Genomic DNA, 144,179 nt, shown 5'->3' on the forward strand with positions numbered 1-144,179 from the left:
AGTAGTAATTTAGCCACAGGTGCAGAGCTTCTCTTTTATTGTGCTACCTTGGCATTTATTTCATAGTGTGTTCTCTTTGTATATTGCTACGTATATGCGATATGCGAACTGTAATCCTAGGTAGGCCAGTTGCTGCAACTCTTGCTGTGCGTGTACACACAACTGCTTTTTTTTCTTTCTTCGGGAGTACAGACATCTGCTTTTTAATTATAATTTGACCCATCATTTGTAACCACCGATTACAATTGTAGCAGACATTGGACTAGATAAATGCGCAATGTTTAATTTAACCATTGCATTTGTTTTTGGTGCAGTTTCAGTGTCTCATGCTGTTGAACTTATTAGTATTGGCAGCTTACATGACTTTAAAATGGGGGCGGAGACATTCTCAAGGGTGCAAAGGCTGCAATGTATGCGGGCCCTGAAGAAAGGGTGCGTGCCGTGGGATACACAAAGCTGTCATTTTAATTTTTTTCTTCTTCTTTTTTGTGTTAAGTGAAGGTTGTAAATGAAATGTCTGAGTTACGTCAATAGTACCCTGAAGGCAAATTGTAAGTCATGCTAAATTGACAGAACATATCCCTGAAAATATCTCTGCCTTTGTTCTGCACTAGGAGATGACTTTGCTCATTGAGAAAATTGGGATTGAGGACCTATCTCTTTGAGAAAGCAGATTACCTGAGAAAATAACTCAAAACACCTAATTCACTTGTTGGGGATCTTACTAAGTGACACTGACTAACACCTGTGTTGAGTTTGAAGGCAAAACAAAAACGGTGTCACACATTACCAATAGCACAGACCGTGCAATATGAAGAGCTGGGTTCTTGTCTCGGGTCGCTCAACTGGACTTTCAGTTTAAGTTTAAATGTGAGTTAGGTGTCTCCTTCTTTTATTGTTATCTCTGGTTGAATGCCATTTAGAAGTTGCCATAAACAGGACAAAAAGCATCATGGAGAGCTAATTCTGCATTTCAGATGGTATTACCAATCTGGCCTGGCATTCTTGTCTTAAGAAGCCCTGTTTTTAGTCCAGTTGGCACTCTGACCATCCTGGTGTATTAATCACTTTAGCATGAGTTACCATTTGCCTCTTGAGTCCTATTTAAGGTCATGCAGTCAATGCCGCAGTTGTGGCCACTTCTACTTGCATACTGTCAAGAACTCTATGATTCACATTGAGCATCTGGCATTTGGAAGAAGGAAAAGAACAAAAGAAAACTTGGTCATAAAATATACTTTCTGTGCTTGGGAGCTTCATAGCAAGCTTTGTAACTGGCAGAAATATTATTATCGTTCCTTCAGCGCACAAAGGAGAAAAGCCTAAATTTTGATGTCAGTACTCCCCCCACCCCCTTTTTGTTTTACAAAATATAGAATAGGAAACTTGTTGCTCAAGCTCTAGTGCATAGTAGTCTAAATCTCTATAAGTAGTGTTTTTTAGGGCATACTTCATCCTTGTGTGCAGTCTTGCGTCTATATAGCGTTGCTGAAGCTACATCAGCCTCGTTGATGTTCCATGCGACTTGCCCTGTCATGGATTTCAAGTCTTTTGCTCATTTCCTGTTTGTTGCCTGGAACATAGCTTCTTGAAAACAAATTTCGCTGCAGTCACATTAGTTTTAGGAACAGTGGGCGGGCAGATGGGCCTAGTGTGCTCGAGGAATCTTGTCACCATTACTACACATGTGGTGAACCTGAACTCTGCTCGATTCCTTTGTTGTTTTTTTAATGCAGGATCAGTGATCTAGAGCAAGTTTGGGTACGCTGTTTCTGAAGCTACCTATCGAAGCCTATGAAAACTCCACAACTTGCCCATCTCCTTATCATCAGTGGTTGAGAGTGTTACAGCTGCTCTCGGCATATTGTGAAGCATGCATAGCCTATGACTATAAGTGCTGTCTCTGAAAATTTTCCCTAGCTGCTAACAGTATGCAGAGAAATCGCAGCATAATCAGTGTGCTACTTTCTCACAGTGCCTTTTCTTTTTTTCCTGTGGCAGATGTTGAGAAAAAGTAAAGAGTGTTAAAAATACGTGCTTATATTACGATTCTCTCACTGGTCGTAAGTTTTCAATTTATGTAGAATCGCACCCCTTCCCAAGTAGACTTGTCGCAATTGGTCGAGAGCATGCTTTACTCAAGAATCTCTAGGGGAAACTTTTTCATTTTCTTGTGTCTGTTTCGTGTTTTCAATCAAGGAAGACTGAAAATATTTCTCTACTGTTTATCCTTTACATATTTCCTGAATTGTTTTCTTTGAAGGTGATCTACTACAGAGCTTTTGTTGAAACTTTCTTTCCTTCTCTATCACGGTAATTTAAGAAAATTCATTTCTACCAGAACAGACATGCATATCTCAGTATGATTGCATTGTTCGTGTAAACTGCCAATTTCGATGCACTTGTGCTTGTGATTGCAGTGTTACTCGTTTGAGTGTGGCCTGTAAAGTACCTTTGTTAACGTTCTGGTACTTACGTCCATTTTATCGCATTATTTCAAGGCAAAATACTTAGTTTCAAGAAAGAAAAAAGCATCATATTCAAGAGTGATTGCATCCTGGTTGCTTATGCATGGAATATCTTTTTTGGTGGCCGTCTAAGGCATCGTAACATATCCATAAAACTAGAGCTACTCATAAGATGGCCAGGGAATGTAACTGTGTTATCCAAGACTGAAGGAACACTTGCTTGTATTTTCTTTTTCCTGCATGTATGTTATGCTTGAGTGGCTGTTGTTCACATCCAAAACATCTTATCACTTGTGTCATGCAGGATTTATCATTGCTGAGTATCACCTCACAGAAATCATTTCATGTATTGCTCTATTGCTTCATGATGAATGAGTGGCTCCTAGATACAGTTGTGAACACTGGTGGCTTATTCTTTATGTTTAAGTGAATTCAATAACTTCTCAGTCATAAGCTTAAAGTTTTTCTTCCAAGCATTCCCGCCCTTGTTTTACTTAACTCAGACTGTGTTTAAACTGACTTTGAGGGATTAGCACACACCGGATATGCGGTCATTCTTCCGCGAGAAAAGGAAACAAAGCGAAATGAAGTGGAACGACCATACCCATCTCAGAAGGAAGGAAAATCTACACAGGAAGCAAAAGACACGTTGTTGCCAAATTTCTGTGGCAGCAACGAGATGCAGGCTTACCCTGCTCCTGTTGAACCTGGCTGACCCCACATTGGCTTAATGGATGCCTGTGCTACTCGGGAATGCACACTTATGGACAGACTTGAGAAATGGAAGCATCAACGAAATATCTAGAAAGCAGGAACATGGAGCCCTGCATTCATGAGTTTGACACGTTTCTGCATGTCGGAGCGATCTGCCTTGCCACTCATTAAGCAACAAGGCATCTAGATCGATGACCGTTCATTTTAGCATCACTTTTAGCGCCCATATCCAGGCAGGTTTGCAGCACAAGTCCAGTCCTGCAAAGACGCATTTCTAAGAAACTCTACTGCTTTCACTTCAGCGCCTTTCTTTTCTTTGCTCTGTGCCCAGATGTACTACGCTATTTGAGATTTCGTAAGTAGATAAGGCTAGTGATACTGCATAGGCCCAGTACAAAGCATACGAGTATACGAGCAGTGCTCCAACCTATGCATGCCTGTAAGATTAGTCACATCGGTGATGGAGCTCGTGCGATTTTCTAGTTTTGGAGCGATGACCATATCATGTAGGAGACGATGAGAGCACAGTCCTGTCTATTGCTCAGTAGAATTTACAAGAGTTGCCTCCTTGGACAAGTCAGAAGGTGGACTGCTCTCCATGTCTACTATAGCGCAGTGTCTGTACAACACTAGCCCTAGCTGCAATTGGAGCCTTACTGATAGTCTTAAACCATTAGAAAAAGTAAAGAAAGGCCGTGCCTACATATTTTTACAACACGGCAGCAGCATTAGGCTGAGAAGAAGAGCCCCCGGGAAGCTCCTGCACATATCTCTCTACTTAGCTTTCGTGTGCAGGCAGGCATGCCAAGGCACCAGTACAAGGTGTGCCATGCAACTAAATAGTCCTTCATAGCTTACTAGCCGTAATGTGTGCATTGCACTTTCATGCAGTTTTTCACAGCATGCCGCCTTGGGGTACTTGCGCGTGGCAGTGTAATCCTGGAGCATTGCTAGTGTAGCACTCCTGCAGGAGTGTATATCATCTTGTGGGTCATGCTTTGTTTTTTTTCTTCTTTCTGGCACACTGTACTTACAACTCAGTCCATAGATGGTCAGTGTTTAAGCAAGGACACATACTATGTTCATCGTACCACATATGCAGTGTTCATTCCATGCATGTCAGTAGGTTGAGATCAGCGTGTTCAGCGTACCTCCTCTGTGCACTTGCGGAAAACAGTTGGCAAGGGTTTGTTTCTTTCTGGAATGTGTGTATGACCAGGTTTTCTGTGTGTTTGCGTTGTCACTTTTGTGTGATAGATGCTGCCTGTATTATAATCTGTACTGCAGCGTGTTTCTGTTTGTAAAGTGTGTCATCTTCTCTAAAATGAAAGATGGGAAAGTGAGGTTGGTGTGTCACTGACCATTTGGTGATCTTTGTGGAAGCGATTCAAGAAATGGAAGCTGAAACATAGATGAAGAGAAACTTGTTTTTTGATTGATACATGTCGATTCCACCATGGCTTCTAATATGTTTAAATATTTGTAATGGCCCCGCCTCTGCCAGACCTGTGGAGCTCTGGAAGCCTTCATTGTCAGCTCGAAATCTTGTCCTACTAAAAGCAGGCAGGTTTTGTAATTTAGGAGTAAGTTTTGTGTTACCAGATCATTGTTCCAATTCTTTATGCATGATGATGATGATAGTATAAATGTCGGCCATAGCATTCAGTTAGTATTCTTTTTTCAGTAATGGTTAGCCAAATTTGTCATTCTTGCAGTTGAAAAATTACTTCAACCTGTTTTATCTTTGGCAGGTCACAGTGAAGTACCAGAAGTTTCTTTTTGTAAACACTGGGACAAGCGTTGTGAGAAAACATTGCTGACCAGTGTCGTGTCTTATTGTGTGTGAAGAAGCTCGATATATTTCATTTGTTGCGCCAACGCTATGCCCATTGTCTGCAATGTGAAGTGCAAATCCTGCAAATGATTGATTGCACTTTGAGAAGTAGTCTTCTGCTTAAGTTGGGTTTTTAGATCTTTTCCAATTTTGATTCCAGCTATTGCACTAACAATGTTTCTCTTACCCGAGTTGTCCAGGTCACACATTTCAGCTTGAAAAGATTAGCATTGTTCATACGGCAGCAGTTTTTCTTTGTGAACTAACATACTTTAATGGTCAGGTTACATTTGGATTGATTGAAAATAAGACACCATTAGCAATGACTTCGTGTTGCTTTTTGTTCATTTGTCTACATACATAAAAATTTTGTTTCAGGCCTAGCTCTATGCCACTCTTGCAACTGACCTGCATCCCATGTTGCGGTGAAGCTTTTGAGCACTTGAAAGTGTTTTGTCATGGGAATGTGTACAGTAGCTTACTTGAGTGACGTGTGATATACAATAGTGATCAGTCACTTTTGCGATGCCCCACTTGTACTTTGCCTATTAGAGATATGCCAGTGGCCCACCCCCACCACTTCCCTCCCGTTTTGTGGGATCTCAGGTTGTCCTCCTTGTGTGTTTGTGTCAGACTATTTTTGTCACACACCGTCTGATGGGCACTTATTTAACGAATAAACCTTGAATTACACTCTGGTGTCTGACTCTCTTTAATAGCTCGCTTGTACAACAGACTGGCAATAATTCTGGAACCATCAAACGAATTGAGGGACATTCATGCCAGATCTAGTGACTGGGATTAGAGCAATCGTGACAAACTTTAGTGACTTGACCTTTCACAGCAAACGAGAACAGCACTGATGGATAAGTTTTAAGTGCAACTCGTAGGCGGCAATCCCTGCGGTGAGCGCCGGCGTAACTGAGGGATCGAACATGGGGAAGGATGAAAGATGCAAGGGGGAAAGCTGAGGAGGAGGATGCAGCAGAACCATGAGGTGGAAAGCCAAGGAGCAGGGTATGGCGAAAGCATGAGAAAAGTGTAGTGTGACGACGATCGCTATGAGGTGGCACCAGAATAGTGCGCATAATTTGGGAGGTCTGTCTGCGGTGTCTGCTGTGAACCGTGCTCACGCATCACCTATGTGCTGCCTCTCGCGATCTCCAGGGGTGCGATCAGAGATCGTTGTTTGAAACATGCATTCACTTTTGCCTCCTGCGATTGGCCACGCTGAATCGTCAGCCACCGGGCGTGGCTGACGTTCCGTTTGCACTCCTTTGGCTGGCGCTTCGTCTGCAACATTCCACAGGAGACATATTGTCCACGCTAGCCAATATATCGCAAAACATATAGATCTGTGCTCAACTTTCGCATTAGGGAGTATCATAATCGCCGGTGAATCTTTTTGTGAGATTGTTTTTGAAGATAAACGTTGTTGTGCATTCGTATGCTTTTGAATAGAAGCTTGAAACTACATTCTAACCCCTTGAATGGTAATAAATTCAGGAAAAGATATTTAGAAGTGCAGAATTTTTTCTAGACCTGCATATTTTGTGCTATTTTTATTCAAAAAGTTTTTGCAAATCTTTCGGCAATTTATTGCACAAGTTGCCAAAAATTCACAACCAATTAACTCGTCATTATGACCAGAGGATTCTCATTGTGATGCTCATCTCATCATCGGCAATTAAGGAGTTAAAGGGACCCGAAACACTTTTTCAATGTGGCAAGAAAATGTTGCCAAGCTGTTAAAGAGGCGCCTGCGAACATTTGTGCTAAATAATATTGTACTGCATGCTGCTAGGAATTTACAATCTCATGTTAAAAGCATTGAAAAATCTCTTGATCTCGCTTCCACAATGTGGTCATGCAGAGTCATTGCAAGCAGCTGGGCCCACAACAGCTAATGGCCGACTTTTAATACAATCATTGTTCATTTGAGTTAAATAAATGAACAATATATATTTGCGATCTGAAAGCAACGGAAAAAGTTCACCGACAATGCCCTAATGCGAAATTTGAGTGTAGCTCTATAGCGTTTCATTTCGCGATATATTGAGGCGCAGCACCAATCACCACACCGAATGCAGAGCCACGATGTGCGGCACTGTATATTGACTGGCCACAGAGTTGCTGTTTCCTGGCAACTGCAGCCTGTTCAACTGTAATCTTTACTGGGAAGCGCTTGCAGCAATCGCTGTGCCTGAAGGCGAGCTTTCTGGTTCTTCTTCTTTGCCCTGGACAGCTGATGCTGCGAATGCGCAGACATGAAAGTCATCTGGTGGTGCTTCAAGGTGGCTTCCTCTACTTTCCTCCTCGCACTCTATTTGCTATCGCAGTCTTCTGCTTTTCTCCTTACCCTTTTCCCGTACAGTCCTCCTTCGCTTTCTGCCACAGGCTTTCACTGTAGCCTCCTCCTCCTCTGCTTTCCTCCTTACTATTTCCTTCTTTCATTCCCCGCTGTGCTCCGCGTTCACTCGGTTACACCGACAAGGCTCGCCGATGGTCAACGCAGGAGCGGCCACCTAAAAGCTGCACTATAAAACCATTTCATCTTTGCGCTACATACGACAGTTGTGCATTCTTGCTTCTGCTGCGTTTGGCCTCGGAGATAAAACAAATATCGTAGATACCTTTGGGTGAGGCAAGTGGGACATTCATCTTTTGTGCCCTCTTGCTGTCTCCCCTGTGTGGCTTCCAGCGCATTAGTGGAAATGAAAGAAGACTTCCCTTATTGGTCTTATAATTACATCTAACTTCAGTTGTACTTTAATGGAGAAAATGTTTGTGGCAGAAGAATTGTAGGCGAAGCAATTTAATAGTGATGTCATTGTATGATGAATTAAAAGATAGTTTCACAACCCCTTTAAATGATAAATGACCAGGATAACAGATGTGATTTAGCCATGCACTTAAAAGAGACAAGTGCACCGTGCGTGCATGGATTTAATGCAAGGACAAATTTTCATGACTCAAAAAATACAAGAATCGTATGATTTTAACGTGAACTTACGATGCAAAATGCAGTGATAGCCAAGAGCTGAACATACATTTACGCACAGCATAATGTGTGAGCCACTGTAGATGTGTTCCTGTGCAGAACAACCTGCATGGGCACACAATACGGTAGTGGATTGGGCCTTTGCAGCACTTCGAACTGGCAACCCTTTATCTTTCCTTTAGACCAGACCTTCCCACGTGTGCACCTTTGCAAGATACAATCGTTGCTAGGCGATGCAACGCATCCACCAAGTGTCTCAAGGCATTGTTATGCACGAGAAAAGCAGTGGCAAGGTTTCTATTCTCTTGTGCTGTGGCCTAATGTGCGGAGCATACAGCTGCTGCACTGAGGATTGGTTCCACTTTGGGCATGCATTTTTTTTTTTTATGCGAAGCATATTACGAGAGCTCAACCCAGCTCCTCAGGCGCGGCGGTGTCGCCTTCAATACCACGTGACACCGTGACGTCACGACAGAGGAGAAACGGGGCCCCAACTCGCGCCGTCGCGGCGGTATATAAGCAGCTGCGCTTGCCTCTGCTAGACACTCACGAGGTGAGATGCCTCCTGGAGACAGAGCTGCTCGTTGGAATGAGAAGCGAAGGTTGCGGCGTGCTACAGAGGCTGATTTTCTAGGTGGCTTTGGCTCAACTCTTGCAAGATGGGCTGGGTGGGAATTGAACCAGGGTCTCCGGAGTGCGAGACGGAGACGCTACCACTGAGCCACGAGTACGACGCTTCAAAGCGGTACAAAAGCGCCTCTAGTGAATGCGGTGTTGGTTGCCTTAGAAAAAAGCTGTTTCTAAGGCTCAGGCGTGCGTCGCTTGCTCAGGCGCACATTTCGTTGCCGCACCGAACGCTGCGTTGCTCGACGCTCACCGCGTCCAATGCGGGGCGCGTAGTCGCTGCGCAGTAGGCCATTGTCTTACACCCCTTGGCGGGTCGACGGGAACGCTGTCGCGTTCCACTCTTGAAGGCGAAGCAGAGTAACGCATGAGTTGTTTCTTCGTCTAGCCGAACCAAATATAGCCAAGCAACAGCAGTTCACCAGGCTAAACAGTGGTTCAACAACTAAAATAAAGGCTAGTATGCTTCGCATCCTGGGCTTACCCTTAGCTAAGCCACAGCCATTTTTTTTATTGAGCGACAGTACGTTTTAAAGCCCTCACTGAACCTATCTGCTGAGGCACCCAGTGAGCCAACCACACCAAACTCCAGTGAGGTTGGCAAGAAAAAGCTGCTCAAGTTACTTCCACCAAGAGAAAAAAATTTTGTCTCAAGATGGAATATACAGAATAGGCAACCAGCATTTTATTGCGTAAGAGCACAATTCACTGATAGTGGAATGTGGTGTAAATGAAAAGCATCTGCATGACTCGCACCTTTGCTGTATTGAATGGACAGTACATAAACATCGTACTTAAACAGTTTTTCATGCAGCAAAGAGGTGCTCGTTGTATGTCCTGTAAGCAAAACATGTATGGGTGTGTGCTTATAACCTACATATATAAAACCACATCACATATTTCTTGCAGTAATTTCTGAAGAACAAGCTTCCTAAATATATTAAACGAACAAATCACTGAAGACAGAAAGCTCAGACCACAGTTCCAAATTCAAATGTGATGAACAGCTACACAGTGGACTGTACAAAGTATGGGTGTCATTCCTATAACACCGATTTATTGAGACTGCAAATTTTGCAGTACTGCAAACGGGGATACAAAGCCTTTTTATGTGCATGCATAAACCAGACCAACTATGGTCATATCCAAGCGTACAGAGCCCTGATAAGACACTCCACCATCAGAAATAACAGAAAGCATTGTCTATTACAGACACTACTTCTAATAATATCACTCAGATTGACAAATACCATCCGTGGCAGACTGCCTCATGCTTGAAACACATGGAAACATTGAAGATGGGCTTTCTTGCTTACAGATTGTTTTGCTATGTAATAATTGCCAACAACTTACAAGCAACCTCTGTTCTTCGCTGGCCTCTGATTTGTCTCCTTTGTCTCAATAAGGTATTTACCATCCTGACCTTTTTTTTTTCTTCCTTCTACGCCATTGTACAGAAGACACCGTCAAAGACACTTGACGATTATGGCTCCAGAAACTTCCAAAGAAAGAAATGTTCAAGCCTGTGTACAAAGCGAAGTGCTTGATGTTCGTATGAACTGCACTAATAAATTCCAGCTTGGCTGCCATTGCCTCTCTGACTAGACAGTTGTGTTCTCTTTGTAAGAGCACAACCAAATATCACCACAACAACAAGATTTTATTAGTAATTTATCTCAGCTGGTGCCACTAAGAGTACCAAGAAATCAAGGATTGCCGCCACCAACAGTAGAGTCCAAACATATGGCAAATGCTAGTACACCAAGTAGCTCCCTATGCAGCAGAGACCCCATCCTAAAACAAAGTTTCCTAGTGCTCTTAGAACCAGTAATTGGTCTAGTTAAATAATGTCATCTAAGATAATGCTGACTTCAATTATGTTATCACATTCTCTAAATGCTAACAAGAGAATAACGCTAACCAATAGTTACTTTAAAATAATTTCATATTCAACAACAAAATGTTACACCTTTTTAACACTGATTGTAGCATTTAGATGACACGAAATAATGCAAATGCTAACACTTCTGGCTTGCACTGAGACATTCTTAAAATTTTGCATACTTCAGCCAATGCAGCCTTGACCACTTGGAGACAAACATCTATTGCAATATTTACAGTGTTGCAGTATTGTTTGACTGTGAACTGTTTTAATTCAAGTCCTGTGTTTCGCAGCAAAGTGGCGATTAAATACAAAATTCTGGAACAACTGAACGTAGTTTCCTAGAGTATTCACTTCTAAGCTCCACAAACTCCATCGGTGCAACACAATCTTGTGACGTTTCTTCCACACTGTTCTTGTAAGCCTTTCACACCGGTTTGTCAACCTTGTCACGGACAGACTTGGCTATTGTTTGCTGTGGTGGCGCCGTTCACTTCTTGAGGATTCGCCTGATCTGACTGTTCTGGTGCACAACGGTTCCTTCGGCCAGATCCGTCTTCTCGGTCAGGTTATCAAGCAGCTCGTTCTGGTCATCAAGCTCCTTGCCAAGGCCTTGCGCCAGAAACTTCAGTCTTCCCAAACCGCTGCCCAGTTCCTCTGAAAACAAGGGCACACACTTTTACCAGCTACTTCATGGTCCTGAAGACATAACTGCTCTTTTTGCTACCCTTCTTTAACTTTTTGAGTGCATACGAGCAAAACAAGCATAGTTTTCTGAGCAAAACACCAGAACTGGCATTTCTGTAAGGCTGCGATAGAGTTCAATCTGTGTGTTCCCTTGTGTACAATATCCAGGCTCCATTGTCCTCGGAAATGCATGGGCAGGGGGTTTTCAATTTGCAACAAATGTCCCAGACTGGTGGGCATTGCTGGTGATCGCTTGAACTGGAGGGCTTTTCGCAGTCATGTATCGTAAACTGCTAGCAATCTATTAGTGTGCACCGATATCGCAGCCTTCAGTAATAAGCCATAATATGAAAAAAATAGTAAATCTCAAATGACAACATTATGATTTGTGTTCTGGAGAATATGTTGTTAACTTCAGCAAATTACATTGGTTGTAAGGGCACTCTGGTGCAATACTGAGCTGAAATAGTCCACATAATGTGTAGTGCTGCTAAGAATGTACAGAACTTCATGCAGAACTCATCTGAAAAATGCAATTTCACCTGCAGATGAAAAAATTTAGGCACCTGCTCAGAGCTTGCTATAGATATTTCACATGTGAAGAACAGCTAGAAACAGATGCCAGACTTAATATGCATGTTGTTCTTGATGCAAAGTATGGAGCATGAAGCAAGGGAGCAGTAAAAAGAACAGAGAGAAACACCAACATGCCCAAGAAGAAGTTCTTTTGGAAGATGCTAGACCTCCTTCTTGATACTGGCACAGCGTGCATCCTGAAAGGTGTGCTCATCTAAAATTACCATGTACTATGTAGGATAAGCAGCAATTGAACAAGGAATGTCACTTCAAGCCAATGTTTCCACAATGGGACTAATCTTCTTCAGGGCAAGAGCTACTTTCCTTAGCAGCGTATTTATGTACGCATAAATCCTCGTCCCCCACCATCATAGGGGGAAAAGAATAATTCGGAACGGTGTGGCGATCTTAAAAATTAAAAATCATAAAAGAAGGGGGAGGGGCAAAGGGACATTTGATGTATGAGAGAAACTTTCTATCATAACTGCAAACTTCTTTTTGTCCCTCCCCGTGTCATTTCCGATCTGTCTTATTACTGCCTTGTTTTTTTTGCCTTCTTTCTTTCTTTTAAATGTTAGCTATGGCAACACCGCACTCCTTCCTATTCACATCCTCCTCCACTATGAGGGTGGGGTAGAGTGAGTTAAGTGTACATAAAAATGCTGCTAAGGAAAGCAGTTGTTGCTCAGACGAAAGACAACAACTATAATCAAACGCTGGCTTGAAGCGACATACCTTGTTCAACTACTACTGATGATTTTGTTTCGATCTTCCTTAAAACGTCTGTCTAGTTTGGATGTACTATACTAGGTAATTTGATTATGATAACAGATATACAGTCGACTCTCGTAACGATGGACCTTGATAATCCGACAAAAAACGTCCGTTTTATCTGAAGTCCGTAATATCAGAAAGGCCTCACTTCCGAAACTTGAAACTTTCATTGCGATGCCTAACAACTTTATTACAAAGAGTGAGTGACGAATGTCCAGAGTAAAAAAAAAAAAGTCACAGTTTAGCCTGAAAGATGAAGCATTGATTGCGATAGCAAATTCACGCAAGCGGGGCAGCAGCAGTGAGCGAATGGACCTTTATGCTCTCTCTCACTTCAACTAAACGTCAAAAGCACAGCACATAGGAAGCTGTCGGCAATGGGCGCATTTTGTTCCCATCACAGATCGCCTTCAATATGTGGCGCCCACATGGGGGTGCATCTTGTCCACATTGCAGAACGCTTTCAAAATACGGTGCCTGCACGGCTGCACTGTTAACAACAGTCACCGGAGTAGAACACCCCCTCCTTCCTTCGCCTACCCCCATGCCTCACACGCGAAAGATGACGCACTTTCGCCCAGCTTTCCTCCCTCCCTCGCGTGCAAGATGTTGAGCCGCAATCGACGGCTGACCCTCGCTAGTCAGTTGCCAGCCCGTGTCAACATGGCAAAAGTCCACTTTATTCGCCCGATTCTGACAAAAATTGCCGCTAATTTTGTTCGCTGTAGCCGATAGTCCGTTGTGGAGCGGTCCGTTAAATGTGAACTTCGTTGCATTAATAAAATAGGTAGGACAAACTAAGGCTGAAATATGGTCTATTATATCCAAAAGACTGTTGTATGCGGGTCCGTTGTAACGAGCGTAGACTGTATTAAGAAAGGGCATAGGGCTTAAGTGTTATAAGGATTTCGTTCTTTACTATTTGTACCTTCAGCTCAGCAAACATTAGACTCGGGAGACATTTTAACACTGGTTAAAGGGGCCACAAAACTACATTTTCGAACTTGAACTATGCTTGGCAAAAGAAAAAAGCGCTGGCAAAGACAAGGATGAAGAAATCAAGGTATGTTCACACATGAGTGCTGACTCTTAATACAAGTTTATTTGTGGGAATACAAGTATAGGAACACTGACCATCTTGACAGTGTGCGGAGCCCCGGACCAGTACGAATTTTTCTTCAACTGCGAGGCTTTCCTTTCGAGGAACCCGTATAGGTTTCCTTTGTAGCAACTGCTACAAATGGGTGGATGTCCGATTTTCCCTTTATTAAAATGAAAATAATGTCAAGATGTCCAGTGTTTATATGTTTTTTCACGAATAAACTTCTAGTAGAGAGACAGCGCTTGTCGTGAACCTAATGTGATTACTTCATCCTCGTCTCTATTAGTGCTGTCCTTTATGACAAATATGAACATAAATCAACTTCCCAAATATGCCTGCTCTTGAATTTTGCATTGCATGTGAAAGTGTGCACATCCCACAGCAAATTTGCAAAATTTGAGTGCATTCGGTGAGGTAGAAATTTTTTTATACATCGTAGTTTAACCCTATACCAGACTGGCAACACTAAAAATGAAACAGCACTTCCAGCAACGGTTCCCTCAGAATAACGAAGGCCAATCTCAAAGACCGCGCTTTTGTGTACTGCGAGTGCCAAAAGTGATATCACAAGCCAGAATTACATCACAGTCGCCATGCGTCAGTGATAGCCTGAGATAGTAGCTTGTGCAGGCATTCTCAAGTATGTGCTGCTTTCATTGAGCATGTGAAAGAATTAAGGGCAGAAATCAAATGCGACCCCTTTGCTGCACTGGTGGGTGCCAAAGTGTACGGAGCAGGATGCCCAATGCAGCTTCGAACTGTTTCAGAGCAGATGACACAGCGGTGGCCTCAAACTTTGAGACATCACACAATGCATGCAAAAGTAGCAGTCACTGTTGATGAGAGGGGCTAGGACGCAAAAATTTTCAAATTGAGATTGAGTTAATACATGCGCCAGGAGCCCAGTTCTTTCATGTGTAGAATCATATTGGCCCCTCTACTCTTGGCTACAATGATAAATTGAGAATAGTTGGAGGACCGTGTCATAACTCCTTTAATTAAAATAAGCTTAGTGCTTATTAAATAAAATTGATGAATTACCCTTTTATTGCTGGTCTAAAGGCCCTTATTACCTTGGAGGGGTCGTCATAGGACATCTGTTATTGAGATACAGTCAAACCCACTTATAGCAATATTCAAATGCCACAAAAATTCCATTGTTCTAACCGAGAATTATTAAAACCAGGTTTCATGAAAAAATCAAAAGCGGGATGGTAGAGCTGTTCTCTGCAAACCATAATGGCGGGGGGGGGGGGGGGGGGGTCTAGTGCCCCTTCCCACAGCTTCCTCCATTCAGCTGCTGATTGTGCTCACTCATTTAACTGCTTCCTGGGTGCTCTGATCACGTGTAACAAGCTGCGGCTGTCGGCGTTAAATGGAACTGCTATAACTGCAAAGAGGGGTTACGGTTGACAAGCGATATGCGAGCACCACCGAGGCAGCGCTTTGCTGGGTCCAAAAGGGGCCCTTTAATATATGCGAGGAAGTTGTTGCGGCAGCCTGTCAGCTTGAGAAATCCAGAAGAAACACTGAGGCAAGATCGCCACAAGCGTCTCGCCACGTGCGTCGCACTGCATTGCACGAGCAAACCCTATGTCCGTTAGCCTTGCCGACATCCTTCTCCAAGGTACTCCCTGTGCAAGTGCAAGGTATCCAGGTGCATTTCGCTACCTTTTGGCTCGGAGACCACGCAGCCAGACTTCATCGTTATAACCAATAATGCGGCATCGGGGCATTGTAGTAAGCGGGTTATTTCACCATGCAAAACATACAAAAGTTGATGGTGCAGCAGCTTCTCATTGTTATAATAGATATATCGAAGGAACTGCGAATGCATTTTGTAAACATGTGATCAGTGATTGTTTATCGTTCTTTCAGAGGCAACTGTACGCGTTACTGATATTGTAACCCATACACATGTAATTCTATCTTCTGGTGTATCGAATGGGTGTTTCTTTTTCTTTTTAGTCTGTACTATCTACTCTCTATAACAGAGCGACTTGTATTAGTCTTATTATTAACCCTTACACACATACTTCCATTTTTTCTGATGTATCAATTATGTATTAATTATGTTTTTTTTCTCTTAGTCTTTATATTATTTTCGGTCTTGCTATTGTGCATTTATGTAATTTATTTATTCTGAGTGTCTAACAATGTTACAATTTTGATGCAACCACCATGTATGCCTTGTAATGGACCATCGGCCTAGTCAAGCTGTTTTCCAACAGCTTTTAGCCTATGGTATCCACCAGAACACTTTGTATTTCTGGAAATAAAAATTGAATTGAATATTGTTAAAACCAGTAACGTTATAAGTGGGCTTGACTGTATATGTAGTCAATCTTTCCCTTCTCTCGGCTCTGATCCTGAACCAGGGCTGACAATTAATGCCATAAGTACTGCCCATGTGATGCATCACACCTCATTTGATTTTTTTTTTTTTTTTCACTATTCACTACTGTGCATCACATCTTATCTCACCAAGTGCATCTCCTGGTATCGTGGCATCAGACTGACATTTTCGGAATGAAAGTACAAAAACAGATAGGACACCAAAGCGCTGCAGGCCATTGCAGTGAGCTGCTTTGCGTCATGACGGCATCTTTGGCTATCACATACCCTCCTCTCGCCTACCTAATTTTACTACCCCTGTTCTTGGGGCAAGAGAATAAACTAGCAATAGCTCGCTTTGCACATGCGCAACAACATAGAAAATTTTGCTTCATACCGAGGTTCGAGTCCAGCTTCTGCTCAACTTCAGCTGTGCGACTCTTGTAAGGTGCCTGCTGGGGTCGTGCAGCGAAGTCCCCCTTTTCATCCTCAAAGCCAGCCCCGAATCCAGAGGTGTCCAGGCCTCGAACCCGGAAAGCTGGATGCGTGGACGGCCTCGATGTGCTGCTGTCCTGTTTCACCTTGTTCAACGTCTTCTCGAGCTCGGTTGCAGGGCGCTCTTCTTCTTCATCGACTCCAAATCCAGCAGTTGCACCCACATTTCTGGAGGCATCAGCGCTGCTGCCACCACGAAAGTAGCTCTTGATGCTTCCAAAAATGCTCTGCACGTGACACGAAGATAAGACGGTGAGAATAATGCCACCCTTGTATCCTGGAGAAAAATACTTATACTGACACACAAGCTTTTGTGGCAGGCTGATTATTACACCGAGTATTATGCTTGGAAGTCATCATTACAAAGTTACTCACACAGTGAGACATATTGTGTAGACTTGTGTAACGGCTGCACTTTTTTCTTTTGAAAATGTCACAAGACCAGGTGTGGCTTATAAAGAAATAGAAATAAAAATTTTTTTGGTGGTAGGTTCCTTTATTAAGTGATGTTTGTCTTCACAGACCTAACTCCACTGTATAGGCTGAGGTGGAATGCACCAGGATAAAAAAACTAGGTTTCAATATAAGACACGAAGTTGGGCCAGTTCGTTAGGTTTCATTGTAAGGTTCGTAACAGCGCAACACAAGACACGGCCAAAAGGAAGGTAAAAATGACAACACAGTGCTGTGCCGTAGCATGCTATCGCAACACCGTGTCGAGTTACCGTGGTCATAATGCGCTCATCATACCAAAGGCCTCCGTTAAACCTGCTATACTGACACAGCAGGATTTTCTTTTCAGCACTATAACAGAAGAGAAACTTTCTCATCAGTCAGTGCACAGTTGCATGCAGAGCCTGCTACTACACATAAAATTGCCGCTGCAAAAAAAATTTTTTTGTCGTTTTGCAGCTTAAACATGCAGTTTGATATGACGTGATACAACACAACACACGTGTGCATGTACAAACAATGTAGTAAACGTCCCGATTGCATGACGCACGGCCGTGCAAGAAAACTTCCTTTCGCTGATACCGCCTTCAAACATCACATGCACATTATCAACCTCCTGTATCCCCACAATGTTTTCATGGGATAAAACCACAGAAACAGCACATATTTGTCTTAACAAGGCTTACTTCACGGGGCCGTTGAATACGCGATATTAGGTTACGAGTGACAAGTTCTGCTTACCTTCATGGAATTCAGATGCTTCTGGCTGACTTTGAGGTTCGTGTTGATGGTGTCCAGTTTACGGTCGACATTTCTAAGCTGTTCACCTTGGTGCGCCAATTCCTGTCAAAGGGTGAATAAGACAGAAATGGAAAAGCGACAAAGCCGTTAGAGGTGACACATCGCACCCGTGTGCGCGACAGGGCGTTGCGACACAAGCCGTGTTACATGACACCCGTACTGAAGGGCGTTCGTATCCCGCTGTGCGCTAAGAGGCGTAGTTTGGGTAACTGGCTTTCTTAGAAGAGGAATTATAAGTGAAGCTCAGACGTTTCACTGAAAGACTATGCGAATGCGCCAACATGAGCTAGATTTGGGATTTAGTGAGTGACAGCGCGGTCGTTCCCGTTGGAAGAAATGACGGTGTCACAGCACTTCTACCAAGCTTTCGAGGATTCTCATATTCTCTTCTCATATTCTCTTCTTCTGCGTATTTCCGGGAGCCAATTTGCATTGCAGACCATCGAAAGATTTAAAAACGCGAATACTTATTTAACGCTCGCGCGTGATGTTCGCATCACGCACAAGCGTATCTGCGTTTGGGAAGTATGAAAACTGCAGTGCACGGAAATCAGAAAGCATGAAACGTCTGTAAATTAGCTATTTCGTTAGTGTGCATTTATAACGTGGTGTACTTCGCATCGGACAAATAAACTGGCAGCAAGGGTGGATGAAGAAGCAATGTTTACACATGCAGGAACGAAACAGCTGACTACTCATACAACAAAATGCAACGGCACACGCAGCAACCGTTTTACGGGCATACAGAACGGGTGGTAAGGGAGACAGGAGGCTCACCTCGGCAGTGGCTATGCCAACTTGTTCCGTGTCGTACAGCACGCGCACGGCCGAATTAGAGCTTTGCAGGATACTGTTCTCCAGTTGCTGACGTTCGAGCAGTAGCTGTTCGCGCTGCTGCTCCCACTGCTGATTGCGGAGATTTTGTTCATTGCCAAGTGAGTACGGCGAACTGCTCTTGCGGGCGCTGTTGAGGAAAGTGAAGTCGTCCACATCTTCAATTTCGTCATCTAAAAACGGATTCGCAGCTGTCTTTCCTCGTCCAGCGCTCGCCATCTTTTAATTTTGACTAGCACGTGACCTTTCCCAGTGTGGCCAGTGCACATTGAGCCTCATCGATGTTTCTGACTCGCTCGCTTGCAAAGTCCTTTAGACCATACAGTTTAATATAACCAACTTTTAGACGCTCAGCGCAGTAGCAGCTATGGCAGTAGGTTGGTTTGCGAAACCAGCGTAAACTATTGACGGACCCTGGTAATGTTCAGCACGGCTGAACTTTGCAGCACAATATCGTAGACTGCACACGATAGTGGCTTGTCTTTCTTTTTTTTTTTCAACGTTCGATAGAAACCCAACCCTTTTAACCAGTCCGCTTCCCCTTATAAGAATAATAATATGAACGTCAAGGCTTCCTTAACAATTTACACAAGTCAATTTCTACGAATCAGTTTCGGTTTCGCTGCCCAGGAAATTGAAGTGTCATAGCTCGTTACATGGAGGGCTCCTTATATCCATTCTGGCGATCGCTGCAGTTTACACAACGGCCTACTGAACTCCAGAACTGAATTAAAGGAAGGAAAACTGCAATCAAAATTTATTTCAACACCACGACGTTTCGGAGCCCGAATGGCTCCTCCTTCAACGGTGACATAGAATGCGTAGCTAAATTATATGCGTTTCTGGCGCTTGAACAGGCGCTTTGACAGCAGCACAAACACTTTTCGTGAACTTTAAGCTTAAACGGCGGGAAATGTTTCTGACAAACGATTGATGTTTCCGGGCGTCTTCTGTATGTGCCTGTTGTCTTACAACTCATTCAGTTCACTTCAAGAGTAGACCACGCAAAGTTAAAGGGACACTAAAGGCAAATATTAAGTCAAGCTAAGTTGATAGATTAGTGCTCCAAAATCGCTAAGGCATCAATAGTACCGCGAACAGAGCCTTAATGATCGAGAAATTTAGGTAAATGCAGGACATGATTAGTGACTCTCGCGGGACATTCAAGTAGTTGTCTGATGACGAAAGCACTCCTCAGTTAAATTTTGTCGCTAGTACTCAACTACTTGTTGCAAAAAACATGCTTGTATTGCAATATAAGACGAAAAAAAAACGCTGCTTGTCCAGTTCTATTTCATTTTTAGAAAAAAAAAAGAACTCATTGACATTATCCTTGACAACGACGCGGGCGGTCTAAGGTTTCGTTTTCGCTCGACTCTGCGCCGCCCACGCTTTCGCGTTTCAGTAGTTTCGTTATCGCGTAGGGCCGCACTGCAGCAGAGAATTCAACTTCCAAGTGATGCCGCGGGATGCGCGAACGGTCGACGCCACTTGACCAAAAAGCAGCTGCAGCGGTAAATCCACTGATCTGTCTGGGCTCGATACGGCCGTCTGTCGGGCGCCGTTTTACTCACCGACAGTAGCAAAGGGCGGCGATGGCGTATCCCACGAAACACGCAAGCAGCTATTTGATGTCTAAAAGATGTCTTCAACGGCTAATTCAAAAGCCTAGTAGCTGTCTTGATCAAGACATTTTGTAGCCATGGACGTCTAGAAGTACTTCAGTTAGCCCTGCTAACGTTACGCTAAAAGTTGGCTAATAGACAGCTTGACAAGAACAACTGAAGACTTTTATTAGACATTCCCTTAAATTTTTGCGGCAGCTCTTACAGTAACACGACGTTTGCCCACAGTTACAATTTATTTTAAACGAGGCATGGACATCAGAAAAAAAAAGTTTATATTGTCAGATAGAGTGATGCAGAGGTAGTTTTTCCAGATGTGAACCATGGGAATACTGTAGTACAGCCTCATTGGTCAATTTCTGCTTTTTAATTAGATTAATCAATCGAATGCCACCTGTCAGAATTATTTTGCAAATCAAACAAGATCTGTATTGTAAGCTGATATAATTCCAATGTTCACTCATTGACCTAAACAAGAACATCTTTGCGTGAAACACGTCATTATTGACAAAACTTCGCCCTGCTGGGTCTCCACCAAATTGAAATAGTTTCTAGCAAAGAAAAATTTTGTCAGTGATGCTGCAGTTCAGGCAAAAATTACATCCTGGTTTCAGCTACAGGGGGCACAATAGCCTTACACCAGTATACGAAACAGAACACTGTGCTGCAATGAGTTAAGAAATAAAGGATAGTACACATCTGGAAAAACACTCTGCGAACCACTCTAACTAACAATATAAATATATTTTTTCTGATGTACATGCTTCATTTAAAAGTAAATTGTAACTTACTTCCTGGGTGCCTCTTGTAAGGTAACGCCACATGCTTGCACAGCATCACGCAGAAATAATGGCCAGTTCTTCGGCATACCATCCATTAGTGAATTCCTTGTACGTTGCATGTTACAAGAACTGAAAGATAAATCATAATATGCTGTTATTTTTTTTCATAAATTGTATGATGAGCTTTTCATGCATAAAAGGTGATTGCAAGCGAAAATGCAGCAAGGCATCAACTTCACACCATGTCACATACTCATACTTTATTACCTAATAGATTAGAAAAGATGCAGAAAGTGTAATTAAGAAGAGTGACAAATAGCAGCAAAGGTGATCATCGATAAATCTTGAAGATGATTGCCGCCGCTGCCAGAGTAGGCCAGCCTTCGTAGGAGAGCACTGGCTGCCCACAAAAGCTTGCTGTCACAGGCCACGCGTGACGGTTCTTGTAGACATAGGAAAGCAATACCTGCATAGAACAGGAAAAAAAACGCAAGGGAGGAAATGGGAATGTTGAAATTCGAACTTCAATTAGCAATATGTGCTAAGTAAGAAGTTTGGCTCACATTAAAAATAAATTTAAGCACTCCTTTCTCTTAAATTACGGGTACCTTAATGTATGTATGCGATGATGTTTAAAATGACTAGTATATTTCCTATCATAAGAAGCCAACAAACACTGACACCAAGGACAAATTACTTGTGCTTAATAAATTAAATAAAAAAGGATAAATTAATACAAATTAAAGTGGATGAAAAAACACCTTGCCGCAGGTGGGAACTGAACCCACAACCTTCGCATTTCGCGTGCTATGCTCTACCAATTGAGCTACAGCGGCGTAGTTTTCCCATCCACTTTCTTGGGTATTTATGTGTCCTAGTAGAATGCTGGGAGTGTTAGCCAGCGCCCCAACTCAGAGACCTTGTTCCTGGCATATGGTCATTAAGTTGCATAGCAGAGTCGAAGTCAGCCTTTAAATTATTGTATGGTGTTTTGTGGCTAAAAAGTCACTTATCAACCTGTCAAACAAGTCTGATAAGCTTCCTGCAAAGTATAATCAGTTTAAAACAGTAATTCACTCTGCAAGTAAATGATGTACTAACTTAATTAAAAAGTTAAATAGGGTCTTATATTGAACTAAAAGCAAGTTTGGCATTTTGCGCTGCCTAGCTGTTGCCTTTCTTTCAAACTTGAACATGACACAGTACAGAGTAAGCAGGTAGCATGCAAAGGAGGACTGGTGATAAAGTAGTGTTCCAAAGCAACACTCCTAGCTGGATCAATCACTTTTGTTGATATATCTTCAAGTGACCCTAATTGGCTTCGGGCAATACCTCACAGAAATGACGCAACACCTTGGATGATGCGTCATACAGAGTTGAAAGTATCTTGGAAGTGTTAACATGCTGTTTGCATGAGAAAGTGCAAAGTGATTCGTATAGGTGGCAAATTATCAGTGTATCTATAGCCTCAGGTAATTCTGAGCATCTATGCTGACTTGCAACTGAGAAGCCACTGCACACAAAAAGGTGTATTCAAGTAATGGTCCATGCAGAATAATTGCCCACCTAGTGAAAAGGCAAATGTGGCAGGCTAATGGGCCAGGGCAAATAGATTGATAAATTCTGATAACACCTCCAATGATATTATTGAAATAGGTGATAAAAAACAGCACAGGTAAAATTGCAGTCATGACAAAATTTTAAAAGCACCTCTGCAAACTGCTGGAACCCTCAGCATCATGCCTGTTCTACACGCACATATGTTGCAGCGCAATCTATGTCTCAGACGCAGGCGCCTCCACAGATCACTTTGTGATCTCCTCACAATAAGGTTAAAAAACAGTCTGGCACAAGCTACTTGATGCGATTCATTTTGCAAGCGCCAACCAAGTGCTGATGGTGGTAGAGCAAAATTGAAATTTGTCCTTGTATGGAAGCCTTGGCCCATGTTTTATCAATTCTAGCGGCAAAGCACACCTTTTACAGCACACATAAATATTAAATTAGACTGCTTGCTGATGCTGTAGAATAAGTTCCTGTAAAGAAACTAAATCACACAGAAAACATTTAGAATACCAAACTAATCAAATACTGGCTTGAATACATTTGTGCATTAGGGAAGCAAGGTGTAATGTACACTGTTGTAGAAAATTTTTACTCATGTATGGAATACTTCTATGACACAGCAGAGTTAATTTGTGAGTTCTTACATAGCAATGACTACCTACAGGTAAATTTTGTAAGGCTTAGGGAAACTAATTATTAGTAGAACTGTGTATGTACACTGGCACTGAGAAATTCGTTATAGTAGTGGCAGCTTATAATGGACCAGTGCAAAAAAATGGCCGTTGGTGAGACACCAACTAGCTGTTTTACCACGAAGCGCTCCCTGGCCTTAACCCACATAAAAAGCACTGGGAGGACCAGAGAGGGTACAGTACATTGGCTTACACTGATCATGAGGTCCCGTCATCCAGCTAGCGCCAAGGTACAAGAAGGATGTCCGGCCGTCTATAAAGTGAAAGGGACAAAATAAGATAGCATGAAGTCAGTTGAAAGGCAGATTTGCAATTACGAATAAGGTGACCCAGTCACAGTCATTCATAAATAAATGCCAAGCTGTCATGATTTCACTCCCAGATGAAGCACCTACTAGGTTAAAGGTTTTGCTGCTTACTTAGAACAAAACAAGTGAAATTTGTACATCGGCAGACGATTTAATTTGGAATTGTATAGATGAAGTAAACATTGCAGTTATATTTTTTGTTTTGCTATAAAGTGGTATAGCTACAAACTGCATAGTCACCGACACACGCGCGCACACGTAAGTACAAAAGGACACAAAATAAGGCGAGTTCAGTCTGGTTCAGCATTACAGCCAGCGCGTCGTCTTCGAATGCACTCCTTTCGTTTGGCTCGTGCTACGTTAACCACAGGCTAACAAGCAGGGCAAAGTTCTTACTGTTGTTGCGGAAGTCGTGGAGCGCGGTAGTGCTGAACGGCTGAACAAGCAGAACCCTCGTATAAAAGTAATGACAAAAACTCGCAGGGCAGAAGAGCCCATATATCAAGCATTGCCGCGGGTAACACCTAAATATATTCACATTGTTGACGAAAAACGAAGCGCAATGTATTTCACTTACCGGAAAAAGTGTTATCCGAACGTGCGACGTACAAAGGCGCACCGAGACACGAAGGCGGCGAACGCAGATCCCCCCATTGTGGTAGAAGCCGTCGGCGAAAACACGCAATACAGCCGATGTCACGAAGCACTGATGCAAAACACACGGCACACAGCATCAGCACAGCTAAATGACTCCAGGTAATATCCAGTATAAATGCATTACAGAACGGCTTAGAATGACGCACAACTGGATAACGAACCCACGACCGAGAAATAGCGGGCGGCAGTGGCCGTTTTTTCAAACTTCCTGCCTCCTAGTGTTTCCAGCACAGAATGAGATTTCCGGCAAATTTGGATTACGCCGCCGAAGTGGTCGCAGCGCGGTGGCTCTGTGACACCGCTGTGCAACACCGGCGTTTCGCTGCTGCTGCTGTAAATACCTGCTGCGCGAGCATAGAATGGTTTCCAGGCGTCGTGTGCGCGTCCCGTATGGAAAACAATAACACGCCCTTGACTGTTGAAGTTCTGGTGTGAAATTATTTAATATTAAAGCCAATTAACTTATGTTGCTTCGAACGAGTTCGATTTGTCTGAGGCGTCTTTTATTCGCTAACGCCGACGGCCGACGGTAACCGCACATTTAACACGTCGTTTGGCATTTTATGCACCTTTAGACAAAAAGATCTAGAAAAGTTCTTGAGTTAGACATTCTGAATGCGTTTACCAAAACAGACTCTAGTGACACCCGTAGTGGGTTTTGCCGCAAATAGAATATATACTAGCATATTCCAAGTGCTGAGGTTATGTTTAGAAGAAATTCTATTTTCAGTCTTATCATAGACCAAGACGTCTATAGCCGTTTGTAGCCGTTTCAAGAAGTTTTTAAGAGGTTCTGTGTTTCGTGGGATGTAACGTCACCACTCCCACCTCCACCCCCGGTAGGGTGGCGAGAGATTTGAATTACGAAAGAGGTATTCCGAGCCTTCAGACGCAATTTTCTCGTAAACTAAGTCTTTTCTTGGCAAGAAGCAAGCGTTGCAAAGTTTAGTATTTGCCTTTAGTGTGCCTTTAAGGCTCCCGAAGAGCAGCGTGAGTACGACGTGCGTCGAATAGTGCAAAATTGTAATGCTCAACAGCGGTGTCGGGCTGAGACTAAGAAGAACAATAAAACATTTGATATCCCCATCGACGGCATTTGAGAGGTTTTCTAACAGCTTCACTGGTCATCCACTTTCGCGGGGTCGGGATGGCCAGTCAATTTTTATACAGGGTGTTTCGGCTAACTTTAGCCAGAGTTTAAAGATATGCCGATGCCTTCTAAGACGACGCGACAAAATGCATGTTGTTCACTTATGTATGTAGTGTGCCACGCTATCTTTTGTATTTTGCTTAATTAGATAATTAGCCAAGATTAATTAACCAACGTCTGAAGCAATGAAGCTAGGAAAAAAATTCAATTCGAAAGTTGCAGAGCGGTTTGCAAAACGTCCGAATAGCCATTTTCTGTCTTTCTATGTATTAGTGTTTTTCAGCTTACTGCGGATGCCCGCGAAATACAAAAAAGAAAAGAGAGAGAGAAACACCACGTCACATGCCCGCTTGGCGTCGCGATTACACTCCTCCCACGCGTTCCGCACATGCAAACGAACATAGCATTGTGCTGCCGCTGCGTCTGCTTATCGCTATCATGAATCACCTCGAGCGAAGCACATCGCTGGCATAAATCGCACAGCCAACGCCTTCGTCACTGCCCTCTCGCCTTATAAGCGGCAGCGCGCCCTGGTAGATGCTATGTTCGTTTGTACGCGGACAGTTTGGGAGCGCTGCAATCACGGCGCGCAAGCGAGTATGTCACGTGGTATGTTATTGTGTTTCGCGGGCAACCACTGTAAGCTGAAAAACGCTATTACTTAATAGATAAAAGGTTAGAAACTCTCTACTCAGACGTTTTGCAAAGCGCTGTACGACTTTCTAATTGGAATTTTTTGCCTAACTTCGTTGCTTCAGAAGCAGGTCAATTAAACTTGACTAATTATCTAATTAAGCAGAATACAAAAATAGCGCGACACGCTGCGTACAAAATTGAGCAACATGCATTTGGTCGCGTCGTCTTGGAGTGCATCGACATATTTTTATGCGTTGCATATTGCAATCACTCAGTTCAGCCCTTCGGCGTGGCAGGGCAGCCACCATTGAGGGTATGAGCCATTGTTCATTGCTGCGCGTCTCATATGTGGGTCTATTCTCTTTTAAGTTTGCTATGTTTGTTATTAAGTTGCTTCTATTTTTATGCGTTGCATATTGCAATCACTCAGTTCAGCCCTTGGGCGCGGCCGGGCAGCCACCATTGACCTTTAGCGCAACCACGTGACGTGACGTCACGACAGCCGGAGGAAAAGCTGGGCCCCAACTCGTGCAATATGCAACGCATTCTTGGCTTAACCAAGCTAAGCCTGGCCATTTTTTAAACTCTGGCTGAAGTTAGCCGAAACCCCCTGTGTATTTTATGTCACATATCTCCTCAACTGACCTTTCGTCAGGAAAATATTTCTTCAATATATACTCCCGTATTAAACCTTTCACAACGAGTTACATGACTTTTCTTATTGATGTGCATTTGGGCGACTTAATACGCACAAAACACATATGTCTCTCTAACGTGTTAACTGAATCCGCTTGTCACATGACTCTTCCGAGAGACGCCAGTCTCTTGGTGGTGCGAGGGGACTCAGTCTGTGAAATGGAACTGTCTCCTACTATGAGGTCTTGTAAATAACGTAACCACATCGACGATGACGGCGGCATGATAATAGGATGACGATGCTAAAATTATTATAGTGGTAGCGGATACGAATTGTGCGCCTTTTCGTTAGCCTCCAGGTCTCTGCCCTGTAGGCGACTACTGGTAACAGCTGTGTCTTACCAGTAGTCACCTACGGGACAGAAACCTGGAGGCTTACGAAAAGGGTTCTACTTAAACTGAGGGCGACGCAATGAGCTATGGAAAGAAGAATGATAGGTGTGACGTTAAGGGATAAGAAAAGAGCAGATTGGGTGAGGGAACAAACGCGAGTTAACGACATCTTACAGTTGAAATCAAGAAAAAGAAATGGGCATGTAATGAGGAGGGAAGATAACCGATGGTGATTAAGGGTTACGGAGTGGATTCCAAAAGAAGGGAAGCGTAGCAGGGGGCGGCAGTAAGTTAGTTGGGCGGATGAAATTAAGAAGTTTGCAGGAACAACACGGCCACAATTAGCACATGACCGGGGTAGTTGGAGAAGTATGGGAGATGCCTTTGCCCTGCAGTGGGCGAGCCAGGCTGATGATGATGATGATGATGATGATGATGATGATGATGATACGAAGCTATGACGACAAAGGTATGACGATGCTGGTATGACAGCTCTATGACGACGACTACGTGTCGACTACAGCATCATGGCAATGGGATGACGAAGGTGGAATGGCGACGATTCAAGAAATTTTTACTCAGCTGGACTAACTCGAACTCAGACTCAGCAGAATTTTGCTCATCTGGCGTCACACATCGGTATGGGTTTGAGTGAGTACCACTCTTCCACTGTTCCTGTACCACTCTTCGTCGACCTATGCTTTTCCCCCTTTAAGGAGTTCAGCCGCGCACGACCTTTGGAAACGTTTGGAACCATCACCGTTATCGGCATCAGTGTCTCATTTTAGAGCGCAGCGCTTTCGTTCCTGGGTGGAGCGGCCGCATAAACATGGGCGTAACCACGCGAACATGCGCGTGCCATTGCTTGCGCGTTCATCGTCGTCTTCTACCACAACTGGCTCGTCGGTGCACTCGTGCCAGTGCTCGTGCCACTGACACGCGCTCGTGCCAGTGCTCACGCGTTCGTCGTCGTCTTCCTCCACAGCTGGCTGCGATGCCGCTCATCATGCCAGCGTTCCCATACTTCCCCTCCCTCTGCGAAGGCGCTGACGACACTGACCCATCGCCAGTCGCAGCGGCGGTTCCGCTCTAAAATTCTTTGCCTCAATATATCGCGAAATCAAAACACGTCAAAAGCTGCGCTCAAATTCCGCATTAGGGAGCATTGTAATCGTCGGACATTTTTTCACTCCTAGACAAAACGCTTGGTTGTGTTGCTGCTACAAGGAAGCAGAGGAGGAAGAAGAAGGACTGCGTGCGGGTGATCACGGACTGAGCATTAAGCATTTTAAGCATTAGCGAGCCGTTTTACCAGTAGCCATACTCGCAATGGAGCGACCACCTCAAGGTCAATCGATCAACGTTCCGGACCGCTCTGTTAGGGTGCCTAGAATGACTAAGGGGAACTCAGAGTACGGGGCAACCCAGCCGACGACCAATACCATGTCAGGCCTTGTGAACGCCGAAGCTGAGAACGACCAGATTGAGCAGGGTGCGACTACGTACGGCCACGGCAATTTCCAGCGGCGCATCTTCTGCTACAACATCTTGGCCCTGGTGGTGCTGCAATGTCACAACCAGGTCTTCGCATTCATCTCCCCGTCGGTGGGTCACTGGTGCAAACCGTCCAGGCGCTTCGCCAACTTGTCGACGGCGCTCTGGAAGAACGCCGCCATTCCTGTCGACGGTGAAGGCCATTACAGCGAGTGCTTAGTCTACGTGAACCCGGGCCACGTCAACGACACTACGGTCAAGCGCTGCGACTCGTGGGAGTACGCAGCGGGGGAAACAGAGCTGTCCGTGCTCTCCTTCTGGAACATCGTGTGCCACAGGACCTGGCTGTCGAGCTTGGCAGAAGTGGTGTACAGGAGCGGCGCGCTCTTCATACCCGTGGCCGGCTATGTCGCCGACATGTCGGGTCGTCAGCCTGTCATCATTACAGCTGCGCTGTCACTTGTTTTGAGCACCATCGCAGGCTGCTTCACGGAGTCGTTCACGATCTACTTGGCAACCAGGTTCATTAACTCGGCGTGCGCCAGCACGGTCCAGATGTTGACACTCATCGTGCTGTTTGAGGTCATACCACTCGAGTTCCGCACCTACTACATCGGCTTCGCCTGTTCACTCGGTGTCCTTGTGGCCGAACTCTTCTTCCTGCTTCTGAAGTCGTTTTACCACAACATCGGTTGGTTCTTCGCGCAGATCATTGCATTGACACCAACGGTTCTCCTGCTGTCAGCGCCTTTAGTCATCTGCGAGTCGCCGATATGGCTGATGTCCATGGGTCACATGAAGAAGGCCGAGGCCGTTATACTCAAGGCAGCCAGAATCAACGGCGTGGAGCGAGAGAACGCTGAAAACGCACTGAAAGCCATCAAGAACGATATGAGCAGAAGCGACGCCAGCCTGTCTCCGGGTGTAACTCCTTGGGCCATCTTCACGCCCGGCGTGATCCGCGTGAGGGCGATCAGCGTTTTCTTCTCGAACTTCACCATCATGTTCGCCTTTTTCATCATAACGAGGAGCACCCGCCTGCACGGGGACACGAATGCCACTCACATAGCGTCCGTCTTGCTCTTGGCTCCTAGCTTCCTGGCAATGTACTGCGCCTTGAATTCGTGTGGCAGGCTGAAGCTATTGACGGTGTTGCTGGCTCTCCTCGGCGGATTGTCTACCACCTGCGGCATCGCCATCTACGCCCGTCCTGTGGAGGTGTCCTACGTGCTAGTAATCGTCGCCAGGGCCTCGGTCAGCGTCTTGATACCGACCAACTACCTATACATAATAGAGCTCTTCCCCACGGCCCTTCGTAGCGCCGTCCTGTGCGGCGCTTACAGCTGTGGCCGAGTGGGAGCGGTTCTAGCAGCCAGTCTGATGCCCATAAAGTACGCCGGCAGAGAGGATGTGTGCTTCGCTTTGGCGGCCGTGGCGGCTTTCGCAAGCCTGGTGGTTGTGATTCAGCTGCCAGAGACCAGCGTCGGCATCAAGGCGACCGAAGAAGTGAAGAAGCACAAGGACCTTTTGGAGGTCATGCAGCGGAGCCTGTCGCCGCTGCGGCCGAAACGTCGTCGAATGCGTGGCAAAATACCAGGCTCGAGCAGTAACGAACCGTAGCCGGCGCCCCGCGATCGCGCTCACGGCATTGGTTGCAGTGCACTGGACGGCGTGAACTAAGGGATTTACTGGGACATTTATTTGCTCGCGAAACCTTGCTTTAACCCAGAATATTATAGTAACTATGTGTCGTAATTAACTTGTCATGTGTGTGCGTAAACTTTTCAACTGTCAGAATGTTCTCCGTTCTTGGTATACTGTACTCCACATCTGGAACATTGAATAGTACGTCGAATTTATTCTCGTACTGCGATTGGGTGTCACATGGCACCCCGTTATGCCCGGATGTCTGTTCTCTGCTCATTTCCTTCATAGTGACTGTCGTATCATGCAGACATGTTAGAGAGCTCTGGATTTTCCCGCTGAACTTAGTGCCGTGGCGCTCCTGTTAAACACATGGGTGCCTAATGCGCGCAGGACATTTCCGGAACAGTGCTCTGGGCATATTTCTAGCAGTACCAACACCAAATGCATGATTGTGCTCGTAGAGCGGCGTGTTCTTGACGTCCGCGCCGAATAGGGTATGCACGCAGTTGGCTCATTAGGCTATAATTAAGCGAGTGCTCGTTCGGAACACGAGCTTAGTTTATGTGGCGCCGAACCCTTTCGAATCCGGACACACGTCGTTGGCTCCGTGTTTCTGCGCAGTCGTCACCACTCTGCCGGTGCGGTCCGCGCTTGAAGCGCTTATGGGGCACGTCAGCCAATAAAGTGCGCAGTTTTTAAAAGCGTCATTAAGTGTTGAAATTGATGTCCACCTGAATATGCATGAGCGTGCCATATAGTAGACTTCAGCATGCACGCGCAAGTAATTGCTGTTCACCGCACCAGTCCCGCTAAGCGCTTGCAACCAGTGTAGTACTTCAGCAGAGCGTCCTCCATCAACGGTCGAATTGCAGTGACACGGCCAAGTCTTAACTCTATGGCGTCATCAAGTAGACAAAAACCCTTTCGCAGAAGCGATGGCGTCTTCCAATAGGCATAGCGGCGTCGAAAGCGGTGACGGAATACTTGTTCTGACTGACCTCACTTTAAGCACAAAGAATTGGCGATAAAGATCCATTTTGCACCAGTTCTGTGCAATCGTTACAAGAACGGGTGGTGAGGACTGATCTGGTTCGGAGTCGGCACTCAGTGTGCCATAGGCACTCAAACCAAGCAGAGCCAGCAATGATAAAGGAAAAAAATAGTGCGTATACGCAACCCGCAGAGTTTTTCATTGTGTTCTGCGCATGAGCACACATCATCCGCATATGTGATGGCGTACGGAACTGTCTTGCGCATGCTCTACTGAAGTCCTCTAGTAGTGCGAAACCAGTTGCGTATCAGGCTCCTTCGTTTGTTTGTTTTCGGCAAGCTTGTTCACGTCTTGGTAGTATTAGCAAAAAGGAAATGTATTGACATTGCCATGGTAATCGCCCAAACGTCGTCGTCGTCACCATAACATGTTCAAATTTTATCACATTTGACGAATAATGTGCCGGCACAAAAACACAATTTATTCTGCGCTATATGCATGAATTACATTGCTTTCGTTGAACCATACTGTATAGAGTGTATATACGAGAGCCAAAAATTTGTTTTATTCGTAAACGCATTGACACTATACATAAGACCTACGGTGGCCGACTCGCAGAAGGCGCCGTTCGGACCTGGGCAGGCGTCGCTTGAACCTGGGCAGGCGTCGCTTGAACCTGGGCAGGCGCCATTTGGCCCTGGGTAGGCGCCATTGGGACCTGGGCAGGCGCCATTTCGACCTGGGCAGGCGCCGCCGGGATCCCGTTAACAGCCACCGCTGGATACTTTGCAAACGGGTTCAACACGAAGATAACTCCCTGCGTCGGCGGGTTGGTCTTGCAGTCCTCGTAGAATATGTATATCTGATACAAGATGACTCCCTGGAAGAAAAAAAAAAAACAACGTCGAGTTTTGCCAGAAGTTCCAAGCAATGAGAGCGACCGCGAACACAATCTCATCTGCAGTTGACTCGCTGTTTCGCACACACTCGTTGTGATACTCACTCGAGTTGACTCGCATTCACGAAATAATTGACTCACTCATGATGATGACGATAATGGTGGCAATGATTTCTTGGCATCCCCTTTGAAACGGGGCGGTAACAAATGGTCACCTAGCCTACTTGAGCATACTCGCGGGATCACGGAATCGCGGGCTTTACCAACACCACCTGTAATATAGGTTAGTTTATCAAGGTTGGGTTGGCACACGTTTTGTGTACGATACGCACTCTTGAGTACATGCGGGCTTCGGCTTGCACGAAAAACCTGGCGTTCTCAAATACATTTGGCATGACTTGTCATTCACACTTGCATGAACTGATGCCCAGAAGCAACAAACGGAGTGGCCAGTACTTTGCCCGTCACTATATAGAGGCGGCTTTTCACCGGCGATGGACAAAGGCCTCGCCGACGACTGCGACGAAAACCACACAGACAATTTTATTGGAATGCGACTATATTCACCCAGCAAGGCCCGTAGTAAACGTCCACATTAAACAAGCGCCGAGATTCAAAGCTGATGGAACCGTTAACTGCGTGGTCAGGTGTCGAGATAAGCAAGGAACATTTGGAGTATTGGTGTAAATGCAATAAAGAGAAAGAATAATACAGGTAGAAAATAGAGCCGGGGTCGTTAGTTTCGTAACAGACATGAATAAATGTGCAATATAAAAATTATAATGTATATATATATATATATATATATATATACAGAGAGAGAGAGAGAGAGAGAGAAGGGGAGGTTTTGGTGCAGAGAGATAATATAAAATATAAATGGACAAAATGATAGGCAGGAATAGATATAGTAAAACCTGATTAGCTCAAGCAGGCTAGGTGACTACTTGTCGCCGCCCCGTTTCGAAGGGGATACCAATATAAATCATCATCATCATCATCATCATCATCATAGTTATATGGCTACGAAGGCGACCAATGTTCAGACCGTTGCGCGCGACCTGCCCTTCGCCAAACCGATATGGCTCGCGATCGCTGAGGCTTCGACAAGTACAACGATTCCTCCGCGACTCGCGGCTGCGGCGGAATGCTACGACTACGAAAGCCAAACCTGGGCCGTCCAGCAGGTCTCGGCGGCTCTCGAAAGACAAAGGCCGAGCGAAACCGACGGAACGTTGCCCCTCAGGGCGACCGACCGCGGGAGTAACACGCGCTGGAGTTGAGTAGAGACCAACCGCTGAGAAGACGTCAGGGCCCGCGTCACGGTGCCATTTAGTCATGGTGTCGTTTTGCAGGCGACTACATGAAGTTGTCTCTCCTCTCCTCTCCTCGCGATCGGTGCCGTTCACGTTTGCCCGCACCGCCATCACCACGTAAAATAATTGCCAGCGCATTCGGACGTCCTTCTTCGGCGACTTTGATTGGTTTAGCAGCTTCGCGAAACCAGTCGTGGAGTGGAAGAAGCGGTCAGTGAGAGGGTCCGCGAAACTGGTCGATCTTTGACCAGAGTCACCATTTGCGACCTTTGCTTTGGGACCGTGCGAAATTCTCGCGCGACCTCTGCGACTCGCCTGCGTGAATGCCGCTTCAGAGTGTGCGAGAAGGGTGAGACAGGCTCGATGGCTTCTTTGCTCATGACCATATGAAGTAACAGACAATGAAGCCAGAGAAAGCAAAGGTAATTGTTATGCTGCAATTCAAACGGAGAAAGAGCAAATTAGGGTGGAAATGAAAGTGGACTTGCCGCAGTTGGGGACCGAGCATAACACTTGCGAGAGCGTCGTCTGTATTCGCAACTCCAGCAATTCATGCGACACCTAGCGGCAGTAGGGAGAAACGAAATACAGAGGTCCAGTCGCCGTGTGTGCCGTGGAGGCTGCTGTCGCGGACGGAAGAATGAAGCTGCTAGCAAAAAAAAAGCGAACGGCCAAGCAGTTCTGCTGTGTTCCTCGGTGCTTGCCAGCGAGATGGAAGGACCGCGATATTTCCGTTCACGCACTTCCCTCCGAGTGGAAAGGCTGAAGCCGCAGAACCAGGTGGATCGCTAACCTCCGCATCGGCAAGGCTGTGACGCTTACAGTGACTGTTTGCTCACGGCATTTTGCACGGGATAATTTCTCCTTACCAGGTGAGACACTATTGTGAACTTGTGAACTCGACCCTAATGCATGACCATTGTGCGTGGCCATTATACATGTCACTGTGTCACCTTATGTAAACACGTTTCGGATTGCGGGCACTGGCGATTGGGATATGCATTATTTGCTGCATATGTTAGCCGCAACGCGAAATTCGAGCACAGGTTCGAGACCTGTCACAGCGGTTTCTCCGAGGAACGTCTCTTCTGCACTCGTTAACCACATTGGCTGTAATTAGAGCTCATGTTCGACGCTTCACAGCGGTTTCTGCGAGCAACGTCACCTCTGCGCTCGTTGGCTACACCCGGCTGTAACTTGGGAGGCTTTTGATGCCCAGCACGTCTCGCGCAACTTATACGGGCGTCGGAGATTCAAATGTTTACGAATGATGTACTAGCAAGTTCGGGAAGTGTTGAGTGTAAACGTGCCACGTATGTGGCATGCTAAAGCCGAATAAATATCATGCGTGGTGCGGATGAACTTGCAGCACAGGCGCACTGCACGCGGGCACTTCCCAGCGCGACTGATTACGAATTTGCCACTTGCACTTGAGAATCTCCGACGTGCTCAAGAGTGGCCATATGACACTGGTATTTCGCACCGACGGCGAGCCTATCGCGTTCATTGCAGAAGTTTGCCACTTACGCGACAGCCACATGTCAATTTTACACGCGTTTGCTAGTTTCGAAGAAAATTTACGGCGTCCGCCGTCTACTGACGTCTCGCATATGTATGTGCAGTATTAGTACCTAAGCTAGCTTTATCTGTGGTATTAAATCATCCCCAACTCAGTGGCATAACTACTCCGGTCATGTGGTGGTGTTTGCACTTGTGTACTTTGTGTTATGAGCAGCTTTCAACTACGTTTTGCAGATGCTACATTCGGTGTACATCGTTGAATAGCCTTCCACACTCAAACCGTGCTTCATTTCCGTGCAAATGCTTTTTTATAAATATTGTGGCTTTGTTTCTGAGGTAAAAAGAAAAAAAATTCTGGGTGCAGCCCATATTGAGGCACAACAAAGCATAAACAATTCATTTATTTTTTCAGATGTAGCATGTCAAAGACAGCGGCTGAAAAAAATGCAATACCAACTGAAAACCTGCCAAGGACGTCATGTTATGATGAGAACAAGGATGCTCATATGAAAGAGCTTTCACTGGCAAGACTTCGCTGACGTGTGTATCGGTCAGCCAGAGTAAGTTAATTTGACTACATGGTGCAGCACTTATATGCTTATGGTACATACACCATGTCTACAAGCATGCAATAGATGTCAACACCTTTTAATGCATTACAGAATGAATCAAGCAAAGAAACTGTTGCCTCCCCATTAGAAGCAAAGGTGTTGCCCCATGCACCTGTCAGCACGACCACCATGGTAAATTGGCTGCCTGCAACTTGTGCACACATTGCTTCACCACTAATTCCTTGGGATTAAACTCTGACATTGCAGGACGATCTCCCATCCCCTGACCGCAACAGCATGGACCAAATAAGTGACAAAGGAAATATCGTAATTTCTTTTTGTATATGTATGTGTTGTGGTAGCTGTCTTTACCTAGACGGTGGCATGCTTTCTGGATTTACATCGTAAAAGCATTGTAGCACGTGGTGTGTGATGGGTGCACATTAATTGCAACTTGTGCACACATTGCTTAACCACTGGTTTCTTGAACTGAACTCTATCTGACATTGTAGGACGATTTCCCATCCCCTAACAGCATTGACCAAAGCCTTGCAAACACCATAAGGGACAAGGACATAGCAAACATGGCAATTTATTTTTTCTATATATTTCTGATGTGGTAGCTGTCTTTACCTAGCCGGCAGCATGTTTTCTGGATTAATTCGTGAAAGGATTGTGGTGTGTGATGGGTGCAAATTAACTGATGCAAAAAGCTTGGCTTTCCTACTTCCAACATTGAATTTATTACACTGACGTGCATTATTGGAATGACAAAAAGAAGCTGCATTTCGCGTCAGATATGTCAGACATTACAACTCTTGCTTTTGTTTTGTGACAGGAATGTGCTTGCCAACCTGGCCTCCAGACATTAATGGCAGAGTACTCAAGAGAAGAAAAAGACGTGGCAAATTTCCTACTAGAAATGGCTTCACGGACAAGGCTTACAGAAAGCAAGGCTGCCCAAGTGACATCGAATACTTTTCCACAGAAGTTTGTGAACACGATAAATAGTAGCGACGTAAATACATTCACAGGCCTGCCATCATTCGATGTTCTGAATGCTCGTGTGACGTGCTACACAAAAATTCATCCACTTTCAGGACGGCACCAGTTATGTGTAAAAACAATTGCATTGACATTCGTGAAATTGAAGCATATTTCCACTGCATTCTTGAGTCACCTTTTTAACTGTTCTCTAACTACATGTAGCAACATAATTGCAGAGACTGCTCAGTTGATGTGTGAAATTTTAAAAGTAACTGTGGCTGTGCCACCAAAAGATGAATTCCAGTGGCGCGTTTGCATATTCGGCATTAGATGATTCACCTGAAGTCGTGCCATGGCTGGCGATATTGCAAGTAGCCTGTATTGCATAGAGGCATTTGTGCGTGTGACCTTGGCTCCATCAAAGCGTGGCGGCCTTGAGAGTAAGTGCAGTCTTCTGTTTGGAAATCCAGCATTTTTTATGCCACTCAGCCACTTCATACTTTTCAGACACGGTCGTTGCCATGTGATCTACATACTGCACTTGTTTGCATTGGCCAAACCTGCAGACTTCAACTTCAACACACTTTTTGTAAATTAGCAATGCACATTCTTTTGCAACTTGTATTCTTCATTGAAGTGCTGATTTACACTACGCATTCTGATGCAAGTTTTCATCTTATGGTATTCCGAGATATTTGCAGTTCACTTATGATCTGTGTGCATAGAGTTGTGGTTATTCTTCAATGGCGGTTTGTTGTCCCTTTCCTTACTTGTATTTTTTCACAAAATAAACCACATGCACTCAATATTTTGTTCACTGTACTTGCCTCATACGTTTTACTCAAGCCCATTTTTGTTGCACTTTTTAGCATATGAGGGTATATCTGGCCAAACAGAACATGAGAAGTAACATGGAACAGTGTCAAACCTGCATACGATGAGTATTTAAAAAGTTTGGCCACCAGAGTTGAGTACTCTGAAAGAATGGTTTGATTCAAATGACCCCAGCTGGTATATGTACCATAATTTATGCTTCTTCCCAGTTTGTTGAATACAGTGCAAATGGCTGTCCTGGGAAGCATAACTAAACCACTGGTAATACAACATGGGGAGACACTTGTGCAGACTTAACATCAGTGAATGATAATTATTGACCTCCAGAGAGCATATAGAGCTGTCCTTACTATCAACATATCAATAAATGGAAAGTAAGTGACATAAAAGTTTAACATGCACTTAAAGCACTTAACAAACACTTAAAGGGGCACTGAAACACTTCCGACTGATCATAGTTACCTCACTACAAAAGGACACCACCTGCTGCAAAAATTTTTCGAATCATTGAACTGTAAGCGGAATTAGTAGTTATTGCACTGATGCATTGCTTTCTCCTTTCGCCTCAGCTAGTGTGCTGGAAGCTACACGGTGCATGGCAAGGTAGCAAGGTCCTGGTGAAGGTTTTTTTTTTACACATTGCTACTTGTGGTTCAGGCATGTGTGGCACTCTCTATACGCGAGATGGACGCCTGGAGCTACATCACTTACAGAGACCAATAAATACACACGGCTGTCTGATCATCCTGCGAACAGAGCTTGTGGTGGTCGTGGTATCTATATCATGCGGCATGCCAGTTTCAGGGCCCCTTTAAGAAGGGCACTAACAAAGACAACAAAAGTTGGTTTCATGAGTTCTGCCTGAGTCGCCACTGATATCACGCAGTTGCTCGAGCACAAATTGTGAAACAATAGCGTATGAGCCATAGGAAACGAACAGTCATGTCGGCAAAAAAAAAAGAAAAAAAGCAGGATATGTATTGTTATAGGTAACCCCAAGCGCCACAGCACAAGGTGAAGCTAAGTTGCAGTTCGGCACATAATAGGATCTCTTCTGCTTACAACGGTGCACGCACATGAACATTCCACTTTACTACGATCTTTGCACTATGAACAGCATTGAAACGCAATGTAGAGACGAAACGTTAAAGGGACTGACAACTACACCAAATGTTCCAGGATAAGGTGCCAGGAGAAACAGCCGAGATGTGCTTGCACTTTTGCGACAATCCAGCAGTGCACGAACACTTTGCCTCCACGATCGATGGGTCCCGGAATGCGTCGGCGATTCTCACCACAATCTCGTGCGGGTCCGCTGTCAGGCCGGAGGTCTGCACACACGCGCGACCACTTCTACTTAATTACTCTTTGTACCACTGGTGCCGACTAAAATGAGGTGCTCGACGTCCACTACCCGTTCTCCCCCCACAAAACAGCGCGAATTAACATCGCAGTGCAACAAACTTAATGTTTTCACCAAGGAAAGCGTACGCGGGGACCTCCGTAAAGCCGCCATACTGCACAGTGTAGCCAGACCGGGTCAGGCTCCGCAGCGCCCCCTAATGTTGATTTGAGTTGCCAATAGAGTCACTCATAACCAAGGCAGTGGGTGCGTAGCATTTAACATCGGGGCAACGTGTAGCAGGTTAGGCGTAGCTGTCCAATAAACACTCATATCTAACCTCGTGGCATCAATACTGGCGAATTCGAGACCCTCGCTATGCATGCAGTGAGTGCGGATAATAAGGGGATCCGAGGGGCTAAATTTTTTACAGTGAAGCTGTTACGAGCTACTTCACCCAGTACGTCCGCGTATTAACACAAAGCTATCATCATCAGGACTGGCTCCAGCGTCGTCGTATTCTTCCACAGCTGGCTCATTGGTGACCCTCGGCGCTACCGCGCTCGTCGTCATTAATTAATCAATTAAGAAACACAGACATAACCAATTTTACAGCGAATTACAGCGTAGCTGTTTAGGGCTAGTTTACCCAGAACCGTGTCCGTGTGTATAGGCACAGAACTCCTCATACGTGGTGTTATGCTTGTGCCTTGGGATTTGCCTGACGGGAGGCCAGTGCTGTGGTGTGTCGACCGTGGAGGCATCATTCATCCCCACGTGGTGCCCGCTTCGGGCACATGACAACTAAGTGCACGGCTTGGGTGTCCTCGCGGCTGCATGGCGTCAACGACGGAAGCGGCCACCGGCTCACCGACTGCTATTCGGCCCCTCCTCGTGCGGACAGCAATGCACCCCACCCCCTCCTTTGTGCGGCGGCGCCCAGGGGCAACCCTTTTACCGACCACCCAAGGACTATGTTTCGACACCTTGCCTTGCAGATCGTTCGTTCCCTTTGTCGTATGCCGGGCCATTGAACTTGCCCGGCGCACCATACCGACCGACCGCCAGATTGGCCTGACGGCGCAGCGCGGTGCCCGGAGGCGCCGGCCACTGAAAGCGGCGTTGGGACCACGGAGGCTGCCCGGACCCTCTCTCTCTCGAAATTGTTCGTCCTTAGGGACTGTCTGGGGAATCTGGGGACGGGGAAGTGTTATTTAAGCAGCTTGAAGCTGCTCGGTTGGTCTCTCTCCTGATAACCACGCCAACTTGTACATACTGTATAAAGAATTCTTCGCCGAGAAAGCTCTCCTCGTCTCTGACTCTGCGTGAAGTGGGGTCAAGACCTCCTGCCGGCCACGCATACCTCGGCACGCGCAACAGTGGGCCGATCCCGATCCCAACGCCGGGCCGACCCACGGCGGAGGTAATTAAATTAATTTAATGATAGGGTTTTACGTGCCAAAACCACTTTCTGATTATGAGGCACGCCGTAGTGGAGGACTCCGGAAATTTCGACCACCTGAGGTTCTTTAACGGGCACCTAAATCTAAGTACACGGGTGTTTTCGCATTTCGCCCCCATCGAAATGAGGCCGCCGTGGCCGGGATTCGATCCCGCGACCTCGTGCTCATGCAGCCCAACACCATAGCCACTGAGCAACCACGGCGGGTTACGGCAAAGGTGACGCAGGCGTTAAGCACTCCCCATACGTGGGCCGATACCGAAGATAGTGCAATGCCGGGCGACCCGTGGCGGAGGTGCAGTTCGCCATTACGGGGCCCACATGCGCAGCTTCGCTGCTCATCCTTCTTCACAGAGTGGAAGGGCACGGAGTTTTCTTTTCGTTAGTCTTCGTATGCCTCATGTGACTTGTGCCCGCTACGGTGAAATTCGTAGAGCCTAGGATGTCGTTAGTGAGTAGCGAGAACTGTGACATCACACGCACATTTACTGCGAGATCGAGCTGTTATGGGCTCACTCTCGTGGTCGTTTTGATGTCCACCTGAGTTATCGCTGGAATCCAAAATCCTTCGTGAGAGAATTAGAAGGAAAGCAAAGTTATCATGGAGCCGCGCGGATTCGAACTAACAACCATCCGATTGGCAGTACAGGATTGTACCCTTCTGCCGCTCTACCGACGCTACATAAATAGAGAATACTAATCCTGGGAAGTGCGACGGCGCCACCGGACCACCGTGATTGGCTAACGCCCACTCAACATCTGTGTACTGGATGGAGCTGGCATTCGCGCCTTCTTCGTGCTCTAGCACGTCGACTTCCCATTCGAGAACGCGGGCCTCAGTTTAAGTTTTCTCTTTCTAGCTGTGATCCCAATGATCGAGCTCTTCTGCTTTGTCTACATTTGTCTTCTATTTCATTGGGCGCGCTCGACTTCTCAAGTTTACTGGATTGCGCTGACGTCTGGTTTTCTTCGAAGATAGCGTCAGGCATATTATTGGGGTACCCCATACATTAATCTGAGGAAAGCTGAATTATTCGAGCAGCAAAATGAATCTAAAAGGTTCTTTTAATAGAGACTAGCGCCTAAGTACGGATAGGTAAGAGGAAGAAGAAAAGCCGAGTCGTCCCACTTCACCACCTATACAGCTGCAACTTCCACAAACGACTCATAGCCACACGTATACCCTTGAGACGACTCACACATTTATTTCTGAAAAAGGAGATTGCTCGCTCGCGCCTGCGAATGTTCAGCCCAACAAATACCGCACGATACAGTCTAAATATATTTCTTTGGCTATTGCGTCACTACTTTGCGTTATGGATAAAACTATTTTTAAAAATTTAATTTGTTGATAAACTTGTAAGGCCCACCTTCACTATAGCCAGGGCTATGTAGCAGATGGCGCGCTGCAGGAATGATCGATTCTGTGGATGCAAACATAAAAAAAAGAAGACAGCACAAGTACACACACGGCATTATGCGCCGACTTGCAATATAAGCAAAAGTGGCTATTGAACGACACTGTAGGAACATTTAGTGACTGAGTTATGAAAACGGCAATTTTCGAACGTCTTCACGGTCGTTTTGAGTCGCTAAGCTTGATGGCACAAATAAAAGTATTTAATTGACAGGGTAGACTTTTCGCAAATCGTTTATCAGAACGTTTTTACTTTCCTTATTTTTGCATAAGAATGCCTTCTAATGTGGTCGATGAGCAAAACGACAACAAGGTAAAAGCGGGATCCAAGGTTTCGACAAGTGGACTTGTCTTTTTAAAGCCGACTTATGGTTTCTTCGGCACAGTGTATATAGGTAGGGTTGCTCCAAAGGGAGAGGGGGTAAGTAGGGTGGGCGAGGCTATCGAGGCAACGACCGAGGGTGTAATATTGAGAGGAAAGGTGTGCTATTCAACGTCGGTGGAGGAATGTGAAGAGCGCCGTGTGTCAGCATGTTTACGTATTTATGTTAAGGTTCCCGTTTTCATGGAAGGGGCCTGGACAACGGTGGGAGGAGGAGGGGGATCATCTGCTCCACTGGAGGTCGGTGAACTCTCGTCTCTCTGCAAGAGAGAATAAATAAAGCCGTGGGAAATGTCGCTCGAGGAAAAATAAATAAATAAAATGGAATTGATGTAAAAATAAAAGAAAAAAAGAAAGGGAGGAAAGAAAAGAAAGACAAAACACTAAGCAACCCAATGAAAAATAACTAAGTGCTGTTGCCTATAGCTTGAAAGTTAGCAAAGCTAATATATTCTAAAGCTCCCTTTCAAACGTTTATGCCTATTGATTGCAATGAGGTATAGTTTCCTGTATTTTATGTCTCACACAGAATTGAAATTTGACTTTAGGATGTAGAGTTCATCAACGTTATGACCTGGTGGGTTGAAATACTCGGGGATGCCATTGCGAAACTATATATATATATATATATATATATATATATATATATATTCCATTTTTTTTACGAGCACCCTTTCCTGCAACTTCTTTTATTCCTTCGTGCAGAGAGACGACAGTTCATTGACTTCCCAGCGGAGCAGATAATACCCCCCCCCCCCCCTCTCATCCAATCCCCTTCCAGGAAAAAAAGGAACCTACAGTGACACGTCAACCGGCTGACACACGGCGCTACCTCGCACTCCTCCTCCGAGGCTTAATAGCACGCCTTTCTTTTCAAATCTACACCCTCACCACTAACACGCCCTCCGATCGTTGTCTCGCCCACCCACTCACCCCCTCTTCCCTTTAGAAGAACCCTACCGAGGAAAGGACATGTCGCCTTGAAAAAGCAAGTCCACTTGTCGAAACGTTGGCTCACGCTTTTGCTTTGCTCTCGTTTTGCTCATCGTCTTGAATTTCCATCACCCGCCTTCGCCGTGTTTTCCGTGGATTGCTAATGTGGTCGATTTTTTGATGAATTTTATTTTATGAACCGCACACACAATTGGTTAACATGTTTTCGACCGCAAAATACAATACCGGTCTTGCGCCACGTGCCCCTGTGCAAGTACTGAAATGTAATTAGTTTGAATATTTCCGGTTTATTATTTGTTAATGCATTTAGTTATTCGCGAAAAAAAATATTACGCTCCCCATAGAAGTAACACTCGTTGGCGGCTCGCAAGCGCTAAGGGCACTGCGGTTGTTCACGATATCTGGACTGCCTAGGTTTGTCAGGCAAGATGAGCTGCGGTCTGTCAAAAGCGAAGGTACGTTAGACGCCGGGCATAGAGCGAAACAGGCGCGCTATTCATCTCTTCTACACTGGCGCCTGTTAGAGCCGAGCTTTCTTGCCGGGTTGCAGGCAGCTTTTCGTACGTATGGCGACATCTACGAATGGCACGGCGAAGAAGTAGTTTACAAGTTTAACGTTTTAAGCACATACACTTTGACATATTATTGCTAGAGGGAACTGCGGCGCTAGTGTCTATGAGAGCTGCAAGCAGGGTGATTTTTTTTAATGCGTAGGTATTTTAATGCCTACCCAACGGGGAAGAACGTCCGTCAGTCCGGCTTTCAGCCCATCCTTCACGTAAGACGATCGCTTTCAAGATAGGGCCCGAAGCATCGAACGAATTGAATTTCGTGCCGCCTCTCGCTTCAACGCGAACTTAGCGGCGAGAACACAGCGCACACGAAGCTATCAGCACTCGCCGGGCTGTCCCCATCTCAGCTCGCTTTCCAGATTGGGGCCCGCGTGGGCGCGCCATATACGCAGCCGCCGCCGCGGTACTTTTGGTCACGGTTGATAATCGTTCGACGCGGATGGATAAGGTGCTAAAGAGCGATAGCGGCTTATAATGATTAGAACTCCGTCAGCATACCTGGCGCCACCACTTGCCAGGGGGGGGGGGGAGGGTTATGGGCCTTCATCCTCCCCCGAAATTTTTAGTGCTGTGATGCACCGCCGACCAAACAACCCCCGGCACCGGAGATCATTCTGGATTCTGGATCATTCTGGATTCGCTGCCCTGTCGCCTTTTAAGCGGCAGCGCGCCTATGGCTGTCTGTGCGCGAAGCGTTGGGGAGCAGTGCAATCACGACGCGCAAGCGGGCATGTAACTTGGTGCTTTGTATTTCGCAGGCATCATCAGTAACCGGAAATACACTAATACTTAATAGATATATAGAAAGACAGACACAATTTATTCGCACGTTTTGCAAACCGCTCTGCTATTTTCTAATTAGAATTTTGTTCCTAGCTTCGTCACTTCAGAAGTTGGTTTATTAGTCTTGACTAAAAATCTAATTAAGCAAAATACAAAAGATAGCGTGACATACTTCATACAAACGTGAGCAACATGCATTTGGTCGCGTCGTCTTAGAGTGCATCGGCATATTTTTTAACTCTGGCTAAAGTTAGCTGAAACACCCCGTATACAGTGGCTTTTGCTTAGATACGTAGATTTACTGGATACTTATTCGTGTATTTAAATATCTTGTTGCGAAGTGTTCCGGATACTTTCATTGAACTTTGTCCCCAGACACGTTTTTGCTTTTTATCAAGCTTTATCTTCGCATTTGTTTACTACATTGTACTTCGCATTTCTAATGTATATTTCGCAGAATTGCTGTTTTTTATATGTGATCTCTGTTGCGACTACGATTTTGGTGCAATTACTATACACGACCAGTGACAGCTGCTCCTGCGCAGTACATTGGAACGAAGGACAGCGTCACTGACATTTTTTACTGGCCGTTGCACATGTACAAAAGTGTAAAGAAGGTTCTTGAATGACAAAGTTTCATTAAAATATTTGTCCTCAACTTGTTCGTTTCACGGCCTATACATTTATCATATCAGCGGTATGCACTGCTTTGCTGGTTTCGCACTGATGTAGTTTTAACGTTCGTGTGATATTTTCTTTCTTATTAAACAGACAAAAAAACGTGGACGAATTGATATCCGTTATTTCCGGCACAATTTTTGGGACATAAGAATATATCCTTTTATGAAAAAATACATATTTTACGTGTCTTGACAGTGCGTAGCGTCCAAGAATTCGTTTGCTGCATCTTTGGCAATGACAATGTACTTATTATTCACGCATTTGATCCCTCAGCAAATTCTTCGAGGAGGCCGAGCTCCAACGTGAGCGTCCCCTCCTCCCCCTCCCCCCCGAACAAAATTTCTGGCTACACCACCGCCACCTGCGGTAGTTTGCTTGCCTCATCAATTTACCTTGCGCCGCCGTCCGCTACAGTTCGCGTCGCCGCAGCGCTGTCGTTTATACTGGTCGGACCAGGTTTCATAACATTGGTAATGACCCCGGGCTGCGTTGAGCTGAGCAAGTGGCACAATTCTTACGCGTACTTAGACCACTACCAGTGGAGTTTCTGCGTGAATTCTTATTGCGACAGCTATTCCATGGACCCTACAGGCACATTTCTGCTGTCGGCGGCGCCGCGAAGTCAAAGGGCGATAAAATCGTCTCCACGCGCCGTGTGCTGTATGTGCGATTGAAAGCGTGTGAGGATGAGCCGGCGATCGCGGTTCAATCTCGTGCACGCAAAGAAGGAAAGCGGGGAGGAAGCGCGCCGTCTTGCGCCGCGCCCAAGGCTCCGGGAGTGCGTTCTTCTCCGGGGTCCGTGGCGGCTGTGCGCGCCCGGGCCGCTGTACCTTGAAAACCATTTGCGACGGGGACAGAGTCCGCTGCATTGTGCGCTGTGCTTTCGCGGCTTAGTTCGCGTTAATCAGAGGCGCAGCACGAAGGTCAATTCGCTCGCTCCTGCTGCCGCGCTTATTCACTCCAGTGTTTCGACAGCGAGTTTCCGCGGTCATCGAGTGAGATGTGTTCATGTTTGCTAGTGCGCGCCTGACACCACGCTTGTTAATTTAGTTAGTGCGCCTATGTTTACAAGTTTCTACGGCCGATAAAGATATCCACGCTACATATAGCTGTCCACCAATATTCTATCGCAATCGATGATTCGCCTTTCGGTCGAAACTGTGACTTCTTATTTTTTATGACAAAGGCGAAGGCGGCTGTCGTCGGTGAATTTGAGCAGAACATTGGAATATTCGCAGACGTCTGCTCGAAAACGGCTCACGTTGAGCTCCACGGTTAGAACTTACGCGCTTGGACGATTCCTCGTCGGCGTTTCGAACTCCCACCACGGGAACCTGCAGTGAAATCACGCCGCCATGACAAAATCGAAAGGTCCAGCAATTCTAAATGAATCGCCCGGCGGAACTATAAACATAGAGATTTAAGAGGCATCGCGTTCTTCCACACACAGAGCATCCGACATGTATTTTTTAAAATATTCATTGGCAGATCGTAAAAACGTTTACAATTTTTTTTTTGTAAAAGTTAGATTTCCCATAAGCCCCGGTGTGCTTACGGTATAACATTTCTTGTTCAATAATGTTCATAATAGGCTGCCAACATATGTCTCTTTCAGACGCCTATGGACTGCAATAGAATAGAAATCTACATGTTTTCACGGCATTGCCGACACAAATTATGCGTACTTAATGTGGCCAGAAGGAAAAGTCTGTAAGGAGGCAAAGCGGACTACAAAGAGGCGGTTTAAAGATATATTTTGATAAGGACTGCGTGGCTTTAACTGACGTCCTCACGTACGCCGGAACACGGTTTCCTGAACGAAAGGACTTGTTCACGGTGGGAATGAGAGGTTTAAGGTACTCACAGAGTCACAGAATACGATAGAAAACTTCATCACGAGGCATCACAAGCCTAGTTCGGGGCATTGTGGGAAACTTACGGGCGTCAAGTGTTACATCATGCGCGAGGCTTTGAAATGCCTTTCCGTTTACCGTGCATTAAACAATGCTTTCATGCCATGATACTCGGGTCATTCTGAGTTTACCTAAAAAGACATATACGAGGTCACTTTTCTGAAAATTTAATATTACGGAGCAATTCCTTTAAACATCGTAATATTCTTTTTTAAAATCTTTTTTGCATCGTATACTGCACTTGCCCCGACACGACGAGAATAACAGCGATAGACGAAGCGGCGGGGTGATTTCGGCTTGTCTATATATATGATCCATCCCGTTGGCATATATTGTATATCTGGCTAGCGTCGCCGAAACTGTATATAGAGATAGGTGGATGTGCAGACGCTGGTACGCGAAGTACGTGGCTATTTCCTCTAGTGAAGCCTATCCCGAGTAGAGATGTAAACTTTCATGAAAGTTTGAGGGGCGTGAGAAAAACTGGCTACTCGCACGCTTTTTGCAGATAAATACCAAAAACTAAAAAAAAAAGATTATTGCGCTCGCCACAGAGCTATGAAAACCTCGACAGAATTATTTCTCTAACACTGAAAATAATGTAATTATTTCATTATTACATTATTCTGTGCACTCGAACATTTTTTCCCCGAAATTGTCAATGTCTTTTTCAGCCACTTGCATCTCAAATCCTGAGTTACAGCTCATCGTAGGAGACAGAGTATTGTTTCTGCAAGCCAAGAAGGGACACCAGAACATAAGACTATAGTTCATCCTCCGTGCGCGTTCCTCCACGCCGGTGCTCGTCGCATAGTTTAGAAATTACGACTCGCAGTGGAGGCGCCACATAGGTGTCCGAATGGTTCGAATCATGCACCAAGAGACCGTATACTGACAGGACGGAGTTTCGAATGAAGTTTTTGATAAGCGCGCTATTGCGGCAACTTTCTTGTTCTCGCGCTCTTTCTGTGACGCCTTACAAATGTGAGTGTGGCGTGCGTACGCTGCCCTGCGAAATTGAAATGAAGCGCGGTTGCACCGAATGTCGACGTGCGGTCAACGCAAACACGACGGTCTCGCACTCACATTGCGGGATAGAAAGTGGCCGCCCGCCACATGGCCAACGCAGCAGACGACAATGGTCCCGGCGTTCAGCATCAGGAACTTGCGCAGAGTGTCCACCACTTGCGCCTGCAGCGGTGTATATTACGACACACCGCGACAGTATTGATAACCATTGCATTAAGTATAACCACGAAAATATGCATAACGCGGTGGGCAGGCCCATGGCGAAGAAATCTCGTTCGAGAGCTGTGAAGCACTAAAGCATAGTTCCAACTGAAGCGTGTTCCTCACAGATAAATCGCTAAAATTAATGGATATAAATCGTGTCCCTCTCCTTCATAACTAGAGAGCCACTGCAATAAGCTTCTTTAGACAGGGAGATTAATCTGTAGAAAATTTTATTAATTCGGCTTGGGCAAGTTACGACTTACCGAAGGAACTGATATTACGGAACAGTGCCCTATATACGGCAGTCCAAATTTTGCTGAAGATTTCGCGTTGGGCTGTCTCACTATCATAACTAATAGGTACTTCGCATATTTCCATTTTCTTTACATAGCCCTCACTTTACGCTTTTACATTTGCTTAGACTCCTCGTACTTTACAGTGGGGGGGGGGGGGGGGGGCTACACGCGAGCCCACTGTAACGGGGAACTTTACTCTGACCCTTGTCACAACGTTGGCTCCAGGCTGAGGCTTCCTCTATTCGCTTACTGTTGATCAGTGTATTTCTCCTGACACGTCGGAATGAGCGAAGACTACCGTTCACTCGGAATGTATACAACGACAACAAATGAGACATCCATGCGGTCATAATATGCCTCGCACATAAAGTATCAGCTTTGCTAATCACTCCGCATCTCCTTACGCAATCCACACGGGCCGTATAGTTCTCTTTTCAATACATAACAGCCAGGGGCCGCATTTCCTTCTATCACAGATCGGGTATGTCGTTCTCAGCACGCACTGATTGGCTGAGCCCGCGGACGTAAATGTGTAGAAAAGAACATACTTCCTGTTAACTTTTATTTTTCGCGCTGCATTGTTCTCAAATTACTCGACAGACTGCGTACCCGTCAGTCCTGCTTGTCTGCGTGTTTGGAAGTTATATCGTGCGAAATTAAAGTGTCCAGGAAAGGGATCGATCAGAATATGGCCCCAGAGCAAATAAGTTATGAACCTGATCTTCCCACGGATCGTGGTTGGTTGACTCAGGCAAATTCAAATAACATAAATTTTGTGCCTTAGCACTGCGTCATTGCTCCTGCATGCAGCGGAGTGCTTATCCGCTATAGTAAAATTTAACCGAAAGCCCTATATAAACCTGACACGGTTGAAGCAAACGTAATAAAAACGGGCACGTATACATGCAGGTATCGGCAGGTTTCAACGAGGGCTCCTCTTTGCCATGCGAAGTTTAAGTGTAATACTCGGCGCAATATTTCTGTTGCGGATACAAGACGTATTACAGTGAACGGTTACTATAAAAGGCAGAAATGTAAGTTTTGATTTCGCACTTACAGGAGTCGGACCCGAAAGTGCCGGATTGGCCTGTAAAGAAAACAAAAGAAGGAACATTGGAACTTAAAACACCAATGAGGCTACTCAAGGAAACCACAAACGGCGCTGGACAAACGTGCAACGGAACGGCTTTTTACTAACGCATGCAACAGCACTTGACGTTCGGCTTGTTAATGTCGCGTCACTTCAGAAGTGCGGCAGCTCACCAAGAAGAATACAGATTCGAAAAAACATACCACGAGCGTTGAGGTGTCCTTATCTCTATCTGTATTTGTCTTGTGGGCTGTCGTACTTCTGAAGCTGAGCGCACGCGACACAGGAGAAAGGAAGGCTTGTAGAACGGCAACGGATTACTCAAATGATGTTCCCACAAAACATGTACGGCGTCTGCAACAGTCAACAGTCCATGTGCAATACGCGACATGCAAGAATTGGTCATTCGTATTAAAAATTTAATCTGGGGTTTTACTTGCCAAAACCACGATGTGATTATGCGAAGCTCCTTATAGGGGGAGGGGAGGGGGGGAACTCCGTATTAATTTTGACCACCCGAGCTTCTTTAATGCGCAAACGATGCACGGCTCACGGAAGTTTTTGCATTTCGCCGCCATCTAAATGCAGCCGTCGCGGCTCTGCCCACCTTTGAGCGCGCGAATGGATGGGCGCGCGGGACGCCGCCGAAAGCGACGTATAGTTTCGCCTCATGCGCACTCCCCGTCGTACAGCCTGAGACCCCTGTCAACCTCCGGGGTGCTGTTTATGCTGCACAGCAGCACAGGCGTCGCGTGCTTGCTATCGCTTCACCCTTCTAGCGGAACTAATTAAGGGGGCCTTGAAACGATTTTGACGATTTTCACAAACCTGCTGAGTCGTTATAGGTATAGGTCGCCTGGTGGCACGGGGCACAACCGAACACAGAGCTAATACAGCAGTAACAAAGTCTATTCTGCTTTGCTAGTTGGCGTAAATAATCGGCAGGAGCGTAATCGCGAACACGTCGTCTTTTTTAAATGTCTAAAATGTTTTACGCACGGTTACAGCAATGTTAGCTCCGTCTTCGGCCAACCCTCGGAGGGCGAGTGCTAGTTTCGGTTTCAAGGAACATGCGCGCTCCGACCGGTTGCCGGACATCCTAAATATTCTTTTAATCATCTCTTTGTGAATTTTAAATCGGGCGAAGAGCGGGAAGTGGTTGTCTTCGTGCATCCGTCGAGCATATACCTCCGTTCACCCTTGCCACTCGCTCAGCGATATCAAAAGCTGCATCGCGCTTGGTCATCTGCTTCGGTTGTCGTCCCAAGCATGAAGATGGGAAAGATAAGGCAGAGAAGCTTGATCAGGCGTGCAACGAACGGAAGATGCAGGAAACCAGGTCGACCGAGTATTAGACGAAGATGGCTAAATCAAGGCATCACATGTGTTGCGCGGTTCTGTGGTGTTCTATCATGGGGAATTCCAGTTCTGCAAAGTATTCAAGGTTCGCTAATGACAGCAGGTAAGGACAAGTATTTCACTTCATTTTCTGAGCAGCTATTCATTTTGCATGAGTAAACAAGTTCTGTGCAAGCCTGAGTGAACTGACATAGGAGCAGTGTCGTTCGATCCATTCGTCATGACGGCAGCCCATCTGCTGTCGGTGAAATACTTGTACTGCAGGGCTTGAGTGCGTGTTTGTCGCGGCATACATTTTGTGCGCTCTTTGTCGAGAAATATAGCCAAGGTTAAAGTAAAGAAAAAGAAGACACAGCCGTGATGTTTTATCAAATTTCAAGAGCAATGACGGCAAAAGGATGCACGCTGTTAAGAATGGCCACCTGCAGTGCCGGATTGCCGCCCGCTTACGACTATGAGGGCAAGATACCGGGAGCTTCGCCGCCAACTTCTAGCCACAGCGTGACTAAATCGACTTTGTGACGGAATGAGTTCGGCGGGCCAACTATTGTTCCCAAACTCACCAACGCGCTACCCAGAACGGCACCGAGTGCTACGGGACCCCTCTGACGTCGGCTCCGGGCATTGGAATGTGTGTGCCTTTGTGTGCGTAGGCCGTCCTGCGGGAGGCGGCTAGTTTTGCGAACGAACATTCGCCGCCTTGTATCGCCGGAGGAACGAGTGTTTAAGAACTGCTGTTGTGCGGGTGCTCGACTCACTTCTCTCTTGAGCAGTCATGTTGGACTGACACTCTCTCTGAAGCAGTCATGTTAGACTGATGTGCTTTCTCAAACAGTCATGTTAGACTGATATAAATATTGTAAATAAACCCATATTCCTCGTTCTCGATGAGAAGCAGTCCTTCCCTTCATCAACGTCCTCAGCGTGGATAAGTTGGACGACGGCATGGGCCAACTACCTTCGAATTCATGCCGGACTCCAATCTTGACAACGGATCCCGAGCGACGGGATTGAGCCCCCAATCCTGACAACGCACGTAATTTCTTGTTGCGTTTTGACGAACCATTGCTAAAATATCTTACTGAAAAAGGTTGAAGCTCTCTATTTTATCTGACTTTTGGAGCGCAGACGGCCCCATACGCACAGTTACCTTGATTTAGGCTCAGCGTTGGTGTGTGAAAGTTTATGGGCACTTGTATAAGAGACGAAGCGCAGTGTTATTTCTTTTGCCGATAAAATGTATTTAATAATACCTGTAATACAAGTATAGAGTACTTAATACTAAATAATTATTAAAGGGAAAATACGAAATAAGCACGAACTAGTAATCCCCTTGCGATGAATAGTGGCATTAAGTTTTTTCTTTTTTTTATGAATGGTTGGTTCCTTGCGTTGCTGTTGTATCAAAATAGTGTCCGAATACTCGCCGTGCTTTTCTGTACATATGAATATGACGCAAAGTATGACGACAGGCAGATTATACATGCTTGTAAGTGCTATAGAAATATGCTTCCTCATTTGGCATATAGCTCAAATAATGAGATCAGTTATAGGCTGCTTCCTGTTCATGCAGATGCCTGTAGCCAGTTTAAAATTCTGTGGGTCCTCACATATCATGCTGTCAATGAAGTACATGTATTGTATTCTACCTTCTTTCTGTAAGCCACAAAATGTGTCGCCGTCATAATATACGTGATAGTCAAGTTCCACGTGACCAGCCCGTGATGGTTAATTTCGCATTGCTTTGGATCTTCTGGAATCTATGTTCGCTCATTATGACAAATTTCAGTTGTGAATGAAAATTCCTTCTGCACATTGTCACTTTATCACTTTGTAGAGGTCCTTCTTTTTTCCAGTACGGAATGTGTGAATAAAATAAAAAACTTCCAGCTTTTGTGTTGGGTTTTGGCTGACCGAGAAATCGGCCAGCTTAAGCAGATCGACTTTAGGACACACGAACAAAATTAAGTATTCATAGTGCCAGGAAGCTTTCTTTATACTACCGCCCCCCCCCCCCCCCCCCCTTTATCGGTGGACTAGTTGAACTGTAGCCCTAAATTGAACCGCAAGTTAGGAATTTCAAAGCGACTATTTTCACGACATGACAAAATGTAATATATTGCCTGCGAATATTTGTATTTAATGACGGTGTGCTATATAAATATTTTTCATTATAATTTCTGACCACTTGCGCGTACGATTGCTGTACCAGTGCTTTAAAAAAAATGAATAGAAGCAAGGTAAACACGGAAGAAAAAAAAACGCTTCCTAAACACAGCACCCTTGGTTCTGCTCCACCATTTTACAAATGTCGCCGCGCGGCCAGCGGACCTGCAAGACAGTGCGAACACAGCTAGCTTGCATGCCAAGTGGGAAAGGAGGGCTTTGCGGGAAGCCTTCTCCTCCCCGCGGCGCGCCCTCTACCTTCTGACTTCATCAGTGACGCCATGAATGCATTGTTCTGTTTGTCGTAATGGGACCGAGTGTCCCAACGGAGGAGGAGGAGGAGGAGGAGCAACATTTATTAAAAAGAAAGGACAAGCAGGTGTTTTTCTGCTTGTGCGGGAGGCGCCCTTAGTCCAGGGCTCCTGCGGCTCTTGCTGTCTCCCGGGCCCGCCGCACCAGTTGCTGCTGGTTACGAGGGTCCGAACTAGTCAGCACGGCCTCCCACTGCTCGGGTGTGGGGTTGGGTATTTGCGGGGCCGCCTTCACGTTGGGGCACGCCCATGTGGTGTGATATAGGGAGGCGTATTCATTACAAAGGGGACATTTGTATGAATATAGTGTAGGGTGTATTGCGTGTAGTCTGCTTAAATGGGGGTATGTGTTGGTTTGTAGTTGTCGCCATGTTACGGCATCTTCACGTGAGAGGGTCTTGTGTGGAGGCGGGTATTGTCGTCTGTTCAATCTGTGGTGTTGTAGTATGGCGTTGTATTGTAAAGGTACGGGCTCCATGGATGCGGCCGTATCCCTCTCTTGTGGCGCCCGGGAGGCATGAGCTCGGGCTACAGCGTGCGCACGCTGATTTCCACGGAGGGACTCGTGTCCTGGAGTCCACACTATTTCAACTTCCGGGAATTGGGAGGCTTGTTTGAGGAGTCGGTGGGCGATTGAAGATATTCTGCCTCTCGCGTAGCTACGGCAAGCTGCCTGGGAGTCAGTGATAATTGTGACGTACTCGTTGGTTGGACTAGAGGTGATGGCCAAGGCGATGGCTGTCTCCTCCGCTACGAGGGCGCTGGCAGTGCGGACCGTCATCGAGACCACCTCTTGTAGGTTATAGTCGACAACGGTGGCCGTCATGGCTGCTTTTTGGGGGTACTGCGCGGCATCTGTGTACAGTGTGGTGGGGAGACTGCCATATTTTGTCTGTAGAGTTTTTGCGCGAGCTTGGCGACGACCGGCATGATGTTCCGGGTGCATGCTTCTGGGGATAGGGGCTACCTTGATGTGTTCCCGGAAGTTGGGGGCCAGATGAATTGCTTGTTCGTGGCCTTTGCCGTGTGTGGGGTACCCTAGGCGCGCTAGGACTGTTCTTCCTGTTGGTGTAAGGGCTAGTCGTTCTCGTTGGCTTGTGAGGTGGGCGTCTATAATTTCTCTTATATTATTATGGACTCCTAGGGCTTCAAGCTTGAGTGTCGCTGTTCCCGGTGGTAGGCCGAGCGCTTGCTTGTAGGCTTTCCGAAGAAGTACGTCTAATTGATCTAGTTCCTTGGGAGTGAGGGGCAAGTACGGGGCAGAGTAGGCAATGCGGCTGATTATCAAGGCCTGGACGAGCTGTATAATGTCGTCTTCTTTCAGTCCGTATTGTTTGGTTGTGATACGGCTGACCATCCGCATGATTTGGAAGGTGGTCTGCTTGAGACGTTGGATGGTGTATGCGCCTCCGCCGTCCTGTTGTATGTGGAGTCCGAGAATGCGGACGCGGTTTACTGTGGGTATTTCTTTGTCGTCGAGGGTGAGTGTGATGTGGGGTAGTTCACTGAGTTTTCTTCGTGATTTCTGTCGAACGACTAACAGTTCTGACTTCTCGGGGGAGCACCGGAGACCACATGTTTTTGCATATTGCTGTACGACGTCGGTCGCTTGTTGAAGGGCGTCTTGTTTCTCTCCTTCGGAACCAGTGGTGGTCCAGATAGTAATGTCATCGGCGTATATTGCATGCCTAATTCCTGGTATTGCATTGAGTTTGTCAGGTAATTTCATCATAGCAATATTGAAAAGGGTGGGCGATAGAACAGCACCTTGTGGGGTTCCTTTGTTGCGAGTAGGTAACGTCGGGGTTCTGAGTGAGCCAATGCCTATTGTGGCCGTGCGGTTGCTTAAAAAGGCGCGTATATAATTGTAAGTATTGCGACCACAGTTCGTCAGGCTTAGGTTTGTAAGGATGGTATGATGAGCCACATTGTCGAAAGCGCCCTTGAGATCGAGTGCTAAAATCGCTCCGGTGTTGTGCGGTGAGATGTGTTCAAGGACTTGTTCCTTCAGCTGAAGAAGGATGTCGTGGGTAGAAAGGTGGGGCCGGAATCCGAACATTGTTTCGGGAAAGAGGTCGCTGGATTCTAGGTAAGGTTGAAGCCGGTTCAAAATGACATGTTCCAGAAGCTTGCCTAGGCATGAAGTCAGCGAGATCGGTCTCATATTGTCTAAGCTGGAGAGTTTGCCTGGCTTCGGAATGAGTATGATGTCCGCGTGCTTCCAGTCTGCTGGTAGCGTACCCGCTTCCCAGTGATGATTAAAGAGGTCAGTAAGAGATTGAATGGTGCCATCATCCAGATTGCGCAGGAGCTTGTTATTTATTTTGTCCTTGCCTGGGGTGGTGTTTCGTGTGAGTGCATGGAGTGCTTGTTGCACCTCAGTGATAGTGATCGGCTTGTCGAGGTCGTAATTGTCGCTCCCGCTGTAGGTTGGAGGTTGTCCTTGTGGGGGTTCGAAATCGCCTATGTACCGCGCCCGCAACTCTTCCAGGATTTCGTCATCAGAACCCGGATGGTTGTGGAGGATACGTTGAATTGTTTGCCGGCTAATTGCCTTGCTTTGTGTGGGGTCAAGAAGATGGCGTAGCAGCGACCATGTTTTGGCCGTGCTAACATTACCCTGCAACTTGTTGCATAGTTGTCGCCAGTTGTGACGGGTGAGCTCCCCAGCATAACATTCCGCGGTTGCCGTGAGTTTCGCTATACGTAGTTTCAATTTACGATTATGTTTTTGGCGCTTCCATCTCCTAACAAGGCCTCGACGTGCTTCCCAGAGATGAAGAAGGTGCGGGTCTACGGCCGGTATGTCTGTGGTGAGTGTGATCTGTTTTGAATGTCTGGCTACGTCTTGTTGGAGCTCTCGTACCCACTGCTCGAGATCCGTAATACCGGTTGAGGAGTCATCCGCTCGCTCTTTGCGAAAAGCTGTCCAATCTGTAAGCGTTGTCTTTTTTATCGGGTGGCGTGCATGCGTAACGTTCAATGTGGTGGCAAGTATGCAGTGGTCACTGCCCAGAGTTTCCTCCGTGTTGTGCCAGGCAGCTTGCTGTATCCCTTTAGTGAGGGTGAGGTCAGGGCATGTATCTCGGAAGACGCTGTTTCCTAGACGTGTGGGGTATGCGGGATCTGTGAGGATAGTGAGACGGTGCTGCTGTATGGTGTACTGGAGTGCAGTGCCTTTTGATGTGGCTGTCGTGTAGCCCCATGCCTGGTGAGCCGCGTTGAAGTCGCCTACAATCAGCAGACTATTATTTTTGGCTATGCCAATCGCTTTAGTCATCAAGTAGTCGAACTTGGCCTGCTTCTGCTTGGGTGGGCTGTATATATTCAATATGAAAAGGCTCTTTCGGCCTCGTTGGAGCGGCAGGATCTCAATTAGGTTATGATCGACATCACTGCCGTCTACTGTATGTTGTGTGGTTGTGAGCGTTTTAGCTGTAAGTGTGGCCACGCGGCTTTCAGGCGTGGTGGTATGTGTGTTGTAGCCAGATTGAGTTGGGTGTGTGCCTGTTTCCTGTAGTGCGATTACGCTTGGTGTCGTTTTGGCGTTACAGATGTACTGTCTTAGTGACCCTTGCTTGCGTTTGTAGCTGCGACAATTCCATTGCCAGATTATGAGTGGATTTTCGTTCCTGTGGTTGGTTTTGCTATTCGTCCTGGCTGACGGGTGGATCGGCAGGGTGTCCCTGCTCTACTTCCTGTTGTACTAGTGTTCTAACTTTCTTGCGTCGCTGATCTTTTGCGAGCCGTGTTTCTTCAATAACACTTGCCAGTTGCTGGATGCTTTGCTGCATTGCTAGGAGCTGCCGTTGCAGTACATCAACTTTCTCCTCGACTTGTGCGATTTCTGTCGGTTTTGCTGATTCCGCGAGAATCATCGGTTCAGAACGTTCGGAAGATGATGGCATTGAGGGTGCGGTTATTGGTATGGAATGCTGAGTGGCAGTACGAGTGGCGTATAGTTCTGCAATTTGCGTGCGAAGTTTGTTGTTTTCTTCATGAAGGCGTTTGTTTTCTTCTCTGATGGCCTTTAGCTCAGCTAGAATTTGCAGTTGAACATCAGTATTGTTTATGGGTGAAGAATTGTGTGGGGTGGGTGCTGTGTGTGGACGCGATGACAGGGTGTTGTCTTGGTGGGCTGTGTGAGAGGGGAAAAGCCGTGCTGACCAGCTCACCGCTTGCGATCCCGGTACAGCAGGTCCGCTGAGGTTCCGGGTCCCTCCTTGTTGGTTCCACGAGAAGGAGCAAGACCTGGAGCGGGAACGCCTCCGTTGCTGGTCTGTACGTGACCGAGACCTCGACCGTGAGTAGTCCCGGCGGCTGGTCCTTTGGGGTGCTGAAGTTGCCTTCTTCAGTCGATCAGGGCACTCCTTGGAAGCCGTAGGATGAGGCCCCTGGCATAAGGCGCACCGGGGGTGACAGGGGTGGTCCTGAGTGGGGTTCCGTGTACCACACTGGGGGCATACGATTGCTTCTGGAGTTGGGCATACATCGGTCCGGTGGCCGACTTGGTGGCAGATGCGGCAGAAATGCGTGGTTGGTCGGTATGGTTTGCATCGCACTTCACCGCTGTAGTATCGCACGTAGAAGGGTACAGCCTTGCCAGTGAATGTGATCACTGCCGCAGCAGTATGTCCGAGCATACGGGCATGTAAGATTTCTCGGCCAGGTGCATAGAGTCCGTTAAGGAGGACTTCTGTGGGAGTTCCTGCGGGAATGCCGTGAATGACCCCTTTGACGGAGCTGTCGGGTGCCGCCACGTATGCCGTGACTGCAAATTCTCGACCGCCCAGGTGAATTGTAGAGATGCGACGGATGCTCATAGCTAGCTCTTCGTTTGGTGTGCTAGCAATAGCGATGTTTTGTACTGCGTCAATTCTTACAGTAAGGGTCCGTACGTGCTCAGTAGTGGGGTGCTGACATGCCAGCTTGATGCCTTCAGCAACCTGTGGCGTGGTCCAGGTGGCAAGGTTGAGTCCTTCTCGGGGGCGGATGATTACCTTGAGGTCATTTCGGGGTAGCGGTGGGAGTCGGGCTTGTCGGGGAACCAATGGGTGTCGGGGTTGGAGGGGTGGATTGGTGGAAGTCGATGTTTTCTTCCGACCGTACTTAACAGTGAGCCAGTCTCCGCCAGCAGGTTCATCAGGAAGTGGTATTTGTGCGTGCTCGAGATTCATCTCGGTGCCATCATTGGTGGCCATTGGTGCGCCGAAGTGGGCCAAGGTCTTCGGCTAGACCGTACCCGTCGTTAGGCTTAGCTGGGCGGGCGCTTCTTGCGAAGTTCAGAGTCCGGTAATTCGTGAAGCAAGCGACTCACAGTATTGCTTTGGGTGTCCACGTGTTCCGCTCGACGTAAGGAGTCGAGTGAGGCTGGTTGTGGCGGCGCTAACGTCAATTATCCAGGGTTTAGCGATGTAAAGGCGGAACCCATGTGCGGTGCAACCGTGCGCAGCCTCTTCTTCTCCCAACGGAGGTATAGGGAGTTTTTCCACCCTGGTTTGGTTGGTTAAGCTGGATTCAATGAAGAAGAAGGGTACTTTATTACATTACACACTTCAAGGTGAATTAGAAGAGGCTAAATGGTGCAGTAGAGTCAGCCGTTGACGGGGCTTGAGCAAGAGCATGACTACCGCGGAAGATGCTCGGCCAGGCAGCTGTCAACGTTAGTACGTGTGCATGCCGTTTCTCTTCGTACTGCGTGTCTAAAGCCCTGCCGCTTCAGAGGTCGAAGCGGCGACATTCGTGCCCACACCTCCCCTCCACCTCGCATCTTCTAAAAGAACTTGCAACAAGAAAGCTGTAGAGCATTTTGGGAAACTTCCAGTTCAGCAGCTTCAAATTTAATACTTGTTTAATAATGTTTTCCTACGTCTAAAGAAAACTCGCGCAATACGAAAAAAAAAAAAGCACGTGACATGTCCGCTTGCGTGCCGAAATTGTAGTGCTCTCAAACGGTCCGCGTGTGAACGAACAACGCATTAAAGTCTGGTTTGCTGCTCCTTAAAAAGTGACTGGGCTTGTTTGAAGATGTTGGCTGCACGATTTACGCCAGCGAAGTGCTTCTGTTGCGGCGGCACATGATAGCGATAAGCGCTCCAACCAGCACACCAGGCCAAATGCCTCATGTGATTATTGGAGAGCACTCAAATAGCAACGCGCAAACGGGCATGTCGCACACTTCTTTTTTCATAGTTCGCGGGCTTTCTTTTGGACGCAGAAATAATGATTGCATACGTAGAAATAAGGATGTTGCCAAATTAGGGGTGCGGTCTTGTACGCGTTCCAAAATCGAACGGAGGCGGTCCGTTCTTTACGTCACGAAATAGGCGGTCCGTTCCGTTGCGTTCGTCCGATAGCAGACGACACGGAATGATTGACAGCAGATATCACGTCACAGTTGACGTCATGGCGTTCGTCACGGTTCAAATTGGCCAATCGTGTGCGGCTCGGTGGAACGGACCGCCTCCGTTCTATTTCGGAACGCGTACAAGATCGCACCCTAGATGTTTTCTAGAACGCTCAACAATTTTCTGAATGGGAAATAAGTCGTAGAGCTAATACATGCGAAGTTGGTAAACTATTCTTGACTAATTACCCAATTAAGCACAAAAGTATAATAGTGATGCTTGCTCCACACTATTCCAATAACATGCATTTTGGAGGGTCCTGCTAGAGGGTTTTGGCTGGTTGTTAAACCTCGGGAAAAATTAGTTGAGGCACTCTGTATACAATGCGGTGAAGTTTAATGCTCATGCAACGTACCGGCACTTGGAGTACACTGAAGAGCATATAATCAGATGCCATGTTCACGCCTGACTCAGCACCAAGAATGATGTCGTAGAAGATCCCCGAGCCTGCGTATATTAGTTAGCGAAAGATATGCAAAAATTAAAAAAGCGATGACAATACCAATATCGAAAGCGCAGACTTTGTGAGCGAAACTGCTAGCTTTAAATTTTCGCAACGCAGCCGGGGCCGTACAGGCTGATCCAAATGAAGACCCGATGCCGTATACAGACAGACAGACAGAAAAACTTTATTCATAGCATGTGAGTTTGGACTCTTCGGGTCCCTGGACCACCGCACGGTCCCGCACTACGTCGAAACGTTCATGCTCCTTTTGCTCATGACGTCGGCAGCCCGAGCCACCGCAGTAACCTGCGATGTCGGGTCCGTAGACGAGAGCAGGACCTCCCAGTCCTCCCAGCTTGAGATGGCTGGCTGTCCCTGCGGGGGAGGATCGGCAGGGCAGCCAAAAAGGATGTGGGAGAGTGTGGCGTGAGGGTCTCCGCATAGGGAGCATGTACGGGAGGTGCCACAGTAGTGGGATAGCAGCTGAGGGGATGGGAGAGAGCGGGTCTGGAGGCGTCTCCAGAGGATCTGTTGGGAGTGCGTCAGGGAGGAGTGGGGAGGAGGGTAAGACCGACGGTCCAAACGGGGTATTTGCGTGAGCTCCGCAAAGCTGTGTACCCGCTCCCTCGAGAAACCCGGATCGAGGCTGTCCTGAGCCCGGCAAATTAAACCTCGGGCCAATTTATCGGCAGCCTCGTTTCCGGGGTTCCCAGAGTGAGCCGGCACCCACAGAAGCTCAACCCTACGTGGTAAATTCTGGGTGGGGATGTTCAACAAGTTCCAGGCGGGGTTGTGAATTCTGCCTCTGGCAAAGTTGGACAAAGCAGTCTTTGAATCGCTAAAGATGTATTCAGCATCCGAAAGGGCAAGGGCTAAGGCGATGGCGGTCTCCTCTGCTTCCTCAGGTGTAGAGCCCGAGGGAAGATGGTGAGTTAGGGGTCGGGGTAAGGTTGGGTTGTAAGCAACTGCTACAGCTTCATGCGTTGTACATGCGGCGTCCACCCAGATGGCTTTCTCGACCTGTCCGTAATACTTGTGGAGGGCATTTGCGCGAGCTACGCGGCGAGAGATGTGATATTGGGGATGGACGTATCGAGGAAGGGGTTTCACTACAAGGGGTGTATGAATGTGTCGAGGTATGGCCATAAGGGTTGACTGATTAGCGGGTATGTTGATGCGAAGGGAGGAGAGGATATGGCGGCCAGTGGCGCTCGCGGCAAGTCTTAAATACTGCGTCTGAAGGTGTGCCTCAACTAGTTCAGGAAGCGTGTTATGCATGCCTAGTGCAAGGAGTTTGGCTGTGCTAGTACTGCGAGGCAGGTTGAGGGCTGCCTTAGTTGCAAGGCGGATCATGGCATTCACGCGCTCGGTTTCCGTGCAGTTCAGCTTGAGATATGGAGTGGCGTACAGAATGCGGCTAAGCGTAAAAGCATGTACAACTTTCATGTTGTCTGCTTCGTCTAAACCCTTGTGCAGGGAAGATACGCGGCGTAGAAGCTGCAACACTGATTGCGTGGAGGCCTTGAGTGTTTTAAGGGTATGGTCATTGCGTCCGGAATCCTGCAGGTAGAGGCCAAGGATGCGCAGGGTGGGAGTGATGGGGATAGGGGATCCTTGTAAAGTGATTTGGATGGGTGAGTTGGCGGCAGATTTTGGTCTAATTAGGAGGAGCGCGGACTTAGAGGGGGAACATTCGAGTCCGATAGATGATACGTGAGCGGAGATCGTGTCGACTGCTAATTGTAGAGTTTCCTCAATTTCCCAGTCTGAGCCATGAGTGGTCCATGCGGTAATATCATCAGCGTACAGAGTATGTTTTAGGTGTGGGATGAGATTGAGCTTCTGGGCTAAGGGGATGAGAGCAATGTTAAATAAAAGGGGGGAGAGGACCGCGCCTTGCGGGGTTCCAAATTCACAGAGCGTATAAGAGGGTGTGCTGAGCTGATCAATGTGCAAGGAGGCAGTGCGGCCAGAGAGGAAGGCGCGAACGTAGTTGTAGGTCTTAGGGCCTACCTGTAGTTCCTGCAGTTCCCGTAAGATGGCAGCGTGTCGAATTCTGTCAAATGCCTTAATAAGGTCAACCGCCAGGATGGCTTTAGTAAGATGGGGGATGGTATCATCAAGCACATCGTGCGTAATTTGAAGTAGGGCATCCTGCGCAGATAGACGCGCACGAAAGCCGACCATATTGTGGGGGAAAAGGTGATTATCTTCCATGTACGTTGTCAGTCGGGCGAGGATTATGTGCTCAAAGGTCTTGCCTAGACAAGATGTAAGAGAAATGGGGCGGATGTTCTCGAGGGTGATGGGCTTGTGGGGTTTTGGGATAAATATAATTTTTCCATGCTTCCAGGAGGCAGGGAGAGTACCTGCCTCCCAGCACTCGTTAAAGTAGGTAACGAGGTGAGATATGGAGGCATCATCAAGATTTCGGATGGCAGCATTCGTAATTTGATCTTCCCCGGGTGTGGTATTGCGCAATTTCAATAGGGCTGCACGAAATTCAGATTCTGTAATAGGAGCGTCAAGTTGTGGTTGGGGTGAGCCCGTGTACTCGGGATGTTTGCAAGGAGGACCTGGGGTGGTATAGGTGCGTTTCACCTGCGCGAGGAAGGCGTCGGTGTCCTGCCGATGATTATGAGTGAGGCGGCGAATGCTAAGACGCGTCTGAGTTTTAGATTGCGTGGGATCGAGCATATGGCGTAACAGGTGCCAAGCGCGGGTGGTGGAGAGATTGCCTCGGAGGCCGTCACAAACCTGAGCCCAGTTAGCTTTGCAAAGAGTGGCACTGTGGTGTTCAATTTGGGACTGAAGCTGGGTGAGTTTTAGTTTTAGTTTCCTGTTGTGCTTTTGAGTTCTCCACCTTCGCGTTATGTTCTCTTGAGCTTCAAGAAGGTGGGCGAGCTTACTGTCGATAACGGGGGTGTCTGGGGTAGTATCGAGCGTTTGGGTATATTGGCGAATGTCTTTCTGTAACTGAGTAGTCCAGGTGTCTAGGTCGAAGGGGCCCTGCGCTGGCTGCGCTTGCCTAAATTTACGGAGCTGATCCCAATTAGTGTGCCTAGCGGTAAATTTGCGCTGAGGTCGGCGATAGTTCACCGCTATGCGAATCAGGTGGTGGTCGCTGCCTAGTGTGGCTTGCGTTCTTTCCCACTGTAGGTGAGCCAAGTTTCTACCAAGCGTGAGGTCTGGGCTAGTATCGGCAGTAACACTGTTACCAACCCGCGTAGGTAGGCTAAAATCATTAAAGATGCTCAGGTGAAGTAATAGCGTATTATTGTATAAAACTGTGCCTCTGTGGTTGGTGCGTCGATAGCCCCAGTCCACGTGAGCGCAGTTAAAGTCACCGGCAATCAGTAGGGGGTTTGATCCGGCCATTTGAGTTACGGATTTGAGGAGTGGAACAAGTAGGTGAATCGGCTGTCGTGGGAGAAGATAGCAGTTAAGCATGAACAGGGGAGATTGTGCAGGGGTGGGGGGTAAAATTTCGATGAAGGTGTGAGCAATAGGGGAGGTAACGTCGTGCTCCGCGTAATGCAAGGTGTTACGGACGTATGTAACCACCCGAGGAAGATTAGTGGAGTCAGAAGGGATAACAGCGTATCCTGGCAGTTGCCTGCAAACATTGGCATCCTGGATAGCGATAATGTCTGGTGGGGACGAAGAGTTGGCGATAATCTGCTGCAGAGGGTCGCGCTTTCGCCGAAAGCCCCTGCAATTCCATTGAATAATTTGTAAGGAATTATGGTGCCTCGGCGGAGCCATGTTGAAGGGTGGCGGGGCGAAGGAGGAGTGCAGAAGGTGGGACTGCGGGAGGAGAGGCCGCTGAGAGTCCAGATATAAGGTTAGCTAAACGCTCCTCAACCTTGGCCATGATGCTAGATATGACCCTATCTATTATACCGGTAATGGTAGCTTCAATCATAGTCTGGCACTGTGCAGTGACCTGCGCAGTAATGCGCTCTGTGAACTTGGATTCTAGGTTTTGGGCGAGGTCCTGAAATTTGGCTTCCAGGTCTATAGGTTGGACTGGGCTCTCATCAGGCCTCCTCTTTTTCTGAGGAGGTTGGTCGGACGGGTTGGATGAGGAAGATGGGGATGGTGGAGTGGGGGTTAGAGCAGGGGCGGAGGTAGAGAGGGCTGCCTTGAGCTGCCTTACCTCATCCCGCAGAGCCTTCACGTCCGAGTCCTGGGAGGTCATGATATTCGTCTTGGCAACCTTGGAAGCCCATGTAGAGGTAGACGGGAGGGTCGTGTTAAGCGGGGGAAAGTCCTTCTTGGTAGGGAACTTTGACTTCTGGGGCGGTGGGCTAAGTCGTTTGGTGGCGGCATTTCTTGCCTTGCACGAGCCGGTGCCCGTGAGGTGCTGCCCCCCACAGAGAATGCAGATCGGGATGCAGGACGGAACATCTTGCGGCTCATGCTTGTCCCCGCACCGCGGGCAGAGACCACTCTTGGGGTGAGGGCACACGTCGTGTCTGTGGCCCGGTCGACGACAGTTTGTGCACGCGTCTGGACTTCCCTTGTACGTCGTGCATCTATGCACTACACTCATGTAGCGTACGGTGTGAGGGACTGGGCCATGCGCAAATGTGATCAATATGGAGAGGGTCCTACCCATTCTGCGGGCTGCGATGATATCAGCTTCCGGGTTGCGAGTCTGGAGGTCTTGTAGCATCTCTTCGGGTGTTTCCGCCCAGTAGGCTTGCGAGATGACTCCGCGCGCAGCAGCGGGCGGCGGTGCGATGTAGGCGGCGACGGGGTAACTGGTTTCTTGAAGGACCACTTCCTTAAGTTGGACGAGGTGAAGGGCCGTTGACTCGTGAGGTGTAGCGACCGTGAAGGTGTTATTCGTCTTGTGAATCCGGAGGTGAAACTCTCCTAGGTCCCGGTCAGCGGCGGTGACTCGCAGAGCTTTGATGAGTGGCTGCGCCATGGCTCCGTTCAAAGCGAGGCCTCCTCTTGGTCGGAAGACTACCCTTATAGTGCCGGGAGGGAGTGAAGCAAGTTGCTTACTTCGCAATGTGATTGCGTGCGTCACGCGCAGCTGTTGTTGTTGAGCACGGTATGTCGGCTTGAAGGTCGCAGGGGCAGTGTAGGCCGGAGCACCGACGGCGGGCGCGGCAGGCTTATCTCGAACAGGGGCTGCATGAGGAGGCACAACCAGCGTTTCCGGGCTTGGTTTGCCTCCCTTGTACGCGCGGAGTATCGTGGTCCACTCACTGGGTCTGAACGTTGTCGGGTCGAGGTCTTCGCCCTGCACCTCCATGGCTGTTGGGGGTGGGTGCGCTACCAGTGATTAGCGAGGTAAGACCAAATGCGGCGGCTGGCCAGGAGCAGACTTTCCGACATCGATGTGGTCCAAAAAAGGTCTGCCGTATACAAACACACTATGCATTGACAGCAGCGTGCTTACGTTACACACACAGGCAACGAAAGTCAACCAGTTCAATCTTTCTAGGATTCCACATTTTGATGCGCTACTTACGTACAGTGGCTTATTATAGCAGCAGTAGAGCGCAGTTAGAATATTTAAGAAATAAGAAAGAAGGGGTTGCTTTTTTTGCGTCATCTGTTTGCTATGCACAGAAGTGGAAGGCAAACATGTATTTTCCAGACTGTATGAGAGCTACAGATCTGCCACGGGTCTCACTTGGACGGGTATTCAAGGAGACACCCTGCAATTCCGCTGTGACACTCGGCATTTCTCTCCACTTGTGCTGAGACAGCACGAGAGAGACAGCGTGAAACACTCGCACGCACGCACGCACGCACGCACGCACACGCACATACATACACACACACACGCGCACACACACACACACTCACACACACACGCACACACACACACGCACGCTCAGAGAGAGAGAGAGAGAGAGAGAGAGAAACAAATGAAAGTTGAGAAAACGAATGAAGGCAACTTAGCACCGGCGGGCACCGAACTTGCGACCTTCGCGTAAGCGGCGCACTCCGCCGATTGTGTTACGTCGGCGGCTATTATATTGCCCCATTGCTCCGATACACTGAGGGCAGCGCTGGAATCCCGCGAGATGAGGAATGTTTAACAACCTAGCATCGTTTCGTGCGCAGCAGATGCGAAAGCAGCCTCAGAACGACTGCCTGTGTGAACGACTGCGCAGTTGAGCGGGTTCTTGATTTTGTGCCACTGACGTCCTCGCCCTGGTGGCAGTAGTCTCTCTCTTCTTTGTCTTTCCTGCCCCGTTTCCCACTCCTTGTCTGTTTCAGTGCAGCAAAGTGAATAATGCCACCTGGTTAATATGTTTTCCTACCCCTTTGTTGTCCCCGTTCCCTCTTTCTCGACCCTCGGGCGTGTTTATGCGCACGGGATGTAACCTCGCCTTACTGCCGGAGGCGGGCTTTTATACAGCCCGTCTTTATATTATCGCGGTGATATTGAGGCTGTTGATGACACGTGAAATTCGGGAAACGGAAAAGCGGATGAAGCTGCTCGAAATAAATTTCACTACAGAAACTTTAGACGATCTTATTTTACGAAATACGATGCCTCGAACATGTATGTAAAAAAATGCGCCTATAGGTAGAAGGAGGTCGCCTCTGGAATCTGCCGCTTCGCCACAAGAACTTCCTGTAGAACAAGGTTATAACGGCGCGCTTTGAGGACAGGACACAGAAAGAACGCACAGAGGACAGTCGAACAGACGACAGCCGTTATGACCACGTTCCATCAAGCCAGCAACCAATTAGTCCATCTAAGTCTCTTAATAATTTCCTGTGATTGGCGTACCCGGATTAAGATGAATAGTTCTGCGGCTATTCATCAGTCAGAGAGGTTATGCCACCGACTTCTACTGTATGTAGCATCGCTAAGCTATCTACATCACATAGGGTGAGTCAGTCCATTCTTTGATGACTGGCAATTTAGAGACTGCGGAACACATATAGTGTATCGCCTACTAAGACGATAGATTCTGCCTTGACCGCAAAATAGACACAATTTGTCACGCTCCACTGACTGCACATGCCGTCGTAGTCCCTATGCCCTGTCCTTGAAACATCGTGGGACCTTGGAGTCATCTTTTATATGCATTTCGAAAATTGGCCTTCTCGGAAAGATTAAGCTAAAGTTCGCTTCCTGATATAGAAAGGCTGAATTTCTCGCCCTTCCTTTCAACTGTAGATATATTTAGTAAGTTTACCCACACATTCAAAATTTTTTGTCCCACTCTCCCCCTTATGCATCTTCAAATGCCATTCCGCCTCCCTATGCAGAGTAACATGTCAACGGTCAAGTACACGAAGGGAAAATCTATGCTTTGCAATGGAACCCAATATGTCAAAATTGCACAAATCAAACATTGGCTACCCAAAATCACATTCTTTGGGGGTGCGAGGGCTTACCCCCTCCCAGGTCGCTCCTGCCAGCTCCCTCACAACAGACGTGGGAAGAGCTGCTCAGAACGCCGGATCAAAAACTACAAAAAGCCCTCGTTGCCTGGGCCGAAAGGGTCGCTCCTCGTGAGGCGCCATCCTAGGACTCGGGCATGCCAGAACATAACTGAGCAGAATGTCAATAAAGTTGTTACCACCACCACCTATGCTTTGCTATAAAAATCGAGCTTCTCTCTCCACACGTGGAAAGTGTTCTTATGAGTACGATGGGTACGTGATATCCATTGGGGCAAGCATTGAAACTGTTCTTGCAGAAAAAAATACGTGCGTTACCACTGCCTCTCGGTAACAACAATTCATCGAGTGACCATGCCATTATAACGGGAAACTAAATTATCGAGTTTTACGTGCCAAAAACCGCGATTTGGTTATGAGGCACGCTGTAGCGGGGGGCTCCTGAATAACTTAGACCACCTGGCGTTCTTTAACGTTCACCCAAATCTAAGTACAGGGGCGTGTTCGCATTTCGACCACAACGAAATGCGGCTGCCATAGCCGGGATTCTATCCCGCGACCTTGTGCGTATAGCAGCCCCGCACATTATAAAGGAACATAGCTTCTCTTACGTGCCAACGACTAAAAAAACACACACCATACAAAATAAGAAGAAATGTTTCAAAAGGATGATGTGCGGCACGCACAACTAGTGTACATATTGAGACACTCACTCGCTACATTCCGGTAGTAGCCCAAGATGTAGGAGCCGAGGCAAAAGAAGTTGATACCCTGCAAGTTGGATTGCAATGAGACGATATCTGTGTCCAAGCATTGCGAACACTCTGGTATCTATAGCGTGCGGCGATCGAAAATATCGAGGCGGAAACATTCAACATTTGGCGACTCCAACTAAATGCTCGCCACCTGGTGGCCGCGTCGAAAAACCCCTCATGCAAGTTCAAGCTTGAAGCCAAAGAGGGACTCCTACCACGGCATGTGCTGAATGCCTGGTAGTTCTCAGTCACCGTGATGCCGCCGCACCAGAAGCCCGAAAAAAAAAAACATGGATGCCGGAAGATTGTGTACCGTTATGCGTGTCATCGCGGTGGAAAGACAACAGTGTACGACTTCATCTTTCGCGAAATTAAGAAGCAGACGACGCGTATCGCAGGGCGACTTGGATAAGAAACTTCGATATTGGAAAAAACTTGACTCATACTATACCGGTTCGATTGTAACACTTCACTCGGGACATTCATATATAAAACAGCGCCAAAAAACACGGACAAGGGAGGACACAGGACGAGCGCTGACAGCCAACAACACCTTTATAGAAACCTGCGCAAATATATACAATTCACAATGGGCATAAAGAAGGTGAAAGAAGAAAGTGAAGGCGAGTCATCGACGATCAACTCCTGCTGCGCATGCGTCAATAACATTAAACAAAACAGATGTAACCATACACATAGTGGACGCAGGCCAAACTGATTTAATACCCGTGTCACACGTGCGTTTGGAAGGCCTTCCAACCGATAGTCAGTTGACTCAAAGGTCAAGTTTGAGCTCCTATAAACACGTATAACAAGCATAAGATGTATAACATAACAAACATAAACGTATAAACAAACATAAAAGAAGTTATAGTGCTTTTAAGTAGTTTTAATGTTGTTTAACCTTTCGTGACATGAAAACGAAAGTAAAGATCCGCAGCGCCACACAATTTTGCGAGAAACACCTGAACCACTCAGCGGCCTCTCAAAAGTGCCGTGTAGCAGCGTGACAACACCTTTGAGTCGATAGAGTTGTGGCATTTCGAAGGCCGTCGACTGGAAGGCCTTCCAAATGTGCCCGTGTGACACAGGTATAACTTCTAAGGAACTTATGTTCTTTATCACAAAGAGCTATGGAAGGGGAAGCACAGGTGGCTCCTAACTGACATATTGAAAATGCCCCAAAGATTTCTCTGGCCATCTGACTGCTGTATCTTTTCAACACTCGTGTGTCGTCCAGGAGTGGTGAACAGCCACACTATGCACAATGAACAGCCAGATTACTGCCAGTCTTAGTCTTGACACAGTGCGCAATCTCACGCAAACGATCACTGATGCAACGTCCTGTTTACCCTATGTAAGTGCAGCCGCAAGAGGTGGGAATGGAATACACTACATTGGTACTGCAATCTACAGGCTTGGCGACATGTTGCTTATTGCACAGTCCAGGTGCAGTACGCACACCTCCAAGTCAACCACGGTAAATGACCGTCGTACGAATTCAGCTCCTTGCGCTAAAAAAATGGATCTTCCATAATAGTTAGGTTAAGTATTTCCTTACAGGGGAATTTCTCAGAACATTTCCTGCAGTTTAAACGTGCAACACATGCAGCGCCAATTTCACTGCGGTCACGGACCGTGCACCCTCGACACAGGCAGGCTTAGAGAAAATGAGCCGCCCATCCTTGTTATCTAAGGCAGATACAGAGACGTTCACATGTCTTACTTTTTAAGTGCAGTTATATGTATATTGTGCCAACGTGTATACGAAGTTGTTTTCAAGTTAGCAAGCGAGCCTGGCTTCTTTACTTCGTTGTTTTCCCAAGACGGGTACACGCATGTCCTATTTAAGTTCGCATTTTTACATTATGTAAACATTGCTATATACAATATATTTCATTAGGTGTTCATTTTCTATGCAGTAGCATTTATGCTTTCTTTAAAGAGAAGGGGAACCAAACATATCTCATGTCTATAAAAGAACTTGCCGTGAACATGTCTGTAATATGTAAACGTGCGTGCTCTATTTAAAGAAACGGCAAACTGCTACTTTCCGTTCCCTATTTTATATATGATGATGCACATCCTACACCCCTCCTTCGCGGGCAGGTAAGTTATATGTTCATTTTCTATTTAAATGTATGCAGAGTGGGTAATTTCTCTTTCATAACATATGTCAATTTACTTTATTTTGTAAATATTACGAGCCCCCTAAAAATATTCTTCTTTGAGTAACGTATTCAGGGGCCGTATAACGTAAAACTATTCCAATATGTTTTTATTCCAATCTTCTGACGTCAAATTTGCGTAACCGCTGACGCAAGCATCGGGCGTTCACCCGCAGGGTTGTCTGAACAAACCAATCAAATGCGTCCCTCGTTCATAGGAGGTCACTTTTCTTTGCTTGAAAAACGAATACCATTGCCTGCACTGAGCGGCTTGTCATATCTAATTGGCTCACAAGAGGCGAGGAGCATGCTCAAGTGGAGAGGGATTCGATGGGGCCGAGGCACTGCATTGAATATCGATAACCGGAAGAGGGTGGTGCCGGCGTCTGCGATTGGTCCGCTTTCTCTTACTTAGCTTGCGGTGGCTCGTCGACAATCGCGGCGGCATGCAACGGAAGCTTAAGAATGAAGCTAAAACGGATTCTCAGCAAAGAAGAGTTGGCAGAACGAGGTTGTAAACGTGCCGAAAGTTCACAAAAACGTTACACGGGCTCGGAAAAAGTTTTGTTACACGCAAATAAATTCCTGCTCTCCGGCAGGGGCGAGTAGCCAGTGCCGGAGCGATCGGCAGCAGCCTTCTTTTATTCCTTTCCGAACGGGGCAGCCTGTGGCTATTCAGAAGAAAATTCAGTTTTGTTCGGCATATTAATGCATCTTGAACGCGTACGCGTCACTTTGACGCGGTTTTTGCGGCTTTGTGACGTCGCGTGAGAGGCAGGTGAAGTGGCTGCAGCCCGAAAGGTTTTGACCAATAGCCGAGGGCTAACTGCAAGAAGGCGTCGAATCAGAAATAACTATTTTTGTTTTGTTCGGTGAAATTATGCATAATCAGTGTGTACACATCCTATCAGATGAGCAGCTATCGCGGTTTTCGTGAGGTCGCGTGACAGACAAGTGAAGTGGGGGTGGTCCAAAAAACTTTTTGACCAATCGCGATGGGCTGATTGGAGAATTGGAATAGAAAAGTTTGGAATAGTTTTACGTTATGGCACCCCAGTTCCTGCTTTTCATCTGCAAGACATTTGTGTGTCTTTAAGCACTTCACTTTCAGAGGCGAGGTAACTCAATCCGCGTCAAGTAACAAGCGAGGCTACGGCCTCATGTTACAGCGACTCCAGAGGGCGACCAACTACACGTTACAGCTCATTTGACGGGTGGCTAATCAGCACCACGGCATGGCGAGGGCGAGCTGCTTCGACTTGTGCAGGCATACATAACCAGCAGAATCACGTACTCGACACCATATGCGAAACTCGCAGCCACAGGCATAGCTGAATTAAATACAGTGGTCAGAAGAGCCACAAAGGCAGCCCTGGGCCTTCCGGATGACGCGACCAGTGCAAGGATAGAGGCCCTAGACATGCACAACACGATCGAGGAGCTCTTAGACGCTCACCACACAGCCTAAGTCTGTCGTCTCTCGCTAACCCAGGCGGGCCGCACAGCAGGCACGTACCCAGGGGGGGGGGGGGGCCCGGGGGGGGGGGGGCCCGGGGGGGCCCGGGCCCCCCCCGAAATCAGATGGCATACCCCCCCCCCCCCTCCCCACCCACGCCACCACTCCTCACACATTCCTAAAGCGCTGCCAGATCAATGTTGAGACTTGGCAGCTATTCACCGGTCAGCATTATGCTGCCTTTTTCACTCCTTTTGGATGGCGGTAGTTATCAGCATCTCTTGGGATGTGCAGGCCAGTTTTCTCATAGATTCGGCGCCCGCGAGATCAACTCGAGGTGCGTTCATTTGTCACCATCCATTCAACTGTCACGCGCATAGCTGTTGCTTTTGTTAGTTGAACCTTCTTTGTTTAGGCTCATCCTGGGACCAGGAAAGGGATGCGGCTGTTAGTCAGCTGGTCTGTACTCTCGTGGAACGAGTTGCGGGCTGAGAAAACGCCAATTGCGTTTAACTTTTCCTTTTGCTTCATTAATTCCTTGAATGACAGCTCGTCGCGACGCTGGCAGATGCCCGGAATCATATACACGTGATATGGGTTAGATAAGGTGGGAAATAAAATAATGTGAAACAGCGTCCATCACGAAAACCTGCAATAACCCTCAAAACGATAATCAAGATGACTGTCGCCCGTTACCTCGTCTGGTTTTTCCCTAATTGTATAGCACTTTTCGTGCAAAATTGGCAACTGGAAACAATAATCGCAAGGAGTTGAGAAATCAAGCGATCCAGTAAGGGAGAGAGTCAAGGCAACAACCAAACTGCAAGGAAAAGCGAATTTAACAATAAATCTAACAAATATAACCCTTGCTTCATAAAATATTTATAGATCAACATCTTTTTATTTAAATGGAAAGTAGAGAAAGCGCCGTCGGAAGCGGAGAACAATTACGTGTTTTGAATGACGCTTCTACAGTTATCGGTCGAACCGCCTCAGGTAGCCACTTCTCTATTGTGCTTATGTGGGTGTTTTTCTAACCTTTCGCGGTGGGGGCAGTACGTCTACCAACGCAGTATCCTGCGCTCTACGCGGTTGTATGGGACTGGCGGCCACACAGCGGTACGCAACTTCCCAAATAACAACACGAGTCGTTTTCGCACTTGGAGCAGTAAACGAGGAATCCAAAAGAACTGTGATTGTTCCGCAAATATATATTTCGCTGTAACTCTTCCAGAGCTAATACAAGAAATGCTACTGTAGTCGGAGACAACTTAAGTCTACAGTGAAACCTCGCCCACGCCCTCATTACAACCAACCACTGTTCCTCCGCGAGGCTTCAAATAATCCCTACTTCAAACTTTTCCTGTTATCCAAATAAGGCGGTAACCACAAAAAAGTAAAATTATTAGCGCTTAATTTTACACGTTTTCCCTCGCCTATTACAGTGGAATGACGAAAGCCTAATTCTTTATTGAACTGAAATGCTTGCTTCACTGCAACTATTTATTGTCAAGCTTCACTTCAGTTGGCAGTGAAGTTTCATGAGTAAACCGGCTCAGCAGTGAAAAGAACTGTACCGCAGACTTTTGAAGAGTGAAATATACTCAGACTCCGTACACTTTGTCCATGCCTGTTGCATACCTCATTGGTTCCGCCGATGGAAAAGCTCTTCAAGAACAGCGGACGATCCGGAGCTATCAAGCACGACGCCATTTTGATAAGCCCGCATGACGATGATTTTGTTTGCTTCTGTGATTAACTGGCGGAGTAATATTGCTACATGCGTGTGGTATTTGTTTGAACGAGGCGCGTGGGTGCCATCACTCCAGAAAAGAGGAGGAAGAACGAACTGGGCTCGCGCTGTGAATCTAACCGGTCAGCACTGCAAGCGTTGCTGTAAATATAACCTATAAATAGTTTCTCGTCTTACTGACTCGTCTTTCGCGTAAGAATATCTACAGAGGTTCTATACCTTAATTCTACACAAGAAAAGCAGGGAGACACCTATAGAGAAAGGGGTCAAACACAATTTCTCCAAAGCTATTCACTGCTTGCTTAAAAGAATTCAAGCTATTAAGCTGGGAAGGCTTAGGAGTAAAGATCGACGGCGAATATCTCAGCAACCTTCGGTTTGCCGATGACATTGTTCTATTGAACAACAATACAGACGAGTTACAACAAATCATTGGATACCTTAACAGAGAGAGTGTAAGAGTGGGGTTGAATATTAATATGCAGAAGATAAAGATAATGAGAAATAGCCGGGCAAAGGAACAAGAGATCAGGATCACCAGTGGGCCTCTAGAGACTGTGAAGGAGCACGCTTACCTAGGTCAATTAATCACAGGGAACCCTGATTATGAGAAGGAAATTCACAGAAGAATAAAAATGGGTTGGATTGCATGCGGCAGACATTGTCAGCTCCTGACTGGAAGCTTGTCATTATCATTGAAAAGTAAGATGTGCAATCAGTGCATTTTGCCAATGCTGACATATGGGGCAGAGAGTCGGAGACTGACAGAGATGTTTGAGAGCAAGGACCACGCAAAGAGCGATGGAACGAAGATTGCTAGGCATAACATTAAGATACAGAAAGACAGTTGTTTGGATCAGAGAGCAAACGGGTATAGACGATATTCTAATTCACATCAAGAGGAACAAATAGAGCTGGGCAGATCATGTAATGCACTGGTTAGATAACCGTTGGACCATTAGTGTTGCAGAATGGGTACCAAGAGAAGGAAAACGCAATCGAGGATGACAAAAGACTAGGTCGAGCGATGAAATTAGGAAATTCGCCGGCGCTAGTTGGAATCGGTTGGCGCAGGACAGGGGTAATTGGAGATCGCAGGGAGAGGCCTTCGCTCTGCAGTGGACTTAAAACAGGCTGATGATCATGATGATGATGATGACGACGACGACGACGACGATGATGATGATGATGATGCTGATGATGAAGGTGGTGGGCCCCCCCCCGAAAAAAAAATCCTGGGTACGTGCCTGCCGCACAGTCCTCCGGAAGCTCAATCTTGAGGCCATTTCCGACATCACAGGGTACGTGATGATTCCGTGAGAGGCAAGGGGGCATATTTATGACCCGCAAATACCCCGCAACATGAACCCCGAGTTCCATCAGGGTCACCGGCAGTCCCGTAGCGAAGCTATCTGGCGACCCTACGGCTTGCAAGCAGGAATGGTTTACACGAATGCGGCGAGACACCCTCGCGGCGACCTCATGACCGCGGTCGTAGCGGATCACAACGGACGCTTGATAGAAGACATAACAATCACGGCTCGCCGAGTGTTGGAAGCGGAGGAAACCGCGATTGTCATGGCCATGCTTTTGCAAGCGACTACCATCGTCAGTGATAGCAAGGAGGCCATCGACAATTTCGTCCACGATATAATTTCCGACCAGGCGTACCATGTCCTCACGCGGCACCCCCTAAGCGGCTGGAAAATCTTCGTACGTGGACCCCCGCTCACGCGCGGCTGTGCCCGGTAACGCGTCGGATCACAGTTTGGCTCGAGATCTCGCGGGCCTATTCTCGTCCGCGGATGCGGGCGGCGCGAATGAGGAGGAGGGACACGAGGAACCCTGTGGAGACGTATCACGATATAGCCTATAGGCATTGCTTGAGGAGTCGTACGCTCCCACCACCAGCCAAGCAACTCGATAAAATGCAAGCGGTCGCATTTAGGCGACTCCAAACAAACACATACCCACACTCAAAGTACATGAGCAAAATCACAGGAGGCAAGGAAAACGACCTATGTAGGCTCTCTTTACAAACAAGGACACTCACACACATAATGGGGAAATGCACCTCGCTCCCGTTTTCTCATTCCCCGGTCAGCAGCGAGACTGACTGGATCACTTGGCTCAAGGCCGGCGACGTCGACCGAAAGCTTGTACTGGTGGACTGGGCGGAGAAGGCCAAGCAGGCCCAGGTCCTTACTTGAACCCGATCCCTCAGCCACCCCCCCTTCCCCCTCCCCCTTTCAATAAATTTGATCACCACCACCACCATCACATAACAATGCCCTCTGGCTATGCTGGAGCCTTCATCTCTCACTTGCGATTTGCAACACCAAATGCAGCGTGCCCGATTAACATTCGTCAGAGGCAACGAGAGCTTTGGGAGAAACTCACCATGCAAATGGCGATGAGCACGACGACTTGCTCTCTAGTGCGTTTCATGGTAGAGTATTGGGGTGTTGCTGAGCAATAGTCAAGGAAACCCGTGCTTCTTCCTCCTCTTCTTCTGCCCAGTCATCCTCGCTGAGTGTCTCTCAGTCCCTATGTCACTATAAAGTAGAATAGAATAGAATAGAAAGTTCATTCCTTTTTCTCGCAGTACGATACAGTACAGGGAAGAAGGTACACTGCGCAAAAAGCTGCTAAAGGCAACTTGAGGGAGCACCTAGTGCATCACGTACACACGAACAGCAATGGGCGGGCATATACAATATTTACGTGCAACATTTCCTAACGGAAAATAAATATAATTATTTTATTCTTTCTCTCTTCAAATTGAGGTGAATACTAGATCTCAATAAACCATGATCACTGCATTTTACCCTACCTAACACTTCTGCATCCTGCACTATGCTGGGACCAGAAGAAAAGATTAAACCTATTTCATTTCTTGTTTCAGTATTACGGCTTTTCCAGGTCCACTTTTTTTTGCTACGCTTCCTGAAGGTGTTCATTATTTGCAGCTTATTCCTTTCAGCGAATTCTACCAGCATCTCTCCTCTAGCGTTATTAGAATGGACGCCCTGGTTGTTCACCAACCTGCCTTTTGCCCACTTTTGGGTTGAATTCGCCCATTACTTACAGAACACTGAGTCTGCACTATTCTCATCACTAATTCATCATCTCCATAAAACTGATCCATTTCATCATCATCATGACTGGGGGTTGGAGCGTAGGCTTGTTCTACCTTTATGCTATACCTCTTATTAAGTTTTATTAAGACTACAGCTACCATTTTATTATTGCTGTAGAATTTGTCAATGTTGGCCTCTATGTCATTATGTATCAGGAATCCTACACCCGTGTTGCTTCTTATGAGGGAGTCCTCTATAGCAGATGAAGTGGCCGTTAGTCAGCACTGTATAAGCCTAACCAGTTCGTCTAACCTCGCTAAGGCCAATGATACCACACACAATGCCTGATAGTTCTTCAAAGAGTCGTGCTAAGCTAGCCTCACTCGCGAGAGTTCGGATGTTAAAGGTTGCCAGGGTCAGTTTCCATTGCCTGTCCGTGTCCAGAGATCCTTAGCACGCTCTGCAGTGTTACAGGTCTCACCACCGCCTTGCTCAGATGCTAGCTCCGCAGCTTCTGGGGACTGAGGGCCAATCGTTGATCGAATGATGCATTTCGGACATGAAAAACATTATTATTAGTGTGTCGTGTGAATTATTACTCCATTTTAAAGACTTTCTTAAGGAATACATTTATTGAAAGGCACCACACTCTCTCTTGTATATTCTCAGGTCACAGTCAAATCCACCTCTCCCCAGCCCGGGGGTCGCCTTTCCTAGTATACAGAGACGCTCGTTAAAGCAGTAGCCTACCTGGACTCGCCACGACGTTCAAATGCCGATATGTTGCACCTGAGCACAGTCCTTGCGCTGGGTATGACGCAACAGTAGGTGCGCTGGCACAACCTGTACCTGATGTCACTGTCGGGTTTTACACAGTAGTAGAGGCTGCAGCTGGTCTCTTTCAATGCCATAGTTGACAATACTGTGCAGGACGAAACTCATGTTTAACCGCACTAATCCAGTGGTGGATCATGATTCTCGGGAAGACGACTAGCATGTAGGAAGGAGGTGCAAAATTTGAAGAGTCATTGTTCGTGACATAGTCAATTTCTGGGGTGGGGTGACATGGAGAACCTGAGTAGCATTATGCATAAATGGCGGCTATAACGTATTGCATACAGCTGTGGTTAAAGCCAAACCATACTAATTTGAACTCGTAGATCTGAGACCTCTAAAACCAACTGGAGACTAGAGACAGGGGTCTAGGCCCGGTTGGCATTGCAGTGGTTCACCAGGCGCCAGCAAGAAAAAACTATTTAGGAATCTCTACAAACAGCCACACCCACCTCGACGAGAGATTCGGGGCGACATAGCGTAGGAGCACTTCAGGGCTAACGACACTAACCCCGGGTGTCGGTGACTGGCGACACCGCCAACTCCGAGCGGTGTTGCCAACTCCATGTCTTTGACATCTGAAACATTGAGTAGCCGACCCCCTGTATTCCGTCACGAGATAACTGCAGAATCCAAGCGACAGTCGGTTTGGTAAAGGGGCGTCCTTAGAGACTCCCAGGATGACCGAACGTCTTCGGGTTTCCATTACTACGCCATCTTCGTTAGGAACGTACAAAACTTGCTTTTTAGCAGATATGACTCCTTGTTCGCTCAAATACTCCTTGAGGCCGTCATCCGAGTACTCAACAGGAACGTCCTGTATCCTCCCGTACGTGGCAGAGTAGGAGTATGGAACTCGAGCTTCTACAGGAATACCCGATAGATCTGTCACTGTGAGAAGACGATAGGCTGCAGGAAGTGTAGACACTGTCACCATGAGGCTGCCATCCTTGTTGAGACGATGGCTGAGTATCTTTCCTTGGGCTATTGTCACGACCGCAGAAGCCAGAAGATTTGGGTTTACTTTCCATAAGCTGCTGTCAGGCTGCGTTGGCTTGAATATAACAGGAACACTTGCGGCTCTTTTCTTTTTGTAAGAGACAACAGTGAAGACTGTCTGGTCCATCTCTTCGTTGTCTCCTGTAGATTCCCTTGTGTCGATCTCATCTTCACGTAGCCTTTTCCTTGCTTGCTCATCTTCTCTGTGGTCTACAGAAGCAACATGCTGACCTGATTGCTGATTGCTTGTGACCGATGCCATCAGAGCATCACGAAGGGCGGCCGACGGCGGAGGCTCGCCGCGCTGCTTCGGTCCGGTGCGCTTCGGGAGCCGCTTGCTGTGCTTCTCTCGCAGGACGGTGACCCCCAGACCGGCGTTCGGTGACAGAGAGGCACAAAGAGTAAAAATGAGCTCTACACTTGCTAAAAAAGACTTAAAATTACAGACGGGCGTTTGGAAGCGAGCCTGTCACTCGTCGTCTTCTTCTTCCTCCCTGCTACCACGACGAAAGAGCACACGAACTTTGAAACTGCCCCACTCTCTAAACTGTTGGCATACATAAACTTTCGCTTTCGTTTACAACACCTCCAAAAACATTATGGGGTTTTACGTGCCGCATTATGAACAAGCTCGGGATAACGTACCACAAACAGCACGGCCAGAAAATGCAAATCCCCAACAAGATCAGAACGTGCAAATTGTGCCAGGAAGGACCAGCAACACTCAAGCACATGCTGTGGGAGTGCAGTTATAGGAAGAATGGCAGTTGTTCCGGAGATCCTGTCGTCGAGGTGGGTCGCCGCTCTGCACAGCTCAGACCTCGGAATCCAGACGAGGGCAGTCCGCAAGCCCGTGAGGTGGCTTAGAGGCAGGGCCTTGACGTTCCCCCGTGGGAGACCTGAGCCCGGGTCGCGTTAAACCTTGCCGGACGTACGATAAAGTTGTGTCCATCCATCCATTACGTGCCAAAACCACTTTCTGATTATGAGACACGCCGCAGTGGAGGACTCCAGAAATTTCGACCACTTGACATTCTTTAACGTGCACCTAAATCAAAGTACACGGGTGCTTCCGCATTTCGCCCCCATTGAAATGCGGCCGCCGTGGCCGGGATTCGATCGCGCGACCTCGTGCTCAACAGCTCAACACCATAGCCACTCAGCAACCACGGCGGGTATACAACACCTCCATAGTGACATCATTGCTTCAAATAACAACTGGCCCATTGATCTCCTACAGCGCAACTTCACGGATATTTTGTTTATTTGGTGAACCACCGACCGAAAGCTGTTGGGTAAATAAACCGAAGATAACCGCGAAGCTGTGCTCATATCTCCTCTTTCTAAATACGCTTCGTCCACTGAATCCACGTAATATATATATATATATATATATATATATATATATACATAGAGAGAGAGAGAGAGAGAGAGAACGCGAAAGGGAGAGGCTGGCGCCCCCACGCGAAAAATACTTGGTATGCCACTGGAAAGGTGCGCCGAATTTTTCACCGATGGAACTGGCGACTGTTTGTAGCGCCGTCTGTTGCTGGAAGTGCTCGATACTAACTCTTCGCCACAGCCTCTGAGAGCTTCGAGTTGGCGAGCGAGCGCCGCAAATCTTGGAAACCATGAGCACACTTCAAGCTCTGTCGCCCGGGTGCGCGACCACGCTGCAAAGGCCAATCGCACCAACGCTCATACTTATGAGTGTGACACACTCGTGAGAATGAACGTTGCCACAAAAGAGAACAAAAGCAACACTTTCAGTTAACACTCCCCAGTTAATACAGTACGGCGACTGTTATGCATACTGTCCGTAATCCCGTAGAGTCAACCGTGGTGCGTGGAAAGAGGAGACATTTTCCTGGACGTTAAGTACTTCAACCTAACAGAGGAACACATTTTGGGTTTAATCCAGTCGCTTAGGAGAGTTGTGGCTCAGAATAGCTAGTATCGGGAAGTCTTTTCATTTAGTGGGAGTCTTTGATTCTAGTTGGTGCGAGTAGTTTTAAATTGACGCGCTGCCGACGGCAGAACAATTGTCTGCAAACTTTAGCATGCGATGGCGCTAGTTGTTTGGGTGCCGTTAATCAGGCGATGACTCCCGTCATGAATGCGCCAGGTTTTGACGTCGATCTTCTGCGGTTTACTAAACGTAAATAAGAACAACGACACACGATGAGATGAACAAGAAACACGATGCATAAGATCAGCTGAGCAGTGTTCCTAACGTCTTTCCCGTGAATAAGAAAATAAGTACCAGCTTTCTTTCTGGCTCTGAACCCGTTCACTACGACAGTAGCGTAAGCCCACCGTGAAGTCCTGCACCATATTTGTTTGTTTGTGTTGGCTGCCTGCTTATTGAAATTAATGCGTTCACCTGCTATGTCGAAATACACAAGAGTCCTGCGATAAAATAGGGTGCTCTTCCAGGGGAGAACGGTGCGGTCGTGTAAAAATTTATAAAAGCATTTTCAGAAATGTGTTTATTATAATGTTTGAAAGCAATTAGAGTTGTGTGATAGTACAAAAAGAATACTGTGGATCAGATGAGTTCTAACCTGTTCTTCTTGGTGTTGTACACAACTTCTTTCCCGTATTGCACAGTAATTCATGGTGTGAAATCAAAAATACGTATACTTGAGCAAACTTTCACATCCTCAGACATCCCCGGTCTAAGCAGGCCACATTTATTTAGTTGAAACGTATAACTTTAAAGGGCGTTTTATTCGCAGTTGTCTTCCCAAACGCTTGCGCTATCTATCTGGCTTTTTTCATCGCGTTGGCTTAACATACTGCTATTTAATTGGTTTAGACAAAATTGATACATCATATTAGTTTTTGTATGTTTTCTGCAAAAGAATCGCATTTCTTTGTTTCCGGTGTTCTATAGGACAACGACTAAGCCCTTATCTGCCCCACGTGACTGCAGCGCATGGCATTTGAGAAGACCCTCAAATTTTAGGCCCCCTTACATTGTTTCTTGTTTTTAAAAATCAGTTTTCCTGTGAATCAGTATTTAGGCCGCAAGGTGGGGAGCCATGTCAATTGCTGTGCAAAAGGCTTCATTATCTTTACGTTCGATAACTCGTCTTGAAGGGCCCGCCTGGGAGCTTAACACAGATTCTTAGGCCAAAACTGCTGCTACAACTGATGTCGCACGCGAAATGGCACAATGCCACCTACGAAGCACGAGTGATTTCATACACTGCGTACATTTGCAGTACTAGTATTCAGGGCACTCGAGCGCCTGTGCATACTGTTAACTACGATGTAAACTATGTAGCGGTTTCGCTGCTACGTCTGGCGGTTCGTATTATCGTGCTCGATGATTTTGACGTTGTTTTCCCCCATCAACATTACTCTCGGCGCATCTTCCATTGTGAGCATGTGCCATCTGTGAGGCTTATCATAGTCATCGTCTTGTACTCCTCCTTTTTGCCACCGTCGTTGTTTTGACGAGCACGAGGGCAAAGAATTGCGCGTCAGCTCCATCTTGTCAAGAAGAATTTCTAAGCGATGCCCATAATGCCATCATCTCCACCACACTATTGCTCGTTCTGGCCTCCGAAATTCATGCACGAATCTATCTCACTGCCCTCAGAAAATGTGTGAGGCGCGCAATCTTGCACTGTGGTTGTCTGTCAGTGTTGCTGCGCGGTAATGGGGTTCGATTTAAAGAGGTCTTCGGGAATCAACCCGACCCGTCAGAGTGAAACACCTTATTTTACGATGTGATTGTGCTGTAGGAAGTTTTAATACGAGTCAGCCACAACAAAGGCTGCATTTTAGCATCGTATAACTGTTTATTCTGTAAAAAGTGAATAAAGGGAGAAAATAAACAAAGAAAGCGCGGTAGCTCGGGGGCATAGCGCGCTCGACTTCCGAATGCACATTGCTTCACTGGCATGGGTTTGAAATCCCAGTGGAGCCCCTGTTGCGGAAACATTTTATTTTTCTCCTCGCTGTGGCAATGACGAAGGTGAGGGTGACGAGGTGGCCTGACGACGAATAGTAGTATCACTCTGTGGAGGTGCACATCAAAACCACAGTAGCTCCGTGAGGTCTTCGACCAGCGACTTCTGTCGACTTCAGTGACATGAGATGGTGCAAATGACACCAGTCATCCTGTGCGCAAGCATTTTTCACAAGTACTTCAACTGCAACATATCGACGTAGCATTATGCACTAATCCACAGAACTGCCTTTCCGCTCTTACGGGTGGTGGCATATGCAAGGGGCACCTGTGAGCTGGGCTTCCCTGTGCCTCTCCTCAGTATATGGGGGAAAGCAGAACTAGGTTTCCTGTGTTCCCCCGCAATGCATCTTCTCTGCATTTTCATATATGATGCAGTGAAGGCAGTCCCATAGATAAAGCGGACCCCGATTGTAACTTTAGTATTAGCCTTTTCTTTTCTTTTTTACTCCTCAGAAAATAACATTGGTCCTGCTTCCTCAGTAATGTTTCACTCTGTTTCAGTCAATCGTTTGCCTTGTTTTTCCATAAAGCAAACAAACACCAAATTACCTCTCAAGGCATGACACAAAGCAATTTCTTTACACATGTTATAAACTCAAAACACGTTCCTTCTATAAGCGCAGAAATATGACTAATGAAAGTTCCATAAATAAAATTAGCCTTATTGTGATATTCCGTGCTCGGTGTCGAGCCTCTTGGCGGGGTTAATTAACGTATTTTCCCGCGCTACTGAGAGTTCCTGAGCTTCGGGAACTTCCTCTCGTACAGAGTGCTCTATTTTCGTGTTCAATACTTTTTTAACCGTATGAATTCGTTTAGAACATTCAACAGAAATTCTGGAAGTGCGGCACAAGATGTCGAGTATTCGTTATGCAGAATATTCGGACTAAAAGGAAATATGACGAGCTACAGGAAAGAAAAGTAGATACAGAGGAGAGTTAGGGCGCTAAAGAGAAACGCCTAAATCAGTTTACACTGATATAGCGTTCTTTCAAAACAATATTTTCGTTGATATTGCTAAGTTTTTCGTTAGAACAGGAAACAAAGCGAAGCTTTTTTTTTTTTTGGCGGGAGGGCGAGATTTGGCGCAGTAATTTCAGCTCCGGTACGTCAGTGTGACGTAATGAATTGCAAAATATCCTGCATGAGGGAGCGCCATTGTAGTCTAACGTATTTTATCGCATATGGACCGTTTTTACGCAGAAAATGTTTCCGAAAGTAAGTGCTCAACCTGCTCATCTCTGTGGCTGCGCATAAACTTGGGTTCGTGATCTGCAACCCCGCAACAGCCGCAAGGCGTCTTCCATGTACGCCGGAGCTGATCGCTCATGCTTTTTTTCTAAAGCAGCGAATCGACCTGCACAACACATATGTCACTTCGAGGAGAAAAAATAGTGACACTCGCACGGACATACACAAACACGCATACGCACACACTCTCAAAGAAACGTGTTTCGCATAACATATTTTAATTGCGAACGAACTCACTCAAACGTTAAGCTATGGCTGAAACTAGCCTTAGGAACTACGCAATTGCAAAGGGCACAAAATGCACAGGACTCTGAAGGATCGCGACGCACAAATGCGCATTTGTTTACTCGAATTTTCTCGTTGTCCTGTACGTTTTGAGCCATTTACAATAAGGTGTCGAAACTAACTTCCCAGTTCTCTGCCTCGCTACGGCTTAGAAACGACAGAATGACAAATAGCTAGCAATGCAACAATACCGCTTGACTGTAAGAGAAACCGGCTTTGAGGCAAGTGTGTGACTGCAGTCATATACTTGACACAGACACACGTAGCCAAGGAAAGCCCCGATACACATCCCGACTCGTGCCTCGAGTTGCGGGACATAACACAGGATTCACCCTTAAAGGGGCCATCCATGCCGAGCCTATAGCCGTCGATCGGGGCTGAAGTATGACGTTGAGGCATACAGGTATCACTCGCGTGCGCAGATGTCCGCAAGTCTGCCTCGCGATTCATTACGAGAGTGACCCCCCCTCCTCCCCCCCTATCTACTGGAAAGTTATGTAAGTGTCGCTGTTGCGTTCGCAATATTACCGTTTCGGTGTTTCTTTTCAATATGGACCATACTGCATGTTCCAGGCGTGTGAAGCGAAGGCGCTTCTAGTTTTTCAAGGAGCCACAAGTTTGTGGGTATACGTAGTACCTTTGTGCCTCTCGGTACGTGCGTGCGTGTGTGTGTGTGTGTGTGTGTGTGTTTGTGTGTATGTGTGCGTGCGTGTGTGTATGCGTGCGTGCGTGCGTGCGTGTGTGTGTGTGTGTTTGTGTTTGTGTTTGTGTGTGTGTGTGTGTGTGTTTGTGTGTGTGTGTGTGTGTGTGTGTGTGTGTGTGTGTGTGTGTGTGTGTGTGTGTGTGTGTGTGTGTGTGTGTGTGTGTGTGTGTGTGTGTGTGTGTGTGTGTGTGTGTGTGTGTGTGTGTGTGTGTGTGTGTGTGTGTGTGTGTGTGTGTGTGTGTGTGTGTGTGTGTGTGTGTGTGTGTGTGTGTGTGTGTGTGTGTGTGTGTGTGTGTGTGTGTGTGTGTGTGTGTGTGTGTGTGTGTGTGTGTGTGTGTGTGTGTGTGTGTGTGTGTGTGTGTGTGTGTGTGTGTGTGTGTGTTGCGCATCATCTTGTCTGCTACCCAAAAAGTTGAGAGGCATGCCAAGCCATCAGGCCCGCCCGGTATGCCATTTCCAGCTTATCGTGAGAGTCAGTTTAACTCGCACTTTCGTTCGCCCGGCGTGCGGCTCAATCTTTGAGAGATAACGGTGCCCAGAAGACGTCAAACCGAACGCACTTACATTAGTGATCGGCAATTTATACCGCCCTTTCTACTGCTTCCGAGCTGTAGGAGCGGCGCCCCATTTCGTTCACGGGGCATAAAGTCTTGCCAGAAAAATCCCTGTATTGCCCATTTCTCGAAAGCTGTTGTAAGCGCGAAGCTACTGACCGATAACAACAGTGTGCTCGGGCATCTTTCTGTGTACCCACTGTCGGTTAAAGAAGCGAATTTGAGATCGCATTAGGCGTGTAGCCTATTATATCAATCGCGCCAACGAAGTTGCCCGGAACGTGCGGCAGAAGTCTAGCTCCTTTATCTAATAAAGGAAACCTCACCAAACCAGCCACTCAGGCGCACCTGCCTGTCTGTCAGCTGTACTGGCCGAAGGCAAAGACAGAGTGAAATCATACTCGAAGAAAGCAATGAGAACAGAGAGGATGGGTCCCGACAGCCTTGGGTCCGAAGTCGAAAGTGTCTATAGAGTGAAGACCCGGATTTCTCTGCGTATACGTCCGTGTTGAGTCGATGTAGCGAAAGCGCCGGCTCAATCAGAAGCACAGGTCTCAAATGAAAGTAAATCAGCCTTTATTACCTCCTCCGATGGCAAAACACACAAGAAACCGGGAGACACCGTGCAACACAAGTTACGGGTCCAAAAGGGCGAACGAGGCAGCGAGAAGCCCTGTGTTCTTTCTCTTTTTAGAACGTTCGGAGAGGTGGCTCTCACATAACGGCCGGGAAGAGGGTCTTCAAGGAGCGAGAAATTTCTCTTCAATCGAACGGAGCCGACGGTGGCCTTAAGAGGAGAGAAGCAAGGAGGGAGGCGAGTATAATAGAATTTGCCATTGGCTCTCAGGTCGTGTTGGATCAGCGGAAGAGAGAACCTCGTCGAGGGCACCACGCACGAGTCTCGAAGGCGATTGATTGGCAAAGAACTGAGCTGCCGCGCGCAAGACAAAAGGCCCGGCGTTGTTCGGCCAAGTGCGCTCACCGAGGCGCAGAATAGCGTCCGAACCAAAAGAAACAATTGAAGAAACGAGGCGACTTCGCGGATGCTGAGATAGCCAGAACCAGGGTCCGGAATCTTTTCTCGACAGACGCCAGCAGCCCCACTTTCTCAAAAGGTTGATTCGTATGTGGGTCGCGTTCTCACCTTTATAGAAGCTGTTTCCGCTTACTTCTCGGAATCGTTTCTTTGTTTTTCTCTGGACACTTTGTTGAGGAATTGGTGGGCTGAAATGCTTTTTTTTTTTTGAGCGACGGATGCTTGATACTTTCGGTGGTGTGTCTGCTCTCGTGTGTGGCTTTTACGTCTCGTCGGAGTGAATGACGAACTTATTATAAAAGCAGCCACTCACTTTTTGCCGATTAGCAAAAGAATGACGCGGCGGGCTTATGGGAGACTTGATTCGACTTTGAGGAATTCACGTCATATAGGCCAATGCCGTTTTTGAAATACCAATTGTTTAACTTCGCAATAGCCATAGTTCAGGGGATCCTCAAATTATTCGGCCCAGCTCTGCGATCTGCTAACCCCCCGGTAATTCACGTGGCAGAGTGACCGCCCGGGAAGCTCATTGCTCTCCGGTTCGATTACCGGGTTCGGACGTTTATTTTATGCGAAGCATATTACGAGAGCTCAACCCAGCTCCTCAGGCGCGGCGGTGTCGCCTTGAATACCACGTGATACCGTGACGTCACGACAGAGGAGAAGTGGCTTTGGCTCAACTCTTGCAAGATGGGCTGGGTGGGAAGCGAACCAGGGTCTCCGGAGTGTGAGACGGAGACGCTACCACTGAGCCACGAGTACGATGCTTCAAAGCGGTACAAAAGCGCCTCTAGTGAAAACGAGCTGTTTCTAAGGCTCAGGCGTGCGTCGCTTGCTCAGGCGCACATTTCGTTGCCGCGCCGAACGCTGCGTTGCTCGACGCTCACCGCGTCCAATGCGGGGCGTCCAAGGCGAAGCAGAGTAACGCATGAGTTGTTTCTTCGTCTAGCCGAACCAAATATAGCCAAGCAACAGCAGTTCACCAAGCTAAACAGTGGTTCAACAACTAAAATAAAGGCTAGTATGCTTCGCATCCTGGGCTTAACCTTACCTAAGCCACAGCCATTTTTTAACTTCTAAGCTTTAATTGCGAAAAACACACCTGCACTTTCTTTGCAGGTTCGTGTTAAAAATCCGGTTCCGGAGAATCCTCTCTTTAACGAACCTTTCTCCACCATGAGGGCTTCGGCAGAACAGATATGCCACTTCGAAGAGGGATTATGGGCGAACGGTGATAGCGTGAATTCGAGACTTTAAATGGAGATTCCTGCTGCTCATTTCCTACTACTCCTAAAACAGTTTTCTTTTCTTTTCTCTCTCTCTCAAACGGAGATTGCGCGACTACATCTGCAAAATTTTCACTCCAACAAATACCACACAACACAGTGCAAAAATTATTGCGCTTAGCATTGCTTCAGCTATCGGGTCAGTGCTTCGCCTTATGGGCCAAGCGGCAAAACCCCTTCTTATTATTATTGTGTTATATATCGCACGTTAAAACGTTGTTACGTTTCTTCTCCGTCGTCTTTTGTTTTGTTGTAATTTTTCTACGTAAGCATGCAACTACATACCTGTCTACAATTAACCTTCTAGCAGAATTTTGTGCACGAGGCGCATCTGCGGGAAAGCTCGAAGCGCACGACCATTCGTTTTCCATGCACACCACGAGTCGACGGCAGCGAGGCTGTTGACGAACAGGTCGCAGGTGGATGGCGTCGATCGAGCAAACATGAACTCCCGTTTTTCTCCTCCTCGATGACTACGGCCTGCCCCGGGCGGGGCCGCAACCGAGGCAGCGGCTACTACCACTAAATTTTTTTTCAAACACGTTATGAAGAAGAAGAAGGGGATAGGAGGGAATGAATGAGCTTCGATTAGCCTTGGGAATTCGACGCGTCCCTTATTTGAGCATCTTCCCTAAGCTTTTCGGCTCACTGGTCATTACGAGTGTCTGCCCTCTTCTTACCAGGCCTGCATTTGCTTTTGAATGTGCCATCGCAAACATGCTTGAGAGAAAAGTAGAGAAATATTTATTTGAATGGAGCAGTTGATTGCGCAGAAGATGCAGCCGCCGGCTACTTCACTGCTTTAAGACGTGCTTGAGTGAATGGAGACAGGCAGACAGACGGACAGACGGACAGACGGATGGGCGGACGGATGGACGAACGAACGGACGGACATACAGACAGATAGACAGACACACAGACAGACAGACGGACAGATAAACGGACAGACAGACGGACGGACGGATAGATCGGCAGACATATAGATAGATCGGCAAATAGATAGATAGATCGGCAGACATATAGATAGATCGGCAGATAGATAGATCGGCAGACAGATGGATGGATGGATGGATGGATGGATGGATGGATGGATGGATGGATGGATGGATGGATGGATGGATGGATGGATGGATGGATGGATGGATGGATGGATGGATGGGGTGTATGTGCGAGAAGCGTGGCACAGAATGCAAAAATATGCATGAACTGCGTCCTGCATAATATTCACTTCGTCCTGCGGAGACCTGTTTGCTCTGACTGTGTGTTATGATTCACTTGTACATTGTGCACAATTGAAATGATGTCTGCAGTCTACACTGTGTGACATGACGCCCAAATAACACGCGAACGGAAAGAAATGAAGTAGAGTGTCGCTTAAACACAGTGACTTGAAAGTGCGCTTAATTTGCCTTACAGCATTGTTATATGGGACCTCCTTGACTGCAAAAAATACCCTGCCGTGGTTGCTTGGTGGCTATAGTGTCGTACTGCCAAGCACGAGGTCACGGGATCGAATCCCGGCCACGAAGGCCACATTTTGATGGGGGCGAAATGCGAAAACATCCGTGTACTTAGCTTTAGGTGCACGTTAAAGAACCCCAGGTGGTCGAAATTTCCGGAGCCCTCTACTACGGCGTGTCTCATAATCAGATAGTTGTTTTGGCACGTAAAACCCCATATTTATTTAATTGTATTAAGAAAGAGAGAGAGAAAGAAAGAAAGAGGACTGGTCGAGTTCTTCGAGAAGTGAGGTCGTCTAAAACAAGCTGCTCCTTTCGGGTACAGTAAAGTATACCATTCTGTTTTTTTTTTTGTATTTTGCCTTTAGGAACCCCTATAAAGGTACCCTGCAGATGCTCGACGTACTCGAGCCTATTATCGCAGCTCTTCACATGCTGTAGAGCTTTTTCTTGGCGCCTGTGCTGCTCACGCAGGAGAGGCCCACACACCAGCTTCGTCTTAGCGCCTTTGTCTGAAAGTTCACTTGAACTAGTGACTACAGACAAGATATGGATGACATTTGTGAAATGGAAACCAGCAGTGACTTCATGGATGACATTTCTGAATGTTTATCAACAGAATGTTGAAGTTGCTTTCACCGTTGTGCATCGCTCCTTCTACGTCATCGTAATCATTCCTCGTCGCACCGTTTTGTCCCCGTTCCGCCTCCCCCTGTGCAGAGTAGCAGGCTAGAGCGTGCTATCTCAGGGTGACCTCTCTGCATTCTTTCAAATAAGTTCTCTCCACAAGTATTGCAATTTTGATGGCTTGGTGCCAAACGTACCGAACTTTACAGTATTTAAATGGACGCGGGTTTGTTAGTTTGCACCGTAATTATACTGTATTTTGTTTCGTTTACTGAATTATGTTATTCGCGTGGATAAGTTTACATAGACCTCAGTCCATTGATATTTAAGGAAAGTTAATAGACAGACTCCTTGACCTTGCGTTGTGAATGACGCGTTAATAACACGCCAAAGCGGAATAAATTATACGCGGTCTGAGTTTGCATACCTGAAACAGGTACAGCCTGCTTTCACAAGCTTTACGAAAAAAAGATAACTGAAACGAAACGCGTTTCATACTTCTTACGCTCCTCCTTATACGCTGTCTCCTCCTAACGAATGGATAGTTTTCTTTCGATATACCCAGTATATGTTACTTCAGAGGAACACGATGAAAGCATTCGACGCATTCGCACAGTAACATCAAGGCACACTAAAATATAAAGAAAAATATTAAGGAATGTGCAGTGTCTAGTTTAAGTTTGTACACGCAGTATTTGAATACAATATTAAGGTCTGCCTCAGGTATTTTTCTCTGTCCAGCTGCTCAGCAGTAGATTTAGATGTTAAAGGAAAGAATTGAAATGCTGTAAAAAGTGACAGATATATTAGGAAACAGAGAGACGTGTGGAAACGCCAACGACGAACGAAGCGTCTTGTGACTAAGAAAAAAAAAAGTTTCGTCGCCCGGTAAACACAAACGAAGTTCTTTAATAGGCCATCGCATTGTGCACAGTTAGCCAAAGTCGGAAATGCAGCTTTACAATATTTGGGGTTTTACGTGCCAAAACCACTTTCTGATTATGAGGCACGCCGTAGTGGAGGACTCCGGAAATTTTGACCACCTGGGGTTCTTTAACGTGCACCTAAATCTAAGCACACGGGTGTTTTCGCATTTCGCCCCCATCGAAATGCGGCCGCCGTGGCCGGGATTCGATCCCGCGACCTCGTGCTCAGCAGCCCAACACCATAGCCACTGAGCAACCACGGCGGGTGAAATGCAGCTTTCTCCTTCGAAAACAGAAAGCTTCCACATTTAACGCTATAATTGTCTCGAATGCAGAAATATTTATTTGAATCTTGGGTTTGGTCTTACAACGAAACACGACAATAAGCGCCGAGACAAAACTTATCAGTAAGACAAACAGAAAAGAAAAACAAGTGTCATACACTCCCCCCTTCTCCCCTTTCCCCCACATCTCTCCGTTGGTTTTAAGGTTGTGTTCATAAAATTAAAATCCACCCATCCGCCGACCAGTCATCCCGGTGGCTCAATAAAAAATTCGTAGGCTTGTTCGCTTATTCTAACAGGTACTAACAATGAGGCGCCTGACTTCGTTTCGGAGAGCTTCTTACACGAAAATTCAGTTTATGCCGCGACAATTTATTTTTTATTATTTATTTTATTATTATTATTATTATTATTATTATTATTATTATTATTATTATTTTGTTGAGAATCGCCGACGTCCGAGTCGCACTGTTAAGTGCCTGTGCCGATAAACATAACTTCAAATCTACTACGTGGCGCTCGAGTGCCAAAAAAAACAAGGTAACGAAAAAAATTCTGCGATATCGGCAAGATGTATATTCAGGCGTTGAAGTAACAATCTTCGCTGCACACTTGACGAATCGGCAAACGGAGTAGCGCTGAGTAGATCCACTAGCCCGAATTGCCGCCTCAAGCACTTGACCACTCTAACAATAGTAGTGGTTGTTCTCTGTTTGTTTACAGGACTACGACTGAACAGGGTTTAGTGTTATCTAATACGCCTCACGATTACTACTATAACTGACAGGTGCGGGAGTGTGATAGCCAGATATATTAAACAAGTTCGTTTATTATGTTTCTTTACTTATCCGCTGTTAAATAGTGGGATTTCATGACTACTTATGCTTTAATTATTAAATTGTTTGTTCTTTAAGTATGTTTTTTGTAAATACGTAACTTTAATCTTGTCACGCCTGTACATAACTTTGAAATAGGGATTTAGAAAACAGAATCAGCTTAAACAAGCTATTCAGGGGAGACGCAGTCACACTGAGACAACTAGAAACAAACACGCGCATGGCGCATTATTTCACGCTATATAGCCAACTGGCTACGATTACAAATGAAAGAACTGTCAAATGCCCAACACTCTCTACTGATGGTATGAGAATGCTAGCGCAAACAATGTTACGTCTCAACACCACAAAGGCGTTAATTAGACGTTTGCCACGAGGCATACCCCCACCTGTCCATCAGCGCCTATCCAGACGTCAACGCAGCGTGGAATCCGACTGCTTACCGGTCCAGAAACTGCCATTACCACTACTTGACGGCCTGAACGAATGATGAAAAGGACCAACATCGAATTCTACCGAAAAACGACGGCAACCATGGATTCGCAGGTTGCTATCCTGCCACATATTCTATACCATCGGGCTTCGAAGGCGGTGTTACTGCTGAGCGTTGCGATAGCATGGCGTGGTATCGCAACGGATTCGTCGATTGTGATTTGCTGCTAGACAGTCTTCAGATTTCCTAATTGACTCGCCTAGGGAAGACGACAGTATTAAAAGTGGAGTCTTTTCGTGCAGGAGGCCGAGGGTCATGATGGGAACTCGGACGTTTAACTTGCTCTGCCATGGACTGGGCTTCCGTAATCGGAACCATGTACCTAAGCCAATAAACCCTTTTTCCTTCACTCTTACTAGTAACTGGACGTACTCGTCGATGGGCTTGGCGAATTACTTGCCCTAGTGCCACCCTAAGCCGCAACAACATACACGCACCCCATTTTTCAACCAACTGCGGAGCAGTGGTAGGACCAGCTGACCAGCTTAAGCCCCGACGACCAGTCCCCACTGCTGGACAGGGCTAAACTGGTGACGAGGTACCATAGCATTCTGGAGTAAGGAAGCCACCTAGGGATGACCAACACATTAGTTTACTCATTTTCAATAAAATTAGTTCCTCCTCCTCCTAAACTCAAGCGAGCAGGGTTACTTCTCCTGTCTAATATTTCGCATGCAGTGAAGAAAGCTTTACAATAAAGGAAGAGGATGACGCCGTGCGATCCCGGGTACAAGTAGTTAAAGAGTCATGAAGGATCAATAATGTGGTGGGTCAACGGGTATGGTGATTTGATGCTGAGTAAAAGGCCTCGAGCTTAATTCACTGTCAGCTCGGCTGCACTACAGTGGAGGTGCTATGCGAATTCACAAAGCTTTGCCTTCGTTGAAATTATTACCATTGGCCAGTACGATTTACTAATCACGTACTAATCAAGCCCGCTGTCAAGATTACTCAGCACTCATTCTTGCGAACTGCTGTGGCGCTCAAAAAAACCTTCGTGAATCGGACCCAAGACTTTCAGGACAAATCTATGGAGTAACAGGGCTCGCCTAAATAATATTCTATGTCGAACGTCTTTATAACAAAAGTGCTTGCGGCCTCCGAAATCATTCGTTATACTGGTGACATTGCCCTAAAGGTCGCGTATCGCACAGCTTGCAATAGAACCGGGATCGAATAATTACTTCGTTATATAGGTATTTCCGTTGTAAAGGCGTTCGTTGTAGAGGCGCTCAACGTAGCTTTCATTTAAATATCTAAGCCAGAGGTAAAGCTGGCAGCGAGAAAATTGGCCGAAACCAAAACGATGCAGCGCACCGCAAGTGCCGATGCTTCAGCAGGACAAGCGACAGAAAAAAAAAGAAAAGAAAAAGTGTCAGGCTATTCGCATGTCATGGTGGACAGTAGTTGATTTGAAATCTAATTTCTTCCGGAATTAATGTGCATTACTCACTCGCTAGCAGCCTAAAAGCCGCAGCTCCACCGGTGATGCGTATAGCCACGGTCATGACATGAAAGGTCAGTCGCGCAGCGCCAGATGAAAGGTCTCCTCTTCTGCATACGCTTGTATTTCTAGGTCACAAGGAATTCCGGGTCATTACCACGTCGTCAATCTCAAGTCGTACACGCTCTCCTTGCGCTTCTTGAAGAAATTGGTGTATAGGAGCGCTTGTCACTAGGGGTGAGTCGATATTCAGTTGCAGGTTTGCGCATGGTGAGTCTGGCACTTTCTCCGTGTACCGCGTGCAGGGTAGCCAACCAGGTGCGACCACAGTTAACCTCTCTTCTATTCACTCTCTATTTCTTCTTGGAGCCCAAAGGAATAACATTTTATATCGTTTTGTTACCTCAAAAGGGCTCCTACAAAAATGCAAGCATAGGGAGTTCGGTTGACATAGCCCGATATTACCGCACAACTTCCCGCACAAAGGCGCAAAGTTACAGAATGTAAAAAAAGCATGGTTGAGGAGGTGACGATGACGATTTCATGGTGAAAACATGGTGACGATTTCATGGCTGCTCAGCGCAAGAAGGAAGCCGGGGCTGAATACACAGAGCTTTTCGGGGTAAGTGCTCTTTTCCAATGGCCGACTACTTTAGCTAATATGTCCAACAGTACAATTTACCTGCATGTCATCTTACGAAGAGATATAGGGTAACAACTTTCTTGTAAATATGGGGCGCTTAGGACATACGGACACTTGGACGAGCAACTCAATCCAGTGGTCCGAGATATGAGTGAAAAGGGTATTGTACATGGTTTGAGATTAAGAAAATCACAAAAAGAAGATAAAGGCATAGTAATGACAAAGGAATATAAAAAAAAAGATGGTAGGTAGGATTCTGTTTTGCGCCCTTCAGTTGGAAAGTTCGTCATTAGCCTATTTTCATGTCCTCTGAAAGGCGACGGCCTCTGCCAGCGATCTCCAATTGACTCTGTCTTGCTCTATCTTGATTCCAAGTTATGCATATAAAGTTTCTAATTTAATCCCCCCACATAATTTTCTGCCGTCCTCGACCTCCCTTGGCACCCATCTTGTAACTCGAATGGGCCATCAGTTATCTGCGCTACGCATTGCATTAATGAAAAGTTATCGCCTGCAGAAATGAACAAATGGCGGTGGTGTTATGCTGAGAACAATGCCGCAACTTCAATTTCGAAGCGTGGCGGGAGCCTTCTGATAAGCAGTGCCGCAAGTGTGCGCTGATATTTTGGTGTGCTTTGAAAGAAAATGCATGTTGCAAAAATTAATCAGAGCCCATTAATGCATGTTTGCCATAACCAAAGTGTAGCTTAAAACTGCATGGGTGCATGAACCATTCGTGCTTGTCATTACCGAATCTCGTCTTACTTAACATCAAACGGTTATTACCCCCTCCTTCTTGTGAAGTGAGAACTTATTCCGAATCTTCTCATCAGGCAACTTCCCCTGTTCTGCAAACGCGTTTCTGTCACCACCGTCAATGTCACTTCGGGCACGCTACAATCAAAGCAGACCCACAGCACTTTCGCAGCTGTTTCACCAAAACAATGTCAAATGCAGCACCGCGTGCGAGCTGTCTGATATAAAGACTATGGTTAAGACTCAGCTACGCTCTACGAGGTGGCCTGTTGAACTAAAGCAGGTTCGAGACAAACCTTAATAAAACGCCGGGTGGTGGACAAGATACCCGAAGTTATCGAAAGACCCTTTCAATCGCAGTTTTACGCGCAGAATCCATTTCTTCCTCTTCCGTTTCGTGCATTCCCTTTTATTTGAACTGTTCCGAAAGCGAAACAGCGGAAAAGCGGCTATGGTTTACGTTTCTTCCATCGCCCAAACAGCCACCGCCGTGGTCGTGACAGAAAATCAGGCAGCATCACAAGAAACCACGCAGACCAGAGGCAGGAAACGCCAAAGCAGGTGCGCTGACGGGCCGACACCGTGTTTGCGTCATTACAGTTGGCGGGCCACGTTACCGACGTTTTTATTGTCCCGGTGAAATAGACATGATTCGGTTTTTTGCAGCTCACTTTCCCCGCCTTTATAGTTGTTGTTGTTGGCCCGTTTCAAAGAACTGACCAGCAGCGTTCCCTGTTTGCCAGCCGCACCTTTCCGGACACGCCCATTTCTCAGACGTTATGTTTTTTTCTCTTGTTCCCATTATTGAAGGTGCAGTACAAGCCGCACCGACTTCCGCGAGGTGGTCTAAATAAGGTTGTTCCAACCTTCCTTTTGTGTCCTCCTCGAGTTTTGGTGTTGAGAAGATAATAAGTTTTGATCAGCGAACCTTGAGCTTTTCGGCCTTTGAAAGCGAACAGTTTCTGACCGAGAAATTCTTTTTTCTTAACAGGAATTCAGTTTCGATGAAACGAACCTGTCGTTTCATCGTCAAGCATCCTTTCATCGCCAAGTTGTTTTCTCTTTTTTTTTTGCGCCATGGTAAGCCGGAAGCTGTCGTCTTTCAATAAACCTCTACTCAGTTGAGAGAGAGCTAAGTTAGTGCTATGGGCCAAGTGAAGTTTTGAGACAACGCGGGCGTCTTTGCGTCTCAGCTTCATGATTTGTCTTCACTCACACTGGGAGATGCTAATTGCAGTAGCTAGGTCAGAAGATTCGATTATTTCCTGCATGTATTTTTTTAACTACAAGATGTAATAAAGTGGCAATTGGAGGTTAAAAGAGCGCTGAATTGCCGATGAAGAAAGAACACAGACGCAAAGAACAAAGATACAGACAGGAGAGCTGCTCACTTGCAATTGAACTGCCTTTCCTGTCTTTATCCGTGTTCTCTCTTTCTGTGTTCGTTTCTTCGGAAATTCAGCACTCTGCTGCTTTCAAATATAGCCCCAACTAGAGCAACGGCTTACGCTTCTACAGCTGTAATAAAGTGAGAAAGAAAAGTGGCCAAAACGCCCTGCAACGTTGCGCCCTTGTAATTATTTTTCGATTATGTTTAAACGATAATATTGCATCAATAACGTTACATTTCTGTGTCAAGGCAGTGCGGGACTCTATAGCCCTCATCGTCAATGTCCGATAGTTCTTACACAGCCGCGCATATCGTAGCAGCATACAAATAATGCAGAACCATTGTCAATACAAGCTGCAGAACGGATCCGCTGTCTAATGATCGGCTCTGTATCGCTTACGTTCTCATTATGGGCTACCAAATACGGAGGGATTGCAATACAAAGGAACAGGGAAGGTAAAGCAAGGAATGGTAAACATTCGACCAATAATATTTTTTTTCAGAACGCATGATCGAAATGAGAAAAAAATGAAATAATTCAGAAAATTAACCTAGTGCTCTCTTTGTATCACAGATGTATACGTACAGTTAACCGCAAAAGTTTACGGGACGCAGGATCTGCCAAGAAGCTGAATTCTCGCGAAGCGTGGTCGCACAGCCTCGAATTAAATGTTCCAGCATGTAGTAGCCTTCGCCACTTACGCAGTGATTCATTAAATACGAAGTGCCACGCCTTAACAGTGCAGGAATTTACATTTGAAGGGGAAACCACATCCCGTAAACATTTGCTGTTGACTGTACATGGTTACGCTGAAGCTCCTGCGACTGAAGCCCAAGCCCCGAAGGAAAGGTTATTCTGTGAATTTACAGGAATACCCAATAGTCGCAAGGAACTTTTAAAATACCTTTTTCCGTGGCTTAAAAATCGACACCAGATTAAGAAAAAAACATCAATTATTTCAGATTCCTTAAACATACCCTTACAGGAAAATTCAGACACTTTTCTTCGTGCATGTGTGTTTGCGTCAGCACTAGCTTAGGAAGGTCTTCGCTCGACACTCGCGACAGGGTCTGGTCGTAACGCTAAACGACGCTCCGGCCTGGACCAGACACTCCTTATTCCAGGAAAAACCAAGCAGAAAAAAAAAGAGCCCAAGCCTAGTAAGAGTTGGATGCCCGTAAAAGGCAGCGTGATGCGTCGGTTCACGAAGGCATGAAGGAGGCAAAAGCGTGGCGCTATCATGTCAGGCGTAATTCTTGCTGACCGCGCCGTGGCGCTGCTGTTGCTTTAGCTTACAAGCCGTGAAGAAAATAGCTTATTGCCACCACCCACATATTTTTTGTTCTTTATTTCGGAAACCTCAAGTCAGCAGGGGACAGCGCGCAGAATTGCTTTATGCAGGCAGCCCGTCCACACACACGGCCGGTCAGCGTCTCTTTAGCGAACAGCTGCGCTGGTGCATTTCCCGCGTGGATTTTGGCCGCAGTCCGATGCGTGGGATATCGCCATCGTCCCTCCCTTCTTTCGAAAGTTTTCGCTGTCACATTGGGTTACTTTTTCACGCCTCGTGTGGGGTTTTGCTTCGAGAGAATTGGTCCCTGAAAAGTATTACATTTTGCGTCTTGCTTCCTTCTCCAAAATATAACCGGGAGCGTGATTCCCACCGAGGGTTCCGGGCCGAGCAAAGCTCCCACAGCTGGGCGCGTTGGCCAGCTTTAAATGTTTACGAAAGGCTTCTTATCTCTACTTATCCTCAGCCCTTCAGAGAATATCAAAGCGCGCGATAGAAAGCGAATGAAAACAAACAAACGAACAATGAAGTCACCCGTGGAACAAATAAACGACAACGATTATTTGTTTCATGCGAGCTGGTTTCCATTGTTCCTGAGGAGAAAGAAACGGAAAAATGCGAAGGTGGCAATGAAGATCAACGCATAAGCGCGAGCCCACCCTGCAACAAAATGCACCAACGTGGGACACAGAAAGAGCTTTTGTTCAGAGTTTGCGCCCTTCTGCCCTGCCATTCTGCCCCGTGTCCAAATTCGAAAACCCAGCAGCGCCGCCTTTTTCCTCGCTTGTTTGGCAGCCTACACAGTCAGTCGTCCCCATTTTCATGCGCCCTCCCACTAGCCATTTCTGCCTGCAAATAAAGAAAGAAGAGAGAGAAAGAATTAATTGATAAAAAAAGGAAGGAAAGAACGAGCGAACAATAGAATTAGTGAATGAAAGAAAAAAGGAGGAAGGAAGGAATGAAAGAACGAACGAATAAAAGAAAGAAAGAAAGAAAGAATGAATGAATGAGTGAATGAATGAATGAATGAATGAATGAATGAATGAATGAATGAAATTAGGAATGAAACAATGAACGAAGAAAACAAAGAAAGAAAGAAGGTAAGGAGAAAGATGGTAGATTTTCAAGCCTTACTGGGTCTGCAGCGTAGGGCATCAATAGAAGCTCGAGGAAGTTCTTGGAGTTCGTGATTGGCAGCTGCGTTCCTCTCTTTTTTGCCCCTCCATTATATCTCTCCTGGAGAGGTGAACGATCTGTTGAATTCGTGGCGGCTCTACCGAACGTCCTTCAAAGGTAGGCGTCCGCGGGAACCCTTTAAGGAACAACCGAGCCGTACTAGAGAGATAGGCCTTGGTTTTTTTTGTGTGTGTGTCATAGAAAGATATGTGACATGAGGTAAGCAAGAGGTGTGCAGAGATGTTCAGCGGCGAGGACCTGCACAAACAAGTTGGCAAAGCCCCACCTTCTCTGTACCACCCGTACCCACTCCCGCAGAGCAAGCATCACAAGCCTACATTAGAAGAAAGACAGAAAGAAAGACGAGCCTAATGACCCGTTTCATAGAATCAGGCCATTGTAGGGCTGTCATTCTTATCAGCGTATCCAAACAACTTCTAATAGCGTTTTCCCCCCCTCTTTTTTGCCACGATGTTCCTCCGCGTTGTTATACTCCTGGTTTCCTTCGGCTTATTTTCGGCTTCTATGTATAATGTTAAAGTTTGTTCCTTTCGTGCAGCTCTACTGCGCCCGCGGATAATACAGCAGAAACAAAATAGGTTTGGATTACTTTTTCCATGGAATTTACAAAGACGAATAAGCCCATCGGTTATAAGCACGCAGCAGGGCCTTCAGGCTTGGGGAGTGAACCCTGCCTCACCCCCCGTCCCCCTCTTCTACTTGCTGTCGCAATACACGAAATTTAATGACATTCAAAGAAGTTACCGGGCGCTTGCTGACGACATGCAGTGGCCGATAGATACCGTAACGCCGATTAATGAAAAAAACATCCTTATATGAAATGTACAGTCTCAAAAGCAGCGTCGTTGTAGCAAAATTTGAGTCGGGAGTCTGAAATAGAGCTGGGATGACTACAACATATTGTGGATCGTATCAGGTTAACCTCTATTTCTTTGCGCTGAATGTAACCGCGCTGCGATATCAAAGCTCACAATTGTTCAGTGCGATGTCAACTATACTGTGCGCTTATTATACGAAGCAAAGCGGCGGCACGTGCTTATGCCACAACAAATAAGATCACCCTCTGACAGCATTCAGGAGTACTACAAAACTTACTCGTACGCTGGTTCCAAGGGAACAAAAATGTGCGTACGCCAAGTACTCTGGCAATCCTTAGATTCTGCGAAGTATGTTGCAGCTAACTGGTTATCTCCTACGTAGTTTTGAGTTCTGCACTGTGTTACCAGATGATCCAAGTCCGTGTAAGGCGAGTCATTGTGTGTATGATTCTAGCGTGTGTGCACAGCGGCAGCAAGAAGACGACGGCGACAACAGGACTGTGACAATGATGTCATGAAGATGATGACATGCCAGAGCCGAAGACGTCATGATGATGACGGTGACGACGACGACTCTGGTTCAAATTACATCACCGGACACCTTTTTTTATTTTTTCCTCGCTCTGCTCATATGCAGTCCGATGAGCCAGACACCCCGACAAGGCGAAACCAAGGAGAGGAGGAAAAAAAGCGTGGCTTTAAAATACCCACACTGTGCAAGGCATCTTCGATTACCGCATCAGACTAGGTAGTCTCTCCTCACTCCCCGCCCCTTCCCTTTCACCCACACGGACACAAATACACGCAAGAACGAGAGAACGTAATCCACCAACAGTCACGCACGCACGCATGCACATGCGTCCGTGTTTGCACGCACATATACAGAAGAAGCCATGCAAACCAACACGCTTGCCTGACCCAAGCGTGTGACCTGGCACTACAGACGAAGTAGCATGCACATCGTTGGGAGCCCACGAGTGGTCTCACACGAAAAATAAATAAATAGATAAAAACAATCTCAAGAGTTTGCTGGGCAGTACGCCGTTGAACGCATTGTACGGGTACGTCACGTTCCGCTCGCCCTTATCTACCGGCAGTCTCGCTTTGACTTCTTGCCCTTCGTAACGACCGCGAACAAAGAAGAGAGCGGCTCGCTGTCAGGACTGACTACAACGACAGCTATAGGTGCACGGTCGGTAAGGCACGCAGGCGAGGAAGTACACCGATAAGCAGGGCCAGCGAGGTGCGTCGGCTTGTCGACAACAATGCGTGCTGTCGAAATTCGAAAGCTTTTCACAAGGGCTTTACCGCCACCTAAAACCACGTTTTGGGACTCTTTTTCCCTCCTGGGCATTCGTTGGAAAATGTCGACGTAGTAACGCCCCACGCGTAACTGAACTTAAGAATAAATTTTAGCCCAATCAGATGACTAACCCAGCATCTCGACATATTTCTATTTTAATTAACAAGGCACTTCATATGATCAGTGGACCTAACGCATCATGATAACGCATCACGCATCATGCAAAGCTAAAACACACCATTTTCTTCATTTCAATAGAGACAGTTGTGTCCTTATCATTCATTTATTCATTGAAAACTGCAGGCCGGAAGGCCCAAGCAGGAGGGGCAACAATTCAAATATGAAGTGACACGTTGAAAACGTCAAAGTACAATTCTTCGTTTGCTGCGCAATTCATAGCAGACGAAGAAAATTGTGGAATGAGAAAGTGCTGGATACAGGAATCCGAAGTTACAACAATTACAGGATCCGTTTAGTAACGCAATGGGTTCTGATTTCTTTAAAAATTAGAACAACACTGCGAAGAATGTGATTCTTCAGGCACTGCGCTCTGCGCACGCTTGAGGTTACACTATAGACTTACCACCATATACCTTTCGCTGTAGGAACATCACTCCACAAAGTTCAGTGTTTACTATTTACTGCTCTAGTCCACGTTCCTGCAGTTTCTCACGCGTAACAACTCGTAGAAAGTTGACCCGTTGGCACTGGTAACTGGTACGTGCCTCCTAACAATATATATGTCTAGGTATACGCTTCGTACAACATAACGCCCATGCAGGAGCAAGCACAAACTAGTGGCAGTATTATTACCTGCATCTACGTCATAAACGAGACAATCAAAAGCGACGACGACAAAGAAAGGCGCATCGAAAAGCAAATTCCTTCCTGAGCAGCAGAAAGTCTTCGCTCTACTTTGTGAGGTGAACGGGCATTCATACATATATACGAGCGGCTCGCTAATAACTCCGAGTCAGGAACTTCTTCATTTACTTTAATTCTTCTCGTTCCCTCTCAATCTCTCGGCGTTCGTCCTGCACACCCAGGTCCCCTATTCGTTCCCGGGCTCTTCTTGTTTACTTTGTTTTTCGTCGTGCGAGGCGAAGTATAGTCCCGGGCGTCTTTTGTTCCTCGTCGCTCACCTTTTGTTTCTTCGCGCCGCATATAATTATGGGATTCTAGTGCGCGGACATGTCGTTATGGAAAGCGAGAGCCGGTCGCGTGACAGGAAACCGAGCTAGAGCACGCTGACGGATTCGAAAGAGCCGCCTCCCCCCTTCCGGTCGAAGAAGCCACTTAATTGCTTCGTCGAGTGCAGGGGGAGTGGTGAGGAGGTGAATAGTGTAGAGAAGAGGGGAAGGGGAGGAGGGGAGGGAAGCAAGCTTTCCTACAGGGGCTCTGGTTGAGAGGCAGGTTTTCGGGAGGGAACACGATTCCTTCTTTAAAGCTCGTAACGGGAATCCGGCTGTCGGGATTTAGGGAAAGGTGCTCGGCACCGCATTCGACATGAGCCGTCGAACAGGACTTCTGCTGCTGCTGCTGCTGCTGCCGCCGCCGCCGCTACAGCCAGGGTTGGGATTGGTCATGTGTGCACGCGCATCGGCGCTCCTTCGCCTCGCAAAAACAAACAAATTGGATCCGCCTGTGTAGTAATGAGAGAGAGAGAGAGAGAGAGAAAGGCAAAGGAAAGACAGGGAGGTTAACCAGAGATTATCTCCGGTTGGCTACCCTGTACTGGGGGAGGGGAAAGGGGAAGCAATAGGTGAGAGGGAGAAGGATTAAAAAAAAAAGAAACTACACACACACGCACGTACACACAAACTGTTTCTGTGGGCACTGTCATGCAGCCCGCAAAGGCGTTCCTACTGTGATGCAGTGCACCGTACAATCCTGAGTCACACAGTGAAGTCACAATCTGTCAGAAAGTCCAGTGTCTTTTAAATACCGCAGCAGTGCCTTCATAGCCGATCGCGCTGATGTTCGCGTAGGCCAGTGTCCAAGGATCTTGTTTTCTGACAGTGGGCGCTTGTCCAGTTTGTCTAGGGTGGCTGAGAGGACTGCTCTTTGCGGGTTGAAACGAGAGCACTCACAAAGAAGGTGCGCGATTGTTTCATTGCACCCGCAGAAGTCACAAAGTGGGTTGTCGGACATTCCGATAAGAAAGGAGTACGCATTTGAAAATGCTACTCCAAGCCATAGACGAACTAGAAGGGTACAGTCGCGTCGTGGAAGTTCGGGCGGAATACGGAGTTGTAAAGTAGGGTCCAGGGTATGAAGTCGTGCACTTCTGAAATCGGATGAATTCCACTGAGCTAATGTCAGGTCGTTTGCCAGTACGGCAAGTTTTTTCGCTGCGTCGGCTCTCGAAAGAGGCATGGCAACGCACCTGACGCCGTCATGGGCAGATCGGGCAGCTGCGTCTGCTCGATCATTGCCCTGTATGCCACAGTGACTAGGCAACCACTGATATATGATATCGTGTCCTTCGTCAACTATGCGATGGTGTACTTCTCTGATCTCTGCGACGAGCTGTTCATGTGATCCATGGCGCAGTGCTGAGAGTACACTCTGTAGGGCTGCCTTGGAATCACAGAAGACTGACCATGCATGCGGTGGTTCCTCCTGAATGAAATGGAGAGCCGCACGCAAGGCTACCAGTTCAGCAGCTGTCGTTGATGATACATGCGACGTTTTCAGCTGTATTTCGATGGATCTTGTTGGTATCACCACAGCAGCAGCTGAACTTGCAGATGTGACTGAGCCATCGATGTAAACGTGTACGCGGCCGCTGTGCACCTCATGTATAAGTTGTAATGTGGTCTGCTTCAGGGCAAACGACGGCATGTTAGCCTTTTTAGTGATTCCTGGGATGGTGAGGCGTACTTCAGGTCTGTGCAGGCACCATAAAGGTGTGGATGGTCTTGCTGCAGGCATGTAGTTCATTGGCAATGAGGTGCGATTGGCAACAATCATACGACTGATAGCTGCGTGTGGCCTTTCTGCGGGTAGAGCGGCAAGGTGGTGAGAAGGTAGTCGGGCAACGTGGCGAATATGCGCTCTGAGAGCGTCGGTTACCAAGTACGTTGTTATTGGGTGATCTCGAGCTATGACAATCGTTGCCGCTGTAGACGCACACCTCGGAAGGCCGAGACACGTCCTTAGGGCTTGAGCTTGTAGTCCCTGGAGTACACGCAGGTTTGTTTTGCAGGTGTTTCCAAGCACAGGGAGGCTGTATCTTGCGAAGCCGAGGAACAAGGCGTTATAAAGCTGCAGCATTGATCGCACCGATGTGCCCCATGACTTTCCGCCGAGAAACTTGAGGAGATGTATTATTGTCAGCAACCTCTTCTTTAGGTACGAAGCGTGCGGGCTCCATGATAGGTCGCGGTCGATAATTACCCCTAAAAAGCGGTGTTTACGTGCATGTGCAACTGCTTGGCCGTTGACACTTACAGAATAACGCTTCATTTCCTTCCGAGTGAAAGAAACAAGGCAGCATTTCTCTGAAGACAGCTCTAAGTTCTGTTTTCGCAAGTACAGTGATGTTAAGGTAGCTGCCTTTTGTAGCCGTGCTCGTACCTGCAGTCGTGTTACAGCAGACGCCCAAATGCAGATGTCGTCGGCATAGATTGATACTTGAACTGTGTTGGGCAAGCATCTGACTAGGCCAACGAGCACTAGGTTGAATAGCGTCGGGCTCAACACTCCGCCTTGCGGTACTCCACAGAACGTTTGGTGTTGAGTCGTGGCGCCTTCTTCGGTCATCACGAAGAAATGCCTGTCAGTCAAATAACTGCACAGCCACTGAAAAGTGCGGCCACCGATTCCTGCTTTAATCAGAGCCTCTATAATGGCATAATGTGCTACATTGTCATAGGCGCCTTTTATGTCAAGGAATAATGCCGCAGTGAGTCGTTTCATCCGTTTTTGATGTTGAACATACGCGACCAAATCGATGACATTATCTATGGATGAGCGCCCACGCCGGAAGCCAGCCATAGCATCTGGGTACACGTTGTAACTTTCCAGGTACCATTCCAGGCGCGTCAAAATCATTCGTTCCATTATTTTCCCTATGCAGCTGGCCAGAGCGATGGGGCGGTACGATGACAAGTTTAACGGTGATTTACCAGGTTTGAGAAGTGGAACCAAGCGGCTGCATTTCCATTCACGTGGAACCAAACCGTTGCGCCAAGACTCATTGTAAAGGTTTAGCAGCATGAGGCGTGCATTCTGCCCAAGATTGGCGAGCGCCGCATAGGTAACGCCGTCCGGCCCAGGTGACGAAGAGCGCCTGCAAGTCGCTAGTGCCGCTTCAAGCTCCTCCACCGAAAACATTACATCCATGCGGGAGTCCCGTGGCACAGGAGTGGCACATGGTGTAAGGGCGCGTTGAGGCTGCGAGCTGGCAAGTCTTGAGCAAAATTCTTCGGCAACGTCTAATTCGCTGCGACCTTGTTGTAAAGCGAGGGACTTAAAAGGAACACGCTGTTGCGGTGATACACGAAGTCCACGCACAGTTCTCCATATCTGAGATAATCGCTGACGTGGATCCAACGACTCGCAGAAACGTTTCCATCTTTGAGATTGAAGTGCGTCAATGCGGCGTTGAATCTTCTTTTGCATCCGCCTTGCCTCTCTGAGATCATGGATGGATTTGGTTCTCCTGTATCTTCTTTCAGCCCGCCGGCGAACTGCTCGTAGTCGCTGCAGTTCGGCTTCAAATTCTTCGTATTTCGGGAAAGGCTGAAAAGCACGCGTAGTATCTTGCATGGCTTTTTGAATTTCGGTTTCCAGACTTGAATGGTTCCCTCGCTGACATACTTCCTCCATGTGCGACCGAAACGCCGACCAGTCAATTCTCCGGAGTGTCGTGGAGGGGCATTTAAATAGTCCCTTGATCTTCAGGTACGTCGGAATGTGGTCGCTTCCACGGGATTCGATGTCTGGAAACCATTGCACGTTTCTTTCAAGACGCCGAGAAACCAGGGTCAAGTCTAGGCAGCTGCTGTATGTAAGCCCGCGTAAATATGTTGGGCTACCATCATTGAGGCAGTGAAGGTCGTGCTGTGTGGCAAAGGATGCTAGTCTCCTTCCCCTGGAGTCCATCTTCAAGCTCCCCCAAAGCGGATGGTGAGCATTAAAATCTCCGGTGAGAATCGTAGGGTGGGGTGTCGCTGATAGCACGTCGTGCAGTCGTTTAGAGTCGAATCCGCGTGAAGGAGCAAGGTAAACAGCAACGAGTGTGAACGTAAACTTGTTCGTTTTCACAATTAAACAAACGTATTGGTTGTCGTCGTGCGGCGGGACTGGGTGCAACACGTATGTCAGATCACATCTAATATATACGATTACCTTGCTTACATCACCACAGGTAGAGGACATGAATGTCTCATAGCCAGAAATGCGTATAACATTCTGCACGTTCGGTTCGCAAATCACAAGTATGGGAAATCGGTTTTCGAAAACGTAGTGTCTGAAATCTGAAATTCTCGATTTGAGACCACGGGCATTCCACTGCAGTAAAGATGCTTTCTTGACTTCCTTGTGGAAGGGCAGCGAGGGGCGGGCCATGGTGCTATGCGATGCTTTCAAGTACTGGAGTCAGCGCGTCCAGCACTTGCAGCGCGCTACGAGCAGCCGGAGTGTCCATGTTTGTCAGTAGTAGACGCATGACATTCGTGAGGGATTTGAGCATAGCAATCACCTGGGAATCCTTGTCTCGCACTTGGTCAACTGAAGTGACATTTGACGTTAAGTGGCGAGTCATGTGCTGTGGCTCTGGCGCGTGGCATGTCTTCGGCAGTGCTGGCCACACCTCACTTGATGAAGCAGGAAAAGCAGGGCCGCTTTTATCGATGACATTCGTGCTGTTACTGGAGACAGATGGAACAGGAGGTGGCGTTGCCGGACGAGACTTTTCCCTTGAACCGAAAGAGGATGTCGTAGACTTTCGTTTCCGAGAGTGGTGTCGCCTTATCGCTGCAGAAGCATCTCTGTGTGATGATCCGTCTCTGGCCATTTTCCGCAAGATTTTCTGCTCTTTCTTTAGGCGTGGACAGTCTTTTGAGGATGCGACGTGTGGGCCTTGACAATTAGGGCACTTGAGCTCTGTTGCACGGCAGGTGTCCGTGTCGTGTTGTTTGGAACATCGTGGGCATGTCGCTGTATTTCGGCAGACAGCGCTCACATGTCCAATTCTTTGACACCTTCTGCACATAAGTGGCTTGGGTACGAAAGGTCGTACCACATGCCGAAAGTGTCCGACCTTTACATGTGACGGTAGACAGTCACCTTTAAACACGAGCCTTACACAGGTCGACTTGCCGAGGCGCCGAGCTTGTAGTAAGGCAACACCATCAGTGGCAGGTTTGATTAAAATTGGCAGGTCGCTGTCGCTAATCGATGTGTCAATATCATAAACGACACCAGCCGTAGTTTCGTTGTCCTGTGGAATGAGGTAGTGGACGTTGATGTTGCCCAGGAGCTTTACTGCCATCAAAGCATTGATTGCGCTTTGGTTATGGACATCAATAGCCAGGACGTTCTTTCGAGTGTTAATTCTGATATCCTTGATTTCTCCTGGGACAAGAGCCTCCAGAGAAACGGAAATCGCTTGTCTATTAAGGCGGTTGAGGTTGTCGGCGGGTGTGTCCGGCACAAAAAGAATAGTGTGCGCAGATGGCCTTCGCTGTGGCATGACGGTAGACTTACTTGATGAAGACCGTCCGCTGATGTTTCTTCTCTTGGCCTTGCGATGTACCACTCTTTCGAAGCCTTCGTCATCTGAGGCGTCATCACTTGAGCAGGAGTACAGCGCAGTGTCCTCGCTGTCAGCTTGACTCGGTGGGCAATTTCTCTTCCTCGGGCCAGTACCTGCCGAAGCAGTCACGTCGCGGCGGCATTCTGCCGACTCCACTTCCATTGCCGTGGCAATGGGAACGGCGTCACCCAGTAAAACACGGGAAAAAGCCGAAAATACTGCAGCGCGAAGGAACAGTGGTCGCTACGAGAATCACTTCGTCTTCCTCCTTGAGGGCGCCTGCACCGACATACGCGAAACAGGACAGGAAAGTCAAAGTTGTTCCGAAGGGCTTGCATACGGGCTTCGCGTTGTTGTCGTGGATGGTGCCTCGGCGTTAACCAGAAAGCCGCGTTCTTCTGCATGGCTGTCTAGCGGAGTAATGCGGTTGTGGCGGCTCGGCATTTGGCTTCACTTGGATTGCTGGCGGATGCAATACAAGTGTTGTTGTTGGTCATTGTAACAACGTAATCGTAATACATCGAATGGTTCCTGAGCTCGGATATCTGTGTGCGCGTGCGCGTTTATAAGTGTGGCGCGTGTGGTGCCCTCTGTGCCCCGGTATTAAAGTGCGTGTCTTTGTGTTACAAAATCTTAAAGGGGGACTTATTATTGCCGCTACGCTTTGCTGCATCTTCTATGGAAAAGCATATATTATTTTACTAAGTGTGGCATTCAGACATCAGCGTATGATTCTGTACTTGTATGACCTCGCGTCGACTAACGGCATCTCGCACTATCAGGCGCTAATTCTCCACTAGTAAAGAAACGCAGCGGACACTCGCATCCAGGTCGAAAAAAAAAATGCAACGGAGAAATTTACTCTCCCGATATTGAAGAATTTGCATACTTTGTGGAAACGGCCGGCTTTAATACAAAGCATACACCACATCAATTGACGCTGTAGCAGCACGTAACATTCGCCTTCGATTGCGCTAGGATTTAAGTTGCATACACTGCCTGCTGCCAATAGTTCGTCATTGCACTAAACTTGTGACATTGATAGAGAAACCTAAATTATACATTGCTCAACGAGATAGATAGATAGATAGATAGATAGATAGATAGATAGATAGATAGATAGATAGATAGATAGATAGATAGATAGATAGATAGATAGATAGATAGATAGATAGATAGATAGATAGATAGATAGATAGATAGATAGATAGATAGATAGATAGATAGATAGATAGATAGATAGATAGATAGATAGATAGATAGATAGATAGATAGATAGATAGATAGAGAAAGGAATGCATAGAAAGGCAGGGAGGTTAACCAGAGGTACTTCCGGTTGGCTACCCTGCACGGGGGGAAGGCTTAAGGGGGCTAAAAAGAGAAAGAGAGTGGAAGGGGGACGTAGAGAGAAAGAGGGACGAACACGAACAATACTTGAAGTAGTAAAGGCAAGGCGCAGAAGACCAGGACTCAAGAAGAAGAACATAAACGACAGGACCGGTGGGACCGAACGACGGGACCGGTTCTTCTTCTCGAGTCCTGGTCTTCTGCGCCTTGCCTTTACTACTTCAATCATGAACCAATTAGCCCAAGCAAGAGCTTTACACGAACAATACGCATACAGTATAGAGCTACACGGGGTGGCATTATTAAGTCTATCGTGAAGCCCCGCAGACCGCAGGAACGTTAATAACACGAGTAAGGCAGGGGTAAGGTCATTCTCGCTGATGTTGCAATGTCCTGGAAGCCATTGAAATATTATATTGTGTCCCTTGTCATGGCTGCGATGATATATATGTCAAATTTCTGAGGCAAGTTGTTCATTGGCTCCGTGGCGCGTTGGGCTTTGTATGCACTGAAGGGCTGCCTTAGAGTCACTAAAGACTGTCCATTGTTGTAATGGTTTCTGGTTAGTGAAATCGAGTGCAGCACGGAGTGCCGAAAGTTCTGCACCGGTCGTTGTGGTCACACATGAAGTTTTTAATTTGATTTTTTTTTTCAGATTTTGCCGGGATGATGACTACAGCAGCAGAGCTGTTGAGTTTTACCGAACTACCTGTGTAGACATGTAGCCGGAATCTGTGCACGCTGTGAATGTGTTCCAAAGTTGCTTGCTTCAAAGCTTCCAACGCCGCTCCAGCTTTCTTTCTGATGCCTGGAATTGTCAACTGCACTTGCGGCTGGAGCAGACACCACAATGGGTCTGATAATCGTGTAGCAGGAGTAAATTGTGATGGCAAATAGGGCTGATATCTTACAATACTTTTGTCAAAAGTTGAATGCGGCTTCTTTGCTGGCAAGCAAGCAAGATGGTTTGAGAGAATCCGAGTTAGGTGTCGGATGTGTGCTCTCAGAACATCTATATCAATGTTGTATCAATATCATTGCTCAGAAAGGCGACGGAAGTCAATATCAGTATAATGCGCTGCAAGAACGAAATAGATCACTAAAGGATAAGTCATCTGAGCAGTGTGTGAGTATATATCACTGTATATTTTCATGTAATTCAAAGCACGCCCAAATAATTTTAATACGACGCCTGAAAGGCGTCGTATTATCAGAAAATAAAGCAAAGTCCCGACCCCTTATTCTTTGTCGATCTATGCACAATTAATGTGGATACTTGTATGAAATTTCCCAAAGCCGCTGCGCCTCTTCGAGCTTTCTGATTCCCTGAATTTGTTCCCAGTAGTGTCTTCGACAGTCGCTAATGAGTTACGGTGTCGCAAACGCCGTTAGATTTTGAATTGTACGGGATTACACTGATTGAATCGATTCCCGATTGCATAACAAGAGCTCGATCGACTCTGTAGCTCACCCGCACTTGGGCCTCGCTGGAAACATTGCAGCGAAAGCGATTCTAGCCTCCAATATTTCCACGCCTTCTCTCGACTAGAGCACGATAGGCGCGATCGATGTAACCCGTGTATTGGATGTCCGACTAATTTCATTTCCCTTAGCTTTATGAGGGAATTGCGAAGCGACAATCAGAACTTCGAAATGACCGTTTTGCTATCTACTGACTCATTTATTCCGGACAAATTATTGGCTCTCCAAACTGTAGCGTTGGGATTAGGCAGGCGTGCACTAAATGACTGCAAATAACTGTCGCGCAGCATCTGAAGTACGCGGGTGCCGTTGAATTTCTAAACTTTTTTGTTTTTTCTTCTCGCGTAAAAAAAGATTATTATTCATAAGCTACCATTTATGCCCACTCATCATGTATTAACCACGTACTAAGCGCCTTACCAGTCATGTGACTCCAGGAAGTGATCTAAGCTAGTGCTCATTGTAATTTACAACCCTTATTTTATGCTTGAAGTTACCCATCGCATAAGTGAATCAGATCTCATCAAAGTATTCGCGGAACTTCGGGGTCTTTCTACGTGCCCCTTATCAGCTTATTGTGGTGGCTATACATAATTTAGCGCGTCATTCGATAGGCCAGCAATCATTTGCTTCAAGCGTCCATTGCAATCGCACTGAGGCGCGTCACCAAACTCTCAGGAGATTATTGTCACCTAGAAATACAGGGAAAACGTAGACGTGCTAGTTTTTTGCTACCACGTTGGACGGAATGCGCTTTTCTGGAAGAAAAAAAAACCACTTGCTTCAAGGGCCAATCAGTGTTCGTGACTTCATAACATAAAGACAAACGCGAATTATGCCTGCCCTACTGCGTAGGCGTGGTATTAAATTCCGGATATTAATTCGGATGCGTGCCGTCTCTGCGGCTGCGAAGACAACATCGAGCAGTTAGCGTTTCATTGCCTCGATTTAAATTACACTGAGAATCCCTCTCCGACGCAATGCAACGAGTGGGCAATTGGCCGCTGTCTATGCAGACGCTACTCGAAAACCGTCCCCAATGCTCGTTGGCCCACTACAGGCACTGAAGACACATTTATGCTTCGACATAGCGATAGGCATGCACGAACGTTTTTGGCAACGTGACGCCATGCGCATTTATGTGCGTATTCTCCACATTTTCCTTTTATCTCTCTTCTCTCCATTGCTGTGTTACAATGCTCCCCGTAGACGACTATTGGCGGCGAGGAGTTGTGGAGTCGCCACTTATCGGAAGCGCCTCGCTGGCGTAGTATGAGGGATCACGCGGCGCGCTCCTCATAGGTTTTGCTGTCAGCGCTCGCTGAAAACACCACGCGCGAGCTCTCCCGGACATTTCTGTAAGTAATTTCGAAGCGAGAGAAGTTTTTTACTGTCTAAATAATAATCTTGGGCAAACTGAAAGCGCAGAATCGTTTACAGACGCTATCTCTTTACCGAATACGTACAGTGAACGCCACTGCGCGCGCTCGACGCGATGGAGTCTCCCGAACCGGCTTTTTGCGTGAAAGGTAGGTAAACGCTGAGAGCAAACTATGTGAAATAGGTTCTTATAGTGTTTGTATAACTAAATGGAGCGTAATAGAATGAAGCCTCAATGCAGCCATCGCACAGATTCGCAGCGACCGACTGCGCGTCTGCATGCTTGTCCGCGCACTGTTTCGCTTTCGCCGCGTGCGCGTTTTCGCACCGTGCCATGTGCTTTAGGCCGCAGAACATGAGCATTTGACAGTATACAAGCAATCATTGTTGCGTGGGTGCTATCAGAGCTGTTCAAAAATAATTTCACTGTAGAGACTTCGACGCCTACGGGGACTGGGATGTGCAGTCACGACGATTCAATCATTTTTTTTTTCTTCTAAATTCTTGGACGTTTCAATATTATTTCTGGAATTGCGTCGCACTGTATGTGTCTCGGTGTTCTCAGCATGCGAGTTCCCGCTGCTTCTTTTTTGTAATCCAGTGCATTAATTCATAACACGTACAAACCTTCATGACATTAGTCGGGCAGCGGACTCGGGCGAGCGTCTCAGTGCGCGTTTTCCGAACATCGCAGACCCGGCGCCGTAGCAGAAATCTTCCTCGCGTCTGTGCTTGCTGCATACCCGAGTTGTAGCCGATGACTGTTTGCCGGTTTTATGTTTCGCGAGCCAAGCTTCACGGCAGCCTCTTGTCCTACGGCTACGTGTGAATAAGGCTGACACCGGGCTCCGTTGCGTACGTCCGGCACTGCGGCACCGAGCAGTAGCCTACCATGTCGCGCGCCTTCAAAGGCAGCCACTACCTATTCTAGTGCTTTCAAACGTTGTAAAGGAGATACTCGAAGCGGGAAAATCTCGCCACTAAATGAGGACCGCAGCTTACGAAGGAACTTAAACTCTCGTTTTCAGCTCGCTTCGGCGCTCCCGAAGCAGCCGACGCGGCCGCTATGTCCACGTGATCCCTAATAGCACGTCACGCCGACGGTGGCGCCAGCTTTTCCAGTGGTGGAGCTCGAGGCCAATATAGACCCACCGTGGTTGCTTAGTGGCTATGGTGTTGGGCTGCTAAGCACAAGCTCGCGGGATCAAATCCCAGCCGCGGCGGCCTCATTTCGATGGGAGCCGAATGCGAAAACAACCGTGCACTTAGATTTAAGTGCACGTTAAGAAGCCTCCCAATGGACCAAACTACCGAAGTCGCCCACTAAGGCGTGCCTCATGAGATCGCGGTTTTGGCATGTAAAACCACACCATTTGATTTTGACGACTATATAGCCAGCTAAGCGGACAGCGGTTATCTTAAGTGTTCAAATTTAAGGGCCGGGTGCAGGACCAACGCTCAGCGACGGCCGGAGGGGCCCAGGTGGCGCAGCAGCTCGGGTCATCTCGCCCGAGTGGCCAGTCGTTTCCACCCACCAGGAACAGCTTGACCTTCATCCGTGATCCATCCATGAACAGTCCGATTCTTTCGAACAGCAGAGCTGCGTCCTGGATCTGCCGGGGGACTGTCTGCCGATGGTCGCCGAACCGGTGCCGCCTCACTGCAGTCCACCTTCCAAGCCCCGAAGCGCCACATTCGCCTCCCCCACGCGTGTCCCCCTGTCTTTCCTCTTGTTTCTTCCACCTGTTTCTTCTTGTGTTTGTGTTGCAGTCGTCGCACACGTCTTCCAACACAAGTGCGACGTCGCGCCCGCATCACAGCGGCTGATCAGAATCAGAATCAAACTTTATTACCATATTCGAAATTGCTACACGATGCAATGTACAGGGGGAGGTCACGGAGTCTGAGGCTGAATTGCGGCCTCCTGTGCGTGGTATACACCAATGGAAAAGTAAACTTAGTTATAGCAACGACAGTAAAAAAAAAAAACTATATAAATATATTGGAAAGGCAGTAAGTATTAAAACAGCAGGACAATAATTAAAATATTAGGCTACATATGGAATACGAACAAATTGGAAAAAAGAATTGGGCATGTTTAAACAGCTTCATGCGTGATTAATAAGCATGATGTAGTAAACTGTGGTATTTATCAACGAAAACAGAGATGCATACATTATGTACGTGGCATATACAAAAAATTGTTATCCAAGACTCGGTGGGTTCAAAAGGAACTTTTTGAACTCTGCAATAAATGAGTGTGGCGTCATTAATTTTAAATCAAATGGTAGCGAGTTTCATAATGGAACACCACTGAAAGAACAGTTTTCTTGCCGTAGTTAGTTCGGACCTTGGGTAAAAGAGCAAATCTTGTGCTGTTACTGTTGTCTAGTGAAGAAAACGGGATGAAAGAAAAGGGGAGTCGATTCTTGATATGCTCACATAACCGGACACCTAGGTTATATTTAATTATGTCGGACATTGGGAGGATATCATTGGCTTGTAATAATTGTTTGGCGTTGGTTTGGTGCAAGCTAAAACTTATCATTTTTATTGCGCTTTTCTGGGCGATTTGTAGTGGCGCAGTATGAGTACTGTACATACGACCCTGTGTAACCATAGAGTAGTTGATATGGGAAGGAATAAATACATAATATAATGATAAGAGAATAGAACGTGAAGAAAAAGTACGAGCTCGAATGAGAATGCTTAGACCACAGAACATCTTTTTTACGTCTGAAATGTGGTGCTGAAATTTTAAGTTTCCATCTAGTCTGACACCCAAATACATGCAGTCATCGCTAGGCTGGATCGAATACTGTGGCATACAAATGGAAGGGACAGCAACTAATGATCGTTGATGCAGCGCAAAGAAAATTAATTTAGTTTTAGCTGCATTAAGTAGTAATCTGTTTAATTCACACCAGTGTAACATGTTGAGAAGGTCCACACTAAGTTTATAGTTAAATATTATAGTATCGTCATCATACACCAATCTATTACAGTGCGTGATGAAATTAGACAGGTCATTAATATAAATTGAAAACAAGAGTGGGCCCAAAATGTGCGCTTGTGGTACCTGTATATTAGTAGTTTTTTTTGCTTTGAGTAGGTACCGGAAACGCTGACCATTCGGTTTCTAATATGGAGGTAAATGCGGAATAGTAGCAAGGCAGGACCAGATATTCCCATTGCTTCTAGTTTTAGAAAGAGAAACTTGTGACCTGTACTGTCAAAGGCTTTAGTGAGGACAACAAAAATAGAGCCGGCATAACTACCATCATCAATAGCTTTCTTTAGATTATCTGCGAGAAATACTACAGCGAGATCTGTAGAATAATCTGATCGAAAAATGAACCGATAACGCATAAGAATATTAAATTTGTTGAGATAATTTGTTAGGCATTCCTCAATTAGTTTCTGCATTACTCTACTGAAAAATGGCAGCACGCCGATGGGTCGGTAGTTCGTTAATAATGATCTCCCTTTTGAAAAACAGGCGTAACTTCGTCGCGCTTGAACTCACGATAAAACGTCCCCGTTTGAAATATTAAATAGTAACACCCGCAAGGATATTAGATATCGTATAAGCAATTAATTTTATATGGCATGGTTTAATATCGTCGAGAGCGGCACTTGTGATGTTTAGATGATTAATTAGTGTGATCACTTCATCGGGAGAAGCAGAAAACATGTAAAAAGAATGTGGGAGGCGTGTCAATTGGTAAACAAAAACGTTGTCCGAAGCTGAGTTGTTCGAGAAAAAGAAGCAGTGTCGCGAGGGTTTGAATATTCATTGCCCTGTGGTTTATTCTAGTTACGGTTTCTTGGTTGCTGCTTCTATTTAGGAAAAAAAAAATTACTATTTTCAATTTTATATCAGAGTTGTTCCAACACCACAATATTTTTTGTTCAATGTAGTTTCTTCTTGCTCTTTTCAGCTGTGCGCAGATGTAGTTGCAGTATTTCTTGTTCCGGGCTATCAATCTAACGCTAAAGGGCTGCTTTATCGTTTTTCATAGAGATTCTCCCGTCCTCGCATTACTTTGGTAATCTGTCAGTAAGCCACGGGTTTTCGGTGACGCTAGTACCTTCTTGCATTTTTTCTCGTGGGAATGGAAATGGAAGTTTCGCAAAAGCATAGACAAAAAGTGCGAGAACCCTTGTTGACCGTCGTTCGTTTCTTTTACTGTGAACCCGTCTACCTTTGTTACAGCTTCGAATTTTTTTTTTGTTATCAAGAACAAGTTTGTACTGGAATACAGTGCGGAAAAAGGGAATAAAATTGATCGTGAGAAAGATGGAATACTGGACTGTGATGCAGCCAGTAAGAATGCCTGCTTCGGGCGCGATTAAAAAGGTTAGATAGAAAAAAGAGGACAGAGAGAGGGATATACGGAAGGCAGGGACGCTAACCAGTCAACAGTCCGGTTGGCTACCTTACGCTGGGGAATCGGAAGAGAGAAAGAGACACGTGTGCAGACAGTCTTAGAGTCAAAGCCACTCGTGCAAACCAGACTTTCTGAGAAAGCACAAAAGTATCTTCACTGCCTTTTGAGCCGATGATCGGTGGGGACGGTGCTCTGGTATTGTTTGTTCACTCAAAGGACAATCATTCAGTTACCTAAATGCCTTGGACGAAGATTGTCTTTGTGCTTGAAATTCAGGACAGTGGCACAATAAGTGTTCAATGTTCTCCCCGCATCCGCAAACATCAATAAATACTGAGTAAGCTTTCGTGAAGGCAACTCCCAGCCACAACTGACACAGAAGAGTCTGGGTAGTCCGGTCGGAGGTCTGAGTTGCAAAGAAGGTTTTAGTCTGTGCAGTCTGGTGCGCCTTGTATGTGCGGTATTTCCCTCCGCTAAGGAGGGCTAGTGTGCTGGGAATGGGAAGTTGTCTCGCAGCGTCAGTCCTTGAGACAGGAATGGGGACGCAGCGGTCTTCTTCGTTTAATGTCCGAGCTGCCTTGTCTGCGTCATCATTTCCAATGATATCGCAATAGCCTGGTATCCGTTGAAAAGAGATGTCATGGCCTTTTTATCTCAAGAGATGGACAAGTTCTACGGTTTCGCAAAAGCTTAGATAATGCGTGATCAGCCAGCGAGCATCCACGATCGTGAGAGTAACGTGTTGGTTGAGTAATTAGGCATTCATACCCGAAACTATCGTAACAACTGAAATATGATGATGATTTTTTATTTTTATGGCGCAGCAGCCATGACAGGCTTTAATGCACCAAGCACATGTTTTTCGTATTAGCTTATTTGTTCAAATGCGGTAAAATGGTGAAAATGGCCGAGTAAAAATATAAAACATGAAATCTGCTACAGTTCTTGTAGGGTTCCTGTGGCTTTCAAAAAGTTAAAGGTATCTTCATATGGCACGAGTGGTTCATCGCTCAATAAGACCATGGGATGGAAAGGGATTCCTTGTTCGTAAAAAATCTTGAAATATCTTTTTCGCCATTTTTCTAATCCGGGACATATTATTAAAATGTGTAGCACGTTTAAACATTCACCGCAGTGTTGGTATGTTGGTTGTGGTTTGATATTTATTAGGCAACTATGAGTGAGCCTTTTGTGACCATGCCTTAAGCGACATAAAACTACCTCGTAAAATCTTTGTCTGTGGTGACAAAGATTATCGTAAAACAGGTTTTATGGAATGAAGCTTGTTATGTTCTTGCTGATCCCACAGTTTCTGCCAGTGTTCTTCAACTGCTATTTTTAATGTGGCTTTATAATCTTGCCAAGGTAGGCCAACATCATGTAGCTCCAAATCATTGGTACGGGCTGCCATGAAATCTGCTCTTTCATTCCCGGCGATTCCCACATGACTAGGAATCCAGCAGAAAGTGACATTTAAAGCTCTCTTATGACATTTGGTGTATTGATCTTGTATTTTCTTCAGCGGATTATTTCTAGATGGTATCCTAGATGCAAGAGCTTGAAGAGAGCTTAAACAACTGGAATATGTCGTGCAGTTAGGAGACATTGTGTCACTCAAATTTGCGTTCATGTTACCCATAATTATCATGTTCTCCTCTTCAGATTATAATGAATTTAACACATTATCTAAGGCACTACAGAAATTGCTGATGGAAGTGGAAGGTAAACGACAAATGCAACTCAGCATAAAGTTCTTGCTGTCAATGTTCAGGAATGAATGAGTGAATTCTACCTAAAGCATTTCACAGTTACTTAATACGAGATCGCGTCGTCATTTTAACGCTAAGTTTGCCTAACCATAAATGGATTCACCCCCATGGCTCCTTGACTGCCTTTGTCATGTCTTTGTCATCGTCACAGAGCCACGTTTCTGTGACACAAATGATGGAAAATGATTTGGGGAACGTAGAAACAAGAATCTGAATATCATCATCGTGCGCTGCTTGGTGCTTGGAAAGTCGACGGAAAGGTCTATATATATATATATATATATATATATATATATATATATATATATATATATATATATATATATATATATATATATATAGTCCTCATCTCACGCGCATTTCTAGCATTTTCAAGCTATTTTCTGCGCTTGATGTAAGCCAAGCTGTGCATTTTTCATAGGTTTGCACAGACAACAATAATATGCGTTTTTCTTAGCTGTTTGTTGTGGGTGCGAGGTGGCGCCATGTTGCAGAGACGTCTTCCAGGGTTTTAGATTCGTTCCATTGCTTGGGCTTGAAGATGTCTTCTCAGCTGTCAACGCAGACTTTCTACAATGCTGGCCAGAATTGGAACACACCCTATATTCAACTATTTCCGTCCTCTAGCGTAGGTAGGTAGGTAGGTAGGTAGGTAGGTAGGTAGGTAGGTAGGTAGGTAGGTAGGTAGGTAGGTAGGTGGGTGGGTGGGTGGGTGGGTGGGTGGGTGGGTAGGTAGGTAGGTAGGTAGGTAGGTAGGTGGGTGGGTGGGTGGGTGGGTGGGTGGGTGGGTGGGTAGATAGATAGATAGATAGATAGATAGATAGATAGATAGATAGATAGATAGATAGATAGATAGATAGATAGATAGATAGATAGATAGATAGATAGATAGATAGATAGATAGATAGATCTTATGCCTGCGAACTGCCTGGAGGCTCCTACGACAGCACACAATGTCATGTACAAATAGCGAGAGAAACAATGAATAGAAAAACTTGGAGCTTTACCAGAAGTAGTTTTGGTTGACTACCCTGCCCGAAGGAAAAGGCTAAAGGGACAAAATGGGAAAGAGAGATGAGCACAAACGAAACAAAACACGACAAAAATTAGGCGGTAGCAACGGTAACAGATAGCGTTATCAATGTCTGATATGCCGGCCCGTGGCCTGAAGAACTTTAGCAAAATTGATCTAACTTTCGGTGCGGACTTCATTTTAGGGCATATACGGACCTGGCACATTTCGCTGTGATAGTAGAGAATAGTCCACCCTATCGAAAATGGCCACATTCCACCGGCGCGCAACACCGGTTCTCTAGGTGTCATCGGAAATCTACGATACACGAACGCACAAATTACGTCTTGCGCCAGCCAAAGTGGCTCAGAAACTGAGCTTGTTATTATTTTCTTTATCACGCGGTTAGCGCTCGCGTGATCGCCCGCGAATCTGACATCAATAAACCAGACCAAATTATCCTCGCCTCGCACGGTTCTATAAAATTGACCAAACATTTATGACGCCCCCGGTCTCTGTTCGTGACGCCGCCTTCATTAGCGAATCTCTGCGCCTATACGCATTGTCCGAGGAGCCAAGGCGCAGCCAGCTTTGATGTGTAAATGCTCTACGGGCTACCATTAACCACCTGTCGCTTTCATTCGCGCTGTTGCCAGGGCGTATCACAACTGGGCGCTGGCAAGTATTTGCAGGCTCCATCTGTTCAGTGTGGGTACTTTCGTCGGAATATTACCAGTCGCGACGAGCTCTAAGTTTATGCGCTGCAGTTATGTAGATGCCTAGCAAGCACTAGTTACTTCTTTTTCCTTCCTTCTGAAGATTCAGAGACGCGAAGCACTCCGTATAATGCGGCTTGTACTTTCTGTTGTATTCTCATTAACGATTGCGCCTGTCTTTGGTACTGACCATTTGTATGGCAGCTGCATCGGTCCTCATGGCATGTTATCTTTAGGCACTGAAATCGCTCCAGCGGAGACAGCACGACAACTTCGCTCTCGAAGTAGACCGGACAGGAGCGGTAGTAATGCCCTTATCCTGTCTACTTCATTGCCGGACTGCCCCTCGTTGTGCCATATTAATGTGTAATGATGCCAGATTGCTACCGCGGCAGTGGCTCCGTGGCAACGACGCTGTGCTGCTGAGCACGAGATCGGCAGTTTAGTACTCTCCCGGAGGCAGCCGCATTAAAATAAGTGTGCGTGTATCGTGCAGTCGTTTTCTGCCCTGCTGAAAATTGGATGGCTAAAATTATTCCTTAGGTTCCCAGTACGGCCTCTCTCTTTCGTGCTACCGACTGGAAATTTTTGGACATAGAACCCCTTAGTTTATAGCGCAGCTCTTAGGTGCCCGTTCCTGTGTTGATCGTCGGCGTCCCTCGGTGTAACGGAGCGAACGAGCACAGCGAAGAATGAAAGAGCGAACACGAATCGCAACGGGGAATGAAAGACGGCAAGAGGGAAGAAAATGGGAGGCAGGAAAGTAGAGGAGGATAGCGTGGCAATATGGTGAGGAGGAAAGCGGCGTGCCGCATGAGGTGTACTCTACTGCGGCGACCAGGAAGGCGGCGAGCGCGTCCACCGATACCATTTACGTAAACAAAGCGCCGGCATGTGCTTCGGACCCACTGCGCATGCGCTACTTCGCCAGCAGCGCCGCCGCTAGAGAATGCGCTCCGAAACGAGCGACGCGTTCCCGTGTTCACACTTTCTTTCTGAACAATGAGCGACGCAACCGGCGGAAATACTTCATCTGCCGCTGCTGCTAATTAAACGAACTGCCAGAGCAGAGGCTCAGCGCCACCGCCGAGAGGGCTATGTCGTTCAGAATGAGATTCTTTGGAAGAATATATCGCGAATTCAAAACGCCTAAGCAGCTACGCTCAAAGTTCGCATTAGGGAGTATCGTAATTGTTGGTACGTTTCTTTTATTGCAATAACGATTATATGGACACTCCAAGCGCATTTCCGCCGTCGGCATTGGCGTGGTCATCGCGACCGTCGTCGTGAGATTCCGTATAAAGTCCAAGCGCGATATCACCGTCGCCGCGTGGCCTACGCTGTATGTACGAGTGAAGGCGTGTGGTGGTAGCCGACGAACACGGCTCAATCTCGCCCGCGCGAGAGAGACGAGAGCAGGGAGGAAGCGCCGTCTTCCTTCGTGCGCGAGGTACCCAACGTTAGGCACTGGGGGAAGGGAGGGGCGACGTTCTAATCCGGCTGCAACTGCGCATGTGGCGGCTGCGTGAGGTCGCGCGGCCGTACCTTGAGAGCGACCTGCGTTCGGGACAGAGTCTAGGTGCGTCGGCGGCTCGTAGCGTTGCGTGTACTGTGTGTTCTCGGCGCTCACTTTGCGTTGAAACGATAGAGAGCACGAATGTCACTTCGCTCGCAGCTGCTGCCACGTTTCCTCACGCCAGCGTTTAGACAGCGAGTTTCAGCGGTCATGGAGTCAGATGTGTTCATGTTTTCTTGTGCACGCATGACACCATCCTCGTTAATTCCGTTAGTGTGCCTGTGTTTACAGCTTTATACAGCCGATAAAACTACTGTCCCTACTTCGTATAGCTGTCCCCTAATTTGCTATCGCAACTGATGCTTCGCCTTTCGGTCGAAATTGCAACTTTTTTTGTTGCCTCCAGTACCGTCTCAGTATCGACTCAGACGGTGCTTAGTAAAGTCTTAGTACAGCCAGCCAGCCAGCCAGCCAGCCAGCCAGTCTGTCTGTCTGTCTGTCTGTCTGTCTGTCTGTCTGTCTGTCTGTCTGTCTGTCTGTATGTATGTATGTATGTATGTATGTATGTATGTATGTATGTATGTATGTATGTATGTATGTATGTATGTATGTATGTATGTATGTATGTATGTATGTATGTATGTATGTATGTATGTATGTATGTATGTATGTATGTATGTATGTATGTATGTATGTATGTATGTATGTATGTATGTATGTATGTATGTATGTATGTATGTATGTATGTATGTATGTATGTATGTATGAGAAAGACCTCGTCTGCTTTGCTTTGATATCCTAAGAGGAACACGATGCGCTGCACCGATAGGTAAAATGCGTGTGTACTGAGGAAGCTGCGCTCGCTTACTTAGGCCGCGCGGACACACTCTTCATTGTAGCATAGCGTTAGGGCCAGTACAATTTAAGTTTTTTTTTCGCTCATTCTATTTCTTTTTTATGTCCACCATTCACGAACGGTTCGATCCTGCTGATAAGGGGTCAGTGGTGGCCCGTGGTGATTGTCACTCATGGTCGTCAGGAGACCAGTGACGAAGCGCGAAAAGAAATAGCATCAGATTCCAGTCGTTACGTTATCACTGCTTTATTTCTGCAGAGCCTAACTAAACCTTTATGCTGTAGTCGGACACCTTCGCGCTTTCGTTCCTATACGTTTGTCGTTTAGTTTCTGCGTTGCGTCCTAAACGTTCGAAGACACACCACACCCCCTGTTCTCGAGAGGACGCTCTTTCCGCAGAGCCCTGTCGCTTTAGTGGCTGAGCAGGCATCAATTTTTAGCGCTATATAGTACGAATTATTGCCCCAGATATGCCGCTATCTTTCGCATCAATTTATTCAGCATCGATAACGGTTTCTGTGACTATAATAAGTTTTATGCAAATGCATTATGCCGCAAATTTGTGGAGGCTACTTGGACTCGTAGAGCGTACCAAGCGGACATAGTTGCAGCTTTTAGTGCCTTGCACTTTGTAGCTGGAACACCTATCACAAATATTAAATACACTCTATTTAGCAAATTTTAGTAAATGTGGTAAGGTGTTATCGTACAATCTCTGACGTCCACCTGAGCGAATATTGTGTTGCCGAAAAAAAAAAAAACACTCCGTTATCTCTCTGCAACCCTGTTTTTAAGATTACATTTAAGCCATTAAAACATCCGGTAGGTAGTAAGTGACAAAACTTTCTAGCACGTATTTCAATTCAAACAAGACCACTAGCCGCCACTAAAATGTTATTTCGAGAGCTTTTCAGACATAAAACCCAGTAAAATGTGTAATATGCAGTCTCCTACTTAGAAGAACAAAGTTAATTAGCTTTGTTTGATATTCCGTTTATTGCTTATTGTACTTGCCGTCGCATCAAATTTGATCCGCGATCATAGCCATAACAATAGCGTAAAATTACAAATGAATACCTTTCATTTATCATTTGCTCTCTCTCTCTCTCTCTACAAATGACTAAAAAGATTGTGAAAGACAATAAAGATTGAATTAGGCATAGGCCGTGAATGGCAGACTTGAAGTGAATATTTATAGAATGAACAAGACTCAACGAATAAACCGAAATTATCATTATGTTTGGCTGGCATCTCTGTTTAAGGTGCTGATGATGCTTCTGGTGATACAAAACTGAGATAAAACAATATTTTCAAAAGGAATTAGCTGGCTTCCAAAAGGGGCTATAGCCTACCTGCTGAAAGGTCCTTATTAGTAATTTTCTTCCTATTATTATTAGAAAGAATGCTTAAGCTATATGGGGTGACCATTTTTAAGTTTTGTGGAACGTTTATAAATTTGCTGTTGCAGATAACATAACTCCAGTCCTTTAGTTAGATTGTTCAGAGAGGCGGACATCACCTGCACGGGAAATCGGAACTCATATTCAACGCAACGAAACTTCCCTAATTAGCTTCCGAATTAATTAACTTACGGCACATATTGTAATTTACGAATTGTAGCCTGTAACATTGTCAGGCGTATCCACTTGGAATTAATTTACAGAATGACACCAGTTTCGAGATACGCGAGCTCAAGCTCACCGTTACAATACACCGTTGGTCCGTTTACTATTTACCGAGACACTATTTTATGCATTGAAGTTCAAAAGTAACTGGAACGGCCATATATTTCGTCCTACACTTTTGAAAATATCACGAAACTGGTGTCATTCTGAAAATTCATTTCATGTGGATGCGTGTTGGGAGATCACCGGCTACATTTCGAAAATTGCAATATGTTCTACGAAGTAATTAATGAAGTGAATTAGTAACTTTTTGTTAATTAGTTCACCATGTGTTTGGATTTCTCGGGCTAGTAATGCCCACCTCTTCGAATAATCCACCTCGGCGAGAAAAATTATGCTAAGTATCACTGTCGATTTTTAAAGGTTCCATAAAACTTAAAATTACCACCCTGTATAAAACTGAATTCTGGTCAGATATTCCTATTGACAGGATAAGACACTGCACTTTATTAACCGTACAGCCGCAGCCACCTCGAGCCAACCCCCCCTCCACCTCCCGTCCTCCCATGAGACCGCGGGTCCCGACTCGGGGATGCGCTCCGCACGCGATCCCTAGAAATTCCCTAGGTCTGGGGAAGGCGTCTCTCAGATTGGCGCCTTCTCAATTTTCCGTCTCACTCTCTTTCACTCGACTCTTCCCCGCGTCCCGCAAACAGCGAAGAACAGCTGACTGGGAGAAACGAGGGGCAGGTGAGGAGGATTGAGGGAGAGAGAAAGAGACACACGCACACACGTTCAATAGCACGCGACATAGCATCATCCTTCTCTCCCATCCCTCGCCTCCCCTCGTTCTCCCTCTCTCTCTCTCTTTCTCGCGCCTCGGACGCCTCCCGAGCCACCCCCGGCCCTCCTCTCTTTCACCGTCCGCTGCGGGGCGGGCGGCGCGGGAAAAAGCCGCGCAAAAGCGGCGCGCCGAAGTTTTGCGCGCGGAGACGCACGGCTCTCTCCGCGCGGCAGTCAGGCAATGTCGTCCCGTCCGGTGTCCCTGGTGAAGCGGCGCCAGGGCGGCCTCGGCCTCGTGCTCGGACCGCCGCCTTCGACCAACGCCAGCGTCGTGGCGGGCAGCCCCCGGTGCAGCCCCATGAACTCGCCGGCCAGGGCCCGCCGTGGTTCCCTGCAAGCCACCACCACGTGCGGCGCCGGAGCGATGGGTGAAGCGGCCGGTGTGCGCGCCGTGGTGCACGCCGTCGTGCCCGGCGGCGAAGCCGACCGCACGGGCCTCATCCGGCCCGGTGACGTGGTGCTGCGCGTGAACGGAACGTGCCTGACGGGCTTCGAGCACGCCAACTGCCTGCTCGGACAGGTGCCCGACGACGCGCCGGTGACGCTCGAGCTGGCCTGCAACGGGGACGCGTTCGGGTCGGCCTTCGCTCTTCCCGGGTGAGTGGGCACCGGCGCTGTCGCTGCGATGGGCTCCATTAACACGAGGTTAGAGAAAAAAAAATGTAGCGGTCTCGTTCAGAGCAAGGATAACTGTAACGATTCTATTCCGATGTGGTTCGTTGTTGCGCTTTGTCATTGGGCAGAGCGGCGCTGCACCTGCGTTATAACCGATATCAACCGGTCGTGTGTGGTGGATGATGAGAAGGGCATAGAATCGAACGGAAAGAATTGCTACATTATACCGTCCCAGGCTTCCGTTGCAGATTTCCTGAATACCTTCAGTTTATCCAGCTACAAACCAAGCCGCCACTGGCATTCTTGTCACTGGGGCCTTCCATGTAAGGAAGACAACTTCCTTTTAACGAGCGTGTGCAGTCGCCAGGTTGCTGAAGACCATTTTGTTCTGCGAATCGAGTGGCATTTTGTTTTCCCTCGGCTTGGTGCCTCACTCGTTAGATCAATGAAAATACTGTGAGCTGGCTATGTCAATTTACGAGCCTCACGTCAGCGGCTGCCTGTAAGTTCTTCCTTTATGAGCAGAAAATTTATCTTCGTGTTTATTGAGATGAGCGAGCCAAAGAAACCAGCGTCTATTAATAAAGCCATTTTCTTGCTTTTATTATCAGTGCTGCTGCTCACGATAAATGTAAGAACACAAACAACGTGGTCAATTTTAATTCAACCTTATTCTTCGCGGCGTCATTGACAGATTCTTTTTATTACCTACTGAACGACCTTGTTTGTGTATGCGGCAGAGGAAGTTCACAACGCGCGTTTCTGTTTCTGTCCATTCGGCCGCAGTGAGGATAACGAGGACGAAGCAATTTTTGTCTGTGCGATAACTAACACGTTCGCGAGAAGCAACAAGTTAAAGAACCCAAACAGTGAGCTTCCGACTCTTGAATAGCAATGAATAGCGCACACAGGACGAGGCATTAAAATTCAGACACACACAAGCAGTACGAGCGCTACTGTTAGCGCTCGTACTCTTGTTATGCGTCTCAATTTCGCTGTCTCTTCCTCTGCGCGCTATTCATTGCTATTCAAATCATGCACCAACAAACCCAAGTAAAGCTACGCTGCTGAATTACACTTCCGACTTTCGTGCATTTCCTCGGCAATGCTTTGGAAGGCTCCACAGGGCTTCTGCCTTTTCCACGCGTTCTTAGCAGCCACGATAACCTATAAAGGCGAGACAGTAAGCATGAATTGCCAGCGTGCGCAATCCTCCATAGAGGCAGTACATCGCAAGAGTGCTCGCAAGCTCATCCTGCCGTCCACTGCAGAGCCCTGGACATCGTGAATGGCTGCTCCGCGCAACATGAGTTCCCCAGAGTCTCGCCTGCGTCCATCTCCCCACTCCCTCTTTTTTCTCTTGCGTAGCAACTGTACAATGACGTGTCAGAGGCAGGCAACAAAAGAGCGCGATAAGCAAGCGCGCGAAGCGTTAGCCGCTGCTGTCCGCGCGTCGGGGCGATGACGGATGAACAAGCAGGGATTGGCGATGACTTGCGGCATTGCTTCTTATCAGCGTTCCTCAATAGAACGCGGCAACTTTCGCTCGTTAAATGCCGAGGTGGTTTCGAAAGCGATGATACGACAGCGGCTAGATAATATGCATACACCTAAGCGTACGCTTTAAGCTGAAGTTTCTCTTCGCCACGAAAACGGCGCAAGGTCCAGTGCGAAGGAGTTTCGGAACGCGTTTCGCGTGATGCATTGGTTGTATGCGTAAACGTATACGCACTGTGAGCGGCAGTATAGGGGCAACCAGGCTCGCCAAGACGAGCGCGCTCGGAAACTCCCGACGCGAAGTTTGGATGGCAGTCCTCAATTTCATGTTATAGGCGGAGAAGAAAATCGGCTATTCGTCGCGGTATCCTTGGTCCGTATACGTATTTACCCACGTGAGTAGATACTTTTTTTATTACTTTTTTTCCGGAGCGGCGAAGTGTTGAATGTCAAAGGGGGGTATAGTATCTCCTCTCTATGTTGAAATGAGTAAGTCTTTCGCGCCTAAAACAGAAAGTCTTGGACGAAGAGGCGTTATTTTTTGAACCTGGAGGTTAGTGGAAGTGCAGCTAGAAGAACAGAAACGAAGGAGAAAAAAAAGCCAAGCTTGTTTCTTTTAGAGCTGAATCTCGGCGAACAATGCGGCGTTGTTAACGTTAATTCTGACTCGTGCAGAGATCCATGCAGCCATTTGAATTGCTTAAGTTGGAGTGCAAAAAAAAAGAAGGAAACTCCAATCTAATACTTCTAACTGGATGACGCATACAGAACCTCTAGACTCTGAATAGGAAAGCCCGCAGGAGTATCATAGGATTTGCTTGGAACTAGTAATTTGATTAGATTTTTTTTTCATTTCCAAACTATATGCATGTGCAAAATGACATTATGCAAATTTACACTATCTCTATGCGAATTATGACGGAGGAAAAAAGATTTAAAGCGGTGGCACGAATACATTCGTATATTCTATATTTGTGTTGTGTTATATTGTAATTTTTGTATCCTGGATATTGTGAGTAAAAAGACAAACGCGTTCATTCATGCGCCGAATAAGCCGCCTTGTGCGGCAATTTTTGCGTTGATCGTAGAGGGGAATGCCAGTGGCAGATTTAAAGCGCTGGCGACGTGATGCGAGTTTCCCATTACTGGCTTAATTCGCGCACTTGTTTTTTTTTTTTTAGCTACATGTCTGAACGTGTCCTGACCAGGCAATAGGGGGAAGCGAGTTTCAGCGCCTGCGTTACGAAGCGAACGTATTCCATGATATTTATACTTATTTTTTTCCCCGGAGGTTTCGTTTCAAAACTTTGTTTTAACGTATAGTGATCGCTTTTCTTATCTAACTTTCTTTCACAGAGAAGTCAGTGTTGAAATGACGGAGACGTGTCAGCCCTGCATGTTACGGTGACGAAATACCGTTTCACATTTTATGGCGTTAAACGTTTCGCACGACGACGTAATGTCTCACGCCACCTGCGTTCGCAGTGCAAATAAATAAATAAATGTTGCGGAATATTTATGCTGGAAGCGCGAATATTAAAATGGTATTAGGCAGAGGATGACATTGATGCGGACCACTTTGTAACAAAGCATGAAGACTGATACATTTCGCATGAGCGCAGTCAAAAGACCCCTTAGACCCCTTCCCCCATGTAGGGTAGCAAACTGGACGGGCGTCTGGTTGATTTCCCTACCTTTCCTTCCTCCTTTTCCTCCTCCTACATTAGCGCAGTGCTTGAGCGCATGCGCCGCTAATACTGCGTGCGTTCGCGTCCGAAAGAAAATTGTACGCCGCTGATTGGAACCGAAAAAGGCTATGAGAAAAACGTTACGTCACTCGACTTGAATTAGTGAGTCGCAGATCTGGACTACCTGACCGCGATACACGAGATGTGGTAGTTTCCTTGCTGCCATTATACTTGCGTCGGTTCCTCGTGGCTGCCTGTCTAGATAGATATGTAACGGCGTCAATTTCATCTCTGACTGACGGCCGCTACAAATTTAGTTCCGTTTCGATTTTTGCAATTCCTATAGTTCTAGTTTATTTTTTTCTGTTACGAATAAAGCTTGTCATACGGCACAATGATTTATATGTACTGCATGAGGCCTGCGTTGTGCGTCACCTGTAGGAGTATTATGGGGCGTTTGTTATCACGCACTCGGCGATCACTGCCACTTCTGTCTCTATATGCTGAAGGTCGATTAGCGGATATAGAAAAATCGGAGCCTCCCGTCTGCAAGTCTTGACGATTCCATGGTTAAGCGGCTGGCGTCTGCTTTGTTTTTATTTCTCGCTTTACTTAAATCGCACTCCTCTCCTCCGACCACTATTCAGAACACGAGATGTTATACTGCGTAGCGTTGATGAGCCACTCTCTGTTCGGTCCTCGTAGACGTATAGTGGCTTAGTTTGTTTCGTCAGTCTATCTACATAAGCAAAAGTCCAGTCACCACAGGAGCACTGACCGAACTGCATCTGCGAGCTGTCAGTCACCGCTATGCTGACGGTCGATGTTTGTTACCCTCTGTACCGCGATGTGCAGTGGGTGCTGAGGAGTGACCATAAGTAGAGGGCTGGACGAATATTCGAAATTTCGAATACGAATCGAATATTGTGCACTAACTATTCGCATTCATATTCGCAAAGAAACTATTTGATATTTTCGAGTATTTGAAACCAAGACAATATTTCGCAACAGCCAACTGTTACAGTCTGGTTACTGTATCTGAAAAGTATCTCAAACAAAAGTATCTGAAATCAACAGAAGTGAAACAATGACGCAAAAGTTCCAAGCAATGCGCCAACAAAATGGGCATTGCAAGTTTTGTTCCTTTGGCGCGGCGGAAGCTTACATGACAACTTGTGGTTTTTGCTTCTAGCCTGTCAGTTAGTGTTTTTCGCAGTCTGTAGTCACGCGTCAGTTTTCTCTTTTAAGCAACAACCAGGCATGTTTTTCTTGCAGCGGGCCCTTTTACGTGTGTGTATACTGCACAGAAGTCTTTTAGCAGCTTCTTGTTTTCATCCAACTTATGATCCTTTTAGGCAACAATTTATTTAGTGTTTTTTATAAGTCTACTCATACAGCAGCCATTCGTTATTGGAAAGGTTGGTTGCAACCAGTGTCTAAAGATGTTTAGAGGCTATTCCTGCGATCTTTTGATGACGATAAGAGATCTTTTTTTCTAAAACTTCTCCTTTATTTCTGATAGTGATTAGTCTTTTTCGCGCTTATCAATACAGGCTTGGTATCTAATTATGCCGAAATAAATATTCCTACAGGTAAAATATCCGACTGCGTTTCACTGTTTGATGTCCGATTCGATATTCAATTCGATATTCGATGAGTGGTTTATTCGTGTTAGATTCGTATTCTAAAAATCTGGGACCCAGTAAAAATTGTTGATTGATTGATTGATTGATTGATTGATTGATTGACTGACTGACTGACTGATTGATTGATTGATTGATTGATTGATTGATTGATTGATTGATTGATTGATTGATTGATTGATTGATTGATGTTCGCCCACCTCTACACAAATACCAACAACAGGTGCTCTGTTTCCTGATGCAATGTGAGAACGTTGTTGCACTGCCAAGAACATGTTGCACTGCCCAGAGTCGTGTCGCGGGCGCTGTGTGACGAATGAAGATGCGCGCTCGCTTGGCTGTCTGGCTTGTCGAGCAACTTCCAAATGATTCGTTTTGGCACCACAACACGGTCGCGGTTTTATGAGACAAGAGCAGCTGGGCATCGTCGTTATCATTCGTTGATGCGCGAAAAACAGCAAATGGGCTTTGGTTGTGAGGCCCACGCACGGCCAGACGAATCCTCGTAACAGGGGCAAAGGAGCCATCGATCCAGTGCTGAAGCGACGTACCCATGTCCACTCCGAACCTCGGAGTTCTGGAAGGGGGGGGGGGGGGTATTATGTAAGATTTCACGTAGTGGGGTGTCCATTTTGGCCGCTGCTGATTGGTTGCAGCTGTACAAGTGAGGAGTGTACGAGAGGCCCTAGCCAATCAGGAACGGCCGGAATGGACAGTCCACTAGGTGGACTCTTACAGAATACCTCCTCTGTACGAACACGGGGTTCAGAAAACGGGCGTGTCACAAATGAGTGCTATTCCCAGTAAGCCTCTCAAGATGTATCAACTCCAGGGTTGCATCACCAACGTCGTCTTCGCGATGACATCTGAGACGTTTTCTACTTGTCCTTTTATTACCTCTCTCTCAAAAAAAAAAAATGGTCTCACAGCTCCGCATTCCAATGATCGGCGAAGTGGACTGAAGTGGTTGGCGATTCGTTATATGATGCCGTCTTCACTTCCATTATATCCCGCACAAAAGGACAACGAGTCAGAGCTTCACGTTAGAGTTTTTCAAAGTCTACTTTTCAACCCTATGAGGATTTCGCAGACATTAATATATCTCTGCTGTGACATCGTTACTTTGTGTGTATAGCACTTAGAAGGCCGTATTAAATGAATTAGAGCAGAGATTTGAACGTAGTCAGGAGCAGCAATTTTTCTCAGTGAAGACTACTGAAGGTTCTCCCTTTCCCCTTCCCCCATATCGCTTCCTTACTCTTTTTGCTTCCCAGCAAACAAGGCTTCTTACTTTATTCAGGGGTCTCGCAATTTCTTTGGCGCACGTCTTCAACCTTCAAATCTACCCTTTGGCTTAATAGGCTGCAACTTTCTCATCGCATTCGCGCACAAAAGGCGCTGTTATACAGCGCTCCCCAAGGTAGCCTGGTGTCGCAGTTTCCTCAGCGCTCATGTGCCAGTTGTTACTTCCAGCATTGCTTGAAAGCCGCATTGGTGTAGAACTGCACGTGCTGACGCGTTTTGCAACCAAGAGTGGTAGTGCGGTGCTGAACACAAACGAAGAAAGCTATTCAAAGATTTGGGGCGTCATTGTCCCACGCAGTGATGCATTTTTTTTACTTATTGTCTTTTGTCTCGGGAAGTTGCATGGAAGACTACCTCATCCGACCAGTCTAAATACAGAGATCGCGCTCTTTTTTTCTTCCTCGCTAGAGCGCTATTAACCATTTGTGATTCCCTCAGTCAGTGTTGCCATTATGCGCCAGGGCCCAACGCGGTAGTAAAGTGTCGCTGACTCTACATTGAAACCAACGAGCGCGCCTGCAAACAGGAAGTTACGCGTAGGCACGCGGCCACGCTCTGAATGCCCATTCTTTCCTCTCAGTGGGGAGGCACATTGACAAGCCACGCGCTGAGTGTTAAATGCTCTGACAGAAACAGACAGGTGTGAGTACGCCTGTGTCTGTTGCGACCGACGCGGGTTGCAGCAGCCAGTCTATAGCCTCGTGCCGTCTGCGCCCCTCCAGGCGCGACTCGCAACGGGCGATGCTTCTCAGGTAGGTAGGCTGTGTGCCCCCTGAATGAATCCTTTCCGCTGTTCACTCAATTAGCTGGCAACACCTGCAGATGCTGCGAAAAGTATGACATATCGGTACCGCACGTAGGCTTCGTTTTCAGTTCATAATTACGATACGAGTGACATTGTGTGCGAGTGCGAGTGTCCTCTCCTGTTCTCTTCGGCCGAGGTGTGGTGCTTTCTCGATCGTCCTCGTTGAAGGTGGGCAAAGTCAGTCGGCAATCCAGGCATTTTTTTTTCTCCCGTAATCTATGGTAAACTTGTACTGGGTCGCGTTCTTAGTCAATCCCGTGTAGTGGCTTTTTCACCACGGCGATTCAGCATTCCGGATGTTGGAACGAAGTTAAGAAGTTTGCTAGTCTTCGACCAAGGTTATAGCGACGTGCTTCGCATATTGTTCTCGCAGCAGCTTTCCCGGTCAGTGATAAAATAAATCCAGAAGTTCAAGCGAATCATCCTTCTCGAGCCAGTTACGCGGCGTCCAATTGCATAAATTACAGAAATGAGGCGAACTGATTTCGTGATTATGGAAAGGTTTTACGAAACAGAATGACGAAAGCGAGACACTGGGCGAAGGACGTATGGCAGCATTAATCTCTCTGTTTATCGTTTACCCGCTCTTTGAAGGTCACGTCATAGTTTTCTTTAAGGTGTGCAGCGACATCCTCGCAAACACATGCTTTGACCGTGGCACGTTGAAGCATTCAACAATTTTCTGTCGCGCTGAAGCGGTTGTCAACTATAGAGTGCATGGAACCGTGCTATATCACCGCGTGTTTGTTTTTCTTATTTCTCGAGTATTTGATTAGAAAGCCAACGCAAGCATATATATATATATATATATATATATATATATATATATATATATATATATATATATATATATATATATATATATATATATATATATATATATATATATAATGTATGTATGCATATGTATATATTATACATACATATATACATATACGGTTATACATTCAAGATACACAAACTGCAAACATCCTCAGTGGGCGAGGTAACGATAAGCATGAGGTCAACATTTAATCACAATAAAAGCCTCAGTGCGCGTGAAACAGAATTGCGTTACGAGTTACGCACGATATGAATTACGCATTGCAACAACATGATGCGAACATGGCAAAACATACGAGTGAACAAAGCTGTAGGACGAGGAACAATGCAGAAATAGGCACAATGCGGTGTGTAAAAAATCAGGAATCTGTGTTTTCCAATTTTTCTCACAGCGCAGTGTACCTATTTTTATAGTTGAATCACTTCGTCTCCATAGTAGCATGGTGTCACTCACAAGAATGTTCGTCGAAACGAATGATTTGGTTTTAACATCTGCGTGTGTGCATTGGGAAGGATTATCTATTGTTGACATCGGGAAGTGCATCGCGCTCTGACGTAGGACTGTAACCACGTCTCGATGTGGATGCACCTGGATTTTCACTTCCGTAACAAGAAAATAGAGTTTTTATATGCGTAAGCATTTCTATGCCTACCCAACGAGGAAACTTGCCGGTCCGTCCGTCTTTCAAGTAAGTAGAATCGCTATAAAGAAATAGTGTATAAAACAAAATAAATTGAAAGGAAAAACGTTAGTGGTGGTGAGCTTCGAATTTACGACCCCACGGCCAGAGGCCGAGTGTCTTATCCACTGCGCTAAATACGCGCTTCTTTATATATTTCAAGGAATTATGTGTAGTGTCATTCGAAAGTTGTAATATAACATTTGACAGGCATGATAAACAAATGCACACATGCTAAGTAGTCCAATGAAAGTTCGAAATCCCGTTCCTGAATGGATTTCGCATCTGGACGCTTGTGTTTGTCTGCCCGAATTTTGAATGGGGCTTAAGACCCGCGCTTGCAGAAGGTGAATATACCAGAACCATATGAATTTGTTGTTCCGGTGGTACAAAACAAATGTCAAAGGAGAACAGTTTCTATGAAGGCTTCGTTGAAAGATTTCGTGATGGTGGAATAAAACCATCTCTAGGACCGCATGTAGAACCGACCTGGAGCATCGTAAACATCAGGAAAATTACATTTTTGCGAAAATTCAATGTCAAATACGCCACATTCCTGATGCGTTTCGGTGGTCGCGGGATACGCCTTCTGTTTTGGCGTTCCTTCACCTGTCGATGTGTCACCGATCTTTGACCGCTCATGCGCTTCACGTCGTGCAATACAGACAGATAAACAGTCAATGAGTTGATAAGGGTCATAACGAGTGATGAGAGGTTATATGGGTCTCATCACGGTTGATAATGGTTCGACGAGGACGGATCAGGCTCTGGAGAGCAATAAAGGATCATAATCGTCGGAACCCTTATGATAAGATTAATATGCATCGATGAGAGTTGATAAGAGTCGGATCATGTCAGATATGGTTGATAAGGACAGATAACGGTTGATGAGAAAGGGATCGCGTCCGGTGAGGTTGATAACCGAGAAGGGTTGATAAGGGTCAGATCTAGTCCGATAAGGTTGATAACGCCCGATGGGTTGATAAGGGTTTCTACTGGTGGGACTAAATTTCGTAACATGGCGCCGGGCTGCGTTGTGATGAGCAAGTGGCACAATGCTTACGCATAGTTACGACAACTTCCAGTGAAGTTTCTGGGCGAACCTTTTCCTTCATCGGCTTAGTGCAGAACTTTTCTTAGTAAGTGTGCGTAAAGGAAAATGTCAGCGCTTCTTAAAGCCACCTGCTATTCCTGTGATAAAGCTATGCGCAAAAGTATTAAGAACTGTGTAAGTAACTGTACCACGTGTTCAAGTGACAAAAGAGTTGCCCGTACCCGTATTTTTGCGCTAACATCTCCTTCTATCCCGGTAATAGAAAGCGAGGTGTTATGCAAAAATAACAATGATGATAATGAGAACACACAACGAAGATTAAGGCGAGAGCGGCGTACAAAAAATTGCTTGAACAAGGGATTGACTCGATCAGTTGATAAAGCTTCGCGTTCTGAATATGTTACGTGGCACGAATAAATGCTGAAAACACGCATTGCGAAATTTCGCGTTCAGATATAATAAGAGGCGCAGCTTTTACACGAACGCGGCGTTTTCGCGAAGCTCTTCGCGTCATTCACAGATGTTGACTGATCAGTGTGCATATCCACCGCTATTCACGGCGCTCCGCACACGTCATACGGCAGATTTTGCTTTGCCGCGAGCGGTGCTGTAATCCCGAATTAACGAATTGCTCTTTATAAGCCGCTGCTAAAGAAACGCTAGGCGCATACGTTCGCCGTCGCGTCCCTCCCTTCTCCTCCTCCTTGCGACGAGGGAGAAAGAATAGCGCAGCCAGTGATTCAGAACGCCCCCGGCGATTTGCTTCTCCGGCTCGGCGATTCCAGGCGTCTCAGACACCGCACTCGTCCTTTTGTACGCGAGGCGCCAGCGATCTTCGATGCGTTCGCATTCCTACAGCGAGACATACGGCTTTTTCCATCGATTGTGTAAAAGGCGCGCCGTAAAGTTTCCGCCAGGGCGACTTTTGGTGCTTCGGCGGCGCCAGCAGCCGCGTCAGTTCGGAATGAACCGATGTTGCAATCAGCTCTGCTTGAGCGGAATGGGCCTTCGCGTGCATGGTGCTGGTAGTGTGCTGTTAGACTTCCCCGAGGGTTATTTTTGTTTGTTTCTAAAAGTTAATCGTCAGCTTCTTCTTCTTGTTCTTCTTCTTCTTCTTCTTCTTCTTCTTCTTCTTCTTCTTCTTCTTCTTCCGATGTTCGCGATACTGTAGAAGAGTTGCCCGCAACCTCATTTATTCAAGCCTGCTCGCATAGGAAAAGCAGCGCCCCATAATTATCCCTCTCGCAACTCGTGAACGGCATCCGTAATATTGATTATTGATTCGGCGGAAAAATGAGGAAGATAATTTCCTTTTCTTTAGTTTTCGGCTTGTTGTGTCGTTTATTAAGGGATGAAGGCCTGGGAAAATCGGATACGAGAAAGGTGGCTGCGCCGGCGTCATCAATATTAAACTCGCACCTAGATAAAAAAAGAGAGTAGTACCCTGAAAACAAGAGTCTGAAATTCACGGTGCATAAAAAGAGAGCATAAGAAGCCATCTTTAACGAAAGTTCGAGCGCCAGAAATAGTGAGTGTCTCGAATGAATAAATAAACATGCACCAATGCACACAAACAACCCAATCAATTCAAAGACAAGATATGAATAGAGTGCAGATCTTAACCTTCTTTTTCAGTTAACCGTTAAAGGAAATGAAAAGTTCTTCACACGAGGAAACAGTCGAGTTTTCACTGTCAATATCTTCTGTTATTCAGGGTCTCCTGACGTTGAATATTCAGTATACTTACAAACCGACTATATTTCTCACAGTATTATAAAGTCTAAATACGCTAAACTCACATTTACTTTTTCAGGGATAGTATATTGGATGGCCATTACACACGTCGCTTGCCCCTAGCCAAAAAACCAAGGTAAGACCACGTTGCGGAGATCAAGGATTTGGTTAGCAAAACCAGGGCTATGCATAAGACTGAGTGAAAGTCAAACTGTTGGGTCTGTCATCTACTCGCGAGTGCCGAATAAATGCAGGTGCCGCGGTCTAGTATCTTGTTCAGTTTTGTCTTGGTATTGGTATCCGTTTTTAATAGGCGCCCATGTGAACAAACGCTGCTGACACACCCTATATTCTTATCACCTTCCTCTCTTGGCGCATAGGTGCTCGAGATAAGAAATGCAGAACCGCGTCCTTGCGGTAGAAAGCAATTAAGCCGTACACAACAAGGGACATAATTGGATAAAGAGTCGTCCACTAACATGGTGTTTAATCACAAACATCTTGTTCTATTGTGGACAGCCAGTGACGTAGGTACAAAGTACCGAAGCAAGATTAGTCCTCATAAAAGCAGCAACAAAGAAGGGGTGCGCAGCGTACGTATTTTGGGATCTTGCGGACGGTCTATTCTTAAGCGAGGCTCTTTGAGATGCGTTGCAAATCTTGTGGCAAGTTAACACCGCAAAGCGAAAAAGTATAAAACGAGCATATGGTTCTGGTGTTGAGTTTCCGTTAACTCAGTGTAAATGTTGACGGTGTTTCGTTTGTATTGTAAGCCGAATAGTGAGTTTACGCGATGATTTTGCATGGTAATGTCGTTAGTCCAAAGACTTTGAGGGGGCAGCGCAGTCGCATTCAAGAGGTTTGTATATGTTCAGCGCAAATTGTAATACAATACCGTAAAGAGGAAATAAGTATTTAGCGCACTGGTTCTGCATAATGCAGTATCTAATCCATAATGTCTAATGCCTGCAATCCTTGGTATAGCATAGCGATTGTTACAGCTACGCTATGCGAAGACTTGTAGACATTAGAAATTGCCGGCAACTTTTGGAAGGCTGGGCCAGCCTGCAGCAAGCAACACCGTGCCTCCCCCCCTCCCCCTTCTTTTCAGTATAATGCAGCGAAGTTATAAACTTATATCGGTCCACATAAGCGATAAACGTTAAGGGCTTCTCTGGCGCTATATGTAGTCGGGATGTTCTTTTTTAAATAATTTTTACTTTTCAGTGCGACACATAGGAAGCTAAAATTGGCTGCAATCGTCCTGAAACAGATCGACCCCCATGCACTCGATATCCCGTTTCCTTAAGTGCGTTCCCCTCTTACTACATTGTGTCACGTCGTGACCTATCTGGAAAGATTTCCACGAATGCGTTTATTCCGGACAGTCAACTTCATGCTTCGAGAATGCGTTAAAGCTTGCGTAAAAGCACACCTTAAGACTTGAATTGAAGCAGGCATTCAGGATGTAAGCTTGGATGGGTGTTGTGGCGTTTGAAGCGTTGAAATATTTTGGTAAACATAGATTTTATGCGCCTATTTTTGCAAAGGAAATGCCTGTACTGCACATAATTCCAAAAATGCTAACTTCGTAAGAAATGCGTTTTTTTTTTCAACGTTTTTCAACGGTGGCCCCAGTGCGCTGCGATCTATCGACGTCGTCGAAAAATTCGTCGCTGAAGCACCCGCTATATCTAAACCGCTCTTTAGCAAGCACTCACGGTGAGGAAATTTACAGCTATTTCCTGTGTATCCATTGATTCGTAACCTACAATTAACCGCATGTGGTGACGCGCATTAAAGGCCACTGGCATCGTTTGCATTTGAATAGGAAAAAACAAATGTTTTAAACATCTTGCTCATTATTGTTTGGAAAGTGCGGGAAATGCGATTACGGCTGCAATGTGCCCCAAATGCATACCAATTACAGCGCATTTTACGTCCCGCTTCTGGTTATTTTTATTATGACTATTGTGAAGTTGGTATGCTTCTGTGTCTGCGGAATGCATGTGAGCGTTCCATGGGAAAATAGAAATATAGCTTCACTTTATTAACTGTCTTGTTATAACCTGTTTCCCAAAAGACAGTTGAACTTCGCGTTCCTAAGCGGTTAATAGTTAACTAGCAGCAAACAATTGCACGCCCAGGTCCTTCGTGGCCCCGCATCATATTGCCTGGGAGGAGCCTGATTTTCATTTTGACCCTTCGCAGGAACTTACCGAACACTCTTGCCACGGAGCTCCGAGATCAAATGACGGTGAAAGCAAAAAAAAAAAAAAACGTCTCGTAGGCTGGAATATAGGCGTGCCTAGGTAATGCATGCGCCCAGACCCGATGACGTGTGTAATCGCGGCATTTGCCGGAGGCGCACGCATTACCGCTTTATAGAACGGAAGCTAAATCCTCCACCGGTGCTCCAAGTTCGTGACTCTCTGCCTCATTTCAGAGTGCTCGCGCTCACCGCATGATTGGTTGGTTCTAAAGAAAGAGAGAGAAAAAAAAAAACGCGTCTTCCAGAAATAGTCGTTCCCAGAACGCCGATCGCAATTGGAATATGTAGCCGCTTTACCTGCGTATACGCGGCGGCTTCTCGCCCCATTTTTCACGCAGGTGTGTGTACGTATGTGTGACTGTTGCGTTGCAGATCTGTAGGTACGTTCCTATAGAACCCGCTGCGGTAGCAGCACATGATACTGTAGAGTCACCTGCGACACTTACTGAGAATAGATTACGCATGCCTGCACGACATGGCGCACGTTACGTGAGGTGGAAAGTAACAGCGCCACACAGGCAACGCTTAAACAATGTGTCACAGAGGTTTTGGTGTTGGTGTCCTTAAAAAAATATCTGTCTATGTCACGCTGAGGCTCTTGGGTTTGAGTAAATGGATGCCATATAAGAGATTCTAGCGCCTTGGTGCGGCGCCGGCGCTACTGATGACCCTGCACGAGCACAAGGCGCCGTGCAGATGTGCAGTAAGGAAATTATGCGCCGCATTTCTGGGCCACTTGAAAAGGACAGTCTACGCAAGCTCGGCAGCGTTTCACTGACACGCGAGTAGCAGAAAAATACGTACAGCCACAAACACTGTTTCACATTCTAGCGAATGGTGCACAGAGAGACGCAGTTACATAAGGCGTGTGAAGGACAACAACAAAATAAAAAAATCAAATTCAGGTGAAGTACAGCCTCGCAGCCAGGAATGCAGCGTTGCGAATACTCACAAAACTATATAATCGGTGCTTGTGGCTCGCGCCCAACGCTGCTCGTACGCGTTCGTATCAGGGCCGCAACAACCGTCGTTTCCGTCGTCATCTTCAACCCTTGTCCTTGCCTTTCTCACTTGTCCTTTTCACGGATCTAAGTAGTCGACGAGAAAGTTGTGATTCACGTCACCCTTTCAGGTTTTCTCTCACTACAAACCTCTTTGTCTCCCTAGACCTCGCAGGAAGACTATACGAATTCGCTGGCGTTCGTTAGGCCTGGCTTCTCCGCAATAAGAGAGCTTGTGTGTAGCCGCGAGCCCAAGAAAGTACATACGTCATAGTTCGGCTTGTGGTAGCCTGAACTTAAGGAGAACTACTCTATCGGTGGGGACGAGAACGATACAGAACGATATATATATATATATATATATATATATATATATATATATATATATATATATATATATATATATATATATATATATGTATGCGTAGGTCATGTGACATCTGGAAGGATTACAGCAGTGAAATACAGCACGCGTGAGGAAAAGCTGCTATGGCTGGTGACACTCCAGTTGCAGCTTAGGGAATTAGGGAAGTGAGTCGCAAAATGGCTTGTCCCTAAGTTTGATAGCATTCCATGACATATGCGATTTGGTTAACTACATTTATATTGTTGTCGAACAGACGTGGTCATACCGAAATTTGTAATGAAATAACCATTATATTTGTAAGCACCCAATATGTTCATTGGTATAAAGACCTGCGTCGACCTGGTTGACTCGGGCTGAATCACGACATTATACGGCTGTGTAACGAATGTATGACTACAGACCGTAGCTTTCACGAAGTTGGCAAATGTAATAAGGGCAGTTAAACCAGAGTTTCTTGAAAGCGAATTTCTTCCAACTTTGTATCGACCGCTTAAGCGACGTCTCGGAGATGTCTCTCAGAAGACTGAAAGAGCCAGATGTCCCTACCCCTGGAAACCAGAGGCATCGAACATACTCCCAGTGCTCACATCGCGCTGGTTTCGACGCTTGGTTGTCTTCTTCGTCAACTTCGTCATGTTCCTCGTCTTCTGCTGCAGGTCATCGTGTCGACAAGAACTGAGGCGGTCGATGACGTCCGGGTGACTGCGGCCGCCCCGCAGAAGTCGCGGCTATGCATTAAACATGGACCGTGTCCCGCCCCTCACCCAGAGCCTTTCTTTTTCGTTCCCTTTCCGATTCTCCTGCTTTCTCATCCACTTCTCGCTCGCGTTGTTGTTCTCCCCGAGGATCCTGTCTGGAAGTGCGGAACACTCCTCAGAGGAGTGAATGAAGAAATCCAAACCAGGAGAGGCATAAAACTGCGCTATATGCAAAGCGGCTGCCTTTGCAGTGCCTTTCGCGGTGTAGTGGAGTAAGAAAAAGTGGCTTGCTCCACAGTGAGTGCGCTCGCTTTCGTCGATAGTGCGCGCGAAGTACTTCGTCGAGTGTTGCGGGAAGGGTTAAAAAAAGAAGCAAAGACCGATCAGTGGAAATATTTGGCGGAGTAAAAATTTAGTGGCGACGCCGCCGCTATTTCACGCCTTCCGCGAGTTGACATTGTGGGGGCGTGTTTCGACAAAGAACTGAGATAGAAAGTAGTTGCGCCGTTTTCTTCTCCCTCCTCACAAGTATGTTTCCTGTGCTTATTTCTCCACGAACGGTTGAATGTTTGATCGGCGACTGCGTGCGATGATAGCGCGTACATCGTCTTGGCCTGATTGTTAATTTTACGATTATCAACTTATGAAAGAAAGGGAATCGAAGGGGGGAGCTTATGTGTGAGCCTCGCACTCGTGCTTTCCTTGCGGTTTTGTGCGTTTTCTTGTGTGCATTGATTTTATTACTCAAAATCTGTCTTGTTCCGCGCGAAAGCGGGAATCGTATCTCGTGTCTCTTACTTCCTCTTCACTACGATAAAGGAAAGACAACAGGAATGTTTTCAGTTGGATTTCATGCTTACTTTGTACAAGAGCGCAATTTCATTTTATATTTTGGAATTTGGCCTATATTTATCTCAAGCTGGACTTGGGATAACGCGGGCTTCGCAAAGCTTTACGTACACTGTTCAATAAATGCTTTTATGCGCAAATAATTTGGATGAGGCCATCCATCATATCCGCTTGGCGGTAACCTATTTCAAAGAACTCATCACTGCAGATTTGGTGCGGGCAAATCATAATACAAAGGCGCAAATATCTTACGACGACTAGCTCTCATAAATGCTCCAACTTTCCAATAAACACCTACCCCTGTGTAGGGTAGCAAACTGGACGTGCGTCTGGTTGACCTTCCTTTTCTTCCTTCCATTTCCTCCTCCTCCTTTCAAACTGAACGTCTACATCATCGCTTATTAGAAGTAAATGTTGATGCGGAAGTAAGTTCAGTGTGGAAATGATATCTGTAGTATAGCCAGTAATAACTAGCATATTAACTATAGGATTATCAAATTTATTTAAAGAAAGAAAGACGAGACCATACCGCTGGGGCAAGACACCTTATCTCATCTATCCAGATGTGGGATCATAAATCTATCGCGTTTGATCTCCCCTCCATGCAGCGATTTCTAGTGCTATAACTTGTCTTATTGAACGCCAAACAGCAGCGCACGCTGAATGTATCTCTCAAAGTCTAAAAAAGTTGCAACAAGAAATTTGAAAAGAAGGAAACAGCTGACAAAGCACAAACCTTAATAACTCCTGATGTCACGTTTTAGCAGCGTTAATTCGTAAGGTCAACTCGTGCCGTCTGTGCAAAATAACTTCGGAGCCCTGTGGTGTGCACACGCGTTTCTCACCAGGGCCGAGTTTATTCACGCGTAAATATCGCAAGACTGCGGCGACTGCTGACCTCTGCGTCTATCAACCCTGCTTTTTCGCTTTCTGTTTCAAACTGCTAAAAAAAATTACGAAACGCGAGGAGCCCGTTGGAAAGGAGCTACCGTAGAGCCCAGAAACGGAACAAGAAGATAATGACTATAACAACAACAAAGTAATAAAGGAAAGGCGAGACAGCAAAAGAATGCCAACCGTGCACGCGTGCCTGAGTACGTTGCCGTGGGGGAGCGGCGCGGCGTTCCAGACACCGGGAACACTTGTTACTCTCGGCAGAGCTGCCCGCAGAACTCAAACAGCGCGCCGGTCCCGCGAGTGAGTTCAGGCATTTCGCGCACAATAAGGCACAACGCGACTTTCGGAGGCTATGGAATGCGAGATTTCGTCAGTCATTAAAGCGAGGATTCCTTTTCATGCGTGTAAATAACGAAGTTATGTAGGGACGAGTGTGTAAGAGCTTCTCTCTCTTTCTCGCTTTTCAGCTGGTCGTACAGAGCGTTAGCGAGCTTTCAAGCGGCTGAAACTCTCTCCTTAGCTCTTGGTTTTCGCTTATAGAAAGGAAAAAGAAAGAAGAAATGCAGGAGTTTGGTAAAATCCAGGCAAGATGACAACAAACAACGTTGTTGAGAGGAAAGTGTTGAAAGGAAACACCGACCGTCGTGAAAGAAGCAAATGCCATTCTGCCGCCAGTCAAGAATGTCATAAAGAATAACCAAGATACTTGGTCATTGGTATGCATGTGCATAGTATAACATGCAGATTACTCATGTTCCGCGTAAGTGAAAGTACGGTTATTTGGATGAAATTTGATACGCTGACTGAATACTAACGCATAGTCACCCTAACCTGCGGAAGTCAATATAAACGTACCAGTCCTCGTGAAAACTTCACTGCTGCAGGCTTTCATATCGCACTGAAATGGTGGTTTGCTCCTGCAGTAGTTGTTTCACAAAGTAATCCTTTGTCCACACGAATTATGAGCCGACTTCAGAGTCAAGCAGGTAGCTAGAGTCAAATAATTTAGTCAAATAATGTATCGCCCTTGGAAATATTTATTAAATATTTTAACCATAGTACACTCGGCCCTGTAGCCCAGTCTCTGGCGTTTTCGGAGAGGAAGCCCACAATCCAGCAATCGTCGGTTGAAATTCAGCAAACCCTTATGAATAATTAAAAGGATGTTATTTGTACACCACTGGAATAGGGTCATACGTTAAGCAAAAACATTCTTTATGAATTAAATAAAGAACTTTCGTTCGGTCCCGATTTCTCACTTCGAAAGCGCGCGCTCTTGAGGCGAAGAAGCGTTTGATGATGAGTTTTGTTGATCAACCGAATTTGCACCGGCAGACAGTAAAATCACGCGGGACAGAGAATTGGCAACAAATTAGGTTTCACAACTTTAATTCATCTTTAACCCTCTTCTAGCAAGAGCTCCCTCACAGTAGTGGGAACGACGAGAGATACTGTTGAGAGGAGAAAAAGAAATATATT

The 144,179-nt window shown here is 46.6% G+C and overlaps 4 protein-coding genes and 2 long non-coding RNA genes across 9 annotated transcripts in view; 3 read left to right on the forward strand and 3 right to left on the reverse strand.

Moving 5' to 3' along the window:
- Positions 1-9,304: 9,304 nt before the first annotated feature.
- Snap29 (Synaptosomal-associated protein 29kDa) lies at positions 9,305-18,843 on the reverse strand. Its single transcript, XM_065451947.1, has 4 exons — positions 18,523-18,843; positions 17,686-17,787; positions 16,394-16,718; positions 9,305-11,180 (listed from the first exon to the last, which is right to left on the reverse strand). The coding sequence occupies exons 1-4, from the start codon at positions 18,796-18,798 to the stop codon at positions 11,014-11,016; spliced, it is 870 nt and encodes a 289-aa protein (XP_065308019.1). The 5' UTR covers positions 18,799-18,843; the 3' UTR covers positions 9,305-11,013.
- A 2,388-nt stretch (positions 18,844-21,231) lies between these two features.
- Positions 21,232-24,449, reverse strand: LOC135917648 (uncharacterized). The gene is made up of 3 exons (XR_010569365.1): positions 24,130-24,449; positions 23,438-23,497; positions 21,232-21,452 (listed from the first exon to the last, which is right to left on the reverse strand). It is a non-coding gene; the product is annotated as an uncharacterized lncRNA (long non-coding RNA).
- Positions 24,450-28,160: 3,711 nt separating this feature from the next.
- On the forward strand, positions 28,161-30,492 carry LOC135917654 (solute carrier family 22 member 6-like). Its single transcript, XM_065451227.1, has one exon. It carries the CDS (start codon positions 28,354-28,356, stop codon positions 30,136-30,138), a length of 1,785 nt encoding a protein of 594 aa, XP_065307299.1. The 5' UTR covers positions 28,161-28,353; the 3' UTR covers positions 30,139-30,492.
- A 1,215-nt stretch (positions 30,493-31,707) lies between these two features.
- On the reverse strand, positions 31,708-76,126 carry LOC135918294 (uncharacterized). 3 transcript variants are annotated; one of them, XM_065451956.2, is made up of 8 exons: positions 75,992-76,125; positions 68,173-68,230; positions 59,984-60,075; positions 49,353-49,382; positions 47,853-47,957; positions 46,140-46,187; positions 41,435-41,488; positions 31,708-32,036 (listed from the first exon to the last, which is right to left on the reverse strand). In XM_065451956.2, exons 1-8 carry the CDS (start codon positions 76,037-76,039, stop codon positions 31,755-31,757), a joined length of 717 nt encoding a protein of 238 aa, XP_065308028.1. In that variant the 5' UTR covers positions 76,040-76,125; the 3' UTR covers positions 31,708-31,754. The 3 variants fall into 3 exon arrangements, with proteins under 3 accessions (XP_065308028.1, XP_065308035.1, XP_065308044.1); XM_065451972.2 differs by lacking the exon at positions 31,708-32,036 and adding an exon at positions 37,436-38,591; XM_065451963.2 differs by lacking the exon at positions 41,435-41,488 and having other exon boundaries at positions 75,992-76,126.
- Positions 34,076-37,232, forward strand: LOC135918314 (uncharacterized). 2 transcript variants are annotated; one of them, XR_010569625.2, is made up of 3 exons: positions 34,076-34,239; positions 35,301-35,448; positions 35,551-37,232. It is a non-coding gene; the product is annotated as an uncharacterized lncRNA (long non-coding RNA). The 2 variants fall into 2 exon arrangements; XR_010569622.2 differs by having other exon boundaries at positions 35,301-37,232.
- Positions 76,127-124,910: 48,784 nt separating the features above from the next.
- Positions 124,911-144,179, forward strand: part of Nos (Nitric oxide synthase) — a 446,097-nt gene continuing 426,828 nt past the window's right edge. Inside the window, exon 1 of the mRNA XM_065451990.1 lies at positions 124,911-125,370. Coding sequence (XP_065308062.1) covers positions 124,955-125,370 — 416 coding nt within the window. The 5' untranslated portion in view covers positions 124,911-124,954. The remainder of the gene's footprint in view (positions 125,371-144,179) is intronic.

Source organism: Dermacentor albipictus, chromosome 2 (assembly GCF_038994185.2).
Source record: "Dermacentor albipictus isolate Rhodes 1998 colony chromosome 2, USDA_Dalb.pri_finalv2, whole genome shotgun sequence".
NCBI classification, from domain to species: Eukaryota; Metazoa; Arthropoda; class Arachnida; order Ixodida; family Ixodidae; genus Dermacentor; species Dermacentor albipictus.

Excerpts from the sequence above, each read along its gene's own strand:
- LOC135918294 (XM_065451956.2), bottom strand. The coding sequence starts at position 76,039 with ATGAAACGCACTAGAGAGCAAGTCGTCGTGCTCATCGCCATTTGCATG. Across the intron at positions 68,231-75,991 it reads TGCTCATCGCCATTTGCATG|GGTATCAACTTCTTTTGCCT; the intron begins GTGAGTTTCTCC and ends TCCAACTTGCAG. Across the intron at positions 60,076-68,172 it reads CTACTACCGGAATGTAGCGA|GCTCGGGGATCTTCTACGAC; the intron begins GTGAGTGTCTCA and ends TAATATACGCAG.
- LOC135917654 (XM_065451227.1), top strand. The coding sequence starts at position 28,354 with ATGGAGCGACCACCTCAAGGTCAATCGATCAACGTTCCGGACCGCTCT.
- Snap29 (XM_065451947.1), bottom strand. The coding sequence starts at position 18,798 with ATGGCGAGCGCTGGACGAGGAAAGACAGCTGCGAATCCGTTTTTAGAT. Across the intron at positions 16,719-17,685 it reads AGCATCTGAATTCCATGAAG|AGCATTTTTGGAAGCATCAA; the intron begins GTAAGCAGAACT and ends TGTCACGTGCAG. Across the intron at positions 11,181-16,393 it reads GAAGCTGGACTCGAACCTCG|AGGAACTGGGCAGCGGTTTG; the intron begins GTATGAAGCAAA and ends CCTTGTTTTCAG.